This window comes from Lagopus leucura, unplaced genomic scaffold (genome assembly GCF_019238085.1).
Source record: "Lagopus leucura isolate 7727_CA_CO unplaced genomic scaffold, USGS_WTPT01 Super-Scaffold_100159, whole genome shotgun sequence".
NCBI lineage: Eukaryota > Metazoa > Chordata > Aves > Galliformes > Phasianidae > Lagopus > Lagopus leucura.
Genome location: NW_024962335.1, coordinates 7,986,245 through 8,124,831, shown reverse-complemented (window position 1 = coordinate 8,124,831; position 138,587 = coordinate 7,986,245). Strand labels below are relative to the sequence as shown.

General features: G+C 36.8%; 2 protein-coding genes across 2 annotated transcripts in view; both read right to left on the bottom strand.

Moving 5' to 3' along the window:
* NEDD1 (NEDD1 gamma-tubulin ring complex targeting factor) overlaps positions 1-11,494 on the bottom strand; it is a 23,959-nt gene extending 12,465 nt beyond the window's left edge. The window contains exons 1-6 of the mRNA XM_042890317.1: positions 11,344-11,494; positions 11,087-11,233; positions 9,468-9,562; positions 8,314-8,430; positions 6,351-6,491; positions 1-212 (exon numbers count right to left, since the gene is read on the bottom strand). Coding sequence (XP_042746251.1) covers positions 1-212; positions 6,351-6,491; positions 8,314-8,430; positions 9,468-9,562; positions 11,087-11,233; positions 11,344-11,404 — 773 coding nt within the window. The 5' untranslated portion in view covers positions 11,405-11,494. The remainder of the gene's footprint in view (positions 213-6,350; positions 6,492-8,313; positions 8,431-9,467; positions 9,563-11,086; positions 11,234-11,343) is intronic.
* Positions 11,495-16,937: 5,443 nt separating this feature from the next.
* Positions 16,938-122,468, bottom strand: CFAP54 (cilia and flagella associated protein 54). The gene is made up of 69 exons (XM_042889930.1): positions 122,272-122,468; positions 115,074-115,179; positions 111,064-111,210; positions 109,707-109,878; positions 107,839-107,897; positions 105,977-106,120; positions 105,505-105,618; positions 105,309-105,410; positions 99,601-99,799; positions 99,066-99,161; positions 97,881-97,993; positions 97,597-97,765; positions 96,897-96,979; positions 94,818-94,952; positions 93,789-93,939; positions 92,265-92,323; positions 91,331-91,459; positions 90,519-90,666; positions 89,564-89,641; positions 89,359-89,480; positions 85,380-85,553; positions 81,591-81,683; positions 80,344-80,529; positions 79,664-79,806; positions 76,605-76,752; positions 74,960-75,115; positions 73,853-73,975; positions 70,557-70,691; positions 70,097-70,193; positions 68,636-68,725; positions 68,246-68,372; positions 67,198-67,303; positions 66,134-66,282; positions 65,164-65,394; positions 64,610-64,752; positions 63,957-64,132; positions 62,948-63,175; positions 62,521-62,744; positions 62,287-62,422; positions 60,237-60,351; positions 59,058-59,210; positions 58,346-58,540; positions 57,549-57,636; positions 56,905-57,111; positions 55,266-55,332; positions 52,717-52,899; positions 50,822-50,908; positions 49,758-49,880; positions 48,160-48,213; positions 46,860-47,064; positions 46,509-46,603; positions 44,990-45,159; positions 40,507-40,609; positions 39,106-39,244; positions 38,102-38,259; positions 37,716-37,901; positions 36,693-36,819; positions 36,013-36,168; positions 34,714-34,822; positions 32,791-32,896; positions 31,968-32,063; positions 31,338-31,479; positions 28,359-28,553; positions 26,532-26,740; positions 23,389-23,562; positions 21,915-22,021; positions 20,891-21,077; positions 19,476-19,553; positions 16,938-17,057 (listed from the first exon to the last, which is right to left on the bottom strand). The coding sequence occupies exons 1-69, from the start codon at positions 122,466-122,468 to the stop codon at positions 16,938-16,940; spliced, it is 9,522 nt and encodes a 3,173-aa protein (XP_042745864.1).
* Between the last annotated feature and the right edge of the window lie 16,119 nt (positions 122,469-138,587).

Genomic DNA, 138,587 nt, shown 5'->3' with positions numbered 1-138,587 from the left:
TAGAGATTAATTCTTTTATCCAAACCTACAGTTACAAGGAGCAACTCATTTACTGGAGAAAAGCAGATTTCTGAAGCTGGTGCTTTATGGGTGTTTTCAAAATTACGATACGGGTTCTGAGTATTTACATCCCACAGAGTTACATTCCCACTGTCAGAAACACTGCCCAACAAGGACTTCTTAAAGGAGGAGTATTTCAGATGTCGAATAGGCTGTGAGACAAACACAAATTTTAGTACCACCATTAGACATCACTGAATTACCTTAAGCACAGGCATTAGAAATACAGACGTTAAGCTAAATTACTCTACAAAGGCTGGCCACTCTACACACACAAATGTAAAGTTCATTCTGCATTATAATTCCCTTTTTTACTGTCAGGGCAGCATGTGCCCCGATCAGCAAAACAGTGGATGAGAAAAAAAAAAACTGGAAAAGTTTCTTGATTTTGAGTACGTAAGAGGTCAACATATACATCACATCAAAAAAGTTGTTTAGTTCCCCTGCACTGATTAGGCAAGTATGAAGGTCCTGCAGGAGACTTCACTCTATGGGCTAGGACCTTGAAACTGGATAATATGTCAGGCTCAATCACATGAAGCCTCGTTATCACCAGACAATGTAATATATGAACTTACCTGTATTTCAGAAGCAGATAAGTATTTTGTTCTCACCATCTTGCTCCAGAGGATGCCTCAAAACCTCACTGCACTAATATTAAATTACAATACTCAATCTCTAGCTCAGTTTTATTTATGGCTCACTTGCACTAAATTCACTGCAGTGACAGCAATAGCATCACACTTAAGCTGTTCCTAGTTACCATCCTTCAGACTCCCTGCAACATTTCCAGTCTGAATCTCTTGAAAATGGACAATCAAAAATTCGTTATGATCATGAAAACATTTGCTACTGCCTCTCCAAACACAGTAACAGTTCCTTTGTATACTGCAATCAGCTTTCTGATGCATCTTAGATTGCATGTTTTTTTGTGATCCTCTGTTTTGGTTGCTGATTGCCGTTTTAACATAGAACCATTTGAGTTGGAAAGGAGCCTTAAAGGCCATGTGGTCCAGCTCCCCAGCAATGAGCAGGGACACCTACAGCTGATCAGGGTGCTCAGAGCATCCCCAGCCTGACCTTGCATGCCTCCAGGGATGGGGCATCCACCACCTCTCTGGGCAATCTGTGACAGTGCCTCACTACTCTTACTGTAAAGAACTACCACAACAGACCCTGCTAAAGAGCCTGTCCCCCTTTCTTATAGCCCCCCCTTTAGATACTGAAAGGCTGCCCTCAGGTCTCCTTAGAGCCTTTTCTTCTCCAGGCTGAACAGCCCCAGCTCTCTCAGTCTGTCCTTACACGGAGGTGTTCCATCCCTTGCATTATTTCTGTGGCCCTCCTTTGGACACACTCCAACAGGTCCACATCTCTCCTGCACTGAGGACTCCACATCTGGATGCAGTACTCCAGGTGACATCTCACCAGCACAAAGTAGAGAGGCAGGATCACTCCCTCCCCACACTGCTTTTGAAGCTCCAAGGAGACCTTTTGATGCAGCCTAGGATACAACTGGCTTTCTGAGCTCCAAGAGCTGCTGGCTCATCCAGCTGCCATCCTCAAGTCCTTTTAGGCAGTTTTATGATCAATAGGTCCTTTTCCTTGGAAACTTTCAGGATTTTTTTATACTGTCACAACTTCTTACTCTACTTTCTAGCATAACCCTCATCACAATGCACTGTACTAAACATTATCTTATTTTTCTCTTCATTTTACTAGAGATATTTGTTGGATTGTACGCCTCCAGCATAATTTCTAGCATTTATACTGCATGTCTCACTGGAAGCGTAGGTGCCTAACAAAGGAGAGGTGCCCTCAACTGTGTATTCAAGCAAGACAGAATATGAATTGATATAATTAATATGAACCACTACTAGACATGATAGAGACATTTTTTACTGGCATCTTTCAATTTGTCTCCATAGAGTAAATGAATTACATGATCTACATGGGACACATTTCCATCCCTCACAATTCTCTAACTTACTTTCAAATCCCTCCCTTACTGCCCCAACATCTGCTCATGTTCTGTGTTTGCCTTCTTCCATCCCTCTGCCCACCACTTTTATTCTCTCAGCTCTCCTCAAACCTGCCTTGTTATCCTTTCAAGCCTTCCATTTTCATTCCTAATTTTCCTCCTCCTCAAGCCCAGTTCTCATGTCTTTCATATCACATACCCTTCCCATATTATCTCCATTTCACCCTTCTCATTGAAGTCATTGTACTTCCTCAGAGCAGTTTCATTTCAACTTTTGTTGACAGAAGACGTGTGAGGTGTGAGGAAAGCTTCCATTCACTCCTCACTGTCACTGATCAGGTCAACAACAAGCTTCAAGCTTCTCTGGTGTTAAGGCAACTGCTAAAACATACTCAAGGAAACAGGAGGCTTAAATTTGTGGCCGAAACTCAAACACACTTAAGCATATTGCTGAATAGAAGTGGGTGTCTGTTTTCTAAGCTAGCAGGAAAAATCACTTCAAGATTATTTAGAACGCAGCAGTGATTTGTTAAGAGCCACTTTCGGGAGCTAAAGCTGTCAAGGCTACAAAGAAAAGAGCAGATATGAGGAAAGCTTCACTGCACCTCAAGTACAGCTCCTGGTGATTCCTGCTAATTCTGCATGCATAGAACTTCCATAAATGTTTTTAGCACAAGGTGCTGAGCGGGCAAAGAAAAAACAAAGCCCTCTTCAGAACGCTACCAATCGATGCAGCACAAAGCACACACATCTTTTTGCCTTAGCTGTGACTGAAGTAGACATTCTGCAGGAAATGGAAGTACATTTAACTTCACACCTCACAGCAAAACAGGCAGACCAGGCTTCAGACAATGGTTATCCCATTGCTCAGGATTGCCCGCACTCAGGGTTTTCCACCGTTGGGAAACAAATGACACACTCAAAAGTAAACACAAAGTAGTCCAGTGCTATCAACTATCTCGTTTAAAGATAAAGAAACTGCGCTACCTCCTTTCACCTCAGTGAGCCTTGTAAGCGAGAAGGCAGCTGTAAACCCAATTGATAGTTTAAAAAGCTGAGGGCTATTTCATTATCCAAGGTGACCAAAACTCCTCACATCTCAGCCAGCTGATCAAACAGCTAAACCAAATCCTGTTGCTAGGAGAATAGCACAAGGCAGCGAAGACTTGAACAATCATTATGCTTCAAAACAAACTTTAATTCAACCTCACAACAGCAAGCAGATAAGAATCTGGTAGTCTTAATGAATACCAACAGCAAAGACAAATTATGGGATCTGCAAACAATTCGGTGTAAGGACTGAGCTCTAAGAAAGCACAAAGATGTTTCTAAATCAAAATCAATTAATAGAATATAGGCCAATACTCATTTGAAAAGAGTATTGTTTAAAGTCACAGAAAGCACTGCAACCTTGGGCTATTCTGCTGCTTGTAGACTCCACACAATTACAGAAATTAACTGGCAAGGCAACTACATTCCATCACATGGAATCAAACAGAGACAAGCTCAATTTTATAAGGTTAGTCTGACCTCACATTCCCCAACTGCAGAAAAGTTACTAAGGAGTGGTGACCCTTACTAAGCCAGACAGCTTTGCCAAGACCAAGCAGAACAATACATCGTGTATCTATTCAAGCTCACCCTCAGAAAACTGTGCCCCTAAACTATAAATCAAGTAGAGGCTTTTTAGATTTCTCTAAGGGAACTACACAAGTCTTCATGCATTTGCTTCACTGCGCAATGAATCCTGCAATTCCCCGCAAGTATCAATTGAACTCCCCAACAAAAATAAAACTTCTTTGCACAAAAGAACGGAGATCATTAGTAGGACATGAGATAAGCTGATAAACCGGGACACCCAAGCAGCCATCACATTACAAAATCACAACTCAATTCCATTTTAAATTAAGACCACAATCAAATAACTGTCCCGGCTTAAAACATGCTAGAGGCCCTTTAGAAAGCGAACAGTAGCTCCGTGCTCGCAATTACTTTGATTTAACACTTCAGAGATCTTTAGCCATCTTAAAGGTCACTCAGCTTTGCAGCAGGCCTCTTGATTTCATCTGCCAAAATAGCTATTCACTGCATCACTTACTCCTAATCACTTCTGGGTGGAAAGAGGAGAAATCTATCAAACAGGTTGATGCAAATCATCCTTACCAGAACTTAATTTTCCAACTAACTAGCAGAACAATCCCCACTCTAGATATTCATCTCAGCCTTTTAATCCACCCGTGGATATTCCTGCAGTCCCTGTCTCACATCCGTATTTTTCACAGCAACAGTCAAATCAGAAAAATGAACTGACTAGACAGACGGATTTTTAAGATCAAGCCAAGCATGAAGTACAATTTTGCTTCAATATAACTATGAGACTATGGTGATGGATCAAAGATACTGCAGCACCTGAAAGTAGGGTCTGAACTTAAGGTAGATTTTTCAACAGAAATATGCCACAATCTTTGTGATGCTGTAAAGCCATAAGACATTCTTCATCAAGTTATATTGCTTGGGCTAGAAAGGAGAAAAATTTGACTTCCTACTCCATCTGCAATCTAACATTAAAAAATGCTGTTGCAGTAACAGAAAACCATGGCATAACTTCAGTATTCCCCACTACAAAGGTCCCCACACTGGCTCTATGACAGTGGCTCAATAATAAAAAGGGAAAAAAACATTGGGAGCACAACACCTTCATTGTTCCTGAGCTAAAAACCACTGTAAGAACTCACTTTGGAACACTCAGTGGGACAACAGAGCTCCTTCACTATTGCAGAAGCTTTGATAGCAAGCCTTGATATCCTAACTATACTCAATAATTCTGCAATATTTTCTGAGTCTGCGAAAAGGAACTGCAGTGGAAACCCTACCAAGGCCCTTCAATAGTACACAGTTTTCTATTTGTCTTTCACAGTTTTCCTTTAAACCAGTCATTCAAAAAATCTCACTTAAGTACCTAAGTAGGTAATATAAAACCTCAATGATCTTACTCTGTGAGCAGATGTGCAATTTTAATCTCCAGATTAAATAAATGTATTATTTTCAAACATAGGCTTACATTCTCATCTACTGTACAGATGGCTCTGCTCAGTTGTAAATCTGATTAATTTGGATAAATCAGAAAACAGGCTACCTATTCTACTCATGGCAACAGACATTGAGTAGAATATTGAAATCCTGCTTTGATATGTAGAGCTGACTATATTTTGTTCAGTCTTAAGATGCACAGAAGTTTGTTCTTGAGGCAGCAGAGCCTAGAAAATAATATCTGCTGTAAACCGTATAAAAGTAAACATACCTTCTGAGTGGAAAAATACTGATCATGGCCTGAATGGGTAACAAGCCCATGAGAAAGAGCTCATGTTAGCTTGAGAATGCAAGTAAACTGCCTCTAGCTTCTGCACACAGCTAGAAGAAACTTGTTTGTGAGAAACTGCTCTGTAACTGTAAACAAGTCTTGCTGCTTTCTACAAATATATATATATATATATATATAGCCACAGCACTAAAGGGTTGTGTGGACATCTGGCTGGCCTGCTGCCACCCCTACCTGCAGGGGGAAACCCCAGGGCAGGCACCCTACCAGCTGGCACCACCAGTAACAAAGATTAGGTGGAGACACTACCAGCCAGCTGCCCCCAGTACCCTGAGTACCCTTTCATTAAAGTGCTGGCTGTTCTCTTGCCTCTGTGTACTGTCTTCGAGATCAGTAAGCCCCATGCAGAAGCACTGGAGCTTCTGCATTACAGTTGGGGTAGTAGGAAGTCCGTAGGAAAATAACACAGGCAAGGGGGAGGGAATTCCTCTGCTAGAGAGAATCCCAGGTCTGTGAGGGTAATCCCAGGTGTAAATGGAACTCCATGTGGTATGCAGTTGTGGAAGTAATAGAGAAGTAAGAAGCAAGAGTACAAGGATGCACCAAAATCACCACATGAACTCACTGCAGTTCCACAAACCAACAACATCAGCAGAGTCGAGAAAGGTCAACAATGAACCAGACCTGACTCAGAAAGGACAAAACTGTGCTAAGGAGAACTGGCAAACTGGGATTACACCTCCTAAATTTGGACTTCCATGATACCTATTGTTTAAGGCTAGAATAAATAGAGATCCGCTTCTTTCCTCCCAATTAAGGCACTCCTAAAAACATCAAAAGAAAAAAAAAACAATATTCTGGCAGCTTTTAAAAATGCAGTACAGCTCTCAATACATACTTCAAATTTCTAAACACTAGATGTTTAAGCTTCAAATTTAAGCTTCACACACAACAGCAAGTTAATACATACTTAACATAATTAACAGATCCTACCTGACTGCTGTTATAACCAAAGGGAGCACTGGATAAATTGGTGGTAACGCTGTGTAGGATTATTTCACCACTCAAAGATCCAGAAGCAATGTAGCAATCGTTCCAATTATATGCAACACATGTAACTTCATCTTTATGATCCTGTGGAAAAGGGTAGGAGGAAAAAGGTCAAAACATTCAGAAACAAAATATAAGTGTTTTTAAAAAAATCATAGCAGTGCTAAAGCATCTTTAACTGTGGTCCTAAGTGAGGGCAAAACATCTGTTGAAGGGATCACTGAAATTATGCATAGTTGAACATTATAATATTTTTTACATTATAGCAATATTTAGAGAATTCATATTAGATCAGTTAAAAAGAGACAAACAGCCACCAGTTTTGCATTCACAATTTCACTTACTGAGTCATGCCTGGCATTAGCTCTACCACAGTACCCTACAAACAGTGATAGGAGAAGGGGCTTTAACTAAAAGAGGGAAAATTCAGGTTAGATGTTTGGGGGAAATTCTTTACTTAGAAGGCAGTGAGGCAATGGCACAGGTTGCCCAGAGAGCTGTGGGTGCCCCATCCCTGGAAGTTTCAAGGCTAAATTGGATGGAGCCCAGGGCAGCCTGGTGGAGTCGGTGGGGTTGGAATGGATGAGATTTAAAGTCCCTTCCAACCTCAACCATCATGTGATTCTACAAAACAAAGCATCTTCTTGGTTTGAAGTATCAGAACAGCCATTACCCAAAACACAGACCTTGAAAAATCACCAGAGAATATCAATATAAATTCTCAAAGTAGGAAGTCTATTCTGAAAATTTCAACATAAGTTATTATAGACTTGTACCCTGAAGTCATCAACTTAAGCATGGCTATTAATTTGCAATTTACCATACATAAAAAACACTCAGTTAAATAAGACACACAGGCATTCTAGCTTCTACCTATGAACTTGATCCTACAGATCCACGACAGAGAAAGCACATTATTGCAACTGGCAGCAAGTTCTGGAAGTCATGTAATCACAGAATCACAGAATGGCCAGGGTTGGAAGGGACCTCAAGAATCATGAACCTCCAACCCCCCTGCCATAGGCAGAGCCACCAACCTCCCCATTTAATACTAGACCAGGCTGCCCAGGACCCCATCCAGTCTGGCTTCGAACACCTCCAGAGACAGGGCATCCACAACCTCTCTGGGCAGCCTGTTCCAGCACCTCACCACTCACAGTAAAGAAATTCCCCCTGACATCCAACCTAAATCTTCCCGCCTTCAACTTAAAACCGTTTCCCTTTATCCTGCCGTTATCTACCCTTTCAAAGAGTTGATTCCCCACCTGTTTATAGGCTCCCTTTAGGTCCTGGAAAGCTGCACTGAGGTCCCCCTGCTGCAATGAGGTCTCCAGGCTGAACAAGCCCAGCTCCCTCAGCCTGTCTTCACAGGGGAGGTGCTCCAGTCCCCTGATCATCTTTGTGGCCCTCCTCTGGACCCTCTCCAACAGCTCCCTGTCTTTCTTGTACTGTGGGCTCCAGACCTGGACACAGTACTCCAGATGGTGCCTCACAAGGGCAGAGTAGAGAGGGACAATCACCTCCCTGTCCCTGCTGGCCACCCCTCTTCTGATGGAGCCCAAGATACCATTTGCTTTCCAAGATGCAAGGGCACACTGCTGGCTCATGTTAAGTTTCTCATTCATCAACACCCCCAGGTCCTTCTCCACAGGGCTGCTCTCAAGGACTGCTCCTTCCAGTCTGTATGGATGTTTGAGATTTCTCCAGCCCAAGTGCAAATCCTTGCAATTTGCTGTGCTGAACCTCATTAGGTTCACCCGGACCCACCTTTCAAGTCTGTGAAGGTCCCTCTGAATGGCATCCTTTCCTTCCACCGTGTCAACCACACCACTCAGCTTGGTGTCATCAGCAAACTTGCTGAGGGTGCACTCAATTTAAGCTCCAGTCCCTCTCCAGCCAAGCTTACCTTAAGGCTACGGTGAACCCTTCTGGATTTGAGATCCCAGATATGAACGGTGCTATCAAGGCCCCCACTGGCAACATACAAAGAACTGGAACTTAAGCTCACACACGTCTGTTTCGCCTGACAGGGAAGGAGGGAAAGGAAAAATTGTACGTTAAAGATAATTAAGAGATCTCCTCAAATTGCTTATAAGCACAGTGATGGTGTTTTCATCTTCATGAATGCACATACCTCACCGACTGATGGATCCATTGGCACACCACAGTCATTGCCAAACATGAAGCATTTCAAGTCCAACCCAATTCAGACATATCTTCAATATTTCAATATTCTAATTAATAAACTCTTCAATGCTACATTCTCCTTTCACCATTTTAAATTATTTGAGCATCTTTTCCTTCAAAATGCATTTTCCCTTTAAATTAGAGGTCTCTAAAGTATAACCATAGACTTCTATTTGGGTAGAGACTCTTCAAAAGAAACTGCTAGGTTTGGGGGAAAAAAAGCCCTCGGAATATTAAGTTGTCTAAGTCACGTACTTCACATTCCCGAAACATGACAAAGAATACTAAAGCATCAAACCTCCTAAGTCCACAAAGTGCTTCTTTTTAAAATAATCACTGAAGTGGCAGCTTTTGGAAAAAAAAAAGTCAATCTCAGCAATAGACCCACAGCGAGGACAAATTATTCAGTTCTATCACGTTGAAAATTCACTTTTAAGTTCCTGAGATTTGAAGTAAAGAAGAAAAAAAAAAACCCACACAAGTCCATCTAATTATTGACATGCTTAAACTGGAAATGATAGCATTGGGTTTGTCTCAGATTTGGTGGAATCTCCACAACAAACTGTCCACCTCTGAAAGCGTTTGCTCTGCACACCTAAAAGCCACTCTGCACACCTTCCAGGACTTCCAACGTAAACGAGCACGACAATAAGGAGAACAATTAGAATGGTTTAGAACACAAAAAGCCATTGGAGTAACCCTGCCAAAACCAAGTCTGGCTTCCTGAAGAGTTTATAGTGCCACATGTCCACTCTATATACACTTCTGAACTTTTAACTCCACCAAAATTAAACTGATAATCAACATGCAGAAGAGATGAGATGCAAACAATGTGCGCGCACACACACACACACACACACACGCCATACTTACTCCTTCAGCTACTTCAAAAAGTGGAACAGGTTTACTTTTGCAGCTTGACACAGCAATTTTATCCCCAGCAGCTGAAGCACTGACCAGGAAGCTATCTTAGTGACAAGTTATGGATGATAACCATATCATACTTTCAATTAATACAAGCAATTGTGAGTCTCCCTTACTGAACAGATAGCAGGTGGGCTAAACAAGCTGAAGTACTTCACCTTGAAGGACCCTAGAAATAGAAACACACGGCTAATTAATGAGCTTCAACTAAGAAGCTCTTGCAGCGTTTGCAGCTCTTGCTTCCCAATACAAAGCAGTGCAATTTCTTTCAGAGGAGAAATATCTGGCAGATATTGTTTAAGAGCTCTTCCCTGATAAGGCAGCTCACCCAGCCTGCGTTCCCTTTTAACCCCACACCCCAAATACAAGCTCCTTTAGCACTGGAGTTCAGAGAGACGCCTGCTGCTGCAACCAGAACAAATTGAAAGAGCGAAAAAATTGAATGAGAAGTCCTGCTCATGATAAATGTTAATTAAACCAGTTTGTCATATTGTTTCTGGAGTACAATGAATACGTTTGCTAGTTTGTCACTCTCTATATGGAGGAGGGGGGAAAAAAAGGAACACCTTTAATTGCACCAAGTAGGTCAAAGTGCTAAGAAAAGTCTCCAGTATACAAATAGAAAGAAAGGAAACTGACCCTGCACTCTACTCCAAACTATTTGGGTAATCACTCAAATCTGCATCCCCTACATCTTCAGGCTAACACCATTGTGATTCTATATTTGCTTATTAAGAACGCAGCTCATTGGGCTGGATTTAACACCATAGAATCATTAAGTTGGAAAAGACCACTAAGATCACCTAGTCCAAACAAAAGGATGGTATGCAGAGCGGTGACTGCTATTTCTTTATTTCAAGATGTTTTAGCTTAACAACTATGCAGAATGAAACTCAACTCTTTACATCTAACAAGCATATGGAGCAGGACGCTCTGTTCAGCTCTGGAGGCAGAGGTAAAGAAAAGAACAAAGCAGGACAAAACAGTGTCTATATTGAAGTTTACTTAACAACAGACATAGATATATACATAACTGTGTGTATATATAGACACAGTATATATACATAAATACACACACTTGATGTATAAAAATACACAGATCTTGTTTCCCTGCCCTTCCTGCTATGCTTAACCTCTGCCTACAGAGTAAGGGGTGAGAGCAGATTGCTCTTACATTATGTTTTTTCTCCATAGATACAGAATTTTACCACACCAGCAAATGAGGTGTTTTCAGCCTTGTCAATAAATTCAGCACTACCTTGAAAGTTATAAATGTAATCACCTCATGAAAAAAAAAAAATTAATAAGTTTTGCAGTTGGTTGGCAATCTAGGTACATCACCATCATTAAACATGTGTTAACCTCCTAAAGGAGGATTCGCTTCTTCTGAAGCCTTTACCAGCATGAGTTTATTTTGTAAATCATTTCAGCACAAAGAACAGAGCATAGAGGAATCTTTTCACACAGTTCGGTCCGACATCAGGCCTGTCATTTACTGCGAGACAAATGGAATGTGATGGCATCTCGCAGAGCACCCACAGAACTGTGGCTGAAGCTGTAAAGGATACTATTGCTGGCCCAGCACAGAGAGCTGACGGGATGCGGAGACGTATGTGGGTTGAACTGCTCCACCACAGTCAGAGATGAGGAATCCCATATCTTAATATCATCCCCTGATGAAGCAAAACGTATGCTTTCTTGCATGGCTGCACCTACTTAGCAAAAATAATAATAATAATAATTAATTAAGAACATACAACAGGTCACTTTACAAGAAGAGGACAACCCCATTCAATGTCGTTTCCTCGAGAAGAAGGTAATTTACTTCGAACGTGAGCTTCTTTTAAAGCCGGCTTACAAATGAAAAAAGCAGGTAAACCCGCCATGCTGCTGAGCGGGGCTGCCGCTGTGAGCCAACGAGCTGTGAGCCGAGGCCCGGACCGCCAGTCCCAGCCCTGCGAAGTTTACTCCCATTTCTCCGCCACGCGGGTAACTTCAAGCACCAGCAGCACACACCCCGAGAGGCCTCCAGCCGGGAGCTCTCGCGGGACGCTCCCCCACGGCTTCAGCTCTCCGTTCTTCCCTCAGAAATAGAAACTGACCGTGAACCCCCAGGCCCGCAGCCCCGCCCCTCCCCCGGCGCCCCTCAGGACCCGCTCGGGCCCCGCCGCCCACCTGCCCCTCCCCGCCCGGCGGAGCCTCCTCAGGGCCCGGGCCCGGCACCACGAGCCGGCCGCGCCGATTGGCTCAGGAGCCGCTGCTCGCGGTTCTCTCCGGGGTCCGGCGCTTACTGCCGACCAATCAGCGCCGCCCCGCCGCGCGGGCCGACTTTCCGCGCCGCGTCCAACTTCATAACCCGTCCCAACAGCCCCCGCGCGCCCCCGCCTCCTGCCGAAACTACGGTGGCCCGGAAGGGGCAAGGAGCAGCCGGGCACGGGGTGCGCGCGCGGCGGGACGGGGCGGGGCTGGCGGTGTTCCGGCGATGGGCGGGCTGTGGGCTGGGGGAAGGGGTGCACGGCCCCTCGTTGGGAGGTGCCCATCCCTGGAGCATTCAAGGCCAGGCTGGATGTGGCTCTGGGCAGCCTGGTGTGCTGGTTGGCGACCCTGCACGTAGCAGGGGGGTTGAAACTGGATGTTCATTGTGGTCCTTTTCAACCCAGGCCATTCTATGATTCTGGGAAACATCTTCATTGGCCGTGGATGTGTGGCCAGGAGCTCCACCAGCTCCAAAAGTGCCCTGACTTCCACTTTCCCCCCGTTTGTGCTGAGGACAATCCAGACAGACCTCAGAATTTGATCCCTCAGAACTTGATCCCTTGTCTTGCCATGATTCTTTCTATGGCATATTCTGTTTTTCCACTTTGTGACAGGGAGATTTTTGCTCTAATTCACTTCAATGCATGCTTTTTTTTTTTTTTTTTCCACATTAAGTAGAATCCTAAATCATGCTGACGTGTAGACAAATGAGAATAATTCTAATTATCTCTGGTGTTTCAAAGTGGAAAATTAAATTGCACTGGTAAATATTTCACTTCTGCACTTGCCTCTGGACCCTTTCACCCGCTCTGTTTTAAAGATAAACCTATGCTTCATATTTTCATTTCTCTCATTTGATGATATACTCAGTATCTGTAACACAAAGAGGATCTTTGGCAAACATAAATGGAACTCTTTGCTGGCTTAATTAGTTCAGCATATTAGCCTGCAATTCCAACAATTAATTTGAGTTCCATCATTATTCATGTTTAAAATCTTTACTCTTGGATTTGACTGAAAGCGGTTTTGGAAACAAATGGCTGTCCCTTTTACACTGCGAATCAATTTCATAATAACTTCAATTCACCGCCTCTTTAATTCAAGGATCTGAAAATATTTTCCAGATGTTGATGCAGAAAGCTTCATAATACACAGCGATGAAGGGATTACTGCTATCTTCCAATAAAGAAACTGAGGCATAGAGCGGCTCATTACCAGGACTATTCTGTGAGATTGATGTCTTCCAAAAACTGGGTAAATACTGATGCCAAACAAAACATGAAAGTGAGCCGGAGCTGTAGTGGAAATTAAAAACCAGTCACACACAATTGAATAAATCTGTGTGAAATTACTAATTTCCACATCGTAAAATTAATTTAATGAGAAATAATTCCAAGTTGCTGGATATCTGTAGACGTGAGACAGAGCCTACGAGTGCCATGAATAGGCGGGTGGCAATATTATTGAAAAATATATCAAAACAGAATTTGAAAGAGTGAAATAGTCTTTAAAAAAATACTTTCAGAGTTGTCAGTGTGAAGCTCACTGTTCAGTTTCAATCTGAGCCCCATCTCAGTCTGGGACATGCAGTTATTCACTACACAACCAGAAGCTGGTCAGGTTCCCCCGACCCTGGAGGTTTTCAAGGCCAGGTTGGATGGAGCCTTGGGCAGCCTGGTCTAGTATTAAATGTGGAGGTCGGTGGCCCTGCGTGTTGTTTGGGGGTTGGAGATTCATGATCCTTGAGGTCCCTTCCAGCCCTGGCCATTCTGTGATTCTGTGATTCTGTTTTTGCTTGCTGGTTGCTTACTACATTCAGCTCACAGAACAGAGAATACCAAAGGAATGAAAAATGCTGCTTTTACTTTTCTTTGGTTCCCTGTAGGATCCATCCTGTGCATCACCCAGGGGATGCACGGCAGATAAAACGCCATGCATTTTGCAGTCCTTTCAACTTATTCCCACTGTACTCTCTCTTCCTTTGCCCTGTCCCACAATTTATCAGATCCAGAAATGCTATCAATTCCTTTTACAGATGTGGAATGGAGACATCTTTCAGCTACAATGAAAAGAATTTACAGGCAGGAGATCTGTTCAAAGCTGCCAAAAGCTGTAAGCAGCCCTTCTGCAGGGGTGTGTGGGGCAAAATGGGGGGAGCAGACCTCGGGCAGCAGAGGGCCCTCCTGACCCTCCTGGCTGTGAAAACTATCAGGTGCCTTCCCTCTTCTCCTTTAATGCTTTTGGAGACGTTGGAGCAGAGAAGTATTCCATAGAAATTTAACTTAGTACAACATTGACACAAATTTATTCTATTCTAATGCATCAAAAACTTCTACCTGTATTCAATGCTAAGGACAAACCCACCTACTGTAATAGATAAAACAAGAAGCATTTTACTTTGCTATTAGCTTTATTTTTTTTTTTTTTTTTTTTTCTGTGTAATTACTGGAAAAGTTTAAATGCAAGCTTTCTTCCTTACAAGCAGATTTAAAAAAAAAAAAAAAGTTTAATTCTATGCTTGAAGAAAAAAGTTAAATATTTCCTTTTGAAACCTGCATTGAATACTTAATCCTGTGCTTCTGAGAATAAAAGCTGCTGCTATGGATACAGTGAGGTCAACTTTTCATCATTATTTTACTGTGCAGGGTTGGAGGAGATGGTAAGATAACATTTGTTGTTTCCAGAAAAATAACTTAAAGTGTGACATATTTTAAATGCATATGTAAAGCATTTCATTTAATATTTCTCTTTTCAGTATGAACCCAGGAATTAGAACAAGGTGCACTGAAGAAACACCCTGTCTGCACTAGAACAGTACTTCCATTTTCACCTGACGCTCCTGCAGTGTTTTACAAATACTCATTAACCTGCACAAAACTCCTATGATAATCCTCAAGGTGACTCCAAAAAAAAAAAAAAAAGAAAGAAAAGAAAGGTGGTGTGCTTTTCACTGAGCAAAAGGAGCTTTTTGAAAGAGCCGCAAATTTGTACTTGTTTCTTGCAACAGAAGAATGAGTAACGTCAATTTCTTTATCTTTCCTGCTTTTTTAAGAACTCCAGAACTAGAAATTCTTTTAACTGAAAGGCTATTGCTGAGGAAAATCTCCTCCAAATTGGCTGTTAGGCAGCTGAGTTAAATAAGCATTCAAACTCAGTTTTAAAATTGTCACACAGAAATACCTTCCCTTTCCATTATCCTATTTTTCACTTTCTTTTCATCATGTTATCTCAATCCTTCTAATTTTTCTGCTATCCAGCATTTCAGAAAAGGAGAGACAAACTTAAATAGCACAGATTTTTAAAAGCCACACACAGCACAAATATATTCAGACATTTCTCTTTTATAGGAATAAGAACAAACTGTGGAAAACATAACTGTTTCTCTGTTTTTTCCTGTTACTGAACACATTTTAGATGCACACTGTGTTGAATATACTCTCCCCCTCTTCTTCTCCCCTCCCTTACAGCATTTTCTTGTTCAGCCTTGTTCAGCTGTTCTGTACCAAATTCCCCATCTGGGACAAATATATATTATATCCTCAGGTGGTTATTGATAGGACTCAGTAGGGTTTCTTCAGAACTTTAAAATTATATTTGCCATAGTGACAACATAAGTAGAGGATTTGTTGGCATTTTAGAATGATGTCTAAAAATGTTGCTTATAGTACCATCATACTTATTTTTTAAACTGGCTTTTTTCAGACAAAGGAAGTTATGGAGACATCTGAATAATCATTTTAACCCTCAACAATCTGCAACGTGTTTTTCTTTGGCAGAAGTTAGAGCAGTCTCAAATACTAGCTTCCACATGGAACTGTAAAAGAATAAACACAGTGATGATTTTAGGAAAAAAAAAAATCATAGAATCACAAATTAGAATGATAGAATCTTTGAGTTGGAAGGAACCCTTAAAGTCTATCTGGTCCAACTCCCCAGCAATGAGCAGGGACACCTACAGCTGATCAGGGTGCTCAGGGCCCCTACAGCCAGACCTTGTATGTCTCCAGGGATGGGGCATCCACCACCTCTCTGGACAGAGAGGTGCTTCCCCCCCTTTATGGTAAAAAAATCTTCCTTATGTCCAATCTAATCTCCCCTCTTTTAGTTTGAAGCCATTTCCCCTTGTCCTATCACAACAGACAGCTAAAGAGTCTCTCCTCTTCCTTCTTGTAAACCCCTTTTAGATTCTGAAAGGCCGCTCTCAGGTCTCCGCAGAGCATTCCCTTCCCCAGGCTGAACAGCCCCAGCTCTCTCAGTCTGTCCTTACACAGAGGTGTTCCATCCCTTGCATTATTTCTGTGGCCCTCCTTTGGACACACTCCAACAGGTCCATGTCTCTCCTGCACTGAGGACTCCACATCTGGATGCAGTACTCCAGGTGACATCTCACCAGCACAGAGCAGAGGGGCAGGATCACCTCCTGCACCCTGCTGGCCACACCGCTTTTGATGCAGCTCAGGGTACGGGTGCCTTTCTGGCACATTGCTGCCTCATGTCCAGCTGCCATCCATCAGTACCCTCAAGTCCTTTTCAGCAGGGCTGTGCTCAAATCCTTGTCTTCATTCAGACGTTAAGACACTGACAACCATTCTCAGGGCAAATCTCAGTCTCAAAAGCAAAAGGCCCTTTTTGTAATTACAAAACCAATTTTAAAATTACTCATAATGCCCTGTTCCTGGAGGTGATCAAAGCCAACTTGGATGGGGCTCTGGGCAATCTGATCTAGTCACTTGATCTAGCGGTTGCCAATCCTACCTGTGGCAGAAGGGTTCGAACTTGATGATCCTTGGGGGTCTCTTGCAACTCAAGCCATTCTATGATTCTATGAATAAAACTCTAGGATAAAGCAGTATCTCTTAAGAGATGCTAGAACACTACAAGCCTATCTACCTTTTCTAATCAATATGAAATTTTTGAAAAGATAGAAAATCCCCAACAAGCAAACTCACAGATTCTTAATCTCCTTTTTCAGAAAGTACCTTTAGTACATTTAATTCCTAAAAACATATTTTAATTTTTAAAATTTAATTTTCAAATAGTTGAAAATGACCTAAAAATGAAAATGATAAAACACATTAGAAGCCAAATGAAGTTGTTAAGACCGGAACTGAAGTCAGAATGTTTAACAACCAGCAATTGATTGAGTTACTGCAAAAACAGAATTTATTGGAAAAGAGAAATGATCCAACTGAAAAGACTTTCTTCAGTTATTGTACAACCATTTGCAAGATCAAACATATCTTCCAAACTCGCTATTGATTGCAAAGTAATGTCAAATGGAATCTGAAAAACAGGAAAATAAATATCCACGAAGTCACTTTATTTAGTGTATAGCTACGAGAAAGTACATACATACAATATTCAAATATCTCATATTAAAGATCTACAACCAAAGGAATAGTTAGAAATGCTTATTGCCTCAATATAAGTTTGTGATTAATTACATTTCTAACTTGAAACCAGAAGCTTAGGGTTAAGAGGAGGAAAATTCTGTCATCTGTAGGTAAAATGAAAATATTAGGAAAGAGCAGAAAGAATGATTAGCTATTTGGAAGGTTATTCCCAGGATGAGAAATTGGAAGAACTGAGTTAGCTGTAACCAGTGAAACAGTGGGCACTGATAAGTTGTTTTGTGTGCCCACCAGACATGGAAAAGAGCTATTTAGCTGATTTTACAACAAAAATGATTATTATGATATTAAGAAAAACTAACTGTAGGAAGGGAAGCATTAGAAGAGGCATTAGAGAGGTTAATTTTTAATGCAATTATTTTATTGAGAAATTTGCTTTTAACAGTTAAAATTGGAACTCCCAAGCATAATACTTTATTATCTCCCTCAAGGACATAGCTATTCATTAACTAACTTTAAAAACAAGCTAGTGAATCAATTTTTATCCTTAGAAAATGAACAGTAAAATAATTTTAAATGAATAATTCAATGAAAAAGCATATTTTCCCCTTTGAAATGTAACTCAGTGCTAAAGCAAAAGCACCAGAAGACACATGAAGAGAAAAACGAGAATCAAAAAAGAGAAACTGGAAACATGAGAGAAGTTGAAGTGTGACAGCTGAGAGAATGAGAAAACAAATACCACAAATTAGAACCGACTTTGCCCAATTAATTCACAAAAGACCAGCAACAAAAAAAGTGAACAGAGATGAAAAATCAATGTAAAACTGCATATAAGTAATGTATTTTCTGCTTTTTCCTGTGTGTTTGAAAACAAAGGGAACGTACTACCCTGTAGCATACATAACTCTGTGCTGAGATTTCCATCCTTTGCAAAGAAGACTGGGCAGTGCACACATACAACTTCTTTGAAAGTTTGGAGAAAGTACATAGAAATATTCTATACATAACAAATTGCTAAGGAATCTACTAGTTCATCTGGCTCCAGAGAAGAATGAAGATACTCCAAGTCTTTAATGATAAGGCTTCACTGGCTCAATCAAATCCCCCATATGTAATAGACAGAATAAAACAGAGCACACAACACCATGCCCTTACTGGAAGGACACTGCTAAATCTTGCTCTCTCATTTTCATTACAGACCCACAAAAAGAAGCTACGTGAAGGATTCATGAGAATTTACAAGTCTGGGAGGTCCATGGGGTTCTAGGTGTGCTCAGCTGCACCTTTGCCTAGGTTTTTGTCAAATCCGTACAGTGGAAGGTGTTTCAGTGGGACTGTTGAAAGTACAGCTTTGCACAATGAATGTGCATGTATGCTCTGACTTGGGTGAATAGAGTGTTATGAAGATCTGGGATTCAGGTGGGAGAGACCTCCAGGATAGATAAATTAGCAAGAATGGTGCAATATATATAATAGGGGAATAGAAAACTTGCAAGACCAGCCTGCGGGATGCACAGAGCAGCATTAATGATTTTCTCTTCAATAAGAGAAGGCCACTAGCCAAACTCTAGATAAAACTAGGTATTTCCTTTTGGTAAAAAAGAGCTACCTGACTACAAAGGAGTATAACTGAAACCTTATCTATTAATCATTCTATTTTGAGCAATTATAGGCAAGATATTTGAGGATTACTCAGGTGGTATCATAGCTATGGATTCAAAAATCTCCTTTGGAGCTTCTTGAGCCTTAGCAGCTCTGCTCCTCTACTGATCCTCTGGAATGGCTGAGAACACTGAGCAGAATTATTGCTTGCTATGGGCCAGGTCCCATCATCTCCTGTTCCCATGGACTACTCTGGGATACTCAACTAAAATAAAAATTTGAATACAACAGCATGGACAAGAAAATGGTATGCTGTCTCTGTGGACATGTCATTGGAAAGGCAGAAGAAGGTAGAGAAAATAGATGGAAAACCCAAATAACTGAAAAAAGACAGGGATGGAAGTAAATTGTGTTTGGCAATTGCATCGTGGAAATTCAATAGAGGCCACGTAAACGATGACCAGAGAATGGTGGATAAACTAGATAAATTCCCTGTGAGTGAGATTAATTTTGAATGCATTTTTGTATCTATAAAAAGGTGGCTCTAACGGTAACAGTATTCACAGCTGGCAATCATGCACATTTGTATTTTATTTGTAAAGATAGAAAAAGAACAGAAAGCCCAGCAATGGATGAGAAAAGAACTGAAAGATACTTACCCATGGTAAAATCCATGCTTCAGCCGAGCTAAATAATTGTTTTTACTTTAGAAAACACATTTTTACTATTAATGGGAATAGCATACCTCAGTTAATGGCAAGGTCATGACTGGAACAGCAGAGAGCAGAGCTTTGACTTCAGATAAGCACCTTATAGCCATTTCCTAGTGGAATACACAAGAGAAAATGGACCTGCTATCAGTCTCTTCTGCTAAGCTAACAAATGGTTTGGATTTACAACATTTTCCAGAACGATCAAGATTTTTCTTTTTCTAGTTGAATTCATGGAAAAAAATTTGTATAGTTTCATTAAAAAATTAAATTTCAAAAAATTGTGTTTGTTGTTCAAAGATAAGAGCCTCACTGTTTTTACTCAGCTAAAATTGCTTCTGGCTCAGATACAAAATCCAACACACACATGCTTTTGCTACTTGTTTACAGAAGATGTTATAAACTCTCTGACAAGATGTTGTTTCTACATGTCTAATACATGGCATGTCAATCTTATTAGTATTCAAAATGTTGCTTTTCCAATTACTGCCATATATTAATGAAAGTCTGAGCAAAAACCTTCAGGTAATCAGAAATCCCCACTAAAGGACAGCTCTGTCTACTGTCCCGAAAACACTATATGCTGTGATTGGCCAAAACATCATTTGTTTTCCAAGCTGGTAAAAAATACAGCTTCGTAATAATGGCGCAGTGCACAATTGTCACTGTTTCATAGCATCCATCAGACCAAATGACAGCCTCTACATCATTAATCATTTCATATAATAGATATAAAGAGAATCCTGTCACATGATAAATGTCTCTCACTTTGAAAATAAACGTCTATTTTGCCTTGGCATTTATCAAGCAGCAGTTATGCTGTGGCAACATTCTATTCCATTGACATTATCTCAAAGAGACCACATGGAAAATTCTGAAATTACCTCTTTTGTGTATGTATGTTGGGGGAGTTATTTGGTTGCAGACCATATTCAACCTTTTTAATAATAAAAAAAGAGGAAGGTGGCATAGAGAAAATGGAAATAAATTCACTGCCAATTTTACTTCACTCTCAATAGTGTTGTTACAAGGTTCCTATTTCAGAAACCATCACTCCCCACTTTGCATTGAAGATGCATAACTGATTTTTAAAAACCACTTTTGGGTTGATCTCCATGCTAATTTAACACCGTGCCAAGCATTTTCAAATGTAGATTGCTCTAAATTAGGCATCGATTTTCCAATTTCTCTCCCTGAAGATGTAGCTTGTATTTCCAAGGGGAAGGCTGAACACGCCTGGTATTTCTATAAAGCACCAAGCAATATGTGAGGAGGAGAAAAAGTAAAACAGTAAATGAAAAGTGAAAATATTTCAACATTCCTTGAAAAGAGAGAGGCAAATTTAATCTTCTATGTCTGCCTTCCAAGTTACCTGTCATTTATTTTCCCAAAATAGACATTTTAAATAAAACTGTCAGACATATTTAAGAGCAGAATTCTTCTTACATACTTCTGCTTTTTCATCAAGATGCACTCTTGCAATATTCATTTCAGTTTTTTCTGAAGGACTTGTTTTCAGCGTTTCATTTTGTTCAAGAAAACCTGTAGGTTCTGCAGCTGAAGAGTTTCCCAAACTTTGCATCAGCATTTCAACTTGATGTTTCAGATTAGATAATTTCTCTCTCAAAGAAATAATTCTGAAATACAAGATTTTTAAAAATTGTTTTAATAAATCAATGGATTGCAATTAAAGTGGCCTAGCTTAAATTATGTACTGATTAGGTCGTAGATTTTCTTTCATTTCAAGATTGATCTCATAGTTTTACAATAAAATTTCCATTAAAGTGAGTGGAAATATGCAATGCATTATCTTTTTTGCATTAAAACAGTAGGAAGCAGCATTTTAAGAAAGTCTCTCTAATGAAAAACAAAACAAAACAAAACAAAACCCTCATTCAGCCAGCGCAAAGTGGGTTGGCAAAGGGCTGGCTGGGTGCCAGAGGCAGCTGTTAGTTCTTGTCCGATTCGTCCTTCCACTCCATCTGTTGAACAGTTCCAAAAATTCTGGGGTAAATGAGTGACAAGAAGGAAGTCAAGAAAAATGCCACTGAATATTAAATACAGGGCTGTGTCTGGGGCTACAGCTGAGATAAACCCTTGCAGACTGAGAACTGTATGGGAAGAAGAGAGTAGCTGATCCTATGAGAGACTGGCAATAACTGCTTGGACTGGTTCTTAAATTTACTAGCATTTTCTTCGGTTGCTATGCCAGTGTAATATAATTAACATATGCTACTCAGTTCCTTAAGAAACCAATCTAAAAGACTGCAATACTCTGAAGACACATGCTTGGACAGGTTTAATTCCGTGCACACCTTACAATTTTTATAGAGAGAGTCTCCAAAAAGCCAGAATGGATGCTTTTAGAAGACTTACAGCTCTTTGATGTTTTGTATTTTATCTTTTCTAGTCCTAATCATTGTCTGATATTTAATATGGCATGAAATATCAGGACAAAGTCAGTGATTACTTACCTCACTAATGGAATCCACAACTGACCTGAAAACACAGACATTGAACTGAAAAACTTGACATTGCTGATCTGGACAGGCTCTGTATTATAAGCATAAAGCAGCAAAATCTGTAAAAGAGATGAAATAGGTAAGCTATAATGTAGTATGGTGTAGTAGACCTGAGCTATTTCAGCAATACTGGATGATAATTACTATCAAATTCAGTGTACTGATAAAGATTTAGATGACTGACTTTCATAAAAAAGGTAGTGGCTGAGATCCTCTGAATTTGTACTACAATCAGTTTTTATAGATACTAAAGCAATTTATTAAGGGATATAATTTATATGGCTTTGAAAATGAGGTGTACTCTATAGAGTTGCCGTTAAAATCTCAGCCCAGTCCTGATCCTAGTCAATCAATTCTACTTACATTCAGTTCAAAAGTTCCTGCTTCAAGTAAGCTGAACAGAGAGCTTTTACTGAGTTTCAAAGGGCAATTATTTATGTTTCCCATATGACCTTGTGCATGGCTGTCATCACACTAAAATTAAATCCATGAACTGCACGTAACTCACCAGCCTAATACAGCAGCATCAAGATCAGAGCACAAGATGATGAACTAGAATGTTCTATTCTTTCACTGAATTAATCTTCTGTACGATTAAATGTATGCTCCTAGTAGTAGCTGAATATATTGGCTATATAGAAAGTGTCAAGAATATGGCATTCATAAACAAGTTATTTTCAAAGGTTGTCTCCAGATCTCCACTGTTCTGTAAGGCCCAGTTGAAATAACTTAGAAAACTACATTGAATAAGACATTCTTTGCATAACTTCACATAGCTTTATTAGCTTTCTAGCAGATATGAAAAGGATCTAGTAAAAATTTTGACATTGATCTGCTGAGCCAAAACATTTGGAGACAGTGGGTATCAGAAATTGTACCTACATGCAATTCCCTTGTTTAAAGACAACATGGCTTCCCTCTCCCAGTCTCTCACTTCAACACAAACCTGCAGCTCCTCTTGCCTTTCATTTTCAATCTGATTTCTTAGGGGAATGTGGTCCAAGAAACCCTATTTTCTCTGCATATGCATACGTTGGCTTTTCTGACAGCCTCCCATCAAACACTGCTGTTTGAATATCTTTAACCTTCAGCCTAATTTCAAAGAAGGGTGATCTCATCCAAATTTAACATAGTGGAGGCCTTAATGACTTCAATGTCTTGCAAAAGGCATGAATACAATATGGCCTGGAGGCTCTGCATCACCTCCAATATTTTCCTTTGGCCTGTCACCAAATGATTGTCAGAGTGTTCTGTGTCTTGCATAGCAGTTTTGTGTCAGAGTAAATTAATAGCTCTCTGCTGTCCAGCTGGATAAGTGACATAGGTATAACTCAGTTTAAAAGCTGTTCATTGATGGCACAATATTGATTAGAAATGAAACTTAATTTGTTTTAATACATAAGGAACTGCTTTGGTGTAGTTATACCTTAGTCTCCGTATCATTGGTTGGCTTTGCCAGAGGAGGAATATACCACTGAATGATAATTTCTTTATTTGAAGCATTTGTTGCCCTACTCTCTGTCTGACCGTCTGCTTCTGTGATGGCAGAAACTGGAGAAGCTATCTTCACACACAAAATTCCAGAATTTTCAAGAGACGCCTGAAACACACACATACAAAACAGTAATAGTAATGATGATGACAATTTTTTTGGTGTGGCACGCATTTGCTTATAATAATCTACCATCCCTTAGTATCAGTATGACTTTCAGTCCTGAACAAATACATGCTTATTTAGAGAAACAGGTAATTTTAAAAGGTGTTAGTTTTACCAAGTGAAAGCATTGCAAAGTTCACCTGAAGCGATATTTCTAATGACAATACAAAGGACCTGGGCTGACTTAGACAGCTACAGTATCTGTGATTGCTATATCTGACTTGTGTTCCTCATGATTTTATCCTTTTTGTTAAAAAGTAAGATTTGACACACTCACCATACCAGAGTTATTGCTAAGAAAGCAAATGAACTGCTATCCGTATTGATAATTAAAAACAGATCTGAATGCCAGACTGATGTCTTATTTATGCTTAACTTTCTTTTTTTTTTTTTTTTTTTTTTTTTTGTCATTAGCTGTACTGCTAACAAAGAGTGATATTTACAAAAATGCAGTCATTTAATTTGTGAGGATTTTTCATATATATTATCTACTGAGATACATGTGGAACATTAGCAGGCATCACCCTTTGGACTTTCCATTTACCAAGGAAACAATTGGAGGAGTATTGGCAACCAACATTCATTTATTAATAAAAGCCTTTCAAAATTGCTAAAGATTTTATTTAAAGGCTGAACAGTGCCATGCCATTTCCAGTTTTAAAAGTGTTTTGCAGATCTGCAAAGAATAGAGGAGACTAAAAAATGGCATTTTGAGGGAATAGTGATGCTCTTTGGAGACATAGCATTGCTATCACTGATTCCAAAATATGAATACACCTGCCTGGAGCATTAGTTCTGGTTTTGAATACTTTGAATATTCATTGCTGAAGAAGCCTGGAGAATTTTACCCTACTCATTTTCAGAAAAATGCAGCTCATGACTGACATAAGGCAATAAATCTAACTGAGTGGAAGATGGATTTTTCACTCTGGCCTAATTGTACTTCACTGATGTGGCTTTATGAAGCGAAGATAAAGATGGAATCATGCATGCTATAGTCATGCATTTCAACACATTCATGTACTTTCATTATGGCATGGTACAATTAACTGGGGTTGATCCATGCTGCATAGATTGAGAATACCAAGGCAGTGTTAACCGTGGCTATATCCCATAGCCCATCACAAGTAGTGCTAGGTAACCCATCTAGAACAAGAACATTTTGTATTCAGAATCTTAGATTTTAGTTTTGGCAATTAATCACCCATGATCCTGCTAACGTGGAATGTGAAGAAAATTATCTGAAATAGACATACATCTACATGGAGGTGGAACACTATCGCCTGTGACACATCCTTCAATTAAAGGTCTCAGAAGTTCATTTTATGATATACAGAATCATAGAATGGCCTGGGTTGAAAAGGACCACAAAGATCATCTGGTTTCAACCCCCTGCTCTGTGCAGGGTTGCCAATCACCAGACCAAGCTGCCCAGAGCCACATCCAGCCTGGCCTTGAATGCCTTCAGGGATGGGGCATCCACAACTCCCTTGGGCATATTTTTTCTAAAATATGTGGTAGACTTTCTTTCTTCATGGAACTACATTTTTTGTTATTTATATCAGATTGACTCTCTTTGAGGAAAGATACTGTAACTGCTCTGGTCAAACTGGAGGGTTGCTGATTTACATACAACTATTTATCTATTTGACCTCCTTGAAAGTCTGAGAACAAGGAGCTGGCTTCAAGTGTTTCCATTCCTACATGCTATCATGGATTGGAGGACGGGGGGGGAAGTATGTAAAATGCCACTGGCACACAATTTTATTTGTAAACACCCTAACATACTTGGATTCTTTGTTCAGTAGAACTGAAAAAAACCACTTGTGAGACAAAAACAAGACACATGTACGTGAAACAATTTTGTACATAAAATTTACTCTTTCCAAAATTATTTGTACTGTTAAAAATACCAGTATCAAATTACAGTAACATTAAAAAAATAAAAAGAAACTTGCACAGTTTTCAGAATAGTTAAAGCTTCTAAAAATATTGTGATAAAAATCAATGAAGCTTAGAATTTAAAAAAGTAAGGGCTTTGTGCTTGTTAGCTGTCTGCAACAGTGAAGCTAACACACGATTATGTGGCTTGCACCTGTCACGAACATGACAGCAAGCTCTGAAGCTTATTATTCCAGGACAGTGTAATACTAATTATGTCAAAAGAAGAGCAGACAGAGTAAAATTATTTTTGATATACGACGGCTGTTACAAATGTCACATACCATATATTTACAATATATTCAGTGGCACAGTCAGCTCTTTGCTGGAAAATGAGTAATGATGTGCTGTCCAACACTGCAGAAAGTTCACCAACTCTAGAAGAGTTACTTTCAAAAAAGTATTTTTATTCACTTTGATAAAATAAAAAGTTCTCAATCCGCAAGGCTCTCCTGCCTCCATCTAACCCTGAGCAAAAGTAGACGGAAACTAAACCATAGAGAGTAAGCTGTCATTTTAATTTGTTTTAGTATTAAGATATTTATTATATGAGAAGTGGAATGGAGAAACTTGGAAGAAAGTTATTTTGAAACTGGATCTTCAAAGTCTTTTCCCATTCAGTGTTCAGTAAATATGCCATGGTCAGCGTAGACTCCAGAATTTCAATTTGGTATTTCTCTCAGTGGCATAGCCTGAGCTGCTTACATATCTGAAAGCTCAGATAGGCTGTTTGGAAGCCAGAAAAGACTGATTTTCTAGTCCAACGCTAGACAGAGAAAAAATTCTAACATGAATTAAATTTGAAACACATAGCTCCACCAAATTTTGAGAAAATGTACCTTCTGGATAATTAATTTCTTCCGTCAGCAGTGCTCCCAGAAACATCACCCCTGGAATTTGTGAGAATCTGAAGAGCTACACAACGCAACTGTAATACATACTTCTGAAAAATCCATGAGAACAGCAAATACCTTTGAAGAATCAGGTGGACTACCATGTGACACTTCTAAATCTTGTAGCTGTTCTGGGAAGCTCTCGAGACAACACACTGAATATTCAAATAAGTGTTTTTTGAGAAAGGAATGCATTTCTGCAACACGTAGAACAATCCGTGAGTCAAAAAGAGAATTCAAGCGTCCATCTCTTTCAGAAAGTGATCCAAGTCCTGATTTATGGGCAGCTTTGAAAAGAGATTATTTTTATTATGTTACCATTTGCCATTTAAATGTAAATTTTTAAAAAGTAAATTCATACCTTTTAAAATACAGTAAAATATGTAAATTATATAAATCAATTCAATAGCAAATAAATGCATTTCCAACAATTATACTGATTGTCCTTGAATATTGCTACAGTTTACATACTGCGAATTTTCACTAGAGACTTGATCATTAACAAAGCTCTGTCTAGATGTAGTAAGCAGTGTAAAGAGGAAGATGCATATTTGGGGTTTAGCAACTTAAATTTAGATGTGTAAGCATCAGTGTATTCACTAGACTTCTAAGCACCAACTAGAGTGAAGGCTTCTATACTTAGTCAAGATCATGAAAAGCAGCTCTTTTGTTCACCCAGAGTTAAATAACTAGTGGCTGATGAGCAACTCGTCAGGCTGCATCAACAATAACTGCAGCTGAGATACATACACACATTTTGATGCTTACCTGTAGACACCTTACTGTCTTTACAGTTCTGTGGTGAGGTACAATACTTTTCTTTCATATGATGCTACAAGGAAAAGATTCCAATCCTCTCTGTAATGATTAATTCAGAGTTGCTAAGTTTCTCTCCAGAGAAAGTCTACTACTGAAGCCTCAAACAAATCCCTGTATGTACAATCTGGTCTGATTCTTACTTATCAAAGCACCACTTCCACATCCAGCCCTGAAAGTAATAGATTCTTACTCTGGTTAAAAGCTTCTGTCTAGGTTTGTAGTGAAATAAACCAAGCACATAACGTCTGGGCATTTAGCCCAAATGCTCAGTAATGTTCAGCATTCAATTTAAATTACAGTCACTTTCCATCTTCACAAACAGACCTTCAAACTGAACTGCTCTTTTTCTGATCTGATTTAAATCTGACATACCTAAAATTAAAATAATACACAGCTTAAATTTGTGGGTTTTTTGTGTTTTTTTTTTGTTTGTTTGTTTTGTTTTTCTTTCTTTTTTTTTTTTTTTTTAATGCTCCAGAGATAGTGCAATGCTATAACACGATGGAAAACACAGCAATGACAGCAGGTAGCAGAGTCCCAGGCTGCAGCAAGTAAGGATAAGCCCAAGTGCAGCAGCTGCAAAAGGTAAAAAGCTATTTACCTTCAGAAGGCCTCAGGTAGGCAGAGATCTCCAGCAAGATCCCCTTGCCTCCATTGCCAGCCCTTACAGGAGATGTGGGAAGGGGTGGATTCTGATTGCACTCCTTCCAGTCACACAGGTAAAATTGCATGCACCTGAGCTCCCCTGGGTTGGCCTGCCTTCCCACCAGGTGTTCAATCACTGCTTCAAGCCCTGACTTAGCATTTCTGCTACAGATAGTAACAGAAATTAAGTTTTGAGGGATTCTTTTCATGGTATCTTTAAGGTCTGTGAATAACTATTAAAAAGGCAATGATACCTTTACCTACAACACTTGTACACTGATACAAGTTGTGACTTCAGTGAAGACTTTTCACTCTTATACAATTTAAAGAAAATAAAAATGAAACTTTCTCAGATTTTGGACTTAAAATCTGATACTTTAGGCCCATAAAAATCAGTGTGTCATCTACAGCAGTTTTCCAGAAGGAAGAAAAAAATCATACCAAATAGGTTTGTGTGACAAAGCCCTTTTATATAACTATGGTATCGAATTAGGTGAACCCATGTTATTATCTCTTTCTTCTGGCTGGAGCTGGTGTCAAGACATTCCATTCCTTCATTTTGGTTCTGCTCCTTTATGATTTGTTTATCTTCAGTAGAAGATGCTGTATGACTTCCACAAACAACATTGTATCCATCTGCAAATCCAGTAACAGATCAAAAATAGATGTTAAGCCAAAGGTTGCAATTCAAAACCTGTTTCTGCATTGTGTTGGAACTCGCTGTCTGTAACTAAAAAAGGAACTTGTGAACTCAATTATGTTTTTCATAAGAGGAATATTCTTCATATTGTTTCAGCACTTTTTGAACATTGTAAAGAAAATATTTCTCTAATCATAGCCAAGAATCTGAGTGATCCTGTCAAGAAAGATAGAAGGGCAGAGAACAGCTTTCCTCCTTCTCTCTCTCTGAGCTGTGGAAGAGCCAAGCAAATGCAGAAGTCACGGTGCTTTGTCTCCAATCTGTGGGCCACGCAGCCACCCATCTGCATCACAGTGTTCTGACTCATTAGTAATATAGCTATACATCATGTTTAGATCTATTTACAAATCTTTGTTAATTAAAACATTTAAATAAACCATTTAGCTTAAATTGAGATCTGTGTCCAGTCTCTGTCATCTAATGCTTACCCTGAATCTTTGAAATCCACAGCAAAACGCAATCCTACTCCTCTCTATTAGTGGAATCACAAAAGGCCAAAATAATTACACTACGTGCTCTCCTGTACAACTGGAGCCTGACATCACAAGTGAAGTTCAGACAGAAACCTATAAAAAAATCTGTGTATGTTTTGCCAGCACAAAATCTTTGCAAAGACTGGATTCCTCACTTCTTGTTCATATCCTGAGCCAAACTGTAGTTCCTAAGGGGCACGTTTTAGCTTTTTTTTTTTTTTTTTTTTTACACATTCTTTTTGCCTCCAAGCACAGTAAAAACCAAGAGACAGTAAAGGTTAGCAGGTAGCATTGTTACTCACTGAGGAGCAAACCGACATGATCAGCCTGAATGGGAAGGATTTCTGTTGCTCTTACGCGGAAGAAAAAGGTCTTGTAAGATCTAAGGAAAGCTCAGTACTGCAGAATGAGGATCCAAGCAATGATAGCTCAGCTCCACTCAAAAGAAATGTCTTACATTATACATGTAACAACAAGTGAACTGGAGTAGTAAATACATGATGAGAACTCAGTGAAACACAGGCATCCTAGCAAGTGTCATCAACTGCAGCTTTAGCAGATGAACATCCCAATGAGGCTGATCTGAACTTAGAACAGTTAGGCACTCAAAAATGTTTATTGTCAACTTCAATCCAATCCAGTTCCTTTTAGATATGAGTGGATTATCAATTAAATGTCTTCTTGACTATATATTAAAAAACTCTCTTTGTTTGATGCTGCCTAATAATCATACACAAAAAGAGGGGGGAAAAAGCAGTACAATTATCACTATCATAAACTATGATTTATACAATTTTATGCTGTATCAGTATTTCTCTATCAAAAGCCTACACACATCTTCTGATCTGTTTCTCATTTGAAATTGAACAAATATTTTGTTACTAGTAGTAAACTTCCAGAAAGTCATGTGTGCTTCCACAAAATCTGAATGCCTTTATTATTCCTAACACTTCACAGGTAAGTGTAAAAACAGAATTTACTTAAAATATCTACATTGTATATTATCAAAACTTAAACATTGTGTTTCATTAATGGCTGTAAAGAAAATATTTGCCATGCAGTGCTGATCGTTTCCATTTCAATTTATGTTTGTATATTTTGGCCTACTTTGCTTTTCTGCAGTTTCATTTTTCCCTGGACTGCCCAACTGTACTATCAGGATAAACGCCTTCTGCATTTGCTACAATAAAAAAAAAAAAGGATCCATAATTATAAGCAAATGGTGCTAGCACAAGACAATCAGATTGATGGGAGGTCTTAGCATAAAACACTTGATTTCATAAACCAATCAAAACACATATGTTTAAATGCTGTAAAGTAAGCAATCATTGCTCAGCTTTGCCAGCAACCATCAGGCAGAACAGTTCAATCTTTGTCAGCCATTTGAGATGACTGAAATGAAGCCACAGAACCAAAATTTTGTTACTAAATGTTTCCAAGTGTAAAAATAAACAGAATTCCTAATTGCATTCAATTTGTATTTTCTGAAAAACTTTCATTCCATCAAATCCAGTCATTATAAAATAACTGTTAAAGTTGGAAATAAACAAGGCAAAGACAGTTCCACAGAAAAGCCAGTGGAACAATCTCTAGTAGATAATACTAGATATTAGTATTAGTATTATTATTAATAGAACCTGAAGGGAACATTCTTATTAGCCTGAGTTTGACTTGTAAAATGCTGTATCTAGGCAAATAATTCAGCAAGAGGTGGGATTGTTTGTTTGGTTTGTTTGGTTTGCTGTTTTTTGTTATTGTTGTTTTGTTTCATTTTAGTGGGAAGCTATTCAACATCAACATTTCTTTGTAAAACCATAAGAAAAAGTGAAAATCTCCAAGGAAAAGCTGTATAGCTATGGAAAAACTGAGTGCTTGATAAAAAAAACTGTGATGACTGACTGGGGGCCACAAGTGGAAGCCTAGGGAAGCCTTGTAACAAAGGTCCATCTACGTTCCTAAAAGATGCGTGCTATTCCTTTCACTTTCTTTCTCTGATCCACAGGATGCAACCAGTGCCATTTTTCTTACCCTATCAAACACATAAACTGGCTGATATTGAGGATCCAAACCTCAATTAGTCAGGTGACCTAAACTGCGTATATCATGCTGTCAAGATTCAGCTTTTCCTTTCTAAATCTGACTTGCAGTTTTTATAAATGAAAAGTAGATGACAAATGTATAATTAGATTATAAGGCATATATTATTTCTTATTTAATGTTCTAATATTACTGGGCAGAAAATAATACCAGACAAGTAATCTCTGTATGAAGCAAGAAGATCCATGGAAGCAAATTCTGGGATTTTCTGCTGTACTGTATCCTTCACGTTGTTTTCTTTAATGCTCTCCATTCCAGTTAATAGCTGAGAGGCAACCACTGCTTCACTGACCTAAAAATAATATTTATTTTATTTAAGACCTGTTCACTGTGATATTTATACAGATTTTAAAATGTGAGACCAGCAAGCTAACAATGAAAAATTAATTATCCAACATATTATATTTTTTAAAGCATCTGTCATATGGTACATACTGTATTTAAATAAATCATTATTGTTGGCAGCTTAATTACTACACAAGTGATTTCAAATCAGATATCTTCACCCGTGTGCCACTGATGTCTACCCACACGTCAAATACATATGCACATATCAGGCACTGTGCTGTTATATTTGCATTTAATCAACATAGAGGCAAACAGGGTCATATCTGTCCATGAGAGATTAAATGCACCACTCACACAGTGTCCATTCTAATTTCCTCAAATTAAGACCCATGCCAGAAATTTCAGGGAGCCTTAATTCTTGTCTTGTTTTTGTGTGTACATTGTAAGAGATAAAACTAGACCAAAAAAAACTCTTTAGAATATTGTACCAACCTGTCTGGCTGCTCTTACTGCAATCCAACCTCGTACTTTACAGCCTTCTGATTTCAGAGCCTCACCAGGAGAGGAAGAAAGTTCTCCAGCAGAGATCTAAGGTTACACACCCATTCTTAATTATGATTCCAGATGTACTGTGGTAAAATACACTTTGATGGTAGCAAAAATTCTCAGACTTAAAGAATTGTTTCATTTAAAACTAAAAATCAGCATTGATTTTGTAAATCCATGGATTGAATGCTAAAATTTAAAAAGTTGCTCCTCTAAAAATTTTGTCAGAGCAGCTTATGCTATTACCCTCACTGTTCTATGGATTTTTGGTATAATTTTCCATTTTATACAATCTTAATTATTCTTTTATGTTAAACATTACACACTTAAAATGGTTACTAGGTGCTTTAACATGGTTAAAACCTTTTATATTTCTCATGTTTGTACTGGAAAAAAATAAAATCTAGTAACGTGTACGTATTACTACATAAAAATCATGTTAGAATGTTCCATGTTCTTTGCAAAGATAGAATGAACTAGTATAGAATCAGGAATGAAACCACTTGGTTCTGTTTCTTCCCATTTTATAACAAAAAAAAAAAAGCTTAAAATGTTATCATATTCAGTAAAAAATGACAAATCACAGCAGACATTATGTAATTCTACTCCTGTACTGTGTGATTTTTTCATGTGGTTTTTCTAGTAGGATTTTCATACCAGTACTATTTACAGGTCACGCTAAGTAATAGCTTGGCAAGATGAATGGTGCTCTAACAGAAAGATGCTTCCTGCTTTGAAGATGCCATTACGCAAAAGACAGAAAACATACCTCTGATTTTGAAGCTACCATCTTTTCTCTTTGTGACAAATTCTCATTATTCGTGGCAAAATGCAAATATAACAGTGCTATTTCAAGGTATGATCTTCTGATTAGCCTGTAAGAGACAACACACAAGTTAATCAGTGTTACTACAAAAGAAAGTGTTATGATGGTAAGACTTGCCAGGCAGCATCACCGTATAAATCATTTATCCTTTCAGAGAGCCAAGTAGTTTGCTTTGAAGTCTCAGTGAGTCTAAAACATCCCTACAGTATGCTTAACATATAACACAATGGTTTATGAGTTTGACAAATAAAATTTGTGCCACGAGCAACAAGCAGTCAACAAAGGTTTAGTAAGAAAACTGTAATTCTAAAAGCGATCTTTCAGTATAGAACCAACAAACGTTGCTCTTCCTTCCTCAAGTCAAGGCATATATCTGTTGTCATGGTTTCCTTGACATGTGTATGGCAGAATTTGGATATGGGTCTTCAGTGAACCCATAAAAAATCCTTCTCTCTTCCAAGAACCAGCAAAAACACTAAGGGTGACCAAAATAATCTTTGGACTCAATGAGCAACCTTCTTAGTTCCAAGTTCTACACCAGAATATTCTACATCTTCAGACAAACTGTCCTTATCAGCTCCTTCCACTACTTCTTTCTCCTTTGTTCACTTTTACAGTAGTATCATAAACCAGGCCAAAATAAGTGTAACTGCAGAACTTCTTCTACATTTATATTCACTGGATGTTTCTAAGTCTTTTTTATGTAGATTCCTCCCAGCACTGCAGAACTCTGCAGATTTCCCCTAAGAATTGGCTTCCCTCTTACCAACAAACTCCTGCACATGCAGTTACTCTTTTGGACAGTCGTATTGCATAGAGTTGCTGCTGAGACAGTCCCATAAATTCCAGTTGGTGTGACTTGTTGAAGCAAAATATGAAAGTCACAGAATGATGTACAGTTCAGGAAGAAGAAAAGTGTGAAAAAGACAAGTTCTGCACTTGGTTGGCCACGATTTAGTTAACTTTCTTGTCTCACTAATTAAAAAAAAGTATTTCAGGCATGAAGACATGACAATTTCATAGATATCTGAGGGCTTATATGAAGATGATTGGGATGTTTAGTTATCCAAAATAAAGACAGTCAGGGTCCATTGATGCTGCTGTACAGACTTTTAGAAAGACTGTAGCAAATTAAGTAAGAGTGCAGCAAATTAAACTTGGAAAAAATCACCACAGCCCTTTTCTCTACCATTCTCTATCACGCTGATGGCTTGTAGAGGATTTCACCTTGCTACTGCTCCAGTGTTCAGAGTTCTGGTTCATTAACGTAACTAACAGAATACCCACACAATCAAGATAAATTGCTGTCTTTACACTGTCTGTAAACATACATGGCATATTATTCATTAAGACTGGTCAAGAATTTAAAAAAAACACTAAAGTCCAATATGTCAGAGTTGCTTGAAAGAATTTATTGGCTGGCTTGCCTCAGTTCTTCAGGCATCTTCTATGCAGATAACTAATGCCAAAGTCACTGTCCTGATATCTGTTACAAACACATTTTCTACACTCCTTCTGCCTCTGTTCTGCCTTTTTCTGGCTGCTAACCTTTTCAAGCTGGATTTCTATTATCTGGAAGAGGGCAGACCACAGCTCATCTTCTGAAATATGAATAAAACTCCTCTTTACCTATCACTGTCTCTGTTCTTGAGAGCGGGAAAGAAATTTGGAAATAAAAGCAAAACCCATAGCTTCATATACTCAAAAATATGTTTTAAAATTGTCTTCACATTTGTTTTAAGTAAAAGAATGAATATACTGTAGCTCTACGCTACAACATTAAAGAAAACAGGCCAAAACCACAAGAAATCCAACATCAAATCTTAGTAAAAGGTCATATTTTGATATTTATATACATTTTCTTACTCAAAGTTTTGATCGTGTTCCTGGCTCAGTTTTATAGCTTCCACCAGGGTTTCAACAGCTCGATATGACTTGTTATTGCCTGCTTTGGTTATCTGGCATTCCACCTTACCTAAGAAAGAAATATAGAAAGCTAGTTTGCAAGATTTTACTGGTTTTTGTTTGTTTGTTTGTTTTCTGTAAGATCTAAGCTGCTTGCCTCCTAGGAAAATTCAACAATGGATTGCATTATGATTTTTCTTCCAATAAGCAAAATCCTTTCCAGATTTTTTTAATGTTATGCACAAATCCTGTATTAGAAGTTATTTCATAAAGTAGCTAAAATAATCAATCTGTGGAACCATAATGACACCTAATATGTAGCAACCTTAACCAGAAGATCATTGTACATCGTGGGGTTAGAGATCCACGTAACAGTCATTGTGTAGGCCTGTACATGGCCAGAAGGATGTCCCCTGGCCACAGGATGAATTTAGCCAGTCAGAACAAAGAGAGCCTGTCAGCATCACTTTTTTCCCCACCAGTGATTATCCCACCTGCAGACTCTTGCCTTTTTGTAAAATTGTAGCAAAATTTAAGTGAAAGTTCTTTTGTTTGACAGTAGAAACAATGAATATAATTGTTTTCTTTTAAGAAAATCTTTTAACTGTTCCAAAAGACAAGAATTAGACAATCCTTTCACTGACAGGATGTTTATGGTGTACCACACCTAGACCGAAGGCCCACTCAGTAACGAACAACTTGGGATTCTCAGCAAGTGAATGGATGTAAGCTAATTTGCACTATCCTCATCTTTATAGTGTTAACTCTTGCAAATGGCATTTTAAGTGTTACTTCATAGAGTTTGAGTGCCTTTCTGGCAAGGGTCCTAACAAACCAGCTCTTCATGGTGCAAAACATAATGCCAGTGAAGTCCAAATGCATGCAGACATTGTGTAACTCGTTAGCTTTGTTAAGTCATTTAGAAATACTATATTAAGCTCTCATCTTCTTTACTTCAGACTGATGCAAATAAGCTAATTAGCTTTCTACAGTGTCTTAAACCTCATCAGCTATGCCCTTTGATCCCTGATAACACAGAGATGGGAAAAGTTCTACTGCAGTTTTGAAATTATTCATTGCATAATGCACCTTGTATTATGCTATCATGATATGAAACACAGAAAAGAAATCTGCAATTACAGGGATACGTATCCACACCTGTTCTATTTTGACAGGAAAACACCTTCCATTTAGGAAAGCCCACAAGTATAAAATTATCACAGAAATGCTTTCATGACGAACAAACAGGATTTTATTTACCTATCTGAAAAAGAAGTTGAGCTTCCATATCTAATGCTTTTGTTGCAGATGCTCTGCAGAGCTTCAGTGCTGTTTCTAAATGTTTGAGAGCATGTAACCATTGCAGCGGATCTTCTCTTTCAGGTGTGCAAGCTACTCTTTCAGCTAATGTGTTTCCTAAGGAAAAACAAATAGACATCTCTTAGTAAATGATTTAATAAAAAAACAACTTATGCAAAACAAAGTTAATTTCCTAGAACAAATACTGTTACATATTTGCCATTACAATCCAATTCTCAAAAATCTTACTAATTGATAAATCAGATAAACTGATTAATGGACATAGATATGGAAGTATCATACTATTTCACTACTTCACAAGGCTAATAAGATTTACTTAGACAATTCAAAATGATTTTAGGCTACACAAATCATATCTATCACAAATGATCTGTAAGGACTGGCAGTAGGCCACTTCCTACCACTGCTTCACCTGACAGTTGCAGGCAGAACCCACCCCTCTGTGAGCATTAACAAATTCCAAAATTCCTTATCTACTAACCAGATCCAAAGGCTTCTCTGAAATAATTGGTTCCTTATCTTTACTTCTGACATATCAGCTTATCTTATCTGCTGATGTATAAAATATGAATGAATGAAAAATATATATATATATATTAATGAACTGCATTTTTTCTTACCAATTCTCATTTTGACTTGGGCCAGAAGGTTTATATAGGGCAAGTAGATATTTTTTGCAGGTAGGACAAGGCAGGTCATTGTACTGTCTTCTATCTGCTGTTCAATATATTCTCCGCAAAAAAAAATCTATGAAAAGAGCGTGTTTTGTAAAACTGAGTTACAGATAGCAAATTAAATCCTTTGAAGAAGTAGGTTAGGTACTTGTAAAACCCTAGAACTCAAGAGTTTCTTATAAAAGAGCACTAGAAGATGGTCTGATGTTCTTGAACTCCTTTACTTCAATTTGTGATTGTCTTCTTTGCAGAGAAGTTTGGTATCAAACGGAGAATTTCAATGAACTCTTAATCAGATTTATTAACACCATTTTGGTTTCTAAGAGCAAATTCACTCAAAACAAGTTGTCTTTAAGAAGCAGAACTCCCAAGTAACCTTATTATTAGAAAGAAGCTGTTATGTCTCTGGAAAGAAATCTGACATTCAACAAAAGCCAGAAGCCAGAAAGGAAAAATAACGTACCTACGGACCAGTCAAACTTTTCATTGATAAAAATAAAGCAATGGGGAACGCATTATAAATTACTAAGTCCGTAAGGATTTTCTAAGTCAGATGAGTCTAAGTTAAGGAATAAAGCTAAATTCTTAAACTTCAGTGCTCAGAAGTAAGGAATTTTATGAGATGTACATTTTCCCTGGGGTGCTCAGCATAATGTATCCCTCAGATTCAAGTGGGAAAACAGCCTTCAGCACCTCTGAAAAATGAAACTCCCTATTTCGGTTTTCACATATGAATATACATTTTCAAGTATTCAGGGCTTTTTAAACCACAAAAATATCAGATTACTTAGGACCATGAATACAAAAGATGAGTATACAAAATAAGCTTGGCAAGGTGAATTAGTTCTTTATAGTACATAATCTTGGGAAAATTCCCAATTAATAGGAATAGCCCTTTAAATAAATTATTAGAAGAGTTACCAGAATCATTGTAACAATTTGCAAATGCTTTAAAAATTGTATACTCACTTCTTTCAAGGTGATTTCATGTGCCAAATTTAGTAAGTTTAATGGTTCCACTGCAGAAGAACAATTTTCCATATTCTCTATTGTTCGCAGTGCTAGCACATCTGTCATCAGAAGCATACTTTTCACAAGAGTCAAAGAAGCTGGAGGAGAAATAAATTTATCCTCTCGGAGTAAACTGATGATATTCTGTTTGGACATAGATAACAAAAACCAATGTAGTTACTACTTTTGGTGTCTCTTTATGAGGACAAATCACACAAAGTGGAAAAAAAAATTTACTGTAGAATCACTATTTCAAGCTTATTTAATGCTGGCATCAGCTGTTCTGACTCTACAAAAAAAAAAGTATCAAAGAAAAGCCAACAGTTTCTCCTTTGTGCTCAAACCTGCAAAAGAAGTTCAATATCAGCTGTGGGACATCCTTCTTGCAGGTCAAGAATTGCTGCTTGCACCATCATTTCAGCCTGAGTCTCAATATCACCAAAGGCTTCTGCCTCTAATATTACTTCTTTTATAATACTTTTGCGTTCAGCCACATGATTTTCTAAAATAAGGAAATATGTGATTAGTAAAATGTAACAGAAATGACCACGTTATCTTCTTCCATTTTAACAAGTTGATTCTTCTCTAAAAATTTACAGGAAATCTGAAAATACAGATTTCACATTTTCGACTTCATAAATTTTGTGCCAAATTTGCTCTCAGAAAAGAAGAGAAAAATTACAGTGTTTAAATCATACATTCTTTAAATTCGTCCAAATGCATTTCTAATATGTAAGTCACCAGCATTAATAATTAGATTTTGCAGAGTAGATGTCATATTCAAAAATCTGATCTTAGTTAGCATTCCAAAATAGTATCACAGAAGAGATTAATATAAAAGTTTGTCTGCAGACCTGGACTGTGATTCTGATACTAGAGTGAGCTTCAGAGTTTATACTGTTTATAGAACTAAGTAGGAAAAACTTTTTCTTTCATCGTCAAACAAATCTTTAAATGTACTTCATAGGATCTCATTTAAAACCTTAAAAAGGATCTAGAACATGATATGTTCATTTATAGGCAAAATAAAAAGTGGGAAAAAAAGCTTTTGTATTTTTAAGGCTAGTGGCTTGTATTTTTAAAATAGATGTAACTATTTAATTTCACTTTTAATTACACTTGAAACTTTTTACTACATGATTATCAAAAGATAATAAACACCAATGTAATGTTTTGTGTTTTCAATGCTCTGAGGAGAGATTATATTCAGAAATACAGTACAGTATCCTTGCTGCTCTGGGTGAATTTATTACAAATAATTGCACAGGACTGTTAGTATTTTTATTTATGAGAAATAATTGAGTCTTCCCATTATACTCCAAAAGTCTAGATCAAAAAAGGGTGATACCTTCCTTATCACCAACACCAGGTAGCTGTGTTGCTAGTGCAGTCACTAACATTTTACGACACCTTAGCCACAGATGTATATTCAGATGATCTTCTGCTATAGAACTGCGAGGCTGTTGAGCATCTTCAACACAAGAATCCTAATAATAAAATAATAATAAAAGCAAGAGAAATGCTAATTATGGAATCAATTGCTTTACTACAAACAAAGCAACAGGACAATATCAGTTTAAAATAAATCAAGTTAATGCAAATATATCAAACACAGATTCATAATCGTAACAAAAATTTTATTTGAAGAATAGATACTGTTAGTTGCTTGTTTTTTATATATATAGGAAGAGATTTAAATTAAATTCTATGAAAAAATTGAAGCATTAACTAATTAAACCAGTTTTTATGGAAGTGTGCATAAATATATACTACGTGTAAGTGAAAAAAACTGAAGCACCACATGATGAGCAGCTCATGGAGAATAATTCCAAGACTCTGGACTTTGCTGATATGAAGAAGAAACCATTGCACTGAACTCTGAGGTACAGAATGGCCTACTGTAACTGTTTAGTGCGGCAATATTGAGTTCTGGCACATAAATAAAGATTAAAAACAAATTTCTAGTCTTTGATTTCTAGTTCGAAGCATTTCTAGTGATTGGAAACAAACACCAATTTAATGTAGTATTGGAAACACCTAGTAGAATTCTCAGCTCAGCTCCCTGTGCCATCTTCACATACTATAAACAGTCTTTTTATTACTAAAGCTCTGCAGTCCACAGCTAAGATTTGCTTCAGATTTGCTCCAGAAAGCAATAAAATGGCACTTGCTCTGTTCATAGGATTCTATTTGCCTTATTGTGCAAATGTAAATGTGTGGCGTATGATGAATAGATTTTGCACACTGGTTTCCCAAAGCATAGGTCAGAATCCTTCCATGCTAGCCAACAGAATTTCACTGATACGTTGCTAAATTTGGAATACAGCAATGATGAGAAGTATTCTGTTTGCCTCTTAAATTAGAGAATACTCTGGAAGGTTTTCAATTAAAAAAAAAAAAATCCATAAACTATTTCAATTGAATTGTACACCTGCTACCTATTTTTCCACTTTGTATCTTGGTTTTTTTTATAAAATAAAAGGAGATTTTCAATGCTGGCACATGAAACTATTCATATAAAGAATGTAATTCCTAGCCACATACAACAGAAATGGTGATTATAGAGATATGTTGAATATAGTACAGGTAATCAAGCAATTGAAGCACATCATATATCATTTTCTCCCCAAAATAACAGCAACCATGTGATATAGGTGGCTACTGTGCTCCAACATTCTGAAAATCTCCCAACACTTAATACAATATTTCATATAACAAAAAACAGCATAAATACTAAATCCACACATACCAAACTCTCCCTTTTATCCTTTTTTTCTTGAAAACTTGTTGCTGTCATCCTAAAAATATCTGCATCTTGGAGAAGTCGAATTGCAGAGAAAGCCAAAGCAACACTATGAGACAGAAGAATATTATTAAAATCCACTCACTATACTTATCATTATGTTTTCATTATAATAGATATTTCACTTCTGACTCAATCAGAGCTATTTATAAGCAGTTATCAATTTTTGCTTCATTTGAACATAAAACTTGCATTAAAAGCATATTTTGAATTTGTATGAAAGTGAGAAAAGAGTAGGAAGAGAAATTGTGTTGCCAAGAGCAGATATAACCTGATAGCAATGGGTAAGTTAAGAAATACAATCTTCTGTTGGAGCAATTAAAATTTAACTCCAACCTAAATTTCAGTTCTCCGTGTCTATCTCCAGGGATAGGCTTTCAGAAATTAACAGATGTAAAAATAATAAAAATTATAAACCGCGAGAGTTTTCCAGACTACATGATTTTCCTTTTGTTACATCCCCACAACTAAATAATCACAGGATTTCAGTAAACACCATCTATCAAAACTTGGACAAGGTGCCATTCTGGGATAACCTCACCAGAAAGCAATCATGTGATACTGACTCTGAGTTCCCACTGCCCCATCACAAATCCTTTTCTGGAGCTCTCCAAACAGCATCTTGAACGATACAGGCATTACTAGGACTACTGCAGCAATTAGGTGAACCTCACATGACTCCAAAAAGTTATGACTTGGGATGTCAATATATTGCCAGTTTTCTTAAAATACGTACTGCCATGCTTTTATCCATTTTCACAGTTTGTTTTTTTTTAAGTGTTCAGATACACTTTTCAACTTTTATGACATCTATGAAAATGTAATGCTATAACAGTAGACTTGGTGAATAAAATTATTTTCAGGATACAAAGACATTTGCAAAACCAACATAATGAGAAGGTCTTTTGCACAGGGCTTTTTCCCAAAGAAAATGCTGCTCCAAATATTCTGAGACTGAAAAAAACCAGCAGTCTAACAGTATTAACTTTCCATCTGTAATTGTACATTTTCTCCTGAATCTGTATCTCCTCTTTTCTTGTTTTGCAATGCTACTTATTCTTCACCCACTGAAACATTCTCCTAATAATGCAAAAGTACTTGGGGGTATCTCTAGGTCACCTCAAAGATTTCTCAGTTAACTGATAAAGATGTATAACCACAATTCAAATCTATGCTAAAGTCTCTACATAGAGAATTTTACATACAGAGACTCTATACAGAGACTGGCTGCTATAAAGCAAAAGAAAAAATAATTTATGAATGCCTTCAGGTCTTCTTACTTACACCACCAGGGTAGTATAAAGAGCTTATAATGCAAGAAGGATTCGGATTGTCTGAACGTATTGCTTTTGAGAAGCATTAGATTAATTGCTATAAAGGCAAAGTTCTTGATTCATGAATGAAGAGTTCACTACTCTGAAATTACTCACATTGTTGTGCCAACATGTATGTGACCAGAGGATATATAAGCTCCAGAGGGTATTCAGAAGCCCTCCTGCCATTTCTAATTCTATCCTGCTTCTTGTTTTTGTGATGCAGAATCAGATGGATTACACCAAATCACCACAAATAGGCCCAAAAGTAGTGAGAACCACAACTGTTACAATCTTGTCTTTCAGCTTTCAGAATTCAGTTCTTATGAATCTCCTTCATCATCCTTTTACGTCAGTTTTATTCAATGAAGTGAAACTAGAATAAATCAGTGTTGAATTTGATGACAAAAGCAAAATGAATACTATGGATATTGCAATGAAATATCCCAGATGCTTCTCTTTCTTTTTATTAAGAAGAGTTTCCTCCTGAAACCAGACATCAAAGTTAAAATTATGGCAAAAACTGACATTATTCAAAATGTTTTTTGAGGTGCTATGGCTAACTTTTCTCATATAAGATGGAGAAGGTGCAGCACTCAAAAGTATATACAAGCTTTTAAGAAATATTAACCTACCTTCCCAGGCCCCATGGCCCTCAGTTAACTGTGTTGTCAACACTCAGCAATTTTGAAAATGAAGTGATTTCTTTAATGCTTACATACAAATTTCAATGTTAAAATGTAGGCCACAAGACCAAGACTTCATTTACACACTCTTTTAAGCAGTAGTTTATTCACATAAACAGACAAGTACATATTTAGATAATTAGAAACCTCACAAACCTGGGGGAGATACTGTATAGGTATTCTCACTGAGGCCAAATATTCTTATACATACAGTTATACTGAGGGATTAATTTTTTGCAAGGCAGTGGCTATAATGTAGAAGTTTCCCATGATGAAATTTTTGTGACCCTCTTCTGCTGCCAACAACAGTGATGTGTCTATATATTTCCCCTGACAAAATACACATCCTGTCATCAGCCAACTCAGAAAGTGGCAAGATGATCAAAATAGGAAAGTACAGCTGACTGTATCAATTTCACCACTAAATCATTTCACCAAAGGAAAAAAAAAAGATGAATTTCTGTAATATCATGCAAAGTTTGATTTCTAGGCTGGCAGGCAGGAAACATTTAGCTGTCCAAAGGAATGTTTCATTTCTATCTGAGGCAGATAGATCAGCAGTTTCCATGGAAGGCATTGCAATGAAGTTGTAAAATAGTGTAAAAAAAAATAACAACAACAAAAAAACCTCTTGCTTTGTCTGTAGGTTGTTGGGTTCTTCGTCTCTGCTATCTGACCACTGTCAATATATAAGGCCCATTAAACAGCCTTCAAAAATTTGCGAGCCCTAAAAAAAATTGTCCATAAAATGCTTCACATTTATTGGAATCACTGATACTGTGAAAAAGTGTCTTCAATCTTAGGCAAGTTACAAGCCAGGAGGGAAACTACACTGCAGTATATAACTACATGTCAAAAAGAAGGGAGCCAATTTAGCAGGGTTAGTATGCTAGAGCCAGTGTTCTATTAACACAAATTTTTAACAAGCCTAGTATCAAGATAAGCCAGGATTATTCACAAAATATTGCATAAATCTGTGCACTGGTCCTTAGTTGCTAATATGAAAACTTTATAAAATCCACATTCAAAAACATGATGAGACCACTGTCCAGTGATTTGTTGTTTTCTCTTTGACAAATGGCAAACTAATATAATTCAAAGAGCACTCAAATAGATTAATATTTCATGGTGAGGAATGTAGAAATGCCTACAATAGCCTACAAGCTCTTACTTCTCATCTTCACTAATGACCTTCCTAGCTTTGATATAAATTATTGTCGTCCTAATTTGTGAACTTTAAGGAGACCTCTAGGTTTTAAAATAATGTAACAGAAATTCAGGTGATAGATCGGGCAGCAGAACTATTTTACTGCTTTCGTTTTAGTACTCCATACAGCACTCTGAAGCTCCTGTCCTCATTAATGTTTTTTATTGCTATAACATAACAGCTAAAAAGGAACTGTGCTATTTAAAAGCTATGTGATTTGAAGCTATGTTTATTTGTCTAAGATAGCTGGGTGAAGGAAAGTAGTTTGCCTTTGACGTAGCAGAAAACTTTTTTTTAATTGGGCATAAAGGGAAAAAAAAACCCTTTGAGATTGATTGGCCACCTGAAAAATCTGCAGCTTCAGCAAGACTGTTGCAGGAATCCTCACGATGAGAGTATTCTAACAATAAAAGGAAACATTAATTTGCTTTTTGGCTGGTGCTCACTGTAATGTAGGATTTTATGTAATAATTTTGGTCTTGTTTAGTCAGACTAGACCTAACGAAAGTGACAAACAGGGATTACTTTCTATCTAAACTCAGTGCAGCCTGACAAGTAAGAGTGCTATGCCTCTATAAGCTGTTTGTATCCTCAAAGAGTTTTTACTTTAATAAAAAATGCCCAGAAGGAGCACGTCACTACTAAAAATGATGTATTTTTAAAGTATTATCCTTTTATACAAATTAAAATTAAAATTACAACTATACTAAGCAGAAGAATCCTCCTAGACGAAAGATCAAAACAATGGTCAGATTCAACATCTGTAAGCAGTTAATATATTTATGTATGTTCCGTATATTTAAAGAACAGCAAAAGAACTGTAGTTTCTTGAAGTTCTCCACAATAATTGAAAACCTCAGAACACTTTAAAATCATAAAAAATGCAAGACCTAACAAATTCAGACTCCAAAGAAAAACTGTAACTTTTTCTTTGATTTTGTACAAAACTGTATCACAAAAACACCTCACAGAGAAATCACAGGCTTATATCTGATGACCTTTAAAAAAGTAAGATAAAGCAAAAATGAAAAATAAAATATCAGTATAAATTATATTTGTGTGTGCAATAATGGGCTTTCTATGGTTAGCTACTAAAATTTAGAAAATTAGTGTAACTTTGTAGACAGAAAGGTTTTAAAGATGAAGTTGCTAGATTTTCATTTATTCAGTTAGTTTACATAAGCAAGGCTGTATAACACACAGTTGTTCATAAGGGTATTTACCTGAAAGCTGCTCGGTGCCACTGCTGAGAAATAGCTGCAAGCTGAAGTTTGGCTTCAATAAGAACCTCTAAATCTTCTGCAGAACACAGAGATATCTTCCCATCATACTTGTCCTGTATGTTCTGCACAAGATGGTTAAGACTTTCTTCAGCTTCTGTTAACAAAATTCCCTAGAGAAGAGCACAGCATTGTATAACTTCAAAAAAAAAATCCAAAACAGTTCTTAAAAAGTATTCTATTCCATTATAGTCTACCACCACTACACCCTGGAACAAACCAACATTAAGACAACGTCCTTTTTCTATAAGTAGCTAGGGTTTGTAATTTTGATTTTACAGATTTATAGGTTCTAATTGCTGAAAATAGCAACATCTTAACTGTGCCTGTAGTGTTTCAATTTATGATCAACTGCATTATATACCATAAGAGAATATTTTATAGCTTAACAGCAGTACTCAATAATTTCAATTTCTCTCATTATCTCATAGCTATACTTAATAATTTTATAGTGTACTTTTTACTTGCTTAGTAATTTTAAACAATAAAATACAATATTAAAATACAATATGAAAGACATTGCAAGACATATTACAGTCTTTTCCATCTGTACTCTGATCTTTGAGCACAGTACGTATCCTGAAATTTCAGCTGTAAGTTGCAGTCTTACAGACAGAGTTGTAAGAAGCTGGGAAAGCCAAGTCTAAAACAAAGTAAGCTTTAAATAAAAGCTCAATCATGGAACTTTCAGAAGAATTCTTTGGCTCTTTTTAGCAGATTTCTCTGATAAATTGAGAGCTTTACTGTAAGAGAAAGGATCAAATAATTAAAGAAAAATCAAGAGCCTAAGAAATATATTATACCTCTTAAATAAGCCTGATTCAAATTAATTTAACATTTCTATTGTAGTTACCTTCAAGATGCTATGTTCACATAATTTTAAAGCTATACTAAAACTTTTAAGTTTCTAATTCACAGCACGTAGCAACTGCCATTTAAAACCAATCCCCATTTCACCAGATGTATTTCACATACTACCCTGTTTGGAAGAATGGCTAAAAGCAGATACTTCTGAAGTGGAAAACCACTCTGAAAGAGGAATATGTCAGCTTTTGACTTCTCATGACGTGGATCTGCCAAGCATGAAAGTTACAATTTATCAACAAACAAACCACCTAAAAAAATAACTGACACAATTTTTCTCTAAATAAATTAATGGAGAGAGCAAGGTGAAAAATTTGAGACATTTCATATATGATAGAGAATTCATTTTCATTTATTTGTAGAGCATACTGCTCCATCAAAGTCTCTGACATGTTCTACAACTGCCACCTCTGAAAGGAGATAGTTTGTTCCTGAAAATCCATTCAGTCTCTACTCTTGTTGCTGAAACTGCCATACTGAGATCTGATTGTGAAAATACGGGCATCTATGTCATAAATTCAGATGCACTGAAAACATTAGTAATGTTTTAGAAACAATCTGATGTTTATTAAGCCATTTTCCTAGAAAAAAGAATTACCTTCAGCATGGTCATATTTAATTCAGCTTTACAGTTAATGAGCTGCATCACTGTGTCTCTTTGTTCCCGTCGTCTTGAGTTCTTCACAGCATCAACTGTCAAATGCATTTCAAATGAAATGTCATACAACAGAAGCAGAATCAAAGCTATATTTAGATATATTAGCTAATATTACTTGAAAGATCTTAATGTTTATTATTTCCATAAAGACTGATATGATCGGCAACAATTAACATGAATATTGTTTAAAATGTTTGACAGTTTAATGCATGTGCAATTGTTAAAAGTAAAAAAACAATGTTTGATAATTTGCAGAATAAATCCACTTTTTCACCACTCTTAAATTATTACCTTTTTCATTTGATGGTACAACTCCATCCATCTTGTTATCAACAGAATATATGCATTTTTCTACTTTTTCAGGTATATTATTTATTGTGTCAGAAAGGCAAATGATGAAATGCATTTTGGCTAAGATTAATTTATTCATAATTTGTTGGTCGCACAGTGGCACTACTGTTAAAGACAGACTCCAATTAAATATGTCCTCCAGTACCTTAAAAAAAAAAAATCAATAATTGTGATTATTTGAAATGACATGTTTTACATTTTCATTTTTCAAGGGATATTTTACTTCTAATACTAACCATGTGCATCAACAATTAATATGAGCAGCATTAGCAATGTGATCTTGGTCTTAGTCATAGTTGACGTTTTTCTTCCCAAGCTTAATTCTCTCCCTAGCACCTACTGCTCAGGCTATAGCTTCTGTGATCAATTTTCCCATAGAAGATGCATCTAACCCTTTGTTTGAGTTTTAGTTTTCTACATTGTCCATAGCACTCTTTTAGCTAAAGCTACAAAAAGCACATAGGTAAACTGTAGTTCATAAAACAAACTCAAAGGAAACTCTGCTACAACTTCCCCTAGCTAGAAAGGTGAGGCAAATAAAAAATGTTCATCATTCTATCTCGAGTTCACTACCCTCACTTTAGAATAATACATTTAGAAGTAGATAGTCTACAGAGCTTTGCAAAATCAGGAGACCGATAAGAACTGCATACAGACTGTGAAGTGTTCAAAATCTCAGGAAAAAGCACAATTGAGAAATGAATCTGAAACAAGTGAAATTGAAAGCTGTCAAGATAAACATTTTGTTTCTATCTTCTAATATCAACTGCTGTAAGAGACACATAACCTTGCTGTAAATAAGAGATGAAAGTGAAGGGAAAAAGCTGTTCTTTTTTCTATTTTATCAGTTTGGTTTTATGGTATGGCTTTTTTGCTGTTCCTGCTAACATCTACTTCTACCTGCTCAACAGATCTGTGACAAAGCAATTAAAAATGAAAAACAAAAAAAATCACCGATAAACATATAATTTTAATTAAAATGAGAATTAATTAGTTTTCAGATTCACCTTTTTCTTTCATCTCCAATCTAAATTAGGATAAGCCTATGAAGACAATTCAGAAGGTCAAACAACTGCTGTTCTTGGTATTTTGGTAGGATGAAAAATAGTTGCTACTTGTTGCAATGAAACTATTGAGGAGAATATATTTTCTGTTAACTTGTCTTTACCAAAATATGTTTTCCAAACCAAATCTATGTGTCCAGCATTAAAATTTTGGTACTTTCAGGTTATTTTTTTACCTGTAAATTTGTAAAACTCAGGAGAGATTTTGAGGAGTCAAAGTACAGTAAGCTCTGTAAAAATCAACAGAATAAAAAAATCAGTAATGTGTTACAATAGAAGTATGAAATAAGCATGTTAGCAGAGTAGCAGACAAGTATAATGCATTTCCAACTATTTTTTATGGCCCAGAAAATATCAATAATTGGTATCTATGGGCTTCACATTTCTGAACAACCTGAAACCAAGATCTACCCCTAAAGCTCCTATGACATTCACCAGGACTCTTCAATGTGAATAGAAAGAAGACAGAGAAGTAAACCAACAGAAGTCCTCTTCCAACAAAGATATTGGCCACCATTTGCCATATATGTTCTTCACATTCCTGAGTCCCAAAGCTAACTCCAGACTTAGCACATACCTTCACTGCTATTTAGCAGAACACAGAGCAGTGAATGTAATGAAAGGGCAAAGTACAGGTCAAGACAAACTGAAGACTTCCAACTCCTTTTGAGGGCTATAAAAACAACAGATATTCTTTGACTTATACACACTTTGTTTTCTGAATCCTAACCCTAATTCCAATCCCTGCTCAAAAACCCTTTACCTTTTCACTAATCTGTCTACAGAGGGGAAGGAAAAGATAGAAATGAAGATCATTTCCAGCCTTCATCCCAACTGAGAGTTCTACACACAACTGACACTTGTGTTTTATGTGAATTTTATTAATTCTTTCATAACATCTAACTCCAAATATAGCCTTATACTATCTCTGTCAATCCCTGAAAAGTGAACCCTTCTCCTCAGTCTGAGAGTCTTACAGAAGTCCAGCAAGAATTTCTACTTGAACCACATTGTAACAAGAGTCCTAATGCTGAACTTTTTCTGCTGTTTACCCAAGATTCGTTCATCTATGAATCCCATTAGAAAAATACAGGTGCCAAAATTAACCAGACCTCATTCCAATTCTGTAAGTTGTTAACACAATATCCAAATTTTAAGATGGTTCATGGAGTATTTTAATCGCATTAGCATCAGTAAGGATTAAATACATTCCTTACTGTAGCCACAAAGAAGGGAGTTTTGCAGAATGAATTCCAGACAGGGGGCTAATAACTTTGTATGGCTCAACTTTGTGAAAATGCAACAAAGCTTGTGCTTTAAGGAAAAAGACTGAGTTTCAGGTTTTTATCTTTTCTTGTAGTTTGTACAAAAGAATTATTGGTAAGTTCAAAAGGTCTGACTGCTTGTCAAATATATTAAATGTAAATATTTGACATCATAAACTTAGTTGTAATTTCCCCTATTAATTAGCTCAGACAGTTGGCTACTGTGAAAAAAAGATACTGCTGCTTTGTGCTCATTCTAGCCATTGCAAGGCTGCAGGATAAGGCCAGGCAGGCCACTGATCCCACTGCCCCATGTCACCCCAGGTTCCATCAGCCCCAGAGACCACAGGAGGACCAGGCACCAGCTCCACACAGTGCCCCAATGTCCTGTCCTGGCCTTGGTGATGGGAATTTTGCCATGCACCTTAAACGGGCTGAGAATCTTTATGTCTCTTTAATGAAGAGAATTGAAGTGTTATATTTCAGTGTTACATTTAACTGGTGTTTACCTTCGTTTCTTCTGTTTTTTTGTACCCTGCCGGTATTTTCCATGGGATTCTTTCTCCACAGTTAAGTAAATACAGTTCATGAAAGGCCTCTGTAAAAAATCCTATATCTGTAAGTACTTTAATCTGTGAAAAAACAGCAGAGGCTTGTGTTTAATAAAAAAAAATAAAATCTAGCCTTTTTTTTTTTTCCTTTACATGAAATATATTTATAGGTAATTTTCAAGAAGATTTGACAACTGAAATAGTGCGTGGATGGAGAATGTTCTGTAATGAAAAGAAATCTCTAAGCGAAAACTCAAATATGGGTCTTAAAAGAAAAATGAGGTAAAAAAATTCATAGCCTTCTTCAAAAACTCCTGAGAAAGGAAAAGATCTTAATTCATGCAGTTATAACGTTGAATCATAGTCCAAGATCAGCCACTTATTGCTGTTAATGTCACAGTACTCAGCTAGTCTCCCTAATCCACTTCAGCATTTCCTGAAAATACCTAAAAGCAATAATATTTTGACTCTTACAAGTTACATTCCTTAAAAAAAAGAGGGAAAAAAGTGAAAACATTAGTAAAATCATAAAAGTCTGTTCCTAGAAGTCTGACAACTGGGTTCCAGTATGAGACTAATAACAAATCTGAAAGTGAACATTATGAGTAAATAATTTATGTTTTGCACTTAGGACAACATAAGAGAACAACAGAAGAAGATAAAACATGAAACAATGAGTATGGATTTAAGAGAGAAAAGTCTTATATCTTTAATGTTAATATCTGCTAAATGGAAAGTAGAAAAATGATGGAACTATTTAGCACTTGCTGTAAGTCATCAATAACAAAACTCTAAATCGCTCTACATCCTACAAAAAATGAGAATATAAATATTATTCATTTAGAAAGTATTCCTATTCTGCAATCTGTTTTATTAAGAAATACTGAGGATCAGCTCCACTTTAAAGCACCATTTTTCACTTCTATATGAAGACGTATTTCATCAAATATATTTAACAAAGAAGTGAAAAGTTTATTTCAATTACAATGTGCCATGAAAAAAAAGAAAACTTCTTTGATTACCTTGAAGATTCTTCCTTCAATGCATTTAGCAGGGTCCTTACAAATCTCAGAAACAAAGTATTGGTATAATGTGAACAAAGGTAAAATCTGTAGGAAAATATTAGGTCATTTAGGTATGAATGGTATAAAGGGCTCAGTTACAGAAATGTATAGCACAAGTTTATATCACAAATACATTGATAATAAAGCAGTACTGCTTTCACTGCCACATACCAGGATGTCACCCCTATTTCCCTTACGCTGTATGAAGGATGAAGATTTTACAAAGCTTTTCAGCTGGCTATATACAACCCCTAATTGTTTAGCACTATGTTACATGAGATTCACAAAGTGCAATGTAAAGTTTCTCCAAAACTTCAGGTTTTTGTTTTTGTTTTGTTTTTTGATACTATTGGTGAGTAAACCTACTGGAAAGATACTGATATAAGGGGTTTCTAAAACTGTCTGCATATTGATGCCACAATTGTTTCCATATAAGCAGCAAAATGATGGTATGCTCTGAGCTTTAGAATATAAACACTATGGAGTCTAGCAATTGTCTAAGTGAAAATATATCAATTGTAAAATAAACTAGATGATGAGGAGTCTTTTTGACCAATTCATTTCTGTTTAATTACATGCTTTTATGAGGAAAAAATACATGAATGTTAAAAAAAAACTTTCTAATAAGCACACTGTGTAAAAGCTTTCAGAAGAGGCAAATCATAACATCCTTGTTACTTTCTTGTGAAATGTGCTTTTATTTTTTCATAGAATAGCTTTAGAATTTGGATTACAAGAGCTTCAGGCAAACATTTTAATTGTACCCATACTGTTTCTATCTGAAATTCCTAGTGCTTCTACAAAATTAGTCTTTGAAGTCCTTTTTTTTTCTTTTATAAAATTTTAATATTGATATATTATGATTTATGTCAAACCATCTCAGTGCTCATCATCCAAAACATTCCTACACATTAAACATTCAGTGGAAAAGAAGTTCTCATTCTGCTGAATTTGTTATTGCTTTGACTATAATCTATGGCCTGGATCTATAATCTGCCAGAGCAAGCGCAACAAGTACCAAAAATGCAAGCAGTCAAATTAAGTATCCCTGCCTCCAGGTAACTGTTTGTTCCTTGATCTCCCATAGTGAGGGCAAGTTAGATAAAGATGACTAACAAAATGAGCTCTGGTAAAGAAAGGTGGTAAGAATCATCAACCAGAGACAAAACAGACACTTTGCCTGAAGTTCCACAAGAAAGCAATCCAGTGAATGGTTTGCTGACAAAAAGGAGTAACATGTTGTCACTTCACCTCCTCTCTAGCCTCTCTTCCATCTCCACCTCCAAACCTGTCCTTCTAGTCACACAATCTTATCCCCTCGCACTGGCTCTGCCACTTGTAGGACCTTTATCTAAGTGGATTCATCTCATTAAAACAGCAGCAAACTATCTGTACATATATATTACTGTTTTGATTCAAAGGTGTTGTTTTGGGTTTTTTTTTTCCAGCTGAGAGTTGATTTATAACTGTATCAAATTGACAAGATGTAAGAAAAAAAGATGTTGGACCATACAGGCGCAAATAGGAACGGATACAGAACTGCCCCTTTTCAGTACTAGTAAGCAACAGAATCTATTTATTCCACTGTATGGCACTGCACCCTTGAAAGAAGTTAGATTAAACCAGAAGAGGTCAGTCATCAAATGAAGGCAATGGCCCCATGATCAACATAAGAAGGAAAGTATAAAAGCAGTCCATACAGATTAATAACAGAATGTGAGAAAGTTGCCATCAAGCATAATGCAGAGATATTTTAGTAGAGCTTCCATGGTTTGTCATAAATACATCCAAAAATGTGATAAAATGTTATAAACTTATAAATAAATAAATAAATGCTATTAAATTATACTTACTGTTAAATTTTGCTTTGCACAGTGCAGTTCAGACATAAGGAAATTCAGACTTGCAACTATGGTGGAGATGTCAGCTCTGTAGCGATCAGAGAACAAGTCAATTCCAGGAATAAGCACATGTGTTTCATATTGTGCAAAGTCACAGTCAGATGTGGGATGTGGAAGAGAGGCCCCAAACAGAGTCTAAAAGCAAAAGCAATGAACTATATGTAAAAAGAAGTATAGTCATTAGGTGAAACATTAAGAATCTCTAACTCCTGAGACTCATAAATGACTTCATAAATGAAACTAAGTCAATGACAAAGTACCTAGTTGTTTCAGGATGAAAACAGGAAAAATACACATTTCTAAATGATTACTGATTTGTATGTGAACTTGATGGAGAAGAAAAAAAACAAGAGGCTGTAACAAATTTATGGGCAGCATTTCATGGCACAAGCAGAAATAAAAAAACTGATTTAGGTGCAGAAAAATAATCATGAAAGATTCTTTAGCAAGCGCTCCCCAAGCAATGAGAAATCTCCCTAAAAAGCCAATGGCATTTCTCTCAGATTCCTAGTGAAAGTATCCCAAATAAACCTTTTGAAGTATTGGAAAAAAACTAGTAAGTCACTAGGGGTTCTTAAAGACTCATTTGATAATGCTTAGGATAAGATTCTGATCAGCACACCGAAATAATACAGTGATGCATTCAGACATCTCCACAATCAAGGAAAATACCAAGGAAAAATTCACTGCAATGAGTTTGGAGAAATATTCAACCTCCTTATCAGTACACAGATGTTTCATGCAAATGTCTTCTATCACAAGAAGAAAATATTTTTCTTCCTTTTTTTTTTTTTTTTTTTTTTTCTTAAGCTAAGAGCAGTAGTTTGATTTTACTTACCCTTAAGCACTTGCTCAGTCATCACCTCAGTCATTACTTCTGAGACACACTATTTAAGTCCAATTAGAGGCTGGTTAAACCTTGGACATATTGCATTTAGGGTCATTCTAAATAAAATGTATTTCAAATTGTATATAATAGCACATTTCCTCTAAAATATGCCTAAACTAAATGAACTATGTACTGTCATCTTTCTGAATTAATAAGTACCCTGCATACTATAAAAACTGTAGGAAGCAGTTTCCATTTTGCCACTACCTCTGTGCCATATAACCTGACCAGAGTGTACTAAAATATTCAGCCTTTATCTAGGTGTAGCGCAGCTTAAGTGATATAACTTAAACATTCATCTCTGTGAAGGCAGGAACATCAACATTGTCTCTGATGTTGGATATTCCTTCCCTGTTGTGTTTATCATATCATAGTTAACAAAGACACGCTAGACAGACACAGTCAGATCTCAGATATTAAAAAGCCTGAAGTCAATACCAGAGATGGAATTTAAATAAGGTTTAAAAGATCTTTCCACATCACAGAACAAATTATGGGCTTGAACTTGGCAAAGTTCAGTAACTTGATTGTATTTTTCAAGACTCTCACCCTGCAAGGTGCTCCTATCTCAATTAATATCAGTCTCAATTTTGTCAAGTCACAATTATTTCTACCATTATATAGCCGTAACAAACTGTTAGTACTATTTTTGTCAGGAGGAATCAAAATTGTTCAGCTTTGTACCACCTGCAATTTACAGAGCTAGAAGCTAATCATAATTCTCCTATACATCTGTTTCTTCAACTTGTTCTCCCTTTGCTGAAATTAACAAGGCTTAAATACGACCTAGAATAGGTCACACAGTCACAATCACAGCGGGCGCGAGATGTTAGAAACTGGCAGAGGTTTGCTTCTGTAGAGGCCAACTGACTTCCTGTTGCAGCACTGAGATGAGTTAGCATTGACCCCAGTGGAGTCAGACTGACAGAATGCCTGCAATTATTTTTTTCCAATATCACTTCAATTACTGATGTTTTAAAGCCTCATTTTAGAAGTAAAATGAAACACTTCTATTTCCTCCACAGTTTGTTCCTGAAAGCTTGCAAACTTAATTTTAATAAGCTTATTTTCTGAGTAAATGAAATTAAATCATTTTGATTACCCACTACTTCTAGAGCAAATTTCTTTTGTATATTAATAATATAAAAAAAATACTTCTCCATGCTAAAGAACATCAAAAAAATGTTTTTCTAAAGAGTCTGTTCTCCTGTTTGAAAATGTATGACAATCTGTGAAGACTTTGTTCAATGTACATCATCTCAATGACTGAGTATCCTGTTGATACTATCCACTTCTTCTTGAGCAAAACACTTCAAAAGATATATATTTGACTGCCAAATACTTTAGTCATCTTCACTTTTCAATATTTCTTTGTTTCTTGGACAGACCCATGTCTTATTGAAGTGATAATTTTTAGGATTTAGAATCGGAATATTTTTAAAAACAGGGAATAAATACATCTAATGTGCATAAATTGTCAGTTACCTCTGATCTCCAGTTTTCTGTTACAATCAGAATGAGAAAAGAAATATTATAATAGGATGTTACTGAGATTTAAATATTAGAAGCAATTTGTCATCTTTGTGAATTCTAACTGAAATTGTATGCTTACCTTAAAGAGTATAGCAGAAAAGTGGCAATATTTAGTTCTTAATCTCACATTTGATGTTGTTATATACCTAAAGTACAACAAATAATAAGAGATATTAATGTGTCCATCAATATAAATTATTTAAACCCTTTTTTTAATGTGGTATAATGATGATACTAACACAATCTGGATGTTTTCCATCTTGGAAAACAGCTGCCTCTTCTGTAAATAGGTGCTCAGCCATGTCATGTAAAGAAAGAATCACCTGACCAAAGGCATACCTAGATAAAAGGAGTTGTCTAGACTCCCTTTAAAGTTATGAAAGAAAAACATGCAATTTAAGAGCAAAATTAATCTCATCTCAAACTAGAAAGATAAAGCATGTTTATAAGGTTTTCTTTCCATAAGGGAAGCCTAGCACACGTGGAATTTCAATGGTGGCTGTTCACCTAGATTAAATGAAACTCACACACTACCTCACCAGTTTTAAACCATCATGGTAGCAGGGTATTGCTGTGATCCACAATATTCAGAATCTGTAATGCAATACTAGAGTCCTCTAATGCGCATTTTACAGTCATAATAAGTAATTACAGAAAGAGCAACTTCAGGATGGCTAACAGCCCAATGTGTGTCTGAGAAAAGATCTACCTAAAGGAGAAGCTGAGAGGATACTCCATCCAGATCCCTACTAGGATTTGGAATGGATATAGAAGAAGTAGAGTCATAGTATAAAGTGCAGCAAACATGTACCACAATCACGTTAAGAGGTAGCTCAGGATTGGGTCCTGCTGTGTGCCTGAGGCTGCACCACAGCTGAGAATGAGAAGAGCACATAGGGGTTTAGAATCTATATAAACTGATTCCTTTTCATAGGAGTGCTAATTCTGTGCTGCACAATGCCATTTCATGCTGAAATACCCATGTTAATGCTTTCAAAAGTACTTTGGTTTACAGATATTTTTCAGTGCTATTACTAGGACCTGCTTGCCAGCTAACAACAGTTCACTTAGATAAAGCTCTGCCTTTTCATGGGTGTAACGTTTCTAAGGTCACTTGGAACTGGCTTAGATAATACTTCCAAGTTTTAGATTTTGTACATTTTATATAATACGTAATATATTGAGGAACAGCTCAGAGTTACATCCATAGTGTTTTACCAGCAGCCAAGCAGCACTGGACTGAAATGTTTATTGATGGCAGACTTTCATACAGTAACTCAAATTTTATTTAGTTGTAATTCACCAGAAAATGAGTACTTTAGGCAGCAAATCTGTCCTTAGGATACATTAATATTTAATGCATACAATGTCTTGGGGGATGTGATATTTCAATTGAAAATCAATAAGACTGTGAAATCCTTGTGCTTATGACTCTTTATCATTTTGTTTTATTTCCAACATCTCTCCATATAATATACAGCTGCAATTATGATCAAAGATGAGCACTACAGGAAAGGGAACAAACACTATTCTCCAAAAGAGGAACTTTCTTCTTGAAATTTTTTTTCTTCTTTTGTTGAGTATTTTTTACAGCAACTCTCTAGTATTTTAATTTAATTTCAAGTTGCCAAATGTCCTGGATGAGCAGTTCTTTTAAAATATGGAAGAAATACATACACCTACATAGATATTTACAGATATAATAACAAAATACTTACTGAGCTATCTTAGCTACTAAAACTGCTGCATGCAAACATCCCCAAATTCCAGCCTGAGATAAAAATTTCTGACTAATATCAGTAGATCTTCCAACCTCAAAGCACTCCATAGCATTTTTTGGAAAGCCTAAGTCTTGCCAGGTGTTAAGAATATCAGCAATGTTGAGTGTTTCATCAAGGGCTTGACACCAATGTTTAAAAGCAGCTCTGTAACACATAAAAAAATTTACTCATCATATCGCTGACATTTTCTAAAGCAGAAGATAAGACTAGATTCATATTAGCTCCACTGTCCAAGTTATAACTAATTTTGATTAGGTCAAAAGCAGAAATATAGGTTTGACGGAAAGATACCATTCCTGGCCAACATGTTCATTTGGACATTTACTAAGATTACACTGACACAAGATAAATGTTACCTCCTAAATACACAGCAGTGCTTAATCTTACAATTAGCCAGCAAAGAAAGATAAACCATTGCCAGAGAAAAATCTCTCAAAATATAGCTAGTAGCGAGATAGATGAAAGAAGTGATACAGATCTCAAAACAGCACAGGAACTTACAAGACAGTTTGTATGAGTAAGAATGACAATTTAAAAAAAAAAATGAATCTATGCTTCTTTTTAATCCAAGAATTATGTACCTTTTGTTTCCAGCAAAAAAGTGAAGATTTCCAAGTTCGTGTAGAGCCTGAACTTTGAGGTCTCTCTGGTTGTTTATTTCAAGGATTTCTGTTATTCATTATATAATGAAGAAGAAAAAAAAAATCATCACACCATTAAGTCAGCTACTGAATCTTGAACTAATTTTGCATAAAAAGTAGACATGCATTGGCATGCAATTCATTGCATAAATACATTTTAAAGATTTACTAAGCTTGTATATTATGTCTTCAAATGTATAATTTCTTATTTCTACTAAATCTAAAAACTAGATTACTACATATTTACAGATCTGTTTACCTAAACTGTTGTATTTTTTTTTTCACTGACTGAGAAAACATTCTCAAGCTGAGCTGTAAATATATGAGTAAAGCATTATTAGCAAGTAATATACACACAAACTAACAGGTTCTCATATTCCAATGTAAAGAGCACAAAAGATCTGCTTCCTAGGGAAAAAATATATATACAGTGAAATTAAAATGACTTCTTTGAACATGACAGATTTTTAATTTGGGATCAATCAGTGTGACACCACAGAAGTAATAATTTTTCATAAGAAAAGACACTGTAGAGGTGACGGCCAACAAATGCTTTGTTTTGAAGCTAATATACATTTTCAGAATTAAGAGAGAAGCTTTTGTACTTCTGGTGACCATTTTCCACACAGTTATAGCTTTCTGATGGAGGAAACACTGGAATAAACAGATAGTGAGCCCAAATAAGTAGAAAGGTGGTAAGTGTTAGCAGTAAACGGAAATTTATAAAAAGCAATTACCAATTGTTTGTTCATAGGAAGAGACAATTAATGAAAGCTGTGACTGTGGTATTGGTTTACTCTCAATGCTACTGGAGAAATTAAATTTTTCTTGAGAAGGGTCACTCGGTGTTGGTAGAAACGCCAATTCGGCTCCCACGTTAAATTCCAGCCTTCTATTTGGAGAGATTTGACTGATTGTTCTTCCAACATTTTCTAGATCAGGAAAGAAATTTATATGAACAGTTCAGTAAAGTACTGTACTATTTCTAATACCAAAAATATTTCCATGTTGCGTTATTCAAAGAAATACATGATTCCTTTGTGCCCTCTTTCAATCTAGTTTCCTATGTTCTGATTCTGTCAGTGTGTCTTCTAATCAAGCTCATTGGTCATAACTTATTGGGGAGCACATCAAAATGAAAATGCAGGGCCACGCAGAGAAAATAAGCTTGATAAGAGCTGCCAGTCAGTACTCCAATGGAGGTCTGACAACAGAAAGACAAGTTACATATTTGTATGAGAAAAATTTTTATCATCCAACTGAGAGGCACAAATCATGTCAAATCCAGCTTAATACCTGCATTTAAAGAATTTCATGCATAATATTATATGTTAGTTCTGACTCTCAATAATGATTATAATTCATTTTTTAAAGAACTGTCTTCTGCTCTGTAATATATTAACTGCAAACACACTTCACTGCTGAGAAACACTTCAATTAAGTACTCACCTTGTGTGTACGCAAGAAAAAGTGAAAGCAGTTTTCTGCTGTGTCTCAATGTTCTGCTGTGATATTTAGATTTTTTTAGAGTTTCTCTAAAACATTTCAGTGTGTCGTTTACATCAAGAGGTACATGAACTATGGGTTTAATTTGAGTGCCATCTAAAAGAAATTAACAATTACGGAGAATAATTTTGGTATAAATAAACATCTAGTTTTAGGAAAGCAACCCATACATGCACTTATATTCCATAAACTAACACCAAAATTATCTTAATGTAACTGTCACTTTTGTTTCCTGTTGGATTATGAATTATAGCAAAATACTATCAATCAAGAACACCACTTCTGAGCATTTGTGTCCTTTTCAGTGTTAAACTGTCACATGACATCTACATTCCATGAATTCCATGCATCTCAAGCTGATATCTCCTCTTTGGATTCTGATGTCTTCAGTATGGGAGCAAATATTTATTTACAACTGGTGGTCTTGCTTACTACTGTAGCTTCCTGTAGCTTCTACATACCAAACCTGTCAGCTGGCATGCCCTCTCCACTGCATGCATAGTATTATCTACTCTGCAGCATTATTCACCATTTAATGACTTTCCTTCACTGAATTGCACACAAAGCCTTCTGTGAAATGTCCTGACATCTCTGTAGTATGAGGAGCTACGTTTTACAAACTTACATTAGTAATTAAAACATTTTAATCCTGACTGGAAATAACATCCTTACATGTAAAAAAGGCATTCCATCACTTCATAATTTATCTCAATTTTTGTGTTGTTTCCACCAGTAACAGTGAAGGTTTCACATTAATTTCTGGGTATGTTGCTTGATATTCAACAACAACTTCAGAAAACTGAGCAAAGACCACCAAGCTTACTTAACATCCTGTGGCCATCTTGCAGCTGGACAACAAATGCTCTTCTCTGCTTTCAAATGCAGTCTGAACATATTTGGAAAAGTCTTCACAGCATTATTATCCAATCAAAATATCAACAATAATAATTTAAAGACCATGCTGATCTTATATTCAAAGAAATATATTATAAGAAAATAAATAAAAAAATAAAAATTAAAAAAAAAATAAAAAAAAAAAACAAAATCCAGATGGATTAAAAAAAAAAAAAAAATAAGCTTTTGGGAGAAAACATAACTCATGACATTGAAACGTGCTCTGACCTGCATAATCTTTTTTCAACTCAGGATAGAAAAAGCAGTCGGGAAAGATCAGTACACTAGCAGAATAGGCAACAGGTAGCTGTAGATTCTTCCCTATATAATCTCTGCAGCTCATCTGAAAAACAAGTTTACTTTCATAATCACTGAACAATATTTAGAAAAAAAAACAAATGTTTCATGTTTATAGTTAAACATCTAAACAGTCATACATCACAAAATCAAAGATGACTAACTTACAGAAATACTAATGACTCATTACTAGTACCCAGGTTAATAAGAGGGAAAATATTCACAATATTTAAATAGTAGATATATCATCTAAGTGTAAAATTTTGCATCTCAATTTTATATCTTCAGGGATCAGAGTTGGAAAATGTAAACAATTCATATTAATGAATTAAATTTCATGTAGTGTTTGCCATAATCATAAGCAAGCTATTGATACTCAGCAAACAAACACACTACCTTTCTTAATCTAGACAAACGCATGTTTGCAAATAACCCAGAAGTGTATGTATGCCTGAAGAGCACACTGCCTTTAAAGCACAATGTCATCCCGAGGAAGGATACCCAAAATAACTCTAAGCAAATAACAGGATCTAACCCTGTGAGAAAGGCAGATTTCCATAAAAGTGCATTTAGCTTCTATACTAAATGCTAATCTAGCATTTAGTTGTGTTGATGTAGCCACGTCACTTCAGGAAAGAACAAATCAATTCAAAGCTAGTTACAGTCTCCCTGAATAGCATTGCAAAATGTTGCCATACTCTTCATTTCTAACTTGATGCTGTCTTTTTTGAGCACTCCTTATTTTCTGTTAAAGGACATTAGCCTTCATTCTGTAAATTAAGATGTTTTCACAACTATGATTGCTTTTCCACGCTGCTTAGATCACAATGGTGTACAATCAGAATCATAGAATATCCTCAGCTCCCTTTGCAAGCCCTGAGTGCCTTCTGAATGCCTTGCAGGTATTATGCAGAAGTTGTCTCTAGGCAAGGCAGTGGATCCGAAACCCAAAACAAATTCAGAACTATGCCTAGTTGGATTTCCAAATTGCACTTTCCCCTTCTCCTTTGTGTCCTGTGTTTATATTACAGAATCACAGAATTGTAGGGGTTGGAAGGGACCTCCAGAGATCATCGAGTCCAACCCCCCTGCCAAAGCAGGTTCCCTACAGCAGGTCGCACAGGTAGGCATCCAGGCAGGTCTTGAACATCTCCAGAGAAGGAGACTCCTCCACCTCCCTGGGCAGCCTGTTCCAGTGCTCCGTCACCTCACTGTAAAGAAGTTCTTGTGCACATGTGTGCGAAACTTCCTATGCTGCAGTTTCCGGCCATTTCCCCTTGTCCTGTCTCCACTCGCCACTGAAAAGAGTCCAGCCTCTCCATTCTGCCCCCACACCTATTAGTTAACAGAAATTTATCCAAAATATAAATCATGCAACTTCTTAAAAATAAAGTTAAAAAAAAATCCTGATTTCAATAGGTAATTCCAGGAAAAAATGGAAGTAGGGATATCAGTTTAGTAAACATAGCCATGTCTTCTAGTGAAAGGAACATGCTGAGCGGCTGAGTTTTTTGTTTGTTTGTTTTAATAAAGTATTGCATTTTTTTTCTTGGTGTTGTCAATGCTTGAGATAACTTCATGCAATTAATTGAAAAGCAGTCTTCCAATGCAGAAAGAAAGCAATTTCTTTGATTTAATTTTAATTAATCACAAAGATTATGCGACATCCAAATAAATGTTTTTCCAGTTAAAAGAGCAGCATCAAGAACTAACATGAAATTAGATTTAGGCTCATAATATGGAATGAGTACATAATGCATGGAAGAAATGTTCTCTGGGTCAGCAAGTGCAGACCTCTGCTATTGTAGAATCATATCATGAAAGCCCTCTCATGCACTTCAATCCATTACGTTTATTAACTTATTTTAATTTTCTATTTGTGAACATTATGGAAAACCATATTAACCTGATCAGCGACCATATTTTTCTTTATTTTGTTGGCATTAACAGTTAGTACCCAAAAAAGATATCTGCGATTCACCTTATTTGCATTATCGGATAGATATTTTGTGAAATGAGATTCATGACTATCTGGGCCACTGAATTGCTGTATCCTTTCCAGTAGTTGCCTCTGAGCATACACCAGCAATGGACTCACTTGTTCTGTATATCTCTCACTGAAAGAGAAAGCAAAGCATAGTAATTAATCAAAATAATAATATGTCTAAATGTATAATGCTGCTTTTTAGTTTTTGTCAGAGTTGGTATAACTTACTGTGTAAATACATTAAACTGTACAGCTATGTGTACCAGTGCTTCCCATTTCTTCATTTGATACAAAAATTCTAATGTTTTAAGGATTAGATTACATATCCATTTCAAGTCAACCACATTCACATCATCCAAGGGAGACTGTGGATGGAGATTCGAACCACCGTTCTCATCAGTAATACCTCCTAAGCAACTGGGAATGCAGAAATCTCCTTCAGGCTCCACAATCTACAGCAAAAAAAAAAATTCTACCTGTTACTGTCAAAACTATTTTTGGGAGAAATCAAATTATAAAGATTAGAAAATACTGTGCTTGTCTGAAAACATTTATCAGAAAATAAGTTGGAGATATGAGGGTGTAAAAAAAGAGTAAGAAAATTGTCTCTACAGAAGGCATGAATATAAAGGGTATATTGTCTTTGTATTTTTACCTTAAGAGAATTGCTTGCTTGTAGTTCAGTTATCATATCAATAATCATGTCTGATGCCAAATAAAATGGCAACCAAACTGTGTTCCTAAGAAACTCCCTGGTAATGGGAAATGCATCCTTGTGGGAATGGGAATGGTTAGCAATTGACTGTGATTCTTGAGTACAGTTCCACAGTTCTCTGCATGCATTTTGAAGCAACGTCCAGTGGCCTCCACGGTGAGCAAGAACCTATGCATATTGTTCAGAATTATACTTTGGAAATACAGAAATGAAAAACTTCATTTTTTCACTGCAGAGCCTAGGCAGGATTAATCTTTCAAAATTACACTCAACAAATCATCCTTAGTAACAGATTCTTTCTCAAAATTTCAATTTATATAAAGCATTGCAAAAACTTAATTTGGAATTTTTTATGGAAGTGCTAATTAATAATTGTTGCTTCCGGTGTGAGAATAAGAAAACAAATTAATTCATATCACCTAAAATATATATTTTTTACTTGGTGTCAGGAAGGTTTATGGGAAGACTAGGCAGACTACTTTTCCTTTCAATCACTGGTCTTTCTGCTTATACCAGCAAGACATCCACTATGACCTATAAAGAGCAAAATGTGTCCACAAGTACTTGAGAAAGATTTAACAAACATGAAAGGGAAAGTTACAAAGATAAAGAAAAATAAAACACATATATGTTATTATATATTTGATAGGGATACATTATCATATCATATCATAGAATGGCCTGGGTTGAGAAGGACCACAATGATCATTTAGTTTCAACCCCGCTGCTATGTGCAGGGTCACCAACCACCAGACCAGGCTGCCCACAGCCACATCCAGCCTGGCCTGACATTTGATACACCGTACTTTGACATCTTGCTGAAGATGAGAAATCACCTTCAAAAAAGTTTTCTGAAGTGTCTTAGGATGTTTTACATGTAAAAAGTAGTAAGTTTTGTAATGCAGTGTTTAGTAGAAAGTAAAATTTTTAGTAAGAAAATATATCTTACTGCTGCTCTTCTTAAATGTAGAAAGATTTTTGTAAAATGGTCCAATAAAATGGTATCTGAAGGAAACTGCTTGCGTTCTTTGGGAGAAAGTGAGATGGATATTTGCATATCATTTGTCATTTGAGTTTGAGGTGAATCTCTTCCCCACAATTTAGTGTTGTGCTCAGAAGATCCATCTGAAGACAGAAAGTTTGCTGGTTAATAATGAGTTAAAGTTCTCAAAAACATAAGAAAAAAAATATATATTATCAGACAGCTAGGATTTTTGTGCCAGCTAAATGCTTCAGTATTAGGAAATGCCAAAGTTAGGGTTATCATATTTATAAGGTTATGATATTTAAAATATAAGATACTTTTACTTAAGAGGAGGAAGAAGCAGAAAGCACGGTAATGTGTACCAACTAGTTTTCAGCCTCAAAGCCAAAACACAACTAGTCCTAGAAGTTACCAAATTTAAGGAAGAAATCACCATTTGGCAAAATCATAAGCATCTTTCTTGAAGAAACTGAAGTCTCTTAAAAGGAGAAGTTATGAAGAAGGGGTTTTTTTTGAAAAAAAAAAAAAAAAAAAAAAAAAAAAAAAACTGTGATATGTGTAGAATTGTTTCATTATTTTATTCTTTACCAACTATCATTATCATTAAAAGTTCTTACATGTTTGTTTTTTGGTCAGCTCTGAAGGTGACTTCTCAAGAGGAAGAGGATTTGATGTTCTTCTGTTACTCTCCAGAGCTTCTCTCACCACTACAGTTCCAGAATTATTTAATGAGAATATCTCAGGATCCAGAATACTGTAACTGCAGAGTGGAAGAAAAGAGAATCAAAACTAATAATACAGAAGAATTTTTATATGAACACACACAAAATTCAGTTTCTCATAAGCGAGTTTTCATTGCTTTTTAGCTGCTTTAGCAACCAGATGAACAACAGTTGAAAGATACAAACAACCAAAACACACTGCAGAATATTACATTCCAAAACTTTCAGGAGACATAAAACCTGACCAGTCAAGTAAGCAATCAAAAATGTTCATGCCACCTGTCACACATGTCAAAATGTGTTAAACTGTAAATTCATTTCTATGTGGAAGATGAACTGTGTATAAGGCAAGCTGATTGATGATACTGTTATTCAAATCTATTTGTATTAATGGCAATAGTACAATAATCAACATTGATAGCAAACACAGATAAGTCATGAAGATATACCTGTCTTGATGACGTGAACCATAAATTCCAATGTTATATTGTTCTTCCAGCTTCTTTTTAAATAAGTTGTAGTGTGCAATTGCCAGATAAATATTCATCTGGGACCTCCAGGGCATCTCTTCAAGACATATCTGATGAAACTTCTTTTGGTTTAAGTAACTACTCACAATTGGTTTCAGCAGTACCACTAAGGTGTTGCGAGCTACTTTTCGTAATTCTTCTGTAAGATTCCTACAATAAATTTAAAAAAGCAGTAGCAAAAAAATGAAACTGTGTTTTCTCAAAGATCTAGAATCCTGAAGAATGATGAAATACACAGAAATATCCCATTATATATCCAGACTTGTATTTAACTCAGAAATCACATTTCTAGCAAAATGATTTTTGCTTCAGTCAAGAAAATCAATTCTGCTTTTCATCTTAAGGGTGCTTAACACACTCTAAATCCTACATTCTACGAACTTCAGTAAGATATTTATTTTAGTACTTAAAAGAGTTTAGTACTTAAAAGAGTTTAGCTCTATGTCTGAAGTTACTTATAGTTCAATCATTCAAACAGATTATTATACAAAATGCAGTGTGCACTTCACACAGTCTGCTCAGGAGATGAAGGATCTACTATTTTACTGTAAATTTGGATCATTCTTTTTATTGCTTTGTTTTAGCAGCTAACCACCCTCAATTTGAAGAAAGCATTCCATTTCAGATGTGGATGCTTGGATTTAATTTCCAGCCGCAGATTTTTTTGGTTGTTGTTTCTCTGCCAGACCAATTCTGCATGACCTGATATTTTCTCTTTATGAAGATGCATAATGACACTGTAGTCAAATCACATCTCAATTTTTTTCTTTTCGATAAACTATAAACAGGTCTCTTTAACATTCTAAAATAATTTTCTACCTTGTGTTGGTTTTTTTTTTGTATTTTTTTTCCCCCCTGTAAATTAACCTGACAGTTTATATTTATTTACCTTTGTGCTTCTGGAGATTTCATTATGTTTGGATGTTTTGCAAAATACTGTCTAAGAGTCTGCCTCTTTCTAGTAGCACTCGGGGTTTCTTTTCTTTGTTTCTTCAAAGCTGATGCTTCTTTCTTCTTTAAAGATGAGGTCTCCATACTCTTTGGAAAAAAAAAATCCTGTGACAATCTTAAATAAAATTCAAATATTTATTTATATCTATATTATCAATTACTTGAGGCATACAGCAGTTTGGCTTATGCAGTAATGTAACAGAACTGAAAATAAATTCTCAAATTGCTTTTCAAAACATGGCAGGTAAAGGAATTTTCTGTAAGGGATGTATCAAATACTGATACTAAGATCCAGACAGGTATACAAATTTTTTTTCATACGCCATTGTTTTTTATCTCAAAAATAATGTTTTTTGTTGTTGTTGTTGTCTTTTTTTTTTTTTTACTATTACAAATACTAAAAATCTGTAATGCAAAAACAGACAGAAGACTTCTCCTCATCTATCTGAGATGCTAGCAGCATTACAGCTTCACAAGAAGGTTATGAGGGGAAAACCTCTTCCTCAAAAATAATACAAATCCATTAGGATTTGTCTTAACTTGGAATAAAAGCAAAAAATGTCTTTTAAAGGAATTCTAAACAAAACACCAGTGAATGTCTGCAGAGGGAGTTAGTAATGAACAACTACTCAGAAAATGTACAACATACTGCACAAAAAAAAAAAAAGCCAAAGCTGATCTCTCTTTCCTAATGTGATGGTACCCAAGTCGTTTCATATTAACTTGATTTTCTAAAATGGGAAAATTAAAGCTTTCATTGATTTTGGAATTCAACACTCTGACTGAAATGTCCCACAACAGTTGGTCTTTCAGAGAAATCTAATGTGAACATTTCTTCCTGCGCAGAGGTTTACTGAGGGCTGGAGTTTATATCTCAAGTCTTAGCAATTACACATGTCTCCATCTGTAGGTTTTATAAGACAGCTTTTAAAACAATACATTTGTGCTTATAGCATTGCTGCCAAGTAAAGACAAACATGACTCTTAAGAAGTAAAACTCACTTTCTCCTTAATTCCTACAGTGTACTTCTTGGTGCCCTCAGGCTCACCGGGAGAGCTTGTTTTACATCTTGGAGTTTCGTTGATACAGAGAATGTGGTTGTTCCTCCTGACAAATAATAATGATAAAATTATCATCATCATGTTAAACTCCTTTGATATTTAAAGGGTTATCTTTGGGAACAGGTAAGGCACATGCAATTCATATTTCACTAGAGTTTGTAAATTCATCAGCTTTTCTTTCCTCCCATTCAGAAAGAGAAAGCGCTCACCATCAAAATTCTGATGAAATCTGAATTGGTAGGTAACATCTCACTCCTAACATGTAGCTATGGGAGACTGATGAGAAATTCCTTATATCCAATCCTCCAATCATTTTTTTGTTTGTTTAGTGGTTTGGTTTTTGTAATAGAAATTCCTGTTGCCTACAATATGTGAGAAGATCTAGAAGTAACACTTCCTACTTTATTAGCTTGGCCCACAGTGTCAGAGATGTTGGTGGTATGGCAGCAGAGATTGAGCCTTCCCACCAATATTCCATGAAATTTTGTTGCTGTGCAACAGACGGCAGCAGAGAGACAGTGTGACAGGGTGGTGTCTGAAATGGAAGTGTATATGAAGGAAAGCTGTGTCACTGAATTCCTACATGCAGAAAAAATGGCACCCACTGATATTCACTGATGCTTGCTGAATGTTTATGAAGCAAATACTGGATGTAAGCACACGGGAAGTTGTATTGAATGGGCAACATTTTTGCAACAACAATGCCATAAAGTAGTTGTTATAAACAGTGGGTCACCTCCACCAGATTGTTATGACTGTGGCATGCAGACTCTTGTTCATTGCTGGTGAAAATGCATAGCTAATAGTGGTGGCTATGTTGAAAAGGAGTGTTTCATAGCCAAGAATTTGTCCTATCAAATATTGATATTCTGCCCTTTGTGCCTGTTGTCATTTCCATGGACAGAGTGACCTACATGCAATTCACATTTTCTGTTGTAACTGTAACATGGATGAAACTAAGTAATAATTTAACCATAACAGGACCTACCTTTTCAAGTAAGTTTGCACATTTTCTGCCCATTCCAGAACACTGTGGAATTTCTCTTCATTCAGGATTTTGTGCAAAACTTGAATAAAGAACTCAAGAAAACGTGATTTCTTTCTGAATTTCATCACTGCAATACAGTAATAAAGAACTTTTAAGTATGTTTAAGTATTTTAGTTATTTAGTATTTAAGTTTTAAGTATTCCTCACATTTCTAAATGTGACCATATTAAAGATTTTTAAGCTATGTTTTAATTCATTCTAAATATATGAAAATAAAAAGATGAAAAGGTTTCTAAGAGTTTATTCCAAGCAGTAAGAAGATTGTTTTCTTGGAAACTATCTAAAGAAAGCAAGCCTTTACAACTAAAATAGATGCCAATTTTATCCTACCTTCTCGATAAGCAGTGTTTGATGTCCAACATGAAATTATGGGGTAGAGGAACAAAGGATCTTCCTGTCCTGCAAGCTCTGATCCACGAGCTACAGCAATAAACAAACAAAACCCATTCTGACAAATAGTGACAGTGTTCAACAGAAATTGTACATGGAATCATAACTGAAGCAAAATCCTTCTTTGGCACACTTTGCTTTTAAATGTCCCTGTCATCTAGAGAGAAATTCAGAAGTTTGCTCTCCTCTTCTAACACAAGCATCTGTGCTGCTTGGGCATTAAGAGCTTATGGATGAGACTGATGAACTTCCAGCTATTATGCTAATGAGTAAGTGTCTGGAGTTCACCACATGTCTTACAAAGTTCCACATATATCATTTATGAAGGAGATCACTTGTGCAGTAAGGAAATGTCCAGACTTTATTTTTAAAGATGTACAGAATGAACTTAACACATGATGCTATTAGCGACTAGCACACGTATGCAAATGCTTGCAAGTTCCATGGTTGAAAAAGATGAATGCAGCTAGTCCCTGAAAAAAGTAAGATTAAAAATGGACTCTGGAACAACCATTTGAGGTAGTGGATCAATAACTGCATCCTCCAGTGGCGACAGTCTGTTGTATGTAAATTGTGTGAAATCAAATACGACAGAGAAAAAGATAAGCAGATTTTTAATTATTTTTAGATCAAGCCACAACCTATATTAGTATTTTCTCCTATTTGACAAGTGCTACAAGATAGTATTTGAAACAAGCATTTTAACAAAGTAAAGTAATTCCCAAAAAATGTTAAATAGGAAAACATCTGAAATTTCAAACTGTAAGATTGCAATGTGTATGAAACATTTTGTTTTCCTCCATTTCCTACAAAAGATGCAGATTCAGCTGGTTTTCATCTTTCTCTTAGGTTATCATCAATGCAATAGTAAGTATTGATTCACTTTAAGGATACCCCACAGGAAGGCTTTTGCCAATATTTCTTTTCAACAGCATGCCCTACAAGCATGCTCTTTTTTCTAAATCACGTGTACATATTTGTAAGGATGGCTGTAAGCTTTGTTATTTGTTATGCATAGTCTCACCAGAAGGTTCTCGTATCGACTGGTATAAAATTATCCTATTTTAGTAACAGACCAGACTTCAGCAGTCAAGTGTTTGTCAGTTAATGACAACTCGTTCTTCTCTAACTGATAAACCCATTAGTTTAACTTTCTATTAAGTAAGAACGGAAGATTATTTTGTTAACTAATCAATGCAATTTTCAGTTAACTTACAGAATTCATTCATCCTGTGACTTGTCCTGCAGGAATGCAGGCATCACTGTCAGTAGCAAAAACAGAAGGATCAGAGGAACAGCAGTTTTGCATCATGGTTTTTATTCTGTTCATTACAGAAGTGCTTCCTCTTCCAGGACTTATGCATGTATACACAGAGAAGGTGGATGACAAATTGCACCCACCTGGTTGTGTCAGCCTTAGGAGATTTGATTCAAGAGCACTTAGATTTTCTGTTGCTTTTTCCATTGCAGCTAAATGGGATGTCTTTGCAGAAGTCTTCTGAAATATCAAATAATCAGCTTTTTTTAAAAAAAAAATAGCTTTTACCTAACTGAAAAGAGCACATCAAAGTGGAATTTGGATTCTATTCCAAATCTTCTAATTCTTTATCTTATATCTTAATATTGCTAACTCCTCTCCAGTTGAACTAAATGAGTCCCTGTACCTACTGCAGTCTGCAACTGGTCCTAACAGATGGCTACAAAAAGAAGTACTCAGCTGTCTGTACTCTTGGGAACTCCTACTCTACAACAAAACTCCCATTCCATACAATCTAAACAGAAAGTTAATAAATATGGTCTTTTAAATAAAAAAATAGCACATTGAGATAAAAGAAAAAAAAATGAATATCAGAGTAGTTACCTTAATTTTATGTGTTTCTTCACTTTCTGTAGCTCCTGACTGGCCAGGTGAGGTTCTTTGTGAGGAATCCAACAATTTTTTCCCATAGTTAATAATAATCACTGCTAGTTCATATTCCTTCAATGAACGTAGAACCTATAAGGGAATCATCAGTTACATTTCTTTTGTTTTGCATCACACATGTTTAATTATTATCTACTTACAGTTGACAAAACATATGAATATTATAAATAGACATTAATTACTTAATACTTAGATTTCCTTTAAGAAAACAACAGAACTATAAACCTGTAAAATATTTGGAATAACAGATAAACTGTTTATGCGTTCTACTTCTGCTTAGACTGTAGACTTAGGCTGTAGACTGTTCCTCAAAGAATAGAAACACTTAACAAGAAGTATCTATAGCAGTGCTTGACATTCTCCCTGTACTCCAGCAGTACTGCTATCAAAGAATATAAAAGGTAACTACATTATCCTCATTTATCTCTCTGGTATCAAGTGCACACTTGAACAACTCAACTGTACCAGTGAAACTTATTAAATAAAATGGAGTGGTGAAATTTATTTTGAAAAATATGAAGTTTGTAACTGAACATTATGGGTTATGTTTTTTAGGTGTTTTCATCTCCCTCGGTTCGAGTTTTAAAGGTCAAGTAATTCTACTATATGCACTGTAATTTCAAATTAAGATGTTTGGCTTTGGAATAGAAAATAATTGTACACAGCCTGACTGAAACTCAACAGAAAACTTTCTAAAATGGATTAATTAGAAACTTTTGCAATTAAATTGTTCTGTTTGCTGATCTGTATGCTATTCTGTCTCAATGCTGTCTCTAAGGAAAAAAAATCTGCTGTGCCAACACACAGTCATTTTATTTGGAAATCCAACTACAAACAAGCACTATATTAAGATTCCAAGAAAAAGAATCATCTTATATTGAAGGAATCAAAGTAACTAGTCTTGTAAAATATGTTGACCCTGGTAGGAAAAAAAAGAAAAAAAAAAAGAATCTTTGGGGACCGATAATAGATGTATAGAAAAAGTCACAAGGAAACATCTATATATCATATTATTGTTTCAGCTGTCTTAAAGATGGGAGTTATTTACGAATATAAGTATTGTACTTGTTGAGAACAGATTTTAACGTAGAAGTCTTAGCAGAAGCATCTTCACTGGTAGAACACTTACCAGTCATGGAATATTGTCTTCACTAAATCAGGATATTCAGGACATTTCAATAATATATATTTTTTCAACATATTAACTGAAGTCTAGCCAGAATACTATACATACACTGAAACAAGAGACAATGGGGCTTTGAAGTGCCTGAAAAGTTACTGAAAGCAGGGAGAGATATTGGATGCCTTATGGGTCAGACTTTTTTGATCCTGAAACCAGCTTTGCCTTGCTGCTTGAGTCACTTTAGCTTTATCTATTTGATATTTTGAATCGGCATTCAGGATTAAAGACACAAAAGAGAATCAATGACATTGGATATGTCATATCCACTCTCAAACAGATAATAATGAGTTCATCAGTTAGTTCAGCTCCAAAGAGATCTAGATAAGGAATGTTACGGCATGAAAGTTGTTTTGCAAACTGAGATACAAGGCGATATTTAAGAACATGCTTCCTCAAACAAGTGCTTTCTCAGATTTCAACCATCTGTTGTGAATGTCTCATTGATAGCCTCCAAAAAATCATCATATGACACCAAACACACTATTTTCTTGGAATTATTGATTCTACCTCTTAACGAATCTGGGCTCACTTTTGCAACAGCATGTCCTCCATTTGATAAGCTCCTAAATGCTGACAAGTCAGGGGTTCTATGATGAACAACCTTTCAGTACTAAGTTTGGAGATGAATATATAAATATTTCATAGTAGTTGCTTCTTTAGTCGTGATGCCACAGCAGTGATTCAGATACAACAGAATTACGTTTCCTAGTGCCACAAATCCATACTTCCAAAACTGTGACATTGAGTGGACAGCTCTGAGGTTACAGACAATCCTCTCCCAAAGCCCTTTCCCCATGGGCCTGAGATCTTCCTTTCAGCACAGGCCTGAGAGTACACTCCCTACCTGTGCTACACTATTGGAGTCCCAGTCACTAGCATACTCAAAATTCATGCCTGTGCTTGGCCATGGATCCACTGATCTGGACAGTTGACCCATGACCTAACTCCTCAACTTGATTCCAGACTGCTCCCATCATGGCAGACCCACCTGCTGGGCTGTGCCTGATCCCCACTACCTTCATGAGACCTGACTTTCCAACTTGACCTGCTTGCCACCACAAGCCTTCCCAATGACCTGTACCCCAGACTGAACCTGGCCACCACCTCTGGCCTGCCCCTCTCCTTGACTGGGGCAGTGGGCTTGGCTGGCGAAGGGTTGCCCTGCTGGCTTTCAGCTAACTTCTCAGCCTTCTTTGTGCCCTAACACTGCTCTCACAGCTGTGAAGCAATTAATTGTCAAGAAAACTGTATTAATTTTAGGACTTCATACATTCTTTAAATGTATAAATTTATTTTTCAAGCTGAGTACAGAGATCCGGCTCTAATAACAACTCATGTGAGGGCTCCCAAAAGCAGGGGAACCCTTCAAAGCAGCAGCCACAGTTCTGCTTCAGCATGACTTGTTGCTGAGGTGCACTCGGAAACAAAGGAAATCTATCTTGTTCAAGGTCATACATTCACCACAGCAGGTACTTTGACTCTGACATGGCTGTGATTAAAATATCCTACAAGTACCATGTTTCTCCTAATCTCACAAAACTTACTATCGGAATTATAAATGTCATCTACAGATATGTATTATATTTAAAAATCAACATGTTTATGTTGCTATCAACACATGGAATGAAATAGAAGAAAGTCTCTCATACCTAATTAGGAAATAAGACATGTATGTTAACCAAATTAAAACTAAAAATATGACCTCTTTGCAGTAAATACATTTTTAAATTTATATATATGTGCCTTGCTGAAAATAATATTACGTTAAATGTAAACTCACATGATCACATGAAATACAGATTTCATGTCAAGGACTAATAATTACTTTTTGTTTTGTGGAGAAATAACATTATTTTATTTAAAATTCTAAATGTCATTATTATATAAAATGCACTAATATGAAGGTGAGAATAAATATTTCCATACTATTTAATACTGCCAATTCTCTAAGACATCACACTGAAATATCTGAAGATATCACAGCTCTTTTTTTCTCCTGTATGAGAGAAGCTGTATCTTAAAGTTGTAAACACAATAATTTATAACATACCTTTGCTGTATAAAATGAAGTGCAAGCTATCATATGCTGAATACTCTCATAACAGCCTGCCTGTCTCCTCTGCAAAGTAGCACTTGGAATTTCTTGAAGGACAGCCAAGCACTTAATGAGAATCTGTAAATACAAGGGTTAAAAAAAGTTATGAATCTGCAACATAATTCCAAGTTTGTACTGTTCCAAGTTGTCTGTTCAGTGTATTGCATTTGATAGTAAACTTTAAAAATACTTTAAAATCTAGCAGCTATGATGAAATGCTTGCTCTACAAAAACTAATAATAAAATTTCCATTGAATTTAATAGTGTCAAAATTCCATCCACAGCCCTTTGATATAAATGACAAGTTCACACAATATCTTAGATATTAAATTATAGACACATGATGGATATTTTTGCTGATTTAATTAACATGAAATCAAAGAATGTTTAATTCAGTGAGATGACATACTCCTAGTAGAGGACTGCTTAAAAATATATTGAGCTGATCAGACTTTTAAAAGAAAGAAAAATCTTTTCAGTATGTTCTAAAAATAAACAAATGTTGCAAGATTCTTCTGTATCCTTGTCGAAACTAAAAAGCCTGGTGTTTTAGAAATGACAGAAAAGCATTCAGGTACACTGTTTTCAAGGAGAAGAGATTTGCTTCTGGAAGGGGACTTAAAACTATAGACTGTATTATCAAAACATTGAACAGCCTTCTTTTTGGAAGGACAAAATTGTACATAAACCAAACATTTGAGAGAGAGAGAGAAAACGCTGCTTTTCTTTCCTCAAAATTGTTATTTGCAAATGGCATACGAGTAGAAGTTGTAGCACATTATGGTTTAAAAATACCAATAAATCATCCTGAAGAAATAATCAATATTCTGCATTTACCTTAGCATATCAGAGCAGAACCTATGCAGCTCACATTGAACATGTGCACTAAGAACACATAAAACCAATAAAGGCTTTTGTTTCAGCAGCTTCTCTAGAAGTAGAAGCTTAGATATTTTGCTGTCTTACCATACACTCCATTTTAAGTTTAGATTGAATCACTATTTAAGTTTAAATTGAATCACGGGAGTTGGGTGTAAGAAGCTCTGTCTTAAATGCTCTCACCTGAACTACCGGCACTGCAGAAATCTTGTGATAAATAATTGGAGCAAGGAGACCATAGCATTGTACAACAGACTGCAGTGCGTAACTTGCATCATTCAAGAAATTACTAAGTTCAATTGCCACAGTCATTCTCTCACATTCTGCTAATCTAGCAACCTATAGGTGAAAAAAAATAAAAATATAAAATTGATTCAAATATAAATACCATTGATTAAAATCATTTAAAATCATTTCAGAGAGTGAAAGAAGACAGACGTTGGACTAGATGTCAGGAAGAAATTCTTTACTGTGAGGGTAGAGAAACACTAGAAAGGTTGCCCAGTGCAGTTGGGCTTCCCCTCCCTGGAAGCATTCAAGGCCAGTTGGGATGGGACTCTGAGCAACCTGGTCTAGAGGAAAGTGTCCCTGCCTATAACAGAGGGTTGGAACTAGAGATCTTAATGGTCCCTTCCAACACAAACCATTCCATGATTCTATGATTATTACAATTTAAGAAGCAGAGTACGCAGCAAGAAAGATAAAAAATCATTTTTTAAAAATGATCATTTAAAAATCATGCAATCATAGAATTACTAAGATTGAAAAACGCCAAAGGCCTCAAAGACCATCTAGTTCAGTTGTCCACCTACCGCCAATATGTCCACTAAATCGTGTCCCTAAGCACTACACCTTCCCTTTCAGTTAACACCTCCCGGGAAAGTGACTCCATCACCCCTGTGGGCAACCTGTTCCAATGCATTACCTCTCTTACAAAGAAGAAATTTCCACCCAAACCTCTCCTGGTGCAACTTCAAGCCATTCCTTCTTGCCCTGTCACTGTTACGTGGGAGAGGAGGTGATCTCCACCAATGAATTTTCAGTTAGAAGTATATAAACAAAAGCAACTGCATTAGCGATTCTAAAAGAAACCACTTGTCTTGAATTAATTTTGCCCTCCGAATTTATCAATACAATGCCTTGATAGCTATCCTCATAGTGGCTGGAGCAGGAATTTCACATGCTAAGATCTCTGAGTAGGTAAGGGAAAGACAACAACAACTTCCAATAATCTGCTACAGTTGTTGTACATGTGAACAGATCCAGTAAGGCCATAGTACAACTGAATACTCAGTATGTATAAGAGACAAACAATTAGCTAAGAGTGGAACAGTAATAGAATAATACAGAAAGCAAAAAAAATAGAAACTTAACATGCGTAAGACAGCCTGAAATAAGCAAAAAGAAGGTTAGCATATTAAAACCATGAAACTTTGTTAGAAGTTCAATAACAATGAAAATGTAAATTTTGAATAAATATTAAAAATTAAAGAACCTGGAAGCCAGTTTGTGGGACAAAACCAACAATGATTATACCTCTTTCATAAAACACAGCGTAACAACACTGAAGAAAAAAAAAACCTCCTCAGTTGGAATCACTGGGCTCTAGATTAGGATATTAATGAGCAAGTAACTACTCAGAATTTTTCCTCTAGGATGCAAAGTAACCAGGAGCAACTAAAATATTTCAGAAAGGAAGACAATAATGCAACAGAAAATGAAGTACTCTGCAAATTAAGACTAGTACATTGCAGAACTTTGGAATGATGAAATTATGCTCATCAGAAGGGAAAAAAAAATGAAGTATATTATTTCATGCTACACATACTTGTTCCTTATAAAGTATCTCATTGCAATAAATGGAATCACAGAAGAGTGCTCCTTCCATGATATTAATGTCACAAACAGCAAAAATATTCCTCAGAAAGAGATACAAGGTGATAGGAGAGGTCTGAGATATAGCCTCGAAACGTAACCTACAAAACAAAAAGGCAAAAGAATGGTAAAAGCAGGATGCTGATGATTCAGACACCTCATGCCTGAAATTACATTACATGAAAATGCAATCTTTAATAGTAGAATGATAGACAAAATGGATTGCTGTAGCTACTGCTGAAAATGAGACTTACACATAAAACTGAAAAAAAATTGCTTCATATTTCTACCTTAAATAAAAGGAATAAAGTTTATTTTCAAATTGTTGTCCTCCTTCTACTATACTAAAGTACCTTTTCCTTAGTAGGATCATCTGATACAGTGAAACTTACTTCGAATTTGCTTTGGAAACTTGGGATGCTATAGCTTACTTAACTGCCTTCTTTAACATGCTATTTTTCTGCACTGACAATGATGGATGCAGTTGTAAGGTACACTTCTGATATTAATAACAGACTCCTTTTCATCACTGAGGTCTGTATTACAAGTCTCAAAACGCCATTTTTTTTTCTTCTGCCTTTTTTTTTTTTTTCCTTTTGGTTTGTTTTGTGGGTGTTTTTTCTTTCCTAGGAGTAGGGATGTATTTGTCCTTTTTATTATTGTTTTTTTTTTTTTTTCCCTCTGTGTTGTTGTTATGTTACTTTTTACAGCAACAATTCCATCATTTTGAAGCATAAGAATCAAATTTCTACTTCTCCTTGACCACATTTCCTAAGAGAGACTAGAACTCAAAAAGGAATAACAAATAGACATATTTGCATATTTGACATTACCAAGATATTAACAGGGCTTCTGTCTGAAACAGGAATCTTCCTTTCCTTCCAGCTCCCTCTACTGTCTCTTTATGCTCCCTGTGCTGTCAAGTTAGTGTAGTCAATTTCCTAGCTACCAAGCAGTAAAACTGAAACTGTCTTGTTTCAGGTCCCATCATATAAGTTTGAGACACTATCCTGTTGTAAAAATCATATAATAATAATAATAATAATACAACTTAACTATCAGAAAAGCAAAATCCCTGACCTTTTTTTGCATTTAAAGTTTACTCTTTGTTTGAGCAGACTTTAATTCAAATGTTATTTTTATAGTAGTATGTTCTTAAAAGTAAAAAAAAAAAAAAAATAAAATGGAGAAAATGGTATATAATCAATAGATATCAAGATGTTATAATCACAATATAATCAAGAGAGTGAGGCAAAGTAGACAATGATAACAAAAGAGAATAAAATGGACGGCTTACCCTTTGACTGGGCTTACCACAAAACACCAACAGAGGTGATCTCCAAAAGAGATCCTTCCCCACTAGTAGCCAGCTCTCAAATAGGTCTAGGAGGGGTGCAGCCAGGCTCCACCCCTTCCGGCAGCACAGGTGAATTGCCTTCACCTGTGCTCCCCTGGCTGGCTCATGGCTCACCTCAGGTGATCAATCAGAGGTTCAGGCCGTGACTTAGTTCCCATACAAATGGTTAGGAAAAGAATAAGTAATGAAAAATAAGAAAAACAAAGTCATATTCACCTATGTAGACTGCAATTCCTGCATTGTTCCCAAACCACGGAAAGAGTTAAGACATAGATATAGTCATGGCATGGGATGTCTAGTGATTATCAGCCTGAGTCAAACAGTCCATGGTGCTGCCTGTAAATCCCCAACGTTACATCAAGACCATCACAGTCAACTTGCATGGCTGGTATCAGACACAGTGATAGCATTGATGAATACAGAGGAGATACACCAGAGATATGGTTGAACCCCCCATAACCCCACTTAGATGCATTACCTATAACATGACTCAAGCACATACAAACCTATACTATCAGCTCACATTCAAACAGCAGAGAAAACAGTGGGCTTTTATGCAAGTTTAACAAAGCAATACAGAAAAATCTCCAAATGTATTACATGCCTCACAACAGATGATTATTGGTTATTCTGTCTATAAGGTGTAAGTGGAGGCATTATGGTCAAACTGCTAAAAAATTGCCCTAATATCTGTTTCTTGAAACTAAGATCAATGTTTCACAGAACTATTAAAAACACATGCAGCAAGGATGCTTTTCGTTGTTATAGTTTCAGAACTGAGTCTGTCTGTTGAAACTGAAACTCAGAAGCTGCAAGATTAGTTATCTCCTTCACCGGGCTGCCAAAGCTTTCCTAATGAAAGAATTAGTCTTAGAACAATTCAACGCAAGCAAAGAGGATTATCTGCTATCAGATATGTTGATGTTAATTTATTATTAAATTATAAGCAGCTGACCAACATTTTAAAGTAATGTTTTTTATTACTGTATTTCATATCTATTACTTCATACAAGTCTCTTTTTTCTAACCAGGAATTAATTAAGTTTTGATTTTGCATTTTTGCTATAGAATTGCAGTGTGAGTTTAACCACAGTATTTCCAGCTCGGCTTTGCTATCACAACAAATCCATATTATGACTAAATATTTGAAATTTTTTTAACAAAAATAATAAATAAATATGTATTTTCCAAAGTACAGTAGTATATTTTAAAAATATTAATACATTTATATAATCAGCTCAAAACAACATTAGCAAGCATTTACCCAATTTGGGTGGTGTTCCAAGCAAAACATCTATAGTTTCTGAACACTACAGCTTCCATTATGGGAACTGAAAGTTAAGAACCCAGTTAATATTACATATTTTACATAGAATAATTTATTGTATGGTATGAATGGCCACTTTATAAATATTTCCCAATTACCTAAAGCAATAAAACAACCATTATAAAGAATTAGGTGTGTAAATGCTACCATTTCCATAAATAACAAAAACCCTCCTCTAATTATACAACAGTGTATCTTTACAACACATTTCACACCTTTTTTTGTCAAATGTTTTTCATACAAGGAGGCTGAACAAAATTTCACACTTCAAAATAAAATATGCACATCTATAATTAACTATTATTTTAATTTTGATTTCACCAGTTACCTCCTTTCAGATATAGTCAAAGTACTTCTTGCGGAAATAACAGCTGCATTGGTGGGCAGTGGAGAAGAATTTGAAACAAAATAATCCCACATCGGTGAAAATGCTCCTCTGGCTAACGTGTAGTTGCCAGTCTGATAGGCTACCTATAAATATATATATATATATATGTATATATTCAATTTTTTACAGGGAAAAAAAAATTAGATTGCATTTCATATACTAACCGCTAATTAAAACTAATCTATCACGTTTCTCTGGTCTTCAGATAAGCAAATATGATTACAGGAAAAAGAAAGGCTTTAAAACTCCCTCCCTTCAACACGAGTTTGCAACAGCTGTAAGAATATTCTCATGTATTGGAATAAAATACATGTAGTAGCCATCTGATTATGCTAATACTAGTTTCTCTTTAGAAGTAGGAAGGCAAAAAAATTTCTTGACTGTTAACCAAGGATTTAATATTCTTTTATGGAATGCTTTACATATATTATATTACATATCATATAAATATTATTTCACCTAGACACATTTTACCTTTGTTAATACTGCAGAATATTGAAATTCTGATTTGTCTTTTTGGCAGCACAGTATTGAGTTATGGCTAGAAATTTTAGGGTTACCAATGAAAAAAAACTAATTACAATCATGTTAAAGCTTATTACCAAACATTATAACCCTACCTGAGTTAGATAAGCTCGAACAGTAGTAGCAGAAAGAGGTGGATATGCGAGGATTGGCCTAGTTGTTTCCCCAATAGCATCACCAATAAGTTTTCCATCAGAAGAATATGCTGCAACAGCAAATATGTATTTCTCATTGGGATCTAAGCCTTGTATTTCCAAGAGGCTTTTTCCATCAGCCAGTATCTATGAATAAAAATATTTCCTGCTTACATCTTCAGAGTATGTCAGAAACAAAACTCAAACTCTATGCTTTTGTCCTTAAACAATTTATCTAATATTCTTGGATACAATCAAAACACAAGCAGTACATAATTTCCACACAATACTGAGCTCTAGAAAACAGTGATAAAACAGTGAAATGAGAGGAGGAAAAGTATCAGTTCTCTCTGAAATGCAATTGGTTGTACAAAGCATATAACCTAAAAGTTAATTACAAAGGCCTTTTATCCAAGAGATTGCTATAGATAAAAATTACATATAGATAAAAATCTATGTATATAAACTACATATAGTTTTCCAAATTTACACTATGAGTGTGCATGCTTGCAGAGATCACACTGGAGACATTCTTGTGCCGTGCTTCCAGAGAAAAAGCATGCGGCTCTCCACCTTACATGCCACGTGCATATAATAGATAAGGACAGAGGATGGTTCAAGTTCTCTGAACATATGAACATAGAAGTCAACCATGTCTGAACACATAAGTTATTGAAGGATTTATATTACCTAGTTGCCAGAATGAAGAAAGATATGTTCTTACTATGGAGAAATAGCTGATAGATGTTAGAAAATTAACCAATGTTAAAATTTTATATTTATCTTTTTCTGACTTCTTGAAAACAGAATAATGTCCAAGGTTCACTATAAATACCTCATAAAGATTCATTTGCTTTTCTATTTCTTAGCTCAAAGAAAACATAACACACACATGCACACCAAAAAAAGTGACAGAATTCTTTAACATGAAGGCCTTGAAAGCATTTAATTCCTTATAAAGGCTTCCAGAGTATGTCATGCCTTCCACCTAGCAAAGTTTCAGTATCTTAAAAAAAATGCAAAATGTTTGTCAAAGACTTGGCTAGTTACCTAATTTAAAAAAGACATAAATATATACACTTATAAAAGACGTGTGCAGGGGGGTCTCTTTTTGCTGCAATTTTTGTTTGTTTGTTATGTTAGTTGATTGGTTGGTTCCTTTTTTAAGGATGAGAGAATGACCTGAATGGATTTGAGCTCTGTCTTACCTCTTCTCCAGCATTTGGAAGTTTATTGTTATTTAATCTTACTTTTGAATTATTTTCTCCTGCTACACAGCCCAAAATACTGTACCATGCAACCTTTAAAGAAAATGAGGACATAATAAGTTGTTTTAAAAACAAGTATACTACAGTGATGATGAAAGCAGAAGACCCTATTTTCCTGTCTTCTACCTTGTTCTATTCTATACCTCAAACATATCCCTAAGTATAAACTCAGTAAGTTATCTTGCTGATGTAAATTAACAAAGATCCCTTATTTGAGTTTTGCAATGGTTTTCTTCTAAAATTGACATCTCATTCTGATTCAGCAAATCACTTGAGGAAAAATCCTTAGAAGAGAGCAAGAGAAATGTGCATGCAAACCTAGAAACACTATCAAAAAGATCCATGTTCTTAATTTATATTGAAATAAATGTTTTTTTTTCATGCCATTGAGATGCTGATAATCTCATTTGGTATATCAATCTAAATTCTTTAATATCTTTAATCAAGTGAGAAAGTGAGTATGTATACCTTGATCAGACATGCCCACTGAATTCAAACATTATCACTTTGAAGCAGCTCTGCAGAATTGGGCAGATGGCTTTCAGTAACTTCTCTTACATTAAACTTCTACTAAGTTGTACTAAATCAATTTGTTTTCAGTAGACCTCAGGTGTTACAGATGAGATCATTTATCAACATAAAAAATATCTGAACAACTGGAATGTTCATTTTTCTTGTGTTACATGTAATTTGTCTTGTAACAAATCTGGACTATTTTTTCAAAATTTCATATTGAAGTAGAGGAGATTATTTTCAGCAAAAGAATAGCTGTAATATCAGGAAGGTTAGAGATACTTTGACTTCCAATACAAGAACAATATATGCTTGACATAATACTAGGTATCCATTTTCAATTAATAAGTTTATCATTAAAAAACAACTTTCCATGTTTGCTTAACAGCTACATATTTTTAGGGAAAAAAAAATCCTAAAATAACAGTCTCAAATTATAAGAATAATAATCACATTGCACCATCTACTGGCCCAATGCATTATATTCAATGCTCTGTATCAAGCAAAATAAAAGCTTTAACAGTTATTAATAAAGAACACCCAGACTTTAAGGAGAACCCTTTTTTTTTTTTTAATTTATGTGCATTAAGAATAAAAATGAAAGACTTTTTCATTATCATTTTGTTTGAAATTTGCTAACCAAGCTGCAATTAAATTGTAAGTTTTAAAACAACTGTTCACAGAGGCATCATTAGTATTTTTGCTACAATTTATGTTTCTATTGGTTTTATACATGTTACAAAGCATGCTATTATTTTAAAGTAGCTTGCAAAATCAGTATGAAAAATTCTCTTTCAGGAAAACTGCAACTAGTGGAATTTTCATACATTACCCTATTTGGGCATTCTGGGCATATGAAGAAGAATAACATGATCCAGAGCAGTCAGCATGGATTTCCAAAGGGCAAATCATTGCAGACCATCATGACTGGTCTCTAGGACAAAATGGCTGGATTTACAGGTGAGATAAATGAGGGAAGAGGAGTAGCTGGCCTTTACCAGGACCTTAGAATCATAGTCATAGAATTGCTTGGGTTGGAAAAGACCTTAAAGATCATCAAGTCCAACCACAACCTAACCATACTACCTAATTCTAACAACCCTCCGCTAAATTATGTCCCTGAGCACCACATCCAAACAGTTTTTACACACATCCAGGGATGGTGACTCAATCACCTCCCTGAGAAGCCTATTCCAGTGCTTAACCACCCTTTATACAAAGAAGTTTTTCCTGATATCCAGCCTAAACTTACCCTGATGCAACTTAAGGCCATTTCCCCTCATCCTGTCACCAGTGAGATGAGACCAACCCCGCTCTCACTGTAAGCACCTTTCAGATATTGGAAGAGAGCAATAAGGTCTCCCCTCAGTCTCCTTGTCCCCAGATTAAACAGCCCCAGTTCCTTCAGTCTCTCCTTGTAGGGCATATTCTCCAATCCCTTCACCAGCCCTGTTGCCCTTCTTTGGACCTGCTCTGATACCTCACTGTCCTTTCTGTACTGAGGTGCCCAAAACTGAACACAGTACTCAAGGTGAGGCCTCACCAATGCCGAGTACAGGGGCAGGATTACTTCCCTAGTCCTCCTCACCACATCATTCCTGATACAAGCCAGGATGCCATTGGCCGCCTTGGCCACCTGAGCACACTGCTGGCTCATATTCAGACAATTGTCCATCAGTACACCGAGATCCCTTTCAATCAGGCAGCTGATGCTGCAAGGCTTTCAGCAGTCTTCTATTATTCTTATGACGAAGATAGGATGTACAAAAAGATAGATGGATAAAATAACAGTTGAAGTTGCTCCAAGTAGTTGTTAAGCATTCATACTCAAAAGATAGTAGCAAGTAGAGCACTTCATGAGACTATCCCAGGACCTCTCTTGTTCAATATGTTTAGCAATGACCTGAGAAGAATCAGAAAGTTTGCAGGTAATGCCAAAATTGATGGAAACAGTTGATACCTTGAAACTTGAGGGCAGGGTTGACATACAGTTCCCAAATCAGTGGACCAAGAAGCTCATGAAATTTAAAAACAACAAGCACAAAGTCTTGCACCTAGGAAGGAAGAATCTCTTGCAAGAACATAGGCGAGTGACTGGCAAGTTGAAGAGCAGCTTTTCTGAAAAGGATCTGGAGGTTGTGCTGGACAAAAAGCTGAACATGAACCAGAGGTGTGCCTTAGCCTGAAAGCAGTCTAAAATCATACTGGGCTATCTTAGTAGAAATACAGTTAGGAAATTGAGGAAGAAGATCATCTCTGACTGCTCAGAACTTGTTAGCCCTACATTTAGATATTACAACCAGGTTCCCTCCTGCCCCCACCATTCTAGCTATAAAGATGTTGAAAAATTGACTTGAGTGATACAGCAGAGGGCCAGCAAGATGCTCAGAAGATGGAGAATTAGCCCTGCAGGAAGAGTCTGGGAGAGCTGGGCTTATTCAGCCCAGAGAAGAGATGGCTTCAGTGGATCTATCAGGAGTCGCTCATTGCTTGCAAGATGTAGTATGAAGATGTAGTCAGGCTTTTCACAGTACTGCATGGTAAGATAATGAAAAACAACAGTCCTGAATTGAAGCAAGAGAGATTCCAGTTTTTCATAAGGAAAAAAATTTCTCATGAACAGGCTGACCACAGAAGTTGTGCAGTCTCCATCAGAGATTTTCAGAACGGACTTGACAGAGCCCAGCAACATGGTCTAATTTCACAGCTGACTCTCTTCTGAGCAAAAGTTTGGACTAAAGAACTCTCCAAAGATACCTTCTGGTCTGAGCTGTTCTGACTTTACATACATGATAGGAGATAGATTTTCTACCTGAGCTATGGCACATTAACACTTTATTAACAGAGCTTTGACTGTGGTACTTCCTTGCATCATGTGACACAACAGTCTTTCTTCTCTTCAGAGAGTGATTAGGCATAAGTCAATCTCTAGAAAAAGAGTGAACTTCTGACAATTATAATACATGAGGATTATAAACCAGAAAAACCAAAGATGATATGCGAGATAAAGAAAGTTCAATGTAAATGTGAAGATCAAAACAGTGACTCATGACTGAGTCACAGGATATAAAAAATGCATACTTAATTAAGTCGGGGTAGCTTAATCTTCTTGAGACTAACAGAGAAAAACTCTGATGGTACAGCACTGCTGAAACCACTTTTTCTCTCATGCATTATTTAATATATTTCTTCCACAGTCATTAGGAAAAACGTTACCTGAACATCTGAGGAGAATGAGGCTGGTTTAAATGTCATGGAGCAATGTGATCTAGAAAGTAAGAGAGGAGGAGGAGGAATCTTGTTTTTTTTCTTGCTGCTCATAAATCCTTTGAGACTGTGATACAACGCAGTTTGTTCAGCTTCAACTTGTTCAATTAAAGTTAGTGCCTCCTGTGATTTAAATTAAAACGAAAGAGAAAAACTATTAAAACAACAGCAGATGTAATAAACCGTTTTCAGAAAAAAAATCTGAGATCAGAGAAAAAAAATCACTGCTACACAGAGAAATTTTTATAGAGTTTCACATTCTCTTTTATCTTACATTAGTATGAATGGTATGTTGGTTGTGTATGCCTTACATATACAGACTAATCTTACATTGTACAATAAAGTGAATGCAGAGTTGTGTCTGAAAGAGGCAGGGATTTCCAATTTGAAAGAATCTACAGGAAAAAAGTCAGTTACGATTAATGATGATTAGCAGTTTAAGGTGAAGAGTGATTAGCTCCAAGAAGATATGAAAAAAGATAAACGACTTTTCTTTAGGAGAGAGCTGAGGACCTACCTGTGGCATTTTTGAGGACTCACCTTCTAGAAAGAAAAGAAATGATGAAAAGGGAGGAGGATGCAGTCATGAAATAATTAGGGTTATGCCAGTTCTCTTGGTTAGCCAGAGATAGCTGAAAGCTAACTGATGATCCTAATTGCCATCATAATCTATTAGCAGTAGTCCAAAAACGTGTGGACCTCCTGCACATAGCAATTACATGGCTTACAGGGTACATTTTTTCCTAAGTGGACTGAATGGCAAATTGGTAGGTTTCTTTACTTTGTCTGCATCAACACAATAAAAGAAACATTGCTTCGAAATTTAATATTAAGAACTTGCTACATTTATATCTTGTAGCATCTGTTCAATACAAATCAAAATCAAAAAGGTCAGCTCCCAGAGATGAAGAAATCAAGAAAGTCTTGGACAAATTACATTTCTTTGGGAAAAATGCAACATCTTCTCATAATTAGAGGTTTTGTTTATACATTTATAGCACTGACTATACACTGGACAAAAAGTTTAGGCTGAATTGACTCTGGATGATGAACTGAAAAAGAAAATCCCAAGTTACTGGTATTTCAGTGAGAGTCCTATATACTTGCACCTTAACAGTTCCTTGCTTCTGTCCTCAGACACTGATAAAGTCATAAGAACAGCCATACTGCTACAGGTCAACTTAGCCTCATACCTCATGTCCACAAGTGATCAAAAACTAAACTTATAGCAAAATGGGGAGTTAAAATTTAATAGTCTTAATCAGATCATATAGAATCATGGGATGGTTTGGGTTGGAAGGAGTTTTTAAAATCTCTTGTTCCAATCCCCCTGCTACAGGCAGGGACACCTCCCTCTAGACCAGGTTGCTTAAAGCCCCATCCAGCCTGGCCTTTAATGCTTCCACGAATGGAACATTCGCAACTTCACTGGCCAACCTGTTCCAGTGTCTTACCACCCTCACAGGAAAGAATTTCTTCCTAATAACTAGTCTAACTTTTCTAGTTTAAAACCATTTGCCCTCATCCTGTCACCACATGCCCTTATAAAAAGTCCCTCCGCAGTTTTCCAGTAGGACCCCTTCAGGTACTGGAAGGCCACTATAAGGTGCCCACAGAGCCTTCTCTTCTTCTTCCTCATAGTGAAGGTGCTCCAGCCCTCTAATCATCTTTGTGGCCCTCCTCTGGACCCACTCCAATAGCACAATGTCCTACTTGTGTTGGGTGCCCCAGAACTGTAAGCAATACTGCAGTGGGTTCTCATAAGAGCACAGTAGATGGGCAGAATCACCTCCCTTGACCTGCTGGTCAAGCTAATCTTGATGCAACCCAGGATACAGTTGGCCATCCAGGCTGCAAGCACACACTGACAGCTTATATTGAGTCTTCAATCCCCAACATCCCCAAATCCTTTTCCTCGGGGGAAACACAGCTCATTCTCTTCTCCCCTCTCCCTCCACTTTCTGATTAGGGCTGCATCAACCCTAGTGGGAAATGTCTAAGGAAGAATATAAGATAAACAAGAAATTGAGTGATTCTTCCTCTTACACAACCAGACAACTTCTGGAGAAACTTCATTGCTTGCTTACAAATGATACTTCTTTATGGCAAACTGTATTATGATAGAAATTTTAATTAAAAGGATCTTGGAATCATTCTTCCCTGAGGACATAATTCTTATTAGGGCAATCCACACTATCCCAGTGTGAATAAAGATAGTGCTGTGACTGCAAGATGCACTGCATGACCTCTACATCATTAACTGAAGAACAGAAGGCAATAAATGTGGCAGTGTTACAAGAGGAAAAATAGTCTTATGACTGAAGAAGCTTCTGTCACAGACTTACTCTGTGGCACTAGCTTGATCTTGTTTATTTAGTTTAGAGCTGGACAACAAGAACTGTTAACGTATCCAAATCTGTAAAAGCCTGGATATCCAAGTAGCCGTAGAGGACAGGAAGGAAGAATGAAACAAGGGAGAGGAATCAAACAAAATGAAAGACACATAGTAATTTCAGTAGTTAAACGTTGTGATGTGGATGAGCATACACATACTACTCAGAAGTTTCCATACCTGTCCAATGGTTTGATAAATATTAAGAGGTTGTATGCATGATTTCCCAATAAACAGCAGAATGAGTATTTTTCTATTTTGCAACATAAGTAAAGTTTTGTATTGTTAAAAACATCAAAATATACAAGTGATTCTGTGTAAAGCTCTCGGATGTTCCACGATAAAAAAGCAAAAATTTCTATACAAAAGCATGAAAACAAAAATATAAATTTGCTGTTCATGAAGTGAGTACTCTCTACCTCAAACAGTACAAATATCTAAAATCACCATGTTAAATTTGTCCAAAGTTAATCTGGCATTTTCTGATAACCAGCTGCAAATATATAATCTTATCTACTCCCTTCTCTGTAAAGAGTGCATATAACAAAAATATAGGGAAGGTCAACATAAGGCCTATGCAAACATTTGTTTGGGATAACCATACATTTCTTGGGAATTCCTTTTAAGTCTTCATTGGTAACTACAGTTATAACTTTCATGCCATATTACTACATCTGACATTCTTGCTAATTTAATCTAATATATTTTACAAATATATTAGACTTTTAGTGTCTCTTCTCTGAATGCCATTTTTGCATTCAAATGAAATTAGCAAGTGTTCTAATTATCATACCTCCAAATTTGTAGCACCTATAAGAAAAACACTTTCTTGTAACTTCTTGTTTATCATACTTCTTTATATATTATATAACTGAATATTCAGACATGTACTGTACAGGCTATAGACATATTTTGCACCCCACTGATGAACAGTCAATTTTCATGAATAGACACGGGTTAAAAGTCACTAAGGTCACACAGTGGAAAGACTTCCACTGATTTTAGAAGACTTTGGAGAGAACCTGTGCACAATCTACCTTTAACCTCCATAGGTTCCAAAACCTCCACAAATTCCAAAACCTCCAAATTCTAAAATGTTTTTTTAATAAGTTCAAACAAAGCTAATTTCATCGTCACCAGATATAATAAGTTCAAAAAACATACAGATTTTTAAAAAGAAGAATGTTGAAGGCTGCAGTGAGAAGAAGAAAACCTTCATGACATTTTGGCAAGGCCTAGGTGATGCAGTGTAGAAAATGGCAAAGTCTAGGTGATTAAGTATAGAAACAAAAGTCATCCCTTTCAGGTTTCCTGTAACCTGCACATATGCACAAAATTTGAGGATATCCTCTCTCCCAGTTTAAGTCTCTTTATTTTTTCACCATGATGAAGTTTCTCAAGGAAAATTTGGCAACAGAAGTTGACAAAAACTTGTCCTTAGAGCTCTTTCAGTTTTTTTTTCTGTTTGTAAGAGTAATTCAAGTCTTAATTTTACAGAACATGGAAAATTGTGATATTGTGTTTTTTTTTAATTACCTGCAGTAGCTGCCTTTGGGAATAAGTACTTAGGTCTTTAGGGAACATCTGTACAGCTTTTTCCATCAAAAAGACTGCTCTGGATAGCTTATTCTTCTTTATTTTTCCCATTATATCTGCCTCTGTAAAATAGATATTTTAAGACATTTATAAAACAGCAGTAATCATTTATTATACTCCTAAAATCTTATTTAATAGGCCTTACCTGTTAAATAATGGGAATCTTCAATCTTCTTCACATGATACTCGCCGGACTTAAGATTTCTGCCATCCTTTTGAACACCTATCCAGGAAGCAAATCTTGAATAATTCATTCTGAGAGTGCCATTGAAAAGATTTCAGTGAGAAGGGTTAATGCATAGCTCGCTCTGTAGAAAAGCTCTGTTCCACCATGTGCTCTTTATGTTGGTTCAAGGAGAACTTACTGGAAAGACCACGCCAGTAACCCAGTCTCTCCCGTATGCTCTGGCAACTTTAGCAGTTATGCCAACATCACAGGAAAAGAAGGATCTTGTCTGATCATGGAGTACAATTCACAGGGGAACTCTTTTGTGTCAAGCTAATAGTAACTTTTAATTTAGAAAAATTACAAGAATGGAAGACAAAGTAACATTATTTGCAGGAGGCAGTTGGCAGGAGTTAGTATCTGCTGAAGAGATAAGAATCACTTCACAGGAGTAGAAACTGACATTACAAAGAGCACAGAAAAGGGCCATAAAAATGATCAGAGGACTGGAACATTGGTCCTATAAAGAAAGGCTGAGGGAGTTGTGCTTGCTTAGTTTGAAGAAGGCTCTGCAGAGATCTCAGAAAAAAGAACACCTGCACAGTGTCTCTTACTGACACTGTAACTGAAAATATATTGAAACTGGAAAAAAAAAAAAAAAAAAAAAAGAAAAAAAGACTATATAGGAATCAAATCTAGTAATTCTTAGCAAAGCTTAACTCCCTTCAGCTGACTATGGATCAGAGATAAATATGTGGTAAACTGAAATTCTTTAAATATGGTATCCTATTTCTATCAGCATAAGGCATGCAAATTGCCTTATGTTGGCTCCTCTTTGGAAAGGAGATACTCTGTTATTTATTAGTATTACAAAATATATTAACAGAGGACTGTAATCAAGCTATGATTATCATTTAGCTTTACGGCAACTTACCTTGTGTCAGTTTAAGAAGTTTCACGGCTATTCGATGTTGGGCTTGAATGAGCTCCAAATGTAAATCCATTAAAAAAATATTTCCTGTTTTTGTCTTATCATTACTCCATTCCAAAACAGAACTCAGATTCTGGCCATGTGAGCCCACCTAGTAAACAAAAAATGGTAAATAAGCAAACATGAGCTTGTATCAAATGGTTTACTACATTTACTTTGATGTTTATACTGTTATTTCAGTAAGCTGACAAACACCTTGAAATTATTCATAACTGTAGTATGCAATCATAAAAGAAAGCATAGAAGGACAATGTCTAGAAAGAGAAGAGCGTGGAGAAGGAGTATACAAAAACTAATAATCAATAGGATATAGGAGTAATAATAAACAGGAAACTGTAGAAGATTTTGGTTTATTTTGTTACCAGACCATGAAACAAAGATTGAGTTGGCACAGAATGATAAAATTTAGAAAATCTAAATTCCTTCCAATAAAAATTACTTATATTAATGAAAATCTGCAAGCAGTACAAATGAAAATGATTTATTTTTCTTCAATATAGGAGAAAGTTACAAGTTATATCTATCTTCAAACAAAAATTGCAAGACCTAAAAGAGTTTGTAGTTTATTATGGAATGAGAAAATACTATGTCTCCCACACAATGATTTATTCTTTCTATCCTCTTCTTACAGGAGACCAGAAGATGAAGTTCATTTAATAATGCAAAAATAGTAGAAAATATGAGCTTTCAAAAAAAAAAAAATCCAATATACTATTTCTAGATTTAGTTGCAATACAGCTTTCTGTAGAATTTACCTTTGTACAGCAGTTGTCAAATACTGACTTTCCATCTGGTATGAAGGTCATTAAGCGAGATTTGTTCATTTCATTAATTGTTTTTTCAAGATTTTCATAAGCAAGCTGCAGTTGTTCTGTAGGACTTCTCTGAGATTAACACAAAACTTTAATTAATTTAGAATTTTCCCTAAGCTCTTAAAAAGAAATTTACTGTATCACAGAGCCTAGCTCACAGCAGAATGAAACTGAACTGAGTTTACAAGCAGCATTTTCATAAGTCATTTCATAATGTTTCATTAGTTATTAAGAAAACACTGTCATTTCAGAAACAAACAGCTTTAACTGTCACTGCACTGAAGATTCTCTGTGTGTGTAGGCATTAAGACATAGTACTGATAAAATTTCTGAATCCTCATACTGATGCTTTTACTGTGTTTTATTAAGAAATTTTGGCTTTTTCCTTTGACATCCCAGCACAGTGCTGAGCACTGACATACACTGGATACACTGAACAAAGCAAGGATGTTCCATCTGTTCCACACCAGTCTTACAAAACAAACTAACAAAAGCACAACTCTAGATATTTCCCCAAATAACGTAAAAACTAAAGTCTGTGCGATGCTAATAGTAAGTGTTATTAAACCTTTAAAAGCAGGTACTAAGCACTGGCATGAAAGAGTATAAAGTGGAAATCAGTATGATCATGCTGTAAAAAAACACATTTCAAATAAGATTTCATTCATATTACTGTTTATTATAAAAGATGAGACAAATATTTATGAATTTTATTTCATTCAAAAAAACCTTTTTCTTCCTCTTCACTATTCTCACTATACGAATCATTTCAACTTTATGAAATTTAAAATGAGATGTTATGAGGATGCTACAAGTGGAAATAAGTGTTCTTATGCTATTCAAAAACATTTATTAGTGAAAATAAAGTAGACATTACCATTAATATTTCAGGAATGTCGCAGGTTTCATCTACAGAGAGAATTACACTTCTTTTCCCTTTTTTGTAGAAAAAAAAATCAGAAAGTAAAAATGAAACATGCTCAACTTTAGTACTGTTCAATCAAATTTACCACTAATTTAAAATCTTGGCAATTCAGTTCTTCGGTACTTGACCATTAATTATACTGTTTCTCAACAAGGTTTTGAGAGTTTAAACACCATAGTTACCTATGTACAATTATAATAATTCAGTATATGATTATTGAATAAGGTAGTATTTTTAAGTATGCCCCATATTTCATAGTAACATTAGATCCAAGCCAATGAAAATTGGACTCGTTCCATAGTTCCTCTCTCTATGATACGATCCACACTGGTATTTTATCTTTTAATCAATCCTAATCTATTTTTATTTAATTCACAACAGTTTTTAATGAAAATCGAACTTTTGGATGATTTTTAAATATGCAAGGTCACATTTTGATGATAATGATAATCATATCTTCCTTTCCAAACAAGGGGAAGCAGCTTCTTTGCTCTCAGATAGAGCCCTTAACTCTGTAAAGTCTGTATCCATTCAGAATTCACTCAGTAAAAAAAAGACTTCTCAGCTTATTTGTGAGTATGACTGGCTTTTCATCAGTCTGTTCTGTGCAACAGTTCCCCACCGTTCAGCCTTTTTTCCCTCCAAAAAAGACATATTTAGACTGAGTGAAAAAGAGTAACAGGTTGCAATGATAATTCATCAGTTTCCATCAGAATTGTATGATTTTCGTAACATTAACCTGAAACAATACCTACTTGACCTTACAGTGGAATAGTAGTGTCCCAAGATTCTCTTACTTTCAAAAACAGCAAAATGTACTGTCATTCTCTTCTATTCCTAGATATGCCTTAAGAATCTTTAACATCTACTCTCTAGCTGTTGTAAAATAATAATAAAAAATATGATTCATAGTACAAGATCATACATCAAAAGCAACAGAGAAGTTTTAAAGTATGTATATATATTCATATTCTACATCATTAGTAAGGTCTTTTTAGGAAATCTGTTTAATATTATTGCATTATCCTAACCACATCAGTAGAGTTAAGTTCAACTTCAGAGACAATTAAATTCCAATATAAAAAAGATCTGTGTAGACAGATCCAAATTAATGACATAATAAAAGCAAAACCGTTAGTATGACCTCTGTATTTCCATCTTTTGTTTTTTGTGTCACTAGTCAATCAGCAATTCAACTCTCCAAATGAGCCACAGCACATGCTGCCCTCTGTCTAGTCAATATCCAAAGACCATAAGAATAATCCGAAGCTACCAAGAAGGGGCTAAAAGAAATGTAAAAAGAACTGTGGGGAAGGTGAGTCATAAAAGATGTGATTCAAAATGGAAATACTTCAGGAGAACTGGAAATGTAGGAAATAAGACATAAAGCAGGTTTCATTAGTTCTAGCTATTCAGGAAGCTGCATTTACAAAATTGTATCATACTATTTTAAACAATCACTTTTTTGTTGTTTACCTGCTTTTTTCTTAGATTTACTTGCAGAATCAGCCATATTTTCCAGTACTGCAGTTAGACATAAGGTTATCTCTGCTGCCAATACAACATCAGTATCTGCTACATTACTTTGCAGAATCACTTCATTTATTATCCAGAGTACATAAACCCACTAAAAAAGGAGATAATAAAAACAGGATCAAAATAGAGTTAAGACATTTTAAAAGATATTTATATATTAGAGGCAGGTAGGGTTTTGCACTCAACTTTGTTTAAATACATTCATAAACCTGAACACAACTTGTACTTGACATTTATTTTTTAGTGCCACCAGACCAAGATGCAAGCCACTATAAAATTAGAAACACTTCAAAAAAAAAAATCAGAAAGTTATTAGTTATTATTACTCTAGAAAGGGAAAAGATTATGAACATTCATACTTTGTCATACTATGTCATAGTATAGTAAGCCTTGCAGCAGATGTGATCATCTGCCACTCAATTATCTAAGTATCTTTCCACTTAACCAGTGTAAAAGATACCTCAGTGCTTCTGTTGTACGTGCACAGCACATTAACTGTAAGCTACCTACTGCTGAATGTCAACAGTTTTCTTTAGAAATCGAGGTTACAAAAGGCACTCCTTCAGAAACCTTTTGGTCTCCATCAACTGTTTATTGGAAGCCCTGAGAAACTACCATAAATTATCCTTCACATGACAATATTTCAACAATAGTTTCTCAGTCTCAGGAAAAGTCCAAGAGAAGACTGTGGCTTTGTCTAGTGGGCCAAATCCTGTTGAGTTCCAACTCCCTTCTCTTAATCTGCAAGGTTTCTGCTGCTGCCATTTCTATTGTGGCCTACTGCCAGACAGCAGGTTACTTTTTTAATTTGTCCAGAGTGTACATACAATTCACATTTTTCATTGAATGTGATTTATCTGCATTTTACCATAAGAAAATCCACTTAGACTGAAAACCAGTATTTTTTCTTGGCTTTACTGTAACAGATGAAACTTGTATTAAGAGATACATATTATAATAAAGGAATACTTTGGAAGCTTTGTATTTGTGGTTATATTTAAAGTAGCCACTTCCATTCATCGGGTTTAACTGAAGTCCTGTTTTACACTTCTGCCACAAAAACACCAGGACATCAAAAAGTATTTCCTTGTCAGGTAGGATGTTCTGGAAAGAAAAAAAAAAAAACAAAACAAAACAATTGTAGAAACAGATTTGCATGCACATTACATACACACTATTAAAAGTTTCCAAAGTAAATAAATAATCATTGTCATATTTATCTGTATGATAAGGAGTGACAATATTTTGAAAGCTTAAGAAATATTTTTAAAAGTAGTTTCTGGTCACACAAATTTTCTTCTGCTGACAATATGTGTGGCTTTAGAAGCTTATTATTATTATTATTATTATTATTATTTCCTTCTTTATTGTCAAGCTTTTAAAAGTCATACAAAGAAAATAGTGAGATGAAAAATTCATGGAAGAAACAAGGAAATTAACTGTCGCTAAGATGTTATAATAGTCAATAAATTCTTTGAAAAATGTAATGTAGTTTAACTGTTACATTATCCTTGGAAAATTTTTAATTGGAGCATTCATGTATTTTCAGGAGGTCAAAATTAGTATGTTTTATTTTGTATTGACAGAGTACTTCCACGGGTTGTTGGTTCACTGAATGGAACACTGAAGAACTGAAAAAAAGGTTGCAGTGGAACAGCTGATAGAAACGTTAAAACATATCTACATCTCACCAAGAGATTAACAAATTCAAAACTCCATTCAGTTAACCTTCTAGGTAACAAAGTTTATAAGGCAAAAGAGCATGTCTATTACCATGTTAACATCTAAAGAGTGATTAAGGACTACTACATAAAGTACAAATTTACTGCCATTTATACCAGTTTGGGACTACTGCCTCAAGTACATAAAGCTTAAGCCCACTATTTGCACAGTGTCTGTGCACTTCTATGTGCTTCAGCATAAGATTTCATGGGTGTTGGTACTGGGAATTGATAAAGAAAAATACTGTAAAAGAAATAAATGAAGACCCTTTTGACACTATGCCATTGCTATGTGGCAGCAAGGTCTTAGATTGGATAATCTATATATCACATAACTCCATAATCAGTGGATTCTCTGCTGCTAAAGGAACAAATTTTCTTCCTTCCATCAAGCAGATAAGGTACAGAGATTTGTGGAAAGAAGAACCAAAAGAATTTAAATTCAGTGATCCGTGAAGAAAAAAAAAGACAAATTACACTATCTAAAGGCAAGATCACCTCACAGGCAAGATTATTTGTCTGAAAATACAATAATAAATCTAAAAAAAATGTGCGTGCTCCACTTGCATTCAAATTGGAACAACATTCTAAAATGACTAGAATTAACTTTGCAGTAAAATCATACAGTACTAGCATAAAATGTTTTCCTAAGGATAGTTTTTCATGAATCTTTGGGAAAACAAGCCTAGTTTAAATGCTAGTGGAGACAATTCACTGCAATTTTTTTTTTTTTTTTCCCACAGTACCACACTAAGGAAAATTTCAGTTTGAACAAGTGAGCTACAAGTGGTCATTCTAGGAATTTATTATTAGATGTGTAGTGGCATTATTCTGTAGTAGAGCTTTCAGTACAAGAAAGTCCGACTCATCTTGGTTTTGCTGATGTTGATTCCTTGTTTGCAATGAGAATTTACCACAAACTGCAAGCAAATTGCTGCAATAAATGTATTTTCATTTCTCAGAGTCACTGTTCTTATTTGCAAAAATATTGCAGGAATGTTTTCTATAGCGGATTGTATTCACTCAACTCTATCAAATATACTAAAAGAAATATTGTCTTTGCTTGTTCAGAAAATATGTAACTCATCCTATGGTTTTCCAAATGGATTTAATATCTGTTAATTTTTTGTAGCCTAATTACATTTAATAAATAATAATCTTTTTTAAAAACTCACAATAGATCACATTTTAGAGGCCTTTTTTTTTCACCTTTACTATTTCATTTTTGTAGTTTGTTAATGCCCCTGATTCCTTTGGTCTTAAATTATATACATTCAGTACAGATTAAGTGAGTAATTAATAAGATACATCTCTAATCTTGTTGTACCTGCTTAGATGTAGAGACACAGGAGAACACTGTTGTTGCCAAAATGATAAGATCATGAGAAGGCTCTCCATGCTTTAAGGAACCTGCTACATTCAGTGTTTATACAGAGGAGAAAAAAAGGAAATGGAAGACATTATTTCTGGTTACAAACCTACATTTGAAAACATTTGAAGGAATCAACTTACAAAGTTATACCAGCAGATAATATGGTCTAAGAAAAACTAAATACAAAGAAGACAGATATTCCTAAGTTAATTCACTTACTGTGAAAAACAAACACTATTATTTTTGCAAATAGAAAGTTGTCAAGATTTTGCTTTTTTTTTTTTTAATGTCACTGAATTAAATTAGTTACTTAAACAAGTTTTTTCTTGCTTCAATGGCAAGAATTTTAAAATAAACAAAGTACAAGAATGACCAAAAGAAAATCTGTTTCATGTTTTTCCTGAAAACCTGTTCCAAAATATCCATTCATTTTACATATTTGCATGTAATAAGAGATATACCTAATAGAGGTCATTTCATGTAAGGGAAATAGGCAAATGGCAACTGGACAAAAGTCAGTAGGTGGCAAGTTATCAGTTGCTGTTTTTTTCACAGAATACTGCATGCAACATATTGCATTGTTTTTAATCAATAAACAATATTTCTTGCTTCAAAAATATTTGAAATGCAAACAGATCTGTAACCAAAAACTCACTTCTGACTGTACTCTTCTTATCTGAAACACAAGGCAAATGATCTCTCCTAGTATTACTTTCATCAACAGAAAAACCATGCCTAAATTTTCCTGGAAATAGTAACGGTCGCATCAAGGTAAGAAGTTGGAGTTCCATTTCTGCCTTCTTCCACTTTGGGTCATTCTGGGCCTAATTGACAGAAACAATCAATAGAAATTTGTCTTAGAATTTGGAAACTGAACATTGCTCCTCAACCTCACAGGAATAGACTACGTAAAGATTGTCGAAATAGTATAATAGTTACCTGAAGAAAATTAGTAACAAATACAATAGCAGAATCAAACACATCCCACTCCTCATAGTTGAAAGCTAATTTTACAAACTTCACAGCAGCCTCTCCAGACACTCTCTTTTCTCCTATAATGATGACAAAACATTTTATATTTAATGCTTCATACATACATATATATTCAGAAGTTTAACTTCAGCAATAATTTGGTGTTCATAAATACAAAGGTAAAATTCTGTTTTTGTACATTCAGCATAATCCTGAAGGATTTCTTAACAACTCTACAATGCAATGAATAGCTTTATCATTTTGCCATAATGTGTACACTTGCATACTACTATAATGATGTATTTGCAGTGTCCTGCTTCATTGTAAAGAGGCTGTACTCATTGATATTGATTTGCCTGTGTAGAGAGCATCAAGGATTTAGTCCTTTCTGCTGCAGAGAGATTAAATCTAGATATGTTCTCAAGGCAACTCTCCTCACCAGCAATTCACTTGAAAAACAATGCATAGAAACATGAACAACTTCTTGCAAGATAGCTGAGCATTTCTCATTGCTGTGTCAGAAAACATGTAATGTATACAGGGAGAGTCTATTTTTCCCACCCTCCAAGTTTATCTGAAGTACAGACCAGTGTAAAAGGGACTTCCTGATCCTGGGAACTCTAAGCAAGTGGCTTATCTAGTATCTTCAGTAGTGTTATACAATCCTAAGAAAGTGCCACAGTCATTGTATCACCTGGGCACATGGGAAAAAGTATATCGACTTAATAATAGAAGGCTGTTATGTTCTGAAACAGCACAGTGATTTGTTCTAGGATCTTGAGAAGCTGACAGCAGTTCTAATGTTGCTACATCTCACTTCTCTTTTACAAGAATATACCAGGACATCGCTGTAGAGGTTGGACTTTAACTGGCTTACGGACATGAACATATCTTAACAGTATGAGATTACCACAATGTACATGTACTTCTATATGTTAATCAGGTAGTATTTGTTTCACAAAAATGGCAACGATTTCTGTAAATAATTCATTTTGAATGCCTTAGCATTATATATACATATATAAAATACACCTGAAAATGACAGTGCTTTGCAATACCTTTACGCATATAAGTGCAACTCATGAAAATAAATTCTGCTCACCAAGCATGAGTGCAACTGCTGGGCACTCTCAAAATTCAAAGCCAGTTTACCTGTTAGTATCAACTGCAGAAGAGTTGATGATGCATTAATCATACCAAATTTATCAGCGCAATCATCTCCTTGAATATCAGTACTGCTCACTCCACCTTTAAAACAGACAATTAATTACACTACTTTATACTGTATTTGATCTGCTATATGCCAATTAGCCAATAGTCATAAAGTAAATATGATACTGAAGTGCATTTAGTTTCTTTAGGTAATTTTGTTAACAGAGTATCTTTATACCTATAGTTATGCTCGGTCTATAGCATAGAAAAGGTGGTTTGGAAGGAATTATTGAGTCCAAAGCCTTCCTCAAGTTTTAAATCTAACTTTGAGTGAACTTAAAAAAAAAAAAAAAAGTGAATCACTGTGGTGGGTTGACCTTGGCTGTCCATCACATTGCCACCCAGCCACTCTTCCATTTCTTCTCCTAGTTAAAATATATGCCTTCAGGCAAGCTTTCTTTCACAGCAAGGAAAAAACTAAGAAAATGGAGGACTGTGCTCCTCACAACACTTTTTTTGTTCTTTATGCTGTTACCTGAGAGGATTTCCAGCCCTGCAAAAAAAAGCTCTGAAATCACATCATGAATTTCAGGTTCATCAGGAACAGGTGGAGTAGGGTGCAGCACACGCCTACTGCTATCAGACAGAGCTTCCAGGATGGCAAGGAATTGAGCTGCAGTACCATCAAACATTTCCATCAGCAGCTGTTCAGTAGTTGTGCGAGGCCATGGCAACTGTGTTAGAAAAAGTAATGTGAGCCTTATAATATCTAAAGCAAGCCACATAAAAAAGCAAGACTTCTTCAAAACAGTTGTCTCTCAGAAAGAAAGAACTATCTAAAACATTAAAAAATATATGGTAAAATACATTATTTTTACAAACTTTGTGTTTCAGAGGCATAGCAAACCTCATGCTAAGTGAGTACAGTACTTAAGAAGTTCTATAATTTCTTTGCAATCACACAGTTCTCCATGCTATTTCATGTAGAAAACACTGGAGTAGAAATTATGAGTGAAAGACGTCACATAGTTCAAAGCCATCCAGATCTTTCCTTATAATGATACAAACGACCATTGCAAATCAAGTTCTACATACTTCACAGAAAATCAGGGAAAGATTAAGATGTTCTGCGCTGCAGAGAAAGCATTACCTTCACTGACTAGTACATCTGCAAGCAGCATAACATAAAATACAGTCCAGAACACACAAAAATATATTTTCATTATTGATAATTAAGAAATCAGAGATCTATATAAGAAAATAATTTAAAATTTTATTTCATATTCTTTACACATGATTATTAATTTTCCTAACTAAACAGCGACCAGACACAAAATAAATCAGAAACTTGACAGTACTTGAAAAAGCTGCTTATTATTCCAACAACATTCCAATTCCATTTATTTGGCGCTTCCTCACATAAAAACACATCTGAATGGTTTCTAGGCACATTTAACAAGACAAAAATTTGGCAATTTCCTTCTCATTTTCCTGCGCTAACGTCTTATATTTTTGCTTCCAAGTGAATGCTTAAAGAAAAGCTGAGATCTGTATCTGATGAAAATAAAACTGATCTGTTCAATATTAAATAGTATTCAAAGTATTAAAGTTGGCAGGCTGTTTTTGTTTCCAAATAAACTTATATAATGAGCAAACCTCATCAATACTATTTGTCTTTTCCAAAGGAAGAGGAACTATTTTGATGCTGTAAAAAACACACAAAACAAACACAGAAAGGCATTTAGTACTGGACATCAATGGAAATAATCCTTGAAACCTTTTTCCATGCACATCAAGGCCAAGAAAATCTTTAGGAGTAACTAGCATAGAATCACCAACGGGAAGTCACACTTGACCGATTTCATAAACTTCTATGATAAAATGACTCATCTTGCAAACAAGGTGAGAGCAGTGATTATTGTCTAGCTGGTCTTTGGTAGGGCCTTCCACAGTCTCCTATAAGATCCTCATAAACAAGCTGTTGACGCATGGGCTGGGTAAGCAGACAGTGAGGTGAATTGAAAACTGGCTGAACAGCCAGGTCAGAGGGTAGTGGCGAGTGGCAGAAAGTCTAGCTGGAGGACAGTTAGCAGCAGTGTACTCCAGAGATGATTGCTGGGTCTGGTTTGGCTTATCCATTAATCTTCATTAATGACATTGATGTTGGGCAGAGCATACCAACAGCAAGTTTGCAGATGACACATAACAGGGAGGTGCAACTGATACATGAGAAGGCTGTGCTGACATCCAGGGGGTCCTCAACAGGCTGGAGAAATGGGCTGACAGGAGCTTGGTGAGGAGCAACCTCATATGGAAGCAGAAAAGTATGTTGGGGGCCACCTAGCTGGAAAGCAGATTGGCAGAAAATGACCTAGGGATTCTGGTGGACATCAGATTGAACATGTCAACAAAGTACCTTTGCCACAAAGGCTATTGGTATTCAAGGTTGCATTAGGCAAAGTACTGTTATCAGGTCAAGAGAGGTAACCCATTCCCTATGATTAGCACTGGTGAAGTCACATCTGAACTATTATGTCCAGTTCTGGGCTCCCAAGTACATGAGAGACATGGACACGCTGGAGAGACTCCAGCAAAGGGCCGCCAAGATGATGAATCACCTCTTATATGAGGAAAGGCTGAGAGCTGGGACTTTCAGCTTGAAGAAGAGAAGGCTCAAGGGGATCTTACCAGTGTCTATAAATATCCAAAGAGAGGGTGCAAAGACAAAGGCACATTCTGGTCAGTGTGCCCAGAACCAGGACAAAACATATGTGCACACACTGGAACACAGGAGGTTCCATCTGGATATCAGCAAATACTTTGTCAATGAGAAGGCACTAGCACAGGTTTACCCAGAGAGGCTGTGCCATCTCCTGCTTGGAGATCTTCAAAAGCTACATGGACATGGGCCTGGGCACCTTGTTCTGGGTTGTCACTGCTTGAATGGAGGGTTAGACCACATGACCTCCAAAGGTCAAGCTCAGCCATTCTGGGATTCTGACATTCTCCTAAAAAAATAACTCCAAAATAAATTTTCAACACTTCTTGTTTTTTTCCCCCTAAATCTTCATAACAATGTTTGAAGCAAGCTATACAAAACTACAGCAAGCTATTCAATATACCGTGCTGATGTATTCAACTTATCTGTGGATTAATTTTCATCAAATTCATTTAGGAATCAGATCTGTGCAAGTAGAAAGCAACATACTTCACATATACCCTAGAGCAGGCTAATCTCAAACTGCAGGTTTCATTTAAACACTTTTGTTAAGATGCAGAGTAGAATGGTAATTAATCTACTAGTAGTAGAATTTCACTTAACCATTGCTCTTTCATGTTTAGAAAACAAGCATTGTATTAATGGAAAAGAACCTTAAAAGTGAAAGCTAAATAAAAATATATAAATATAACTACCCTGTTTCTATTTTCAAGGTGATTTAAGTGTAAAAATAATTTGCACTGCACAAATGCTAGAAGGGTGTTAATTCTTTGCTAATTCAAGAATTAAGTGCTTTATAACATGCTGGAATGAGCTCTAAATGTCCTTTGACACTGTCTCCTACAGCATTCTCCTGCAGAAGCTGGCAGCCCGAGGCTTGGATGGGTACACTCTTGGCTGGGTAAGGAGCTGGCTGGAGGGCCGGGCACAGAGAGTGGTGGTGAATGGAGTTAAATCCAGCTGGCGACCGGTCGTGAGTGGTGTTCCGCAGGGGTCGGTGCTGGGGCCTGTCCTCTTCAATATCTTTATTGATGACCTCGATGAGGGCATCGAGTGCACCCTCAGTAAATTCGCAGATGACACCAAATTGGCTGGAAGTGTGGATCTGCCTGGGGGTAGCGAGGCCCTACAGAGGGATCTGGACAGGCTGGAGAGCTGGGCTGGAGCCAATGGGATGAGTTTCAACAAGGCCAAATGCCGGGTCCTGCACTTCGGCCACAACAACCCCAGGCGACGCTACAGGCTTGGGGCGGTGTGGCTGGAGGACTGCGTAGAGGAAATGGACCTGGGGGTATTGATTGATGCTCGGCTGAACATGAGCCGACAGTGTGCCCAGGTGGCCAAGAAGGCCAATGGCATCCTGGCTTGCATCAGAAACAGTGTTGCAAGCAGGAGCAGAGAGGTGATTGTTCCCCTATATTCAGCACTCGTGAGGCCGCACCTCGAGTACTGTGTCCAGTTTTGGGCCCCTCACTGCAAGAAAGATATTGAGGCCCTGGAACGTGTTCAAAGAAGGGCAACAAAGCTGGTGAGGGGTCTGGAACACAGGCCATATGAGGAGAGGCTGAAGGAGCTGGGAATGTTCAGCCTGGAGAAGAGGAGGCTCAGGGGAGACCTTATTGCTCTCTATAACTTCCTGAAGGGAGGTTGTAGTGAGCTGGGGGTCGGCCTCTTCTCTCGTGTCATTAGTGATAGGACCAGGGGGAATGGTTTCAAGCTACGGCAGAGGAGATTCAGGCTGGACATGAGGAAGTATTACTTTTCAGAAAGGGTGGTCAGGCACTGGAATGGACTGCCCAGGGAGGTGGTGGAATCACCGACCCTGGGGGTGTTCAAGGAAAGACTGGATGTTGTGTTGAGGGACATGGTTTAGTAGGAGCTATTGGGAATAGGTGAACGGTTGGACTGGGTGATCTTTTAGGTCTTTTCCAACCTTAGTGATTCTATGATTCTATGATTCTATGATTCTAAATGTAACTGCTCTACTTGTTATACCACCCCTGTGTATGTTCTATAAATAAAAGAGGAAATTGTTTTTTAAAGTCAGAACATCAAGCAAAAATAAATGTCCTACATTTTCGCATTTACTTGACACAATAAATCTACAAAATATTCTCAAATAAGTATAGAATAGTGCTTTCAAATGTTACAACAGTTAAGAAATCTTCTAACACTACTAAACACATGCAGAAACAAATATGAAAATTCAATATTATTGCTTCTTGCATAAATTCATGAGAACTGTCAGAGAACATTTTAGAAGCAAAAGAATTTTGGTGGAGGAACCGTACAATTTCTAACAGTTTGTTGTTAACGTCACATTAATGTTAATGTTGTTAATCAATCAGAAACTACAGAACAAAATTAATCAGTGGCAATTCTTCCAGAGTATGCACATCAGAGATATGAGGCTTCTCCTTTGTGACAGACACAACAACACTGTGAATGCCCGATGAACAAACAATAACGGAGTATGCTGAGTTCCCAACATCCTGATCGTTCAGCAAAACTTTTACATGATCTCCATTCAGTTGTACTTAAGTCTTCTAGAATCAGTTGACCTAAAGAAAGTTAACCAACAACTTCATATGTGCAAATCACACATATTTGAACATACTGAGAGGTTTCCCCCATCCTGGATAACAGGAAATTTCTAGTAAGTGAAGCTTGGGACAAAATGATTGTTCTGTCCACACAGCAATTCAATATCAATTGTGATTCAAGTCAGTGATTCAAAACTGAGGTATCAGACAATCTTCTGTGAAGCTTAAATGAATAAGTTATGTAAAAAAAAGTCTTCAACATGATCAAATTGCACCTGGAACATATCAGTATAACTTCATTATAATTTTATTAGCCATTAGACAGCACCAAATGAGCAATCTCAATTACTTCTGATCAGCCTTTCTTGTACCAAAAAGCAATTTTCTTTAAATGAAAAAAAAGAAGAACAATGCAATCACATACCAAAAATAATCATCTTAGTATTTTATAATACTTATGCCAGTGGATTACCTATTTTATGATGTTGGCTGTAAAGAGCACAAAGACAGAATAGTATTTAGGGGAATTTGCTACTTCCTTAAATTACTACCTTGTATTCTGAATACCTTTCTCTAACTAATGGCATCTTTTAGAAAAGCAGTCTTAATAAGCAAATTAAAAATAAATAAATAAAAATAAAACCACTGCAACTTTTTTTCAAGGTATCCCTTCATCATCATTGAACATAGCAGGGCAAAAGCCCATACATTTGGTATGAAATTGAGCAAGATTTTTCTTAGTTTTAATGGTAAGGAAAAAAGAAAGGTACAAAAATCAGTAGTTCTCTTAGAATTGCTACATTTTTTCTCTTTTTCAAGTTTATTCTGCATCTTTATGATAAACTGCATTAATTACAAAACTGAAAGACTAATACTTTCTCTTTGTAAATAGCACCATATGCCTTAAGCAGAACTATATCACATACTCATCACCTGCAAAGAATAAGCAAAGAGAAGGATTATACAAAATGTTAAACTTACTTTTTGTGCTTCTTTCAAGCTAGCTCTTAACTTAGGTCGAAAATAGCTTTTTGGCTTTCGTCTGGATTCATATACTGCTCTTTTGAAAATCATTACTGACATCTAGCAAAAGAAAAACGCAAGTAACTATGTTATATCCTCTGCACAGAGATTGTTTAGCTTCTGTAACTGTTAATAATTACTTGCAGAATTATACCTTTATGGTCGCCTCTCTAAAAATCTTTCCTGTTTCTGAACTTTTCTGTGAAGAACTGATATTTTCTAATTGCTTCAGTTCATCAATTTGAATCAGACCACGGCGAGCAAATACCTGTCCAAAGTACAAAAACCAAAATTGTAACTAGGTTTTCCTTCTCTGCTTTCAGGTATGTAATTTTAGAGTCACATCATTCTTGAATTTGGGAAACAGCAGAGGAGCTCAGTGAAAGTCAATTGAAAATAAGAAGAAAACTTTCACAAAATATATTTTGTACATCTATATTGGGGTTTGCCACCACTCAACGCTAGAAATCTGTAACCAGTATTAGAATGCAACGTATTAATTTAATTGATTACTCATTTACAAGTCAAAACACTTCCATACTGCAGTTAAATTTTGGAATACAGGAAGAATTCTAAATGCATACGATCTGATAAGCTGGCATATTTAAATAGACAAATCAAGATACCTCTCCATGAATGCCAGCTTGACAGTCAAAATAACACTGACAAACTGCCGCGTATAGCGTGGCTCTCCATGTCAAATAATGTACAGATAGGAGTGGAATGGATAATTCCATACATATACTGGCCCACAGTAGATATTCCAGCACCTGTAATGAAAAAATCCAGTTTCAAACTGATACTGCTAAATGCTGATATGTACTGATAAGTGCTACTGACAGTAGCATTTTCTACTATATCAATATACTTTCTGTCAGGTAAGGAGAATTCTTCTCCTGGTAGGACTAATTCAAAGAGGGAAAAAAAAAGGCACAGACTTCCTATTGATTTTTAACATATTTTGTTGATTACAAAGTAATCTTCCTGCTTATTATTGTTTTCCATCTGTAGCTAGGGGCAAGCATTATATTTTAACCTCTGAGCTACTTTGCCATTCTGCTTCACCATAGACTAGCCACCAGACAGTGGTGCCACCGTTCTCTCTCGTCTACTCTTACTATGAGAGTTCTCTCTCTCTTTTGTGCCACCTCTGGTGACCATTGTTTTTCTAAGTTACATTTCAGCTAGATCAGCAAGCTGACTTGTGACACAATGGAGTCTGCCTTCTTTGGTGATAGCCTGCACTGAGATCAATTTATAACTATGGAACCACACTGCCAGCTCTTAGTTTTAAGTTATATCTGTCTCTCCTAACATAGTCATTGCAGCAATCACTCTGTTTAAAGAATTAGCCCTACTATACTGGTTGGTCTTCCCTTCCATTCTGTTTGGTGCAATGCTCCACGAGGTGCACTAAATACACACAGCTTTAGTCCCAAACTAAATCAGTACACAGATATTTAACAGACAAGTGCTTATTACATTGGGCTGTTACATGCAAGGCAGATATTGATGGTATGGCAGTAGAGATTGAATGTTACAGCAACCTTACTTTCTGTTGCTGTGCAACAGATGGCAGCAGAGGGGCAGCCTGACAGAATGGAGTCTGACAGAAAAGTGTGTATGAAGTAAAGCTGTGGAATTGAATTCCTCCATATGGAAAACATGGTGCCCATTGATAGTTACTGACAATTGCTAGATGTTTATGGAGATCAAACAATGGATGTGAGCACAGTAAGGCAGTGAGTGGTGCACTTCAGCAGTGGCAGCAGCAACGCAAAAGAGAAGTCACACTTCAGACAGTCATGCAGATTTTTGGCATGGCATGCACATCCACCCCTGGCAAAAACCTACAGCTAAGAGTGGTGACTGAGTTAAAAAGTATTTTGTGAGAATTTGCTCTGTCAAAGAGTGTTACTGAGCTCTTTGCAGCTAGTGTAGCTACCATGGAAATAAATAAGAGACATTACTTTGGAGCGCCCTACATAAATTAAAATAATCTGAAATGCCAATAATTAGTCTCCCTGGATCCTGTACAATAAGATTAAAAGTTAAAGGAAGTCCTAACTCACTTTTATTAGGATATTCATGGAGAAAAAGGTTTTGTTCAGTGAACAACTGATATAAACAACAGATAAAAAAAAGAATCTATCCACCAGGTGTCAGCATATCTCCACTTTTTAAGAAACAAAAACAATCCTTGGATTCTGATGAAAACATCCAGAGCTCTCTAAAATTGTCAAACACTCCATCTCAGTGTCCAGCGAGACACTGTGCTGAGCTCCATTCCACAGCTGAAGAGACACAGAGGCATCAAGGCACAAAGATTTTTGAACTGGCCATTCTGCCATTTAGACTGCTTATTCGAGTGTGACAAGCACTACTGCAATGACAATAAAATAGCTAAGTCAGGCTACAGTGCTATGCAAGACACTGATGCATTTTCTAATCTGTGCAATTTTCAAATATTTCTGTTTGTTTTCCATACCTGAGCAGACTGACCTATCATCATCAAATGTCTGCATATGGTATAAATATGAATTGTACCTGTAAGAATAAAATAAAGGAACAGGTAAGTTCTGGATTCCTCGATGAAATATTTTATGTTAACTAACCGGAACTTCCTAATATCTGGGTTGATATTTCCAAATAATCTTTCTCTCACTATTTTTAAGTTAGAGAATTTGAAGCCAACAAATTCTTAAGCAATATCAACTTTAAAAGTAACTACATAATAAAGTAATGCCATAAAAGAATTGAATATAAAAATTCAATACACTGATTTTTTTATTAAATGAACTGATAAGAGAAACAGTTGGTTTTTTTAATCCCTAGATGCAATTTTTTTTTATTTTTTTATTTTTTAATTTAATAGGCTGACTTCTCCTCACAGATTAACTTGCAGGAATCTTATAGTTTGTCGTGGCATTGTCCTGGGAGACAGCAATACAATTCAGTTTGATAGTCAGTGTGATAAGTGAAATGAAGCAAACTGATTGTGAATAGAATTTTCAAAAGCATCAAAGTCATTTATGAATAAAATCCTGTCAAAAAAAAAAAAATTACTTAATTTAGACTATGCCACAAAACTGCTTAAAAAAAAACACACACACACACAAAAAAAAAAAAACAAGCCTAGAAGTATAAAAGACACAGCAGTTCTTAGGAAACAATCTTAGGGAAAAGAAAAAAGTCTATTCTGTCTGTATGACTGTTCAGAAAGGGACACCTGTGGCAGCAGGAGGCATCACAACGCCAATTGTAAGAGTTTGAAGGGTGTTATTATCCCAGTGAATAAGAATTTAGCAAGCACTTGTAAGATTCATTTTTTTAATCAATCAAATGTAGTAAGACAAAATCTGTTGCCAGAAATTGCAGAAAAGTGCTTGGGAACTGGGCAGATTTATTACCTAACATTAACTCTATTCAGAGGAAAAAAATCCTTATTGTCTAGGCTTGGTACAGAGACCTATAATTGAACTTAAGAATAACAAGTGATTATATTTTAATTATTTACCCATAGAACAAAACAAACAAAAACACATCTTACATAGGATATAGGATAAAGGTAATAAGGCCCAGGAAAACACATGTAAGAATTTCAACCATTTATAGCTCAGATAAATATCAGTATTTTTGATAAATTAAACTAAAAATAAATTATACCCTCAATTAATATTACAACAACTAGCCATAATAGAACAACATGATAGTCCGAAGTTTTGACTAAATAGAATGATCTTTCAAAGTACATAAATATTTTGGTAGTCTTGAAGTAAAAATCTTGATACACTATTCTCTGTGTTTAGTCCATAGAAGCTCCATTTTCTGCCTCAAAATTTTCCTAATTCAGGTATTTATTCACATTAAAATCATATACGGATTTATCCTAATTTGTAAATGTGGTAATATTACGTGGCAATTTCTGAATGAGTTTTGTTATTAACTGCAAACTTGAAGAACGTTTTTTTTTAAAAATACGAAGATTTCATTTTGTATTCTTTCATCTGCAATTCCCTTTAAAAAAAAAAAATCATCAATACAAATATCTTACTGATAGGAATTCTTCTGAGCTTTTTTTAATCTCAATTTCCAAAACGCCTATTGTACACTCTCAGATTTCATTTCATTAATACACTCAAACCACAGCTATGATGAAACAGCTATTATTTTTCTGACTGTCCTTTTGATAAAAAGCACACTGTAGAAACTTAGAACTCTGTTATTTTAGAGCAAGAAACATTTTAAAAAATACACTGCTACAATTAAAACTAACTAGAGATTTATTCTCAACTCCTTTGTTGATCTTAAAAATATGTCCAAGATGACTTGCTTAGCAAAGAAATGCAAAGATACCATTGTAGATAAGCCAACACAAATTCTGCTGAGGTAGAGCCACTTGCATGGTGAGTCGTAATGATGACAAGACTTTGAAACAGGTCTGCAGGGACTCTTGTTTCTGAAGGTTTCTGTCACTGCTACAAAGCATCTGATAAACGCAAACATTCCTCTCTTGCAAAGCATGGAACTGAAACACATGGAAACACATGTAAAATATACATGCACATATTTAAAATAGATACACATTTTTTACATCAGTAAAGTATCATAAAATGTTGAGCACGAAAAGATTGAGTGTGCACAAACACACACAAAACAAAGCAAAAAAAAAAAAAAAAAAATCAGCATGACATTTAAATGAGAATTACACTATGGAAAAAGAGCCAAAGCTATTAGGTCAATTTACTATTAGATTGGATCGGTTTCTACTGTACCACAAGGTAAAAATGCACTAGTCTGTGAGACCTTGAAATAGTTGAGGAAAGAAATGTTAAGACTAAACTGTACTCAGAAGACTGGGATGTAATTTGCTCATCTTCATCACAGGCCTCCAGCACCTCCAGGGACTGGGCTTCTACAGCTTCTCTGGCCAATCTATTCCATTACTTGCATTACTTTTTTTTCTTTTTTTTTTTCAAAATATCCACCATGTACTGAAAATAGAGTTTCTCAGCAAAGCACTGGTTAAGATAGAATCCAGTATGTCTTTAGCACTCCCCCTGTACCAACTGAAACATTTCCTTCTTTGAATAGCAAGCAATAAATTGCAGACGCCTATCCCCAAAAAGAAAGTTAATACAAAAAACTATCAACATAAGCTTGAGGTCATTTAGCTCCCCAAGAGTTTAGAACACTTAAAAAACCTTTTTTTTTTTTCATACTGAGCAAATAATCTATTGATTCTAATGCAGCATTGCAAGGAGTATTCTTGCATATATATGATAAAAATTATAATATGATGTTTTGATTCTCTTGCATTCTGACCAGTTCTTAGATCACACCATATGGAAACTTCCACAACAATTAAAAGATAGTTACCAGCTTTGATCCATACCCTGATTCTGACAGTGGTTATTAGTAACTATTTCAGAACAAAACCTGTTCAGAGAAAACTGCCTTTTTAGCATCAACAGAGGTTGGCTTATGCCATAAAAGCATAAACACTTATTCATTCTTGGAAGTGTACACCTCTCTGGATGTTCATATTGTACATATGACTTAAGTCTGTGTAATCTGTACAGGCAAGTATGAAAGATGCATTAATATTAATATTTAATTAATTGAGTTACACGAACCACATTTATGGGTGATAAAGCACTCTACCTATTTTGAAACTGAATGTCTTTGACAAGAAAGATAATCGGCATCCTACCGTAAGAGATGCATTTTTGTCCTTGAAACCATTTGGAAAAAAGGTGGATTTAAATTGATTTTCATCATCTGTGATATCATCAGGATTTACAGAACAGAACTGCTGAAGGTATCTTCCATAGCACTGTGTAAGTGCCAACTTATACTCCTGAAAAATGAAGAATAAGTTACTTCTATAGTTTACATATTACATCTGTTTCTATACAATGTGTCATTTTATTATATTTACTTAAGAACTACCAACATGAGAGATCAGCTGGAAGTAAAACAAGAAAGCTTCACGCAAACATTCAGCAATATTATTTCAAATGTGAAAACCCTCAGCATACAAAGGCTAAAATACTTAAAAGAAGAGTTCATGATTAGAGAGTTTGTTAATTTTAGTCATAAATATGTGCAACACTGTAACATGATGGAAAACACAGCAATAACAGCAGAATAGCAAAGTCTCAAGCTGCAGCAAGTGAGGACTTGCTCAAATACAACAGCTCTGGACACAGAAACAAAAGAAAGGATCTCCTTATTTCAGAAGTCCTCAGGTATATAGGGATCTCCACCAAGAAATCACCCTGCTTCCACTGCTAACCCTTCAATAAAGTCTGAGAAGGGGTGCCTCCTGGTTACACCCCTTCCAGTTACTCAGGTGCATTGCATGTACCTGAGCTCTCCTGGGTTGGCCCCACCTTCCTGCCAGGTGCTCAATCACTGCTTCAAGCCCTGGCTTAGCATTTCTGCTACAATATGACAAATTAGAGAACAAGTGTAGAGTATGATCTTAGGCTAATATCAAAATAACAAAATCAAGTCAAAATCAAACAAAATTCTTGGAATATCCTGCAGCTTGTGAACAGTAATGACAATAGTGCTACACTTCTGAGAAATGTCATAAAGCAGAACTTTATAAAAAATATGCAGATATCACTTTTCCCCAATGTCAAAGCTCATTTTTTAAAAATAAGATGCGGGAGAAGGAAAACATAGACAGTGAATGCTGGAACTACAAATGGAAAAGAGGTCAACATTAATAGAGCAGAAGTTGAACTGACACTTTAAGAACTATTAAGAAACAGGATGCTGAGCTCTGTGTCATGCAGCACGCAGCTCCCCAGCAGAATTCTGATCCATTCTAACATCATACCTACTGAGATAGTGAGCTCTGACTCAGCTGCCCAAGTGCCACTTACTTACTGAATCACCTCTGTCACTTCCTACAGCAAGGATGTATTTAGAGGTTTCTCTACCAACTTCACTAATGCTAGACCACACAAACACCAATCATGATAAATTCTAGAAAGAACAAAAATAGCTAATTTGTAATTGTAGAAAAAGGTCCTTTGATGTTTTAACACAGAAAATCCAAAAGTATTTCCTTATAAATACTATTTTCCATTCAAATTCCCACAGTAACACTTCCCCTGAATATTTTAATGTCTAAGGAATCTTACTCGCACGACCCTATTACCTTTGCTGTGAAAAAGAAGTGGTGATGAACAGAAACTTTTACTTTCCATGGACAGTTGTGACAAGAGTGCTAATGGATCAGAACCATGCTTCAGCTACTAACTGATAAAATGTGATTCCTCCCCCAGACGGTTTAAAATACACGTGTAAGACTGGAGATAAGAGACAGATAGAGGCAGAGGGAGGGGGTAAAGAAATGAGTCAGTACTGATTAGTATGATGACTAACAGGTATCTAATTTCAATACATATAACATAATGAATTTAGGTGTGTCCTAAAAGCAGATGTGTAATAGAAAGGAATTCAGTGTGAGATAGCATTAAAATAAACAGCTGAAGGACAGAAAGTTAAGTTGGTGCTCAGTCACCAATAACTCATTTTAGAAGACCATGTATCATTAAGCATTACAGAACATAAAGAAGATTCAATTTTAAAATAACCGTCAGCAGTTTCCAACTAAGAATCAAGAGGGACCAAAAGAATGCTTCATTATGGAATAGACTCTAGCCTGCTTATCACAGAACTTGCTGCTACACCACATTTGTCTTTCCCATAATGTATTGAAATTTGTAACTAACACCCATCACATGTTTTTTCCCTTTTTCTCCTGAGAAAAACATGTATACAATGAAAACTAAATCTGTAAAAATGTCAAAGGAAAGCACTTAAAAATGGGAGTTCTGAGGACGGCTCATTTCAAAGTCTTAGCCTAGCCAGCATGACAAATTTTTCTATGACACTAAAAACTTTAAAGTAGAACACCACATTACAACAGAGAAATTAATTTGTGATCGCTTCTAGATTATTTTAGGCAATACTGGGCCATGCCAAGAAGCCCCTTGAATACAAGGACCAAACTACCATCTCTGAGTCATGCTATGGGAAGTCAATGAAAAACAAAGACGGTAAGGTTTGATTTATTTGAATAACTTTTTACTGACTGCATTGTGAGAACAGCAGTCCCCAGCACTAAAATCACTGCATAATACTCAAATCAATTCCTAGGCCCAGAAGCTATGAGAGTTTAAGGAAAATGTGAATATGAAGAAAATATGAATGGAATTGCCCAGGCAATGAAGGAGCTATTAAGTAATGCTGTTATTCAAGAACTTCCATGAGAATTTCTGTGAATAGTTCTAAACCTGTACCATGAGCCTTTATCTTCGTTTATAATAGTACCACAGTTACAAATTCTTCTACATGCTTTCAACCTACCAGTGAGTGTTCAGCATTGCTACACTTCAGCTATAGCTTACTGCTCCCTATTTAGGAGGCAGGCCACTACAGTGCAATTCTCTAGGGCAGGTAAGACTTTGCAACATTTACATGATTGCCATTTCTTTCTCCAGGTCTTCAGTAAAGGTGGCCCAATAGCCAAGTATGACCATATAAACACTGTCCATAAGTAACATCAATAGCATTTATCCCTGTTGGACTCCATAAGCAAAGGACATAATAGGAGAACCGTTCCAGAGGATACATTCCTCCAAAAACTGACTCATCAAAATGTCTTGATGCTTTTCCAATGATGCCTGCTGTTTTCCTAGGTGAAAAGGGGGAATCTGTGTAGAGAATAAATGTTTAACAGTAGCATGATAATAAAAATAAAAAGCATGACAATAGGCATTTAACTGCTTTCTTAACAGAAAAGTCTATAAGGTGATCTTAAAAATTATCTTCAGTTTTAACACAATACCAATTACCTATTTTTCTTTTGCTAGTGTGGTCAGAAGAAGAATACAACATTTCTTCAACAGGAAACAAATCCAAATATATTTTTTCTTCAATATTGTCATAAAAATCCAAATAACATTTCATCTTAAAAAGTTTACAACAACTATTTAGGAACCCACAAAACAATTATTTAAACAATAGGGTGAGGTTTGTAGCAAGACACGATCTCAGATGCTTATCATACAGAGTGAAACAATATAAAGACTTGAATATATTAAGATTACATTTGTTAATAGTAAGCTTAATACCAAACATAAAGCAAATGAAATCATGCTGACATTTCAGTAATATTTAACATTTCATTTATAAAAAAATATCCATTTGGTTTAATCTATTTTTTATCTTTTTTAATCTATTTTTTAATTTTTTTAATCTATTTTTATCTTTTTTCAAGATGCAAAAGCACCATTAATACATACAGCTGTGTAATTGAAATCGGATTTTTGTTCTCTGTTCCCCTCCTCCCTGACAATTCTTTATATTCACTTTTGTTTAACTGAGCACTGAGTTGACATTTCCGTGTACCAAATCACCACTACAAACAAATACTGTATAAAGATTCAGGGTGTTAAACTTTTAAAAAGCTACCTAGGTGCATAGAAAATGCAGGTACAGCAAATACATAAAAAAAATTGGGGAGCTTTTACAATAATAATTAAGAGTTATGAACTGCCTACTCTCGTTGACATTATTTTGCAGAAGTTTTTGCAACTTTCTAAACAGCTTCCTATGAAATATGATTAAAAATTAAACTAACACAGAAACATAATGAAACAAAAATTGGGATTGAACCATTTCTGTTTTGCTATGACTTACTTTGATCTGAGCAAGGGAATCACCAACTTTCAGAAGTTTGTCATTGTAATACCAGTCTGGCAGTCGAGGCTTGTATTTGGTCCAAATCTTAAACAGAGTATTTGCTCTAAAAAGAAAAAGAAAAAAAAAGGAAAAAAAAGTTCCAGATTAAACTGGCAGTAGAGCCATCATAACAAGTAAACAAATCAAGAAAGCTTCAAATTGTGAAAACCTCCTTCTTCCAAGTGTATTTGAACCTTTTAATATTTCAAAACAAGTGATCATTAAAGCTAGATTTAACAAGCAGACAAGGACATTTCTGGGTTTCATGTCTGTCAACAGCCTTTATAGCGCAGATTTTTAAAAAGGATGAATTGTCTCATACATAAAAACTTATTGGAATGTATTAATATCAATTCCTTCGCAATGTTGAAACAAGAAGAGTAAAAAACTGTCCCACTTTTCAGATAGAATTTGAGAAGCTTCGAAGAAACTCTTTGGTATTTTAATGGATTGCAACTCAGAGCAATCATTGGACAAGAAGCTACACACTTAGAACAGGGGGAAAAGATCTCAAAATAACAATGCTTATCCAGAAGCAGCAAACTTAAGAACTTGTAACTGTGAAATAAATTACAGAGCTATACCATGAATCACAAAAAGAGGCCTATTAGAAAGCCTCTAGCATTGAACTGCATCTAGCATGAAAAGTTCATGAATATTAAATCATGTAGCGTGGGACTCCATGAAAGAACAAGTAAATGACACATTTGTTAAAAAAGAAAGGATTTATGGCTATAGCTGCTTTGCTCTTCTTTTGCCTCTGTTTGTTATCCTAAGAGATACTACTTTCAGAGCTACCTATGTATCTTCTAGAAGAATCCGTGCCATGATTTCTGAGGCCCAGATATGAGGTTCATCAGTCTGTAGTTCCCTGGGTCTTTCACTCTTTCTTAACAATGAGAGTAATGTTTCCCTTCTGCCATTCACCAGAGATTTTACCTGAGCTACAGATTTTCAAACATTTTGGAGAGTAGCTTAGCAACCACATCAGCCACTTCATAGAATCATAGAATCATAGAATCACAAGGTTGGAAACGACCTATAAGATCATCTAGTCCAACCATCTCCTCATCACCATTGCCACCACAAGCACTAAACCACATCACACAGCACATCATCCAGATGCCTCTTGAACACTGCCATGGACGGTGACTCCACCACCTCTCTGGGCAGCCATTCCAGTGCCTGACCACTCTCTGAGAGAAGAAGTTCTTCCTTATGTCTAATCTAAACCCCCTCTGATACAACTTGCGGCCATTTCCCCGTGTCCTGCTCATTGCCTGGGAGAAGAGGCCAAATCCCTCTTCACCACAGCCTCCCTTCAGGAGGTTGTACAGTGCAATGAGGTCTGCCCTGAGCCTCCTCTTCTCCAGACTGAACATTCCCAGCTCCCTCAGCCGCTCCTCATAAGACTTGTGCTCCAGACCCCTCACCAGCTTTGTCGCCCTTCTCTGGACACGCTCCAGGACCTCAAGATCTTTCCTGTAGTGAGGGGCCCAAAACTGAACACAGTACTCAAGGTGCAGCCTCACCAGTGTTGAGTAGAGGGGGATGATCACCTCCCTGCTCCTGCTGGCCACACTATTTCTAATGCAGGCCAGGATGCCGTTGTCCCTCTTGGCCACCTGGGCACACACTTCCTTAGGGAGACTGAGATGCATGTTGTCTGACCGCATAGACTTGAACACTTTCAGCCTCATGACACAGTTTTAAACTTGCCCTGCTTTTACAGTGGGAGGGATTTTGCATCCCCAACTCCCACCTAGAGGTTTAGGAACATGAGAGGTGTGGGAAGCCTGATTGCAAGTGAAGACTGAGGCAAAGAACTCGTTGAGTACTTTCTACCTTCTCCACGTGTGTTGTAGCCAGTTCTCCCTTCTCATTTATCAGGGGGGCTACACACTCCTTTGACTACCTTTTCTGACCAATATACCTCATATCAGTATATACCAGGTGCTTGCTCAGCCATGCTGGTTTCCTGCCTCCTCTGCTTGATTTCTTATGCAGGACAGAGAGCGCTTCTACACTCAGAAAGGTGTCCTTAAAGGTCTGCCAGCTCTGTTTTGTTCCCATGTCCTCACGGAGAATTTCCCAGGAGACCTCATCTAAAAATTCCTTAAACAGCCTGAAGTTCACTCTCTAGAAGTTCAGGGTCATGACTCCACTCTTTGCTAGGCCCATACTCCTTGAGATCACAAACTCAACCAGGGTATGGTCGCAACAGTCCAAACTGCCTCCAATCTCAATTTCTTTAATGATCTCCTCCGCATTGGCGAGCACCAGGTCCAGTGACACCAGTGACACTTTGCTTCTGGTTGATCCAATACCTGAACCAGAAAGTTATCCTCAATTGACTCCAGGAATCTCCTGGATTGCTTGCAGCTTGCTGTGTTGTTCCTGCTGACTGCCTTTGACATCTTAGTGCCTTTGTACTACTTTGCTGACTTAGATTTTTTAAAGTAATCTATATTCAAGCTTGAAAACAATAACTGATCAGACAGACTGCTGTGAAGAATCTTGTTACAGAATTAACAATACTGACAGTGTACATAGTGCCAGGCATCTCCTGCATTTAATCACTTAACTAATTGTTTCTACAGGAACCTCAGCAAAGACTGCCTTGTGAAACCACAGGCTAAATTATTCATAGGTAGCAATTTATAAGAAAGGGAAACAACTGGAAAGAGAGGAATTACTGTTTGAAAATAACTTTCTAGCTGAATTTATCTAAGCTTTGAGGTTTTTGGTGTGAGATATCAGGACCTTTTCACTCTCCTAAGATAGTGATGATAGGCTAGAATGCAAGACACTTTCTTCAGCTGTTTCCTGACATTCAGGAACTTCAAATTCATTTTTACAGTTTCCTAGACAGCTTTTCATTTCATCTTCTGATAAGGCTCCCAGTAAAAGAAAGAAAGAAAAAAAAAAAAAAAAAAACCATAACCAGAAACATCAATTTTCCCACACAGAAAGCTACAAGTCACCTTCACATTTCAAGGTGAAACAGATGGCTGTATGAGCAACTTGTCAAAACGATCTCTACACCAAAGAATTGCAACACTTTTTTTTTTTTTTTCCTAAAAGTATCATCTTGGCACAATTCTCAGTTCTTCAAAGTAAACAGCAAAGAAATAAATGGGACATTCTAGAGGTGTATTCTAAAGAGAAAATGCAATAAAAGCATAAATCAGGCCAAAAGCAACAACCTGAATAAAATCTTCTTGCACATTATGTCTTTAAAGAAAATCATAGCCCTGTATAGTAAAAAACGTCTTCTAAATGGGGTCTGTATTTCTCATGGTCCATCTGTAAGCAATTAAAAACCTGTGTGGCTATTGATCTCTTACACTGAGAGAAGACTACCAGTCCAGTCAGAGGCTCCACAGGAAGGAATCCATTGAGTTTCTGAGCAGGGCTCCCTAGACTACCAAGGGAAGAAGCTCAGGAAAAGATTCCCGAATACTAGAAGTTTGATAGACACTACTTGAGGGAGAAGAAGAAAGCCAGTTATCAGTCAGTAAAGTAACTGATAGTAACGGCTGTAGAAAAAGGTCTGGAAGGTAAGTTTACAAACCCCTTTAGGACTGATCAGATGAAAAACCCCCAGAGAAGGTCATCTCCATTTTTTATTGTTTTGAATACTCTATTAACGAGTGAGATTCTTCATTGCAGCAATAAACTAGTGACAAATCTCACTAGACTGTCAATATCAATGGGGAGATTAAGGTAAAAATCTATCTGCTACGATGTCGTGACTAAATAGAAGTGAGTGCATGACACAGGAATGTTTCTCTTACACAAACAAAGGAAAGCAAGATGCTTTCCAAACAGCTAATAAGTCTCTCTTTTAAAGAGGCTGTAGAACTCCAGAAGAACATGTTGAGCAACAAGTGAATTCTCAGAAAAATTGGGCTGTTCAGGCTCAAAGGTAAAACTTCTTCATTTCCAGCCACTCTATGAATAATAAAAGTCTTTTCCTGAAAGCTCAATCCATAATATTTTGTACAGGGTAAGGCCCATGAGGATTTATTTCTGGGTGAAATGTCTTTACTATAATTAGTAAAGGATTTTCTGATACAGATCAAAAAATGTCATACTGAATGAGGGTACCTAAACCACACAATATGAAACAAAATCAATAAGTCACAGAAATTCTCTGATACCCCCATTGCTCAGATAAATGAGTTAAAACAGCTTCTCATTTACTTGATGGAAAAAAGAAATCTTTTTACTGCTTCTTCTGACGGAAAATATTCATAATTGCAGTACAAGGCAAATATTCAGTGTTTTTATTTCTTACATGAGGACATTATAACTACCTAACCTATGGCCTTACTATTAACTTATCAACATCAAAGGCTGACAGCACTGGAACAATGAAACTGACAGTCTTCTAAACTGTGCCATGTGGAAGCTCATTTTCTTGCTCCTCTAATAGCAAGCACTTTGATCACCAACCCATGCCAGAAAATGTAGCTTGACAAATGACAAAGCAAGAACCTTCAGAGCATTTAGGAAACCATCTGTAACAGCTATTACCTTCAGAAATTCTTGGAAACCACGAGACTATGGCTGGTTCTGCAAGAAGCACATATTCCAAACTTGAGCAATAAAAGGAAAAGGAAAAACAATGCAGAAATTTCACAATCAAATATCTGTAAATTTGCTAGCTACCTGAGTGTGTGAGCTGATTATCAGAATTACAGCCTTCCATCTCTGCATTGCTGCTGTACATACGAAGAATATTAGAAGATGCAGAGCCATGGGGAGTTTGGTATTGTGTAACTTTCTCAATGCCTTGGAAGTTCCAGCATGAATCACTGCTATCAGCAGCTCCTGGAATCAAGCCCCAGGTAGTGCTAGTTCTTGTCTTCGTGATGAATGCTGCAAAATTCTTTAGATTGGGAAATGTTCTCATATCAGCTGAGCCAGCAGGGACATTGGGAAACATCTACAAAATACCAGTTTTAAAAAGATAGAGCCTACTCACATCAAAATACTCCACAGGAGAAAGTAAAGTATGGCTTGGAGACACTGGATGCAGAAACCAATTACTTGGATTACTTGCATTATATCTGCAAACAGATCAGATTCAGCATGCCCAACTCACAACTAGAAGTTAAAATGGATGTATTCATTATCAGCAGTTTTCTGCTGAATTGGTGCTGTGTGGAGCAGCTGAGTGGCACTCCTTCCTCTGAGGGGCCTGCAGGGAATACTTTCAAACTAAGAATACAGATCAGCTAAAGCAAAAAACAGTCTGAAGCTGTAAATAAAAGGCTTAAAAATACCAAAGCACAGAAATCAGTTGCTGAAGCAATATAAAAAACACTGGAGACAAAAGCCCAAAGACTCCTATCTGTGTGACAGATATAGGCCTGGACCTAGGGACAAACACACCACATAAACAAATAAGAAATCCAGTATATTTAGAAAACAAAAGATCTCCACTGCAGACAAATCATAGACTGCCGAATTTGAGTACCACCTAAAATGTGTACAGCTCCTTTAGAGAAGAAACATTTGCGGATTGCATCTCAAAAAGTACCAAGCAAAATATGTAAGGACAGAAGTTGCACATAGTGATAATCTAACCACCCTTACAGCCAGCTGCTGTGCTCCTTTTGAATGAAATTTTGATAACCTCGGAGGCTTTCATATTAATGTTAAAGATCTGTAAATTTAGAATAGAACATTGTTCAGATAATAACTGTAGAAAATTAACAATTAGTTTAGAAGAGGCAGTTGAACATTTGTGTCATAATGTACCTAAATACACAGGAAGAGCTACATGAGAAAATGCACAGTCTCTATAAGACATATGCATGAACTGTGAATCATTCTCCAATTTTAGTTGCTCTACATTAGCTGCATTAGAAAACTTAGACTTATGCATACCCACAGATATGCATGTATGTGAACAAACAAATATGCACAAATACACTTGCCATATGTTTTGCCTGCATTGATGGGTATAAAAATATACCTAAATAGATGCAGACACATGCACAAAAAGAGCTGTGTGGGCTTGTCCTCATTTGGCCTTGCTACAGGCACAGCTCTCAATGCATGTGCATGCCATCCACACCATGCTTGCACCTGCACCTTGCTGGTGGGCTGCCAACTGCTCTGGCGCAGCAAGAGGGGTTCCCTGCTGAAAAGTTCCAGCAGCTCTAACACAGCCAATAGTGGCACTGTCAACTGCCACTGCACCTCGTGTTTTCTTCCTACAGTGTTAAATGCTAGGAAGTGCAGAAACATGAGCTGTTCGTGTTTGAGAGAGAGGATTTTAATTACAAAAAGATAATTAGGTTATGACCTCCTAGAGAGGAGCTCCGCAGAGAAGGACTGAGGTGTCCTGGTGGACAACAAGTTGGCCACGATCCAGCAGTAATATGCCCTAGTGGCCAAAAAGGCCAATGGTATCTTGGGGTGCATTAAAAAGAGCGTGGCCAGCAGGTCAAGAGAAGTGATCCTCCTCTATGCTGTGGTGAGGCCACATATAAAGAACTGCATCCAGTTCAAGAAAGAGAGAGAACTTCTTTCAAGAGGGCCACTAAGAGAAGGAGCCTGGAACAGCTCCATTACGAGGAAAGGCTGAGAGATCTGGGGCTGCTCAGCTTAGAGAAGAGAAAGCTGAGAGAAGATCTTACCAATGCTTATAAATATCTCTAAGTCAAGAACGGAGGAGACCAGGTTCTTCTTAGTGGTGCACAGCAATGAGACGAGGGGCAATGGGTGCAAACTGCATCAGAACTACAAATAGAAGGAAGAACTGCTTTACTGTGAGGGTGAGAGGGCTGAACAGATTGGTGCTGGAGCCTCCTTCCCTGGAAAGATTCAAGACCTGCCTGCACTCCTTCCTATGTAAACCAGGGAACCTGCTTTAACAGGGGAGTAGACTAGATCCCCAGAGGTCCCTTCCAACCCTTACGATTCTGTGGTTCTATGATAATAAAGCAGAAAAATCAAAAATAAAATGCAAAGCTCAAAAGGGTTGAGCGGCTTGCCACACCACTACAGAAACTGACAGGAAAGGGCCCCCTGCCCCGTGGTTGCTGTGTAAGGGGACCCAGGGAAGGGACAGGGGCAGGGGTGAGGCTGGAGGGGGGCGGCGAGGACAGCGGTGAAGAACAGAAGGGAGACGCGGCCCTACCCGCGGCGGTGCAGCTCGTGCCGCTGCGGCTCGGCCTCCCCTGTGCCTCTCAGCCGCCGCAGGAAGCCCAGGACGTCCCGCAGTTCGGCATCCAGGCTGTCCACAACCGGGTTGCCCGGCGCCACGGCCCCGAAGAAAGCAGCCGGCAGCGGCCGCGGCTGCGGAGCTGGGGGCGGCGGCTCTGTGGGCTCCGCCATGCTCCGGCCCGGCCGCGGAGGGGACGCGGCGGCGTCGCCAGGCAACGGCGGCGGGGAGATGGCGGCCCGGCGGGGCCCGGCGGAGGCAGTTCCGGCGGCCGGAGCAGCCCGTTGGCCCAGCGATTCCCGGCTTTGCGTCACGGCACCCCGGTGTCAGCGGTGCCATACGGCAGCTGGCTTACAGGCGCTGTTTGAAATGGATGTTTGGCTCGGGACGTTGCTTTGAACTTGCTGATCGCATCGCATAGCAGGCTTCCCGCGCTGCCACGGAGAAAAGAGCAAAAAAGCCCTTCTGTGCTAGCCCTCTGAACAGCGTTATCTGCCTGTAAAAACAACGGCGGCACGCTGGGAAACAACCTGCCCGAGTCGATCATCCCTGCTGGAGGCGGCCATGGCAACCGGGGTGCTTTCAGCTTCTCTGTAGGCACTACTGTAAAGGCGTTTGGGAGGGAGGGGAAGGCAATCAGGCCGATGTCTCCATTCCTGGACATGAGGGACGTGGTCCTTAACTGCAAAAACTGAGGAGCGATGGGTGTGCGCTGAGCACCAGCCTGCAGCTGGCCCTGGCTGCCATTTTGTGACAAGGACTGACAAAGGATGGACAGTACAGGGTGGCCAAAGAAGCACCTGAATGGTGCATCCCATAGCTCATAGTAAGAGAACGATGCAGCATCAGCATGAGGAACCAGAAAACAGTGCATTTTGCAGGCCAGCAAAATGACATAGGAATCACTCAAACGCTATGGGCAACATGCACAATTATAAATTACGTCTGACTAATGCATCTGATTCATTTCACACACCGATTTCATATTGTTACCCTCTGAGAGCTGTCTCCACCGTCCAACCAGAATCACATGGCATGGAGAGGATGGTACCAGGAGCCATGAGAGGCTGCTCATGTGCACAGAGTCATTTGGAAGACAATGGCATTTAAGTGGGAGCAAAGGGCTGAGTTCCTAGGATTTCTGTGGAGGAAGCAGAAAACAAAGCCTGAAAAGACAAGGCATGAAGGCACTGATGCTGGGATTTAGAAATCATTGGGTACAGAGACACATTTCATAAAACATCTGAAATTTGAGAACTTGGCTTGGAGAGCATTTACCACTGCTTTTAAAGGTTTCGTCTGTGCTTTGCCACAGTAACCAGAGCGCTTCCTGTGATGGACTCCAGCTGACTGACACAGCCTTTGGAAAGGCTGCTTATGCCACTGGCTTTGTCCACAAGTCCCCCGGAGCTGAGCTGTTTTGCTTCACTAGGTGGTGCTGTATCCCAAAGGGCTGATATTCAAACTCAAGGCCGAGGTAGGACGTGCCCTTATGAAGCAGTAGTACCTAAAAGCTTGAGGAGTGCTCGAGAAGCAATAAACGAGACTCCTGAGTAAAACTTTGTGCATCTCTTAACATTTGGTTAGCAGATGGTAGACTGGATGTAATATTAGCAAGTTTGAATCAGTGTTTGCAGCCATAGAAACAATTGGAGTCAAGGAAAACAATGAGAGAAATGGAGCAGAGTCATTTCCCAAAGGGAAAGATTAGAGAGCTAAGTAAAGATAAAGTTTTAACTGCTGGGAAGTTAAGTAGGGTGTAGCTGACCAGCCAGTGAAGAATGTTCAAGCTAAAATTCCTGCGTCAGAGCTCAACAGGGTCCAACATCCTCTCCCTCCTATAAACAGAGGGAAGTTGAGTGTAGGGAGGACAGCTCAGACCCTTTCAACATCCAGTGCAAAATCCCCTGGAGAGCCATAGTGAAGAACAGCAGCAACCATCATATTCTGAATGTTATTTCAGTGTTTTGTGTTTATAATATTGATTGATATTTTACTGTTCTGGAGAAGACTCCAAAGATAGTCTTCACCTAACATTTAGTCTCCCAAATGTTTAGTGGGCCCAATAGTCTAAAGGACTTCTAGTTAAATGAATAGAGCTTTTAACTTCAGAAAGATTATCAGTTTTTCTGAAGCCTTAATGTTTACAGAGAAAAGCTTTGGTGTTTGCAAAACAATAAGGGATGAGTATTGAAATTGCAGCCACGAGAGGAGAATTTCCTCAAAAAAAAAATTGAGCATACTTAACTGAATGAATTTGAGAGCTTATCACAGTTTTTTGAATTACATGTCCCTATACCTATACCTCTTAAAAAAAAAAAAAAAAAAAAAAAGGATTTTATTAATTGGAAGACTAGTGAATTTGTCATTGGTGGGTGAATATTTAGATTGTAATCTAAATTAAGGTAAAATCAGAGAGAAACAAGACAACATAAAGGTCTCATAGGAATGCTGGCACAGAAAGTATTCCAAGAAGTGGAAGTTAGGTAAATCCATTGACTCAAGCAGAGTGGTCATAGCAATCTGTGTCAAATATGAGGAAGGTCCTTCAGAAATTAAGTCAAAGAAGGGCCCACAAAGAGTTAATTTAGTAAAAACTCATATCAGAAACATCTGCTGTAATGGTTATGGGACCAAGATTATGCTTGAGTCAGAAAGGGGAAAATCTCTGTTGCTAAGTCATCAAGCTGCCATTTACTTCTGCTGTGTCACTTGCACTTGTGTGAACTACAGTGAAGTTATAAAGAACAAAGGAGGGAAAACATTGTGTGATCACAATAAAGTTAGACAGGAAGAGTGTGCAGTGGTTTCAGGGGCAGGGGCTGAGGTAATGTCTGCTGAGCCCTTTTAGTATAACAGTAAAATTTGTTCTCTGCAAGTAATTCTGAGGTGCACATTCAGATCCTTTCCTAGGATGCTTGTAGCAGATGTACACCTGAATTAGGATGATTAAAGATTTTTCTTTTTTGTATGCAAGAGGCAAGCATGGGTGCTGTGTTACCAACAGGGTAACTTGAAAGACCTCAGAGACCAAAGATCTAAATTTACATGATATCTTTCTTGATGCTTTTAGAAAAGGAAAAAAAAGAAAAAGATTTGGGTTGAAGTGATTCTAGGTCACTGCTTAGCAATTTCAGGCTGATAGGATAATGAAGACATGGGACTTTAAAATAATGCTGAACATTTATGGACCAGTAGACTTAGAAGTGGGGGTTCATGTCTGCTCTATCCATAGTGTGCCTGCCCAGTCTAAGTTACAGTTTTCTATCAGAGTAGCAGTGCTAGAGAAAGAAGCAGTAGCAGCAGTGTACTGATTTTTGTGGAGTAATTCACAGTTCATGAAATAGCCAGGGAAGACATAATCAAGGAGCAATAGAAACAAAATGTCTTATTTGGCAGTACAGTGTTTGCTGTTCATGTGGTATAGAGGAATCAGATATTGCAAAGGTCCTTAAAAGCCATCAGATAGCTGGAAAAAGTGAACCGAGTTGTTGAATGCCACATTATACTTTATAAATGAGATGAATGTTGCTCAGTGGGAGGAGGAAAAGGAAGAATTTGTACTAAACATACAAGAGGAACCCTTTTTGCTGGAAGTAACGTACATTTCAAATAACTAACCTCATAAGGAAGAAGAGGGGCAACAGACATGCAAGTTCATTGCTGTCAGAATGTGTGGCACCTGTCTAAACCTATAACTGATGAGACGGATATGAGAGTACAGGATATTTATGGGCAGCTGTGAGAGATTATACTGTCACCATTTCCTTCCCATTATTCTGTGCTTTTTGTTTTAGGGCTGTTTGCTACAGTTGCTTGTGGCTTACTAGTTAGTGAGTGTCTTTAGACTCAGATGCTGTACATAAATCTATCTCAGCTGTTCAAAGAGAATCTTAGGGCTACCTGCTCCCTTTCAATTGAAAGGTTAGTAGTACTGTTGCTATCACTAATTGATATACGAAGTTTGTTAAACACAGAAATGGTCTCTAATACTCTAAAACATACATTAGCAAAGTAATCATCTAGTGGTTGGAACTAAATGATCTTTCAGGTCCCCTGTAACCCAAACCATTCTATGAAAGTAGCTGAAGCTTACACATTTTGACAAACAGCTGATGGTCTTTTCAGATACTCTCAATGCAGATCTGGAAGAGTTTTAATGTAAGTGAATGCTCAGAGAAAGAAAATACTCTGGTTTTACTTGAGAAGTGTACCTGGCTTCATTTCTGAGCTGGTGCTGAGTACTGTAGTAAGAGGAAGGGAAAAGAATGATCAGCATGAGGGAGGATGGCAGCTACTGAGAAATGCACAACTGTCAGGTTCTTGTAAGGCTGCATTTGAGTTCATGGTGACATTTCTCAACATGTTTTGGTGTAACATATGGAAGGTTTCGGTGAAAAATTCTGAAGATAAATTGTGCCAAGGTTATATTACAAACTTGGTTTGTTGTTGTTTTTTTTTTGTGTGTGTGTGAGTGTGAATGCTCCTAAGAGGTTTTTTTCATTTTCTTTGTATAAGGAAATACTCCTAGGCGCATAGGTGAATTTCAGCCAATTTCCAGAAAATATATTATACAGAAGAAATAATCTTTTTATAGTGGGTTGTTTTTTTTTTTTCAAGTAAAATGTGTAATATTATGTGAACAATCTGAGATATGGCTGTATTGTTATGTATTGTTACACAGTGAATGGGTCAACTGGTCTTTGAGGAGGCAGATGCAGCAGGGTTGCTATACAGATGTTTGAGTTCCTAAGAGGTTAAGTTGAAACACAACAGCTTCTCAGATCTGCTTTATAGACTTAAGTACCTAAGGCAGCAGCTGGACACCTACAAGTCCATTAGGGATTTTCAACAGATGCAGCTATTTCTTCAATGAGATACTGTGCCTAAAATTTGTGATTCTTTCTTTATTCGATGAAGGTATGTTTTATTCCAGTATATGTGTACATTCTACTGAAGTAGATATCAATTGATAGAGCTTGTTTTGGAAAGACTTCCAGGGATCTGCAAATATATCTATTGTGGATGCACTAATTTTGGCTTACTGTACAGATTGCAAAGGTAAACAATTTCTCTTATTCAAAGGTCATTTCAAATCTCAGGAAGCTGGAGTGGCTCTTCTAATAAAGAAGCCAAGCCTAAGGCTAGTTTAAAGCAATAACAAAGAACTCTTGTGCAAAAGTCCTGTACATCCTTTCCCATCATGAAAAGAAGAAAGTCTGAGCAAAGTTTTTAGTGATGTGCTTGAAAGTCACACCTTAAAAACATACTAAAAAGTACAATGCTTAGCTATATGCATGAAAACATAGAGGCCCAAGCTAAAGATAACATCTAAATTAGTGAACAGAGAGACAGGTAAAATGTCTGTATTTTTCTATGGCATGTGAGAAAAGAAAATCTGAGATAGAACAGGGAAATTAATTCAATTTTATCTGTGTTTGACAAGCTAACTGCTAGGCATCTGATAGTTATGATTCCAGTTTGTGAAAAAAACAGTGATGTACTTTGTTTACACCATTGTGCATTTTCTTCATTTCATGAAGATTCTCAAGGCAAACATTAAATGAGAGGAAGTATAGATTAATCCAAGAAATAAATTAGTTCTGAAGCTTTTCCCAAATCTCTCTTGAAGCCGAATGTGACGGTGCATTTTTGTTCATATTCTCCTGATGTGTGTTTGCTGTTATAATTCTGAGCTACTACATGTGCTATAGATAGAAATCATCTCAGGGAAATAACTCTGCTGTTTGTATATATAGTTTATGAATAGCCAAATGAATCCTTATCATAACACTTTCTCTGTTGTGTGTTTGGTCAGGGAGTGCTCAGAGGATCAAAATAAACTGTTCTAGGAATTAACCATTGGCAACAAACAAAGGGAGAGCTGAAATAATCTGGTGATGACCTCCTGTATTTTTAGATCAATGCATTTCAGTTTTTGGCCTTTTCTTATTGCAGTACAGTATGATTTTTGACACTTTTTTGCATCGTTGCCTCTACATTCCATTTATATTACTTTTTTACTCACTTGCCAGAATATTTCACTCCAAGGTCAAAATGTCTGCTGATTGAGGTTTGCAAAAGCAGCTGACAGAAGTTGTTTTGAGTGATAGCCTGACCTTGGACTAGGAGATTTAGCAGCTTGGAAGTCAGCAGTAGAAAGTTACACAATGTGTAAGAGTAGCTATTTTTTTGTTAATACACGTTGCTTATGCAAGGAAGTAGAAAAAAAACTTTAACTTCACATAATTATTTGGATGATTCACATTTTTCAATAATACTTTTTTTATTATTCTATGTCATATTTTCTAGATCATTATTTCTAATAGTAGATATTCTGAGCTTTTGGTACATATTATTGTATTATCTTGGCGTATATTACTCTTAATAAAATATACTGTTACAACCAAACATAATAATGATAAACATAATATATGTCATTGTGAGCCTTTATGTGATTATTTTAGAAATTTACAAAATCATATTTAAGCAAAAGTTTTGTTTTCTGCATACATGTGGGAAGTTTATTGAGCTATTGTCCAGAACAGTGAAGTTGGTGCATGTTGCCTTTATTTCAGTTCAAGTAAAAAAATACAATGATTTATTTTTAGAGCAACTGGTGCTGTTGCCTGATTACATTATGTGAAATAAATACTGGCCAGGAATAGCATTACATATCTATACCTATAGAAATGCAGATAGAGGATCATTAAATCCATACTAAGTCTTGGGAAAAGCCACAACATCCAAAAGCACAATGACAGTAAAGAAAAGTAAATAGAGGGAAGATTAAAATTCTAAGCTTGCAGTCTGCTACCAACAATAGTGAGAAGAAATGCAGGTGTTTCCCACAGGAATTCTGACTTCTTTCAGTGATTAACCACTGATTGCCACTGATAGGTAAGCCTTTAGAAATTGAGCTGGACAGCAGAAGTAGGTATATAGCTGGTATGGTTTAAGTTAGCCTTTCTCTGGACTTTTTCTTAACAGTGCAAAAGTCAGACCATTATTTTCAGTATTACTTTCAGGAGGAAAAGGAATATGCAAATGCTTAACAGGAGTGGAGAAACAATGGTGTGATTTTTGAAGTTATATGATTGAAGAATCTTCCAGTCATCTTTGAATCAGATTCAGAGATCTCACACATCCCATTGAGATGGGATGTCATTATAGATGACATTTTGGCAGTTTGTTTCCAATACCTCTTTTATATGTTTAAAGACATAAATCTAGTAAATCCTAATTCTTGCAGTTTTATCATTCTGCCAAGCCAACAACTCTGCTAATGAACAGAAGGTCCTTCTATTCTCCAAAGGTTACTCTGAACCCATGCAAGTAGCTTATCACAAATATACAGAGATAAATTTCTATTGCAATTTTATAGATTATATAGAATATAGAATATATGTATATATTACATACAATTATATACAAGTACATTCATATCTGATCAGCACACTATTAATCTGTTCTTTACATTTTTTATTTTTACCCAGCTCTAAATAAAATTGTAACCCTTACCCTTTTTTTCCCTTAGAATTTCAATTTCCAAGATCGAACTATTGCCTTCTATCTACAGCATGGCAGTGTGGAAAAAATAGACATTTCTACCAGTACTTTCACTTGTTTAATTGATGAAATAATAAAAATCATGCAGAAGTTGGCCACACAACATAGATGAAATACCAGAAACAAATTTTGAAAATGTTGCTAAAATGCTTTCAAGTGGATGTATGGCTCTTCATCTGTTAGGATTGGGTATGTTCAAATGGCTATTTTTATATAGTGGTTCTACTTTGTATATCCTGGCACGTTTACTAAATTTAGAGATGGCACATTTTTACCTATATGGAACTAAAATAAGCCAACTGGATTTTATTCTTTCTTCTGCATCATTACCAATATTGCTGCTAAATAAATTATCACCACAGGAACAGTTTTTGTTGTGCTGCACCTGTATAATCTCATTGGAAAAGACTGTTAGAATGATTACTTGTATGCAGGCACAATGTCATTGAAACCAAGCATTATACACCCATGTGAGTGTGCACAAATATAAAATGATTAAAATTTAGTAATCAGAATCATAATCACTAGGTAGGAAACATGAATAAAAATCCAAGCCAATTTGTAGATCCGAGCTAATGGATGCATCTACATAAGCAATTTAGTTCAGTGCACTTTTGAAGCATCCCCAGCTCCTGCAATTGTCTCGTGTTATGGAGTTGATCTTGAGTGCATGGGTTGAATTCCTTGTGAATGGAACTGAGCTCAAAGCTGTGCTCCAGAAGCACACCCAGCATCTTCCATCTGGTACTGGAGATACAGGCTGTAGGAACAGACTAGAACTAGTTCAAAGTAAAACCCTCACAACATGCAATATGTGAACATATGGTCCCTAGGAATAAGTGTTTCGCTGTACAGATCTCCAATTGCATTGCTTTGCTTGTTAGTATCGCCATGGCCTACTTTGCTAGTCAGTAAACAACATTTACTGAAGTAATATGAAAAGCAATTATGCCACTTCTGAAGAAAAGTTTCTTAAAATATCTGCACTTGAACAAAAAACTTGTATGACAACAAAGCAACCTACACGGCTTTTTGGGTGGGGTTTGTGTGGTTTTTTTTGGTTGGTTCCTTTTTGTTGTTGTTGTGGTTGGTTGGTTGGTTGTTGTTGTGGGGTTTTTTTGCAGAGAGAGGAGAGAGAAATTTTATACAGACTTTGTGCAACAAGCCAAATGTGATTCTTTATATGTCCCAGAATTGTATCTTCTGTTTGTCTTAAAGAGTTACAATTTTGAGTGTTTCCTTAGTGCCAACACCACAGATGACAAACCTGCTGTAATTGTAAGTACCTAAGAAAACATGCCAGGGCATTCCATATGGTATTTTATCTGTTTCAAAGATTACAAGTAGTTCATGCCCCAGGTTTGTTAGGATTTATTTAAGATTTGGTTAAGAAAAAAGAACCATATCATTAAGCTCAGCCACAAAAAGTATTCTCCATCTCTGGGACTACAAAAATCTTCTTCTTTTGATCTTTGGTTTATTTTCTTAAGATAATAAACTTAGTATATATCATGTGCTTTTATAAGGGCCTCTATTTTTGCAGGCTGCTCTCCATAGTTCATCTATGTGAGCTGTCCCTTGCTCAGAGACACTTGTCTGTGCAGCTCTCTAGGCAGCATTTCAGCCAGGCTACACAAAGGCCAGGCTCCCATTGGAAGATTCATGACAACAGCTCTGTTTACACAAAGCCTGCAGATATGCATGGTCATTCCAGATAACTCATAATAATTTCCTTAAAACACAAATAAAGAAGCATGTCTCAGCATAGTATCTATCTCAGTGTAACATTTTTCAGACTGTTCTTTCAAACATCCCAGCAATGTCCCACCTAGCATGATCTTTCAGCAATATGCAGGCTCAGAAGCACGTGGTTCACTTCTGCATATTTCATGGCCGGTGCTCATAGTAGCACAGGTGCACAAAGTGCAGAAATTGAGGATGTAAAAATATGGAGATGAGAAGATGAGAGAGACTTGCTACAGGGTTGTGGTGAGAGACTGCAATTTGCCTTTGAAAGTTCAAGGGCCATAAGATGTGGCGTCTGCCATAAATGGAGGAGAAACTAGTAGGTGATAGTACACCTGTTGTAGTTGAACAGGATGGAAATGAACATGCAGGTGGTATTTGATTTCAGGGGAGGAAAATGAGGGAGCAGAGGAGCAGAGGATATAGGGGAAAGCAATAGGGGAAGAGGCAAAGAGGGAATAAGGGGATAAAAGAGGAGAAAAAAGGAATAACCAGAAGGAAAAAAGAGGAAAATGGGCATCTTCAGTGTCTATGATGTTTGAGAGTCTGGTTCCAAGAGGAGTGTCTTCTCTTAAGGGAGAAGTAATCCTGCCTTGAATGCTGATGGAAGAAAGTCTCTCCAGTACAGCCTCAGAGGCTGCTCAGGAGAACAGAAGCAGACAGGCTGGACAGGAGAGCAAAATGAGAAAGAAAAAATAACACATTGTTCAGAACCTTCCTGAAAAGAAACACTTTCACTTTTGTGTGTATGTGTTTTTGTTGTGGTTTAGGTTTTTGGGCAAGGGATGAGATGCAGCTAGATGTGGCAGATCCTAGCTCTTGGTTTCTCAAATGTAAAATTGGCAAGTTTCTCTATAACAGCAGCAACTCTGACTAGTATCTAGCTCCAGTTCTCAGTGTGTTACTGATGCTTAATGCCTTCTCACATCTAAAAGGTGATGCCAGCTAATTTTCTAGGAAAAAAAAAAAACAACCCTTAATTTGTATTATAGAAAATATGGTATAATGAGCATCCTGACCTGTTTCTTTTTTTGTCTTTGGAGAAGCTTTTGCACAATTTAGAAATAAAAATGAAGACTCTCAGCAGAGGTGGGTGGGGGAGAATGTTACAGCTCCTACAGTTTCCATCATCTGAAACATTTTTAGGAAAGGCAATTGGAGTAGAAGAGAGTGGGAGGGCTGCATGGGAAGGTGAGGGTGTCAGGGTGATTCTCTGTGGGATGGGTGGAGCTCCCTCAAGACTCTGACTTACATTTTCTGAGTCAGAGCGTTCAGAGTTGTTGGTGGCAATTATATATGCTGGGTATAGCAGAGATCTGAGATAATGGGATAATGGTTTTCCTTAGGAGAAGAGGAGGGCAGTAACTAAGAGCCATAGAAGAGAGCAAGAAGCAAAGAAAAACACAAAATGGGAGTAGGTCAAGGCAAATGTTTTAGCAACGGTGCTGGAATTTCAGGTCTTTAAACCTCTTCAACAGGTGATGCTTCCTCTCCGGGGCTCTGCAGCTATTAATATGGAAGAGAGACATTAAAATACAGAGAGACAGTCTGGCGCTTAATCCCTGAGAAGTCTGCAGATGGGGACGTGTGGGAAACTTCCTTAAGGAAAGTATTTTACCCTGGGGGCGGAAATGGTGGAGCATTACTTCAGAGTTGTTCTTAGGCAGAGGGAAATAGGCAGGACTGGGCCAAGATGGTCTTCTCTTCATTAGTCAGCTATGAGTGAGTTTTGGAAGCTTTGGAGGGATTGGTGTTCATAAATAGCACAGAATGACTTTTTGCATTCACTCTGTTGTAGAGTGAATGATTTGATAATGCCTTGTCTACACAACACTTCTATTACAGTCTAGGGATATCTCTGGTCTTTATTATTGTCTTGTAATAAGGCTGTTACCCAGATTTGGACTGGTGATTTTCTTTTGTGTCCTTTTCTATTTAATTTATTTTATCTTACTTTAGTTTTTCCCTTATTTATTTATTTATTTATTTATTTATTTATTTTAAGGTAGTCCTTACAATTTAGTATCTGAAATTATTGAAGGATATTGGAAGTAAACAGCTCATCACTGACTAGGCTAAATTTTATTCCCTTTAAAAACCAGTTGGCCAATGACGAGTTACATAGGAAGTTAAAGTATGTCAATACTAGCCTGAAACCATGCCTAACTGAACCTGAACTAGTCAATGAGAAGATCAGTTTGATAGATTTCAATACTAATAGCTTTTTTGAGGCATCACTAGCTACAAATGAATTCCTTTTTTCATGCTCTGTGCATTTGTAGCACTTCTGTTACATCTGTATCATTTCCTTTGACTATTATTTTCTGTACAGAATACCTGGAAAGCAGACATGACTAGGCTACTAAGTAATGCAAACCACAAAAGAGATTTACAGGGAAGAAGGAAATAGAAAGTAATTACTAATCCCACCTCCATTACACATAAACTGCAAAATTATCAGTTTTCCAAATTCCTGTATATCATATGGCCTTTGCTTCAGCCCCAGGGCTGTACAGCCCCTGTTCAAAGTTGCAGTAATTGTTCAGAGTAAGGGACATTTTCACATTTACAGATGCATGGATACATGTGCATTCTATAAAATGGAGTTTCCAGCAAACTGCTGAATAAAATTCCAGTTTGCTGGATCACTGTTACCTCAGTGGGGACCTGCAGAGCTTAGAAATACATGGATTTCTGAATCCCCTTTGAAATCTCACTCTGATGTCAGAGACATTCTTTCTTCATCTGAGACCTATCTGTTTTATCAATGCCTCAGCCACCTTCTCTTTTCTATTTATTTGACAACCACCACTAGTGTACACTGTCAGGATGTTCTAGTTCATATCAATGCAAAGCTCTAAAATCATTATGATCAATGCTTGTATCACTCCAGAACACTTCAGGATTTAAAAGACTGGGCATGCTACTCCACTGTATGCAGAAAGAGTTTTACTGATTGCACAGCCATCTCCAGCTATGTCTCTCTTCAGAGTGCATGTGACATGAGAATGTTTCAACGGGATAAAGTAAAGCAAAAGAAATCCCCATTCCACAGATCTCTCAATATTACTTCTCTGTTTTTTAAGAGAAACCAGAAATACAAAAGGAAATCAACATATCCAGCACTCTTGGGCAATAATTACCATAGAAATGTGAAGAACAGTCATACAGAGAAGAATATATGTAGAATCAGAGGCCACCGTGACCTCCCACACTGCATGGTTCTTTAGAGTTAGTGAAATTATAAACAAAGTAAAAGCTCTTTTTTACCAAACGGCCGCCTTGATGTCAGTTGTTTCCACATTCCAGCTTCTGTCACTGCATCCCACACTCTCCCCGTTGCTAAGTGCTTTAGGCCTCTGCAATATGTTCCAGCAGCTTCTTGTTTCTCTCAGATCTCCAAACGTGCTATCATGCGAGAGCAGAATGTCTTGGTTTATCTGACCTGCTAAGAAAAAAAGATTAAACTGTACAAATTACAGATTCCTAAAGAACACAAGAATTTTTCATACCAAAAATGTCTTTGTAATCTTACATGCCCTTTCATAACACTTTGTTAGCACATGCTTTCAACTCACAGTAGGATATGTGAGGGATGGGGACATGTTATAGCTCCTGGAAGCTGCTGTAAATAAACTTTGACTGTAAGTAACAATAGCAGCACAGAGCAGAGTGTTTGCTAGAGGCTTGAATCAGTTCTCTCACTGTGCTATGCAAATAAACTCTCAAGTGCATAGAAACCACAGGAAAAGTTAAAAAAAAAAAAAAAAAGAACACATCCTTTAGAAATTTATATCATTTCATAATTTTATTTGTAAATATTGACTATTCCATCAATCTGGGTTAAATGTTGTTTGACTTCTACCCTTCTGGCAAGCATGTAGTAGCTTCTGTTCAGGAAAGAATGATATTGTCACAGTTGTTCACCCAATTACTCCACTCCTTTTGTTTTTCGGGGGTGGATAGGTACCTTACTGAGTGCACTTCACAGGCTGTGTGCCTTTACCCATCCTATGGTATAGTTCCACAGCTTTCCCTGTATCTTTGGCTGTGGTAGCAGCATACCTGCTATTCCACTTGACAGCGTGTTTTGCTATATTCCTTCTGCTCAAGTTAAGACAAGAAACATCAGTAGCAATAAAAGAGCTTTCTTGAAAGCTAACATATGTATTTCATACACAATGAACATATTAGGCAAATATTCATCTTGCACTTGGCCAGAGCCAGTTCGAGGTGCAACCAAAGTAGGCTGTATTTACATGAGAAAGTAATTCAGCGCATTAGGACTAGATCAGTAGATTGAAACAGTTGATAGTGAGGCATCTCATTTTTCCATTATATGTGTTTTGGAGGGTTATTCTGGATTATACTTAGCCTGGTCCCTGGAGCCGAACACATCTGCTGCATATGTGATACAAAGCTTGCAGAAGAGAAAAAGTGCTAGAGGACCTTGTGATGATGCAGCTCGCACACTGTTTTGGAACCTACTGTCCTCATTAGCACCAGGGCGCATTTGGAGCACATTTGAAGCAGAGCTTCTGTTTTCAATTCTTCCTTAAAGAAATTACTTTGTATGCACCAAAACCACTCTGAGAACAGAAACAACACATGGTAAATGGAGACAATGACAGTATTTTTCTCAGAGCTGCACAACTGCTTTGAAACAAATTGCTAATGTAGACACAGCCCTTTGACAGCTGCTGAGGGCAGAATTTTCTGCCAACTCCATTAGGACGCAGAAGAGGAGATCAACTGCTTTGGGCTGAACCCCTTCACTCTGCATAGACCACTTTTCAACATCACCTTAGACCTTCCTATCAGTGCTCTTCTTCCTTTTTCCACATGCATTCTCAGCACCAGGAGAAGGTTCCAGATCTGTTCCATTACCATCCATCTGGAGGGCAAAGGAAGCAAACTGGGGCTGCTGGAAGACAGTGCATGCTGTAGAGTGAGAACTGACAACTACACAAGGCCTGAGCATGGAGATGCCATAGACAAAGAGAACTGAAGGAAAAGTCTCTCTGTGGGCATACAGTGGTTGTGAGAGAGAGGAATAGAAAAGCCCACGTGGCTTCTAAAATGCTGCCTTTCCTTGTCATGCCTCAGAGTCCTCTTCTTCCATCCTCCTCAAGCATCCCTCACAGTTCATAGTACCCTAGCATTCACCTGGAACAAAAAGACCTTTCCTGGCACCCCCTTTGTGAATTCTGAAATTTCTCACCTCCTACTGCTGCAGAATTTAATCAACTACATAAACATAGAATTTTCAAAACCATGTTTCAGCAGATGCTTTCTTTCTGCTTCATTCTCCCCACGTGGGGAAAGAGAAATTCTTTTGGAATCTGCCTGGTTTCTTCTGGTTTCTAGGCCTCTTCTTTGCCTCCAGCCATAAATTTTAATAACTGCGTGCTGAAACAAAGAGTATCTTGACTCTGTCTTCATTCCCTCAGTCTGGGCTTGAAACCAAAGCTGATAACCAGTCTTTCCCTTTATCAAAACCCAGGATAGGATGTTCCATCTCTTGAGATCCTAAAAGCCTCTTTGGAGGGGCTATTTGGAGTTGTTGTTTTAAATCACTCAGGTTATTTTGATCCAGGAAAGGACCAGACCAGGCATTGGTAACAGCTAGGATGCAACAATTAACAACTAAACAGGGGTGTAAGAATCAGCCAAAAATGATGCCTCATCCCCTACTAACTGTAGAAAATGACAGCATGGCTCCCACCATACAAGGTACACACAGCCTTAAACCATTCTTTACTGCTTTTTATTTTCTTCTGAAGCAGCTGTTAAACTAAAGAGATTTTACAGCATAGGATTATGCTTAATTTATGATCAGCTCTGTGTAAATATCGGAGAGATACAGAGAAGCTCAAATGTCATCACGGCTGTTCCCTTGGATCACTTCAGAGAGGCAGGAGAGCAAAGCTGTGTGCCAGAGGAGGCAAAATGGCAAGGGAACAACAAGGCCGGGTCACCTGGAACTGCCTGGTGTGACCGCAACGAGCAGGAAAGGACTGCCTGATGGAGCAGAGGATGAGCAGGACAAGGTGACACCAGTGATAACATTCTCAAGATTATTCTATCAAGGGAGACCGGAAAAAAAATATCAGGGCCAGTATCCAAAACAGTTTTAAATTCAATTGGCAGGGGTCAGAAGTCATTACCAGCTGACAGCTGTATCTGTGATCCATGTGAAACAAACAGAGTGCTCGTGTAGTTCATTGGCTTGAGTCCAATTAAAACAAAATACGCTGAAAAAACTGATATGCCCCTGTGAAGGCCAAGGCATAACGCAGGTGGAAGTGACCTACACCTCCCACGTAAGGAGATCCATCTGGGAAGCACTGAGACGTGCTGCAGTGCTGTGCCAGCCTACTAGCATGGAAACAGAATTCCCATATTAACTACGAATGTCTCTTTAAAGGTAGTATACAGATGCAGTGTCTTCCCTGTACTCTATTCTTGGTATGTTACTAAGAGACGGTTGTTTCTATGGAGAGCTCATTGGTGAGCAAAATAAACCATTTTGATGGATTATAAAAAAGGTAAATTATTCTTTTAAACAAAATATTGCATGAGAATGCTAATGATATAAAGCCACACTAATGCAGAATTATATAGAGTTATGCAGAGTACATACTTCCTTCCTCTTTTTTTTAATTATTTAATTTCTAGTGGACACTTATCCTAAATTCTGTATTGTCCACAAACTGATATGAATTAGTATCTGTCCTGCAAAGTACTTAAAGGACAAAACAGCCACCTATGTAGTGGCTGCAAAAGCTTCAGTTGAACATTTGTTTGTTTTAAAGCTACGTATGATTTTACAGCAGTTTATTGTGGTTTATAAGTATCTGCATGACCATGAATATGCCATGTTGTGAAGTGAACAAAAGACCTTTGAAATAAGAATTGTAAGGGCAAAGAAAGAGAGAATAAAGTACAGCATTTAATTTTAACATGCTTCTGTGATA

Coding starts and splice junctions, on each gene's coding strand:
- CFAP54 (XM_042889930.1), bottom strand. CDS start 122,468: ATGGCGGAGCCCACAGAGCCGCCGCCCCCAGCTCCGCAGCCGCGGCCG. Junction 97,766..97,880: donor TTGTTACTAATTTTCTTCAG/GTAACTATTATA, acceptor TCTGTCAATTAG/GCCCAGAATGACCCAAAGTG. Junction 57,112..57,548: donor TTTTTTGCTGGAAACAAAAG/GTACATAATTCT, acceptor TATGTGTTACAG/AGCTGCTTTTAAACATTGGT.